This window comes from Accipiter gentilis, chromosome 11 (assembly GCF_929443795.1).
Source record: "Accipiter gentilis chromosome 11, bAccGen1.1, whole genome shotgun sequence".
Lineage (NCBI taxonomy): Eukaryota > Metazoa > Chordata > Aves > Accipitriformes > Accipitridae > Astur > Astur gentilis.
This window is the reverse complement of record NC_064890.1, coordinates 34,259,246-34,403,424: the sequence shown is the minus strand read 5'-3', so window position 1 is coordinate 34,403,424 and position 144,179 is coordinate 34,259,246. Positions and strand designations below refer to the sequence as shown.

General features: G+C 41.9%; 1 protein-coding gene across 1 annotated transcript; it reads right to left on the bottom strand.

The window, feature by feature from the left end:
• Positions 1-53,821: 53,821 nt before the first annotated feature.
• ANO6 (anoctamin 6) lies at positions 53,822-132,837 on the bottom strand. The gene is made up of 20 exons (XM_049813563.1): positions 132,753-132,837; positions 103,832-103,908; positions 93,941-94,069; positions 85,199-85,264; positions 83,299-83,577; positions 82,827-82,940; positions 80,876-80,991; positions 80,314-80,448; positions 78,919-79,024; positions 77,916-77,976; positions 74,458-74,603; positions 72,907-72,984; positions 71,177-71,402; positions 70,117-70,286; positions 69,449-69,546; positions 66,604-66,734; positions 65,588-65,793; positions 59,380-59,582; positions 58,820-58,925; positions 53,822-57,882 (listed from the first exon to the last, which is right to left on the bottom strand). Exons 1-20 carry the CDS (start codon positions 132,835-132,837, stop codon positions 57,676-57,678), a joined length of 2,739 nt encoding a protein of 912 aa, XP_049669520.1. The 3' UTR covers positions 53,822-57,675.
• Positions 132,838-144,179: the final 11,342 nt, after the last annotated feature.

The following is a 144,179-nucleotide window of genomic DNA, read 5'->3' as shown; positions in this document are numbered from 1 at the left end:
AGTATCCTCAGATGTCCCTGTAATGTTATTAGCATCTCAGTCTTAGCGGTGTGGTTCTCATAACTTGCTTCGTCCTTTGTAGAAGCTTACAGGGTCGCTGTGTTTGCTCAGTGGAGAAAGCAAAACGCGCTCTCGTGCCCAGCGCGAGCCCTGCGGCAAGGCAGGCGATGGCTCGGTCCTTTCCCGTCTCCGCTGCGGTGAGGCGAAAAAGAGGAAGAGCAATCCTCCAGTTTTGTTTCTACAAGTGACCTTGGTCTTCATGGCCTTTGACTTCATGGGGTGGTTTTTGGGGCTTGCTCTTCTGCTCAACCTTTCTCCCGCTGCTGTCACACGGCAAACCTGGCTTCCTCCTGCTTTCCTTCCTTCCTTCCTTCCTTCCTTCCTTCCTTCCTTCCCGGGGGGATGTGGCTGGGGTGGGCACTGACCAGCCCCCTGAGTCCCACCACCTCCCCGCTCTGCTCTCTGCGTTGGCCGACCCGATCAATCCTATGGAAAGGGGATGGAAACTCAACATCCACTTCAGTGGCAGGTGATTTGCCCATCCGAGCTGCTTCTTCCTGGATCTTGTGCCATGGTTTTGCCAGGGAAGCTGGATACCTTTGCAGTTTCCTTCAAATTTAAGGTGATGTTATAAATGCCGCTGCGTATTAATAACGTTGAACTGGGAGTTATTTTTCAACTTGGCTTGGCTGCACTTACTTAGCTCTCCCATATTTCAATATAGATCAGACTGGTAGCATGTTCCTGAAAAGAAATGAAAAATTACCAATTGTTGGGAGCAATAACTGACTTTTTAAAAACGGTAACTGTTTGACTCCTGGTTTAACTCGGAGACTCATTTTGGGGAAAGTCATTATGGACAAATTCTAGTTAAGAATTTTTTCCTGAGGTCAGTTTTAAATTTCAATTTCTGGATATATAAAATAATATTCAAAGTCTTTGATTCTCCCAGACAGTCCTACAGTGAAGTAATCAGCATAATTATCTCTATGACTCTCTCTAATAAACAAAAACTACTTCCATGTGCATGTACACTTTCTTTTACAAAGAAGCTGCTTTTTAAAACCATTTCTAAGAGAACAAACTGGGTAAAAGAATAAATTTCCAGTTCCTAACACCTTCTGTTCTTCCTGTTCAGAATAAAAGGCAGATGTTTAATACCTTTTGCTTTTGCTAAAATAATAAAAGCTTGTGGTGTCGAACAAATATTCTTCCTTAATTTAGCGAGGCCTAAACCAAATCAGCGTCGCTCTTTGCAGGATGGCTTGTCCTGGGGTGAATCGCCTCCGTTGAACCAAGTCAGGGCGGTGAGGGTTCTGCTGATGGTGGGGCTGGACTGGTGTGACTGGGAAGGACCTCTGCAGAAGGGACCCTCTGTGGAGGAGCTTCTAGGATCGGGTTGAAAATCATTTGCCTCCGGTGCCTATTGAGTTATAGCTACTGAAACACTTGACAGTGCTTGTCTCAGCAAAAGCACACACCATATGCTTTGGGAACATTCCCAAGCAGAATATTATCCTCCTAGCACCCCGGTGAGCTCATTAATACTCCCGTTATCCCATTCAGTGGGACTAATCCAGCAGCCCCTGAAGTCGGTGAGAAGATGCAAGTTGTCTTTAGCATGCTTTGAATAAAACCTTCGATGAAGTTCGCCTAATTTAAGTCACACCGGTGGAATTATTTTCTAAAGTTATAAATGTTAGCTTACCTGCAGGTTTCTTTATTCCAAGCTACCTGTTTCCCTCCATCTTATGAAGAGCAATGATGTGAAATGGAAAAAGGAATATGTTTTTATAGCAGGATTTGAATTTGTGTACATTACTGTTGTTTTCCTAAGTTTTTCCAGAGAAGGGCTGGAATAAGCTTGCATCAGCATACCATATAATACTAATTCAAATGCAAATTTATATGTTGATCAAATGCAAATTTATATGTTGATCAAATGCAAATTTATATGTTCTCCAAATATGTGATCTGTTCATGGGAAGAACTGTGGAAATTTTACAGTTGATGTGGATAAAGAAAGCACCACTTTAAGCTATTGTAGTTCTCAGTCAATTCCGGTCATTCTTTATTGCTTTCTGGTCACACAACAAATTTAAGAGAAAAATAATCTTTTGCAAAATAACTTATTATATGTAAGAGGAGAAGAATTGGGCTTTGCCAAAAAGAAACCCCCCTCAGATCCCAATATTTTTCCGGACTGTATTTCTTTATATGCTGGAAATTTTTCTTTTCACTCCCATTCATTTTAACAGCAGATTTTAATTTTTCTTTTGGAAAGAAAAAAAGAAAAAGAATAGGATATGTGGGGCGTGAGGAAGAATGAAGCTACAAACTAAACAGACAAAAGATACTATTTCAAATAAGTATATTTATGGTAGTGGGAGGGAAACTTAGATCAAACAAGAAGAAAAGACTGGAGAGGATCTACTCCAGATTCCACTGATGTGGTAACAGCTGTTATTACAGTATCCAGCTTTTTGAATTAAATATTGATAGAAATAAATGAATAAAAGACTGAGTAAACTGAAATGTGTGTTCTGCCTTCCTAAAGCTTTTTTTCAGCATCTGGAGTACAAGAATCAACACCCTTTTATACAGTTAATAGTATTAAATAACGGCATCAGCTGACAGGAAATAAGAAAGTTCCTATGGCAACTAAAAATAAGCACAGGAGGAAAAACGCATCAAATGCTGTCAGCAGACAGCATAAAAGGCGGTTGTATGTAGATAATAGAACAAGAGCATACACAGAAATCCTACTTGTAAACATACGCCTTTCGATAGCTTTTACTCGTAGTATGTTTGTTTTGTTGGGGTTTTTTTCCCCCAAAACGGGAGCGTGATACCTTGGTTACAGCATCTACTTATCGATATCTCAAATTGTTTTGCTGAGATAGGCTCCTGGTTTACGGCCTGCGAAACACCGGGACAGGAGACTTCAGGAGAGCAGATGTATCCCCTCGGATTCGTACGCTGTTTAGAAAGCCTTTGGGTGCTTCAAATCTTGTGCACGTCTGCTGCTTTCTCTCAAGGTTAGTCTTCGGTCCCCGCACACAAAATGTTTGAGAAAAGTTTTCGATAGAAGCACAAGTGCTAAATGCCTGGTAGAAACGCGACTTGTGGAAGAAATGGGGCTGTACGCGTCATGTGGACACTACCTACGCGTGCCGCTCTGTTCGTTTAAAGTTATGCTGAGCTTGAGAAGGTGTAGGTGATAAAAATCGGTGGTGGAGGGAAACCCGAGCGTGCAGCTGCATCGCTGGCTGAGGCTGCAGCTGGGCCACGTGCGAGCTGCTCCTTTCATCTCAGCGGGAGAACTAGTTTTGAAGACACTTTAACTCTTGACATTCCCTGGTTATCTGCTTTTCCTACCTATCTGATCTTCCGTCCTTCGCTTCTCTCATAAAAAGCAAAGCCAACTCCCCCTCCCTCCCTCGCCAGACCCGTGCAGGGCAGAGCGAGCTGCACCCTTTCCCCGTGCTCTCAAGTTGTTGGTGCTCCCGCAGACCCATCAAGGCTCCCCCTTCCGATACGGAGACGTTGCTGGTTTTGTAGTAAAACATCTGCTGAGCAATGCTGCGTCTCCTCCACGCGGGACGCTTTGCCGGCCAGGGCTCGGTGGGGAGACAAACCCGCTGTCAGCGTCTTGGCCAGCTCAGGAAACTTGGTTTCTGAGCGGGAGAACATTCAGCCCTGCAGACAGCAACGGGATTGCGTTTCTGCCTCGCTCATGCTACCCTGTTAAGTGATAAAAATGAGTTTATTAATGTCAGCTCTGACATTACGAGGCCGTGTGGGAGAATGCCAAAGCAGGACCAAAAGCAAGGACTGGGAGAAACGTGGTCGGACTGCCCTGATGCCAGTAGAGGCTTTTATCTTTACTCAGGACTTTTGTAATTTCTGATTATTTTTTTTATGTGCCTGTGCTGAATGCTGACCCCAATTTTGAATTCACCACTCCCATTGTAAAAGGCAACTCCATTGTTCCAAGGAGAAGTGCATTTTCAGTCTTAATATTACACAACCGAGAGGACCTCCCGGGGCAAGAAGCCCACTCCTCAGCTATGGGGGGCAACTATATCACATGGTTGCTTCCATAAAATTAATTTGGATGCATTCCTCTCTCCATATGTGTTTATATATCCTTCCCACTCCTGTTGTGCCATGCTTATATGATAGTGTATCACAGGCATAACCCATCATTATGTGACTCAGGCTGCAAGTCAACACATGTAACCACAGGCATGTGGAGTATGAATAGATATCAGCCACTGATACTATTCTAGCTTACTCTGGAGTTTGGGTACGGACGGACGGACGGACGGGCTGCTGTGAACAATACCCTGCCCCTGTGTGGACTGTACTTGCACTGCCTGCAAGTAACCACATGCACAACTCCAGAGAAATTTAGGAACTGATCATTAGGTAGTCCACAGCAAAACATCAGAAACTAGGTGATAGAGTCACTCAAAAGGAACCACTTTCTCAAACTGGCTGACAAGAACAAGCGTAAACGTGTTGTGTTTTGCTCTGACATAATTAGCACAGCAAAGAAATTAGCTGTCTCCTGGTTGACTAAAGGTGTGTACTACACATCAGCACTCCAGCAAACAAAACGCTTCTGAAATTATCTGAACCAGGATGTCACTGTAAAGGGAAATTGCACATTATATTGTAACAGAAATTCAGGGGATGGCAGCTGAGCGTTGGCAATTACCTCCGGATCCGTAACAAACTCATTCTCATTCGCGTCTCGGCTACCGGAGCAGAGCAGCCTGCGTCCGTGGGAGCTGCGGGTCCTGCATCAGGGAACATTCGGTCTCTGAGCCGCGAGTTCCCGGTCCCGGTGTCGGGCAGGTACGGCCGGAGCAGGAGGCAAAGCGGACGGCACAACTCGTTCCGTCCTCCCCTCCTGTCCGTGAGGACCCCGGGCTCCTCAACAGCTAGAGGAACTTATTGACCACTTCTCCGCTGCTGTTACAGAGCTGGGTCATTACAGTGATTACAAGGATTAGATTACTGTGCAGTTTTTCCTACTCTGCTTGTGAAACACTACGGCTCACCCCACCTTTTATTCGTGGCAGATGGTAGATTTGCAGACTGTATGAATGGGTGCTGCAGGAGTAATCCTGTTTTGTTCCCCCCCCCCCTCCCCCCCCCCAGCTAGGATATATTCTTCACCTTGTGTGAACTAGCAGGGCAGCAAAACAGACAGCACATCTACTTTGTGTGAGTCAGACTTGACATTTAATTTACCCTCTCATATTCAATAACTCCCTGATAATTGAGTTGAAAATTACAACAAGCAAACAGAGCATGAGTGACCTCGTAATTTTCGCTCCTTGGGTGAACAGATATTCTTGATTTGCTGAAGAAACTTAAGACAAGTATTAAGAAAGAAATAGAAGAAACTAAGTACATAATTTGAATGTTTGTACTAAACAAGCTCTAAAGAAGACATTGGGATTAAAAAGTTTCAGTTGGGTTTTGTTTTGTTTTTTTTCAAATACATTTTTAAAAGTAAAAGATGTCAATGTAACTCTTAAAAAAATGAGATTAGTTGTAACACAGAATGAACTAAGGCATTGTACCTGACACCTGTAAGATCTGTATTAAAGCCTGCTTTTGGTGACTCAGAACAAGCCCGCTGAAATGCTGACTGCTCAAAATGCCAAAATTTATGGAGGTTTAGAATTTAAAAATATCTGCAAAGCACAAAAACCAGTTCTCATTTGAAAAATGTGCTTCAAACAATGCAAATGCTCAAAGAATTTCAGAAGTCTTGTCTGTGGAAGGGATGAATGAAAGGTCACTCTTCTCTCCTGTGGCATTTGTCATCTTCTGCTCTAATAAAGTCCAGCTCCACTGAACGTGGTGAACTTTTTGACAAAAGTATTTGGCTCACCTACGCTGATGCAAAAATTTCTCCTCTAGCAACAGCGACAACTTTTTCGGCAAGTGCGACTCACTCAGATTAGTTGATCCAACACTGGCCGCAGGGTAGACCCAGAAGCTGAGAGGGAGCCCGTGTTGGATCATCGCTATTTCAGCAAAGTTAGTTGTTGAAACTGTATGTCTGGTGTAGGATGGAGGAGGCAGAGGCACTCACACAGGGTCTGAAGCTCAGGTAACTCCTGCTGATCAAGTGAGTAAATTAACTCCTACAAGAAAACCACTTTTCAGCTGGAGCGAAGAAGTGAAATTGGGAAAAAAGAAAGAGAAAATGGGAATGCCTCTGCAATATTAATGTGTAGTGTAATGGATTTTTCCTTTATAGAGCGTCTAGTGTTCTACTAGGAACTTTATGCTAACAGATGTCTCATTTAGTGGATCACTTGCAGATTATGGTCGACAATTCTCTTTGCTTTACTGATCAATAGTTCAATGAATGTGTATACAATAAAGTTACATTGGTTGTTTGTGGGTAGTATACTTGGTATAAAACAATTTACAGTCGCTTCATAAGCACTCAGAACAAAAACTTCAGAAATGAAATTTGGCAGTGTACATACGGCACGTCAATCTACCTCTGGGTGGGATATCTCTCAGAAACTGAAGGAAACCCTGAAATCAGTGGGTCAAACGCTCTGTTGGCGTAGCTGTCCTATTCTGTCGGAAAGAACTTTTCTCATTAAAAACAAACGTAAAATCTCACATGAAGCTGTTTCTCAGCTAATTTAGAGCAGGCTCTTTCATGTGCTTATTCTTAAGGGATGCAAAACAGTCTTGGCTACTATTGAAATGAAAGATGAAATTGGTTAGTACCTTGAAGGACTGGGCCACCAGTAATCAAGGCTGATTGCACGTTCTTGGGACCTCAGGCAGTACAGTAATGCCGTCTGCTCAGTAACCTGCTATACCTAATAAATATAGCCGTCTCACTGGAAACTCATTGCATATGTTTAACCTGAAAATGATCAGAAATATTTTATTGTATTAGTAAATTAAAAATTTTAATTCATTGCACCTTTAAAATTGAGAGTACATTCCTTTTCACTTTGAGTGCATCGTTTTTTTCCTTGTTCAGTACTTTTCTGTTTCTTCAGCAAGTGTAATTTGGAAGAGGAAGAGAAATACATGACTGATGCATTGAAATCAATCACGAGAGCAAATTTAATATCCAAAAGTTCTTCAGATATTCTGGAAAAAAATCTAAGTGACGACGAGATGTAGTGCGATGGTTAGTACTCATTTGCTAAGTCGAAGTCAGAAATGTGCTGCAGCTTAATTTTCCTCATGATTATAAATGGCTCTTAACTTTACTGGCAAGTCCAAACTATACCACAGCTTTTGAGATAACCAGGTTATCTTGCACATGCAGCTTAAAACGCACGTGGCAGAAGGGTATGAGACATGCATAAGTCGCTGTCCAGAGCCCAGTGCAGTGCATACATATCATTCGCGTAGCACAGAACATATTTATAATTTTATGCTAATGTATGATAAGGAAATTTTTCAAAAAAGTCTAGCAGGGGTGTTTGAAATCTTATTGTAAGTCACAGGATTAATTTATTAAGCGTGGGCTCCAAATCCCTGTTCCAAGTTCAGGCCCTTCAAGGCTAGGCGCGCAGGGATGCCTAGTGCCCGGGAATCTCCTGATCACAAAGGACAGAGGGGAAGCTGCCAGAAACCTCCTTTTTGCTGAAGGCCGTGGTGGTAAGAAGGATGAAAACCTTCGGGGCTTTTAGCCGTAATCAATTGCTGATGGTTTGAGTTGAGGAACGGTTTGAGTTGAGTTGGCTCCAAGGGTGCCAGCTTGCCCAGTGAGAGGCACGAACTGGAGGATTGGAGCTAGGAAGCCCTTCAGCAGAGCAGTCCAGTCCCTCGGATGGGACGGGACCCTTGGGCTACCAGGGTGGGGTAGCCAGCGGTGGGGATGGTGTTGGGTGGAGGCAGGGCTGGGGGACACTGGGAAAAATGAAATAGCATGGATGATCTCCAGCCTGGTACCTCATGCCTCTTATTTACCAGGCGGGAGACTCTAAACCAAAGTGACTGCCTCAGGTAAAGGTTTAGCCTGACCTTTTGTCAGCCGTGTTCATGGAAAACCTGCTGTTAGAGAGGACTGCTTTGTAAAATTGCGCGAAAGAGGGATTTTTACTGTTTGTCATTGGATTGTATTTCGGTGCTAAATCACGTCAACCCCAGAAAGATGCCAGGAAAAAATAGAAAAATGTTTTTTCTGCTCTCATCCCAAGCTTTTTTTACATTTCTTTACGTTAAAGCTCTGACTTCTGTCGGAGTTTTGAGGTTGATCTTGTTCTTGTCTCTTCTAGGTTTCAAGAATATATTGTTAGGTACTAAATCAGGTCTTGGTGTTGCTTGTATTGTGTTTACATATTGTAAAATCATATGGTCTAAATGATGCTCCTAGGAAGGCGTATCAGCACTTAAAGCCATAAGTTTATAATTTTCAGTTTAGCCATCCTGCATTTCATTATTATTTGCATGTGTTAACATTATGTATTAAAAAAAAATGTTAAAAGGACACAAAGCTTTGAAAACCAAGCAGTAAAACATAATTCTGGGGTTTTTTCTGGCTTTAATCTGTGCAATTTTAACTAGCTTCCTTTGGGTTTGTGCGTTATGATCAGTCTTTAATTAAGAGAACACATAGTACTTTTTTGTCCTTGCTGATGGACCTCTTCTGCTGAAACTCTTTAAAGTCAGACACCTGGCATGGAAACATGCTTCATATAGATGGCCCATTAATGAACCCATTATTTGATTTTATCCTTGTGTTCGTGATCATCCAACGCCTTATTCATTTCACATTGTGCAAACCTGCTGTAACGCAGAATTATTTGTTTCCTTATGACCATTTCTTTCATGTTCATCATTAGTGTACCCAGCTGTTTCACAAGCAGTAATGAACTTACTGCCATACTTTGCCGCAGCAAAGATTATTATTAGTCTCATTTTTCAGATAATAAGCTGAAGTGGAGGAGTATAACTAATAACTTAAACTACAGATTTTGGACATTGAGTAAGAAAACAATAGGCAGCTATTCCTTAGACTTTATTAGGTCACAGTACGGCCTTCCCCGATGTCAGATGTGGGTGTGAGAGCCCAGGACACACGCAGGCTCCCGCTCGAGCCGGGCGTGCAGCTGCGGGGCCGTCCGTGGCTACGGAAGGATGGCTTTGGGGGCGATGCCTTTGCGGGGTTAGCTTGGTAAAAGGGCTTGAAAGGAGACCGATGCCTTTCCCTTCACGACCACAGAGAGCGGTCCCATCGACGGACGCGTCCACCTTGTGTAACCTCCACCTTGGCTGCGCGTCTGGCTCTTGGGCCGGCGCATCGGGGAAGGGCAATTGCAGGGAAAGTCTTGTCTTAGCCTCCTTTATCCCGGGGTCAGAAAGAAAATGGGCTTAGCGTGGACAGAATCCTTGGAAATGCTGTTTATCAACTGCTACTAAGCATATGCAATCAGATACTTTCTCAATTATTTATAACTTGGCTACGTTTGAGCATTATACCGCTCTGCACGCATAGATGCACAACAAAAGGCTTATCCATCACACAAAGACTATTCAATGCCAAATTTCACTTCCTCGCCTCAAGTCATCACACTGCCAGAAATTATTGACAAAACTGTTGTAGTAATCACTGGTAAATAGTATGATTGGCAAATAATATATTTTCTGCTGATTTTATTATTGGAAACAACTGGACAATTTATGCTGACACTCTTTTGGAAAACAGACATGGAAAATTTCAGCCCCAACAGTTAAATTCTGGAAGAGTTTTGAACGACCGAAATGAAGGGTTTCGAATGGGAAGAGTTTGGCAGCATTAACTACAAAGAGCCTTAGCCATTCAGTCTGCAAGTGCTTTTCTCAAATCGTGAGTTGCAAATCACCTCTACTCCTAATTCTCCCCAGAGTCGCAGTCCCTGGTAAGACACACAGGAATTTTTATTTTTTTTTTTATTTGGGACATGGGGGTAGAGGTTGCCTAGCTCTATAATATTTATATGGAGACCACACTGCTAAAAGCATATGTAGAAGAATATGAGGATAAAATAAAAAGTAGAAATGAGTTTTACGTGCAATGTACACAAAACATGTAATGAAATTTTTCAGTTTATTCATCTCTCTGGAATGAGTAGGAATAGTGTTATCTGTTATTTGAATAGCTGATAACTTCCAGGTTTAGAATCAGTGCAAGGTATTTACAGTTTTGTTTTGTTTCATTTTGTTCTATTTTTAGTTATGTGAATTTGATGTGAGAAAGATGCAGACTGTAATATCATATTAACATGAGTCCTGTCCACAAATAAAAAAATCAGTATGTACGTGCTAGGGCAAATACGTTCTACAGAGAGAGTACAGGGGGAGTATTGTATGATTATGGTACAAATGCTGTTTCTTTGACGTTGCTCAAAGAAATCCCAAGTGCAACAATGCCATAACTTATTTTATAAGCTTATAATTCTGGTTGCATGTGCTTAAAAAAAAAAGCCAAAGGGCCTCATCTTTGAAGTGTTTCTTCAGCTTCAGGTGAAGACAATACTTTGTAGGATCTGTGCAGGAACTCTTTTAACAGCATGGAGTTAAAATGTGCTTATTTTTACATCTTTGGGAATTGTCAGTCATTTTGTACCTGTTTATTTCACAGTCAGATTCCAATTACAACCTGCTGCTAGGAAACCTGGCCATAAAAGTTGGAAAATACAGCATGGAAGACATTATTATATACTGAGGTATCATCAGAATAGTTGGTGTGTGTATTTGGGAGGGGGCGAGGGAGTGCAGCAGCAAGGAGGTCTTTTTCATTTCATTTGCTAGGCATGACCCAGTGAACTTCTTATGACTGGGAACATTATGCCAGCACATTGCAGAAAACAGATTTTCACTATAAGCACATTCACTCCCCAACTGCATGTGTCAGGGGGAAATAAAAAAAGCCAGATAGTTACAATTGATGATAAAGAATTGATTGGACATGACAAAACTATAAGAGTTTACCGATGTGGTGGTAAAATTATTAAGATTGAAGATTTGAGAGGTCCAGCTAAGAAGTTTATCCTACCTAAAAGAACAGTCCTTTCGACTAGGAGCTAGCAGTGCGTGTTTGTTCCCCCCTCCCCACCGCCGATGGAAGGCAATACGGGGTGTGCGTCGTCGTACAGGCTCCACCAAGGGCCACCCCCCCGTGTCCTCACCTTCTTCACGGTGTGAGTCCCTCCTAGAGCTGTGGCAGCTAGCAAGATACTGAAGGAGTCCGTCTCCACTGGGGATGGATACCTGGCTTTGTTACTATCAAAATGACTGGTTTTCCTCACCTCTTTCTTTTTTTTTTTTTTTCCTTTTTTTCCTGCGATCACTTGGCAGAGCACGGGGGAGCAGAGAGGGCGATGCTGTCCAAATGTTCTCTCCCTGTGCTCATGCTTAATAAAGCTCCCGTCTGACCTGTCCTAAATTGTACCTGTGTTATTACACACTTGAGTTCCTCAGATCTCCAACACCAACCTGGAACCCCCAAATTAGATGGTAACAAGGTTCTTATGATAGGATAACAAGAAAGTCACTTGCATATTAAAAGAAAAATCTCTTCTTTTTTTCCCCTCCCCTTTTTCTCTTCAGTTTTAAGCCTTTTAGAGGTCTTTGCACTGTATTCCAGTCATCTTTAGCTTCAAGAATTCAAGCAGCTTTTTTAGCCCAAAGGAACAACTTTTTAAGATACCTATTTTTCTTAGCAAGACCACATTCACTCCAAACAGAAACATATTACTTGAAATTTATAATGTAATATTGTGTCTCTGAGTCATCATAATGAATCCACATTAGTTTATTATCACTTACGTTCAGCCCCAACACATTATCTAAATGACGATGGGTAGTTTGTATGTCTGAACACCGGAGTCTTACAAATGGTAGCTGCTACTCTGATTTAGAACTTGGATGGGCAAAATGGTCTTTATAATGAGTATTTGTTTATTAAAAGTGATAAAATCTTAGGCAAGGCATTAAAGCAAGATTGGGACAATAGAAACACACGCTGAAAGATTGTGGGAAACAAATATATTTCGCTTGCTGTTGGAGCACCCACGACCGTACTGAACGACATCTGCCTGGATGCGAGCTTCCTTGCTAACACCACGTCCACGCCGGCAGACGGAGACCAAAGGTCCGGGAGATCTGCCCCAGCTTTTGGAGGGCCATGGAGCGTCCACCCGTTCTGCTCATCCCGCTGACTTCCCAAAACCCGAGGGCCTGGAGGAGGCCCAGGTCCACCATCTGCGGCTTCTACAGGAGACGCGCGGTCCCTCAGAATGAGGGGTTGTCTTCTTTCTACAGTGGTCTACCCCACGGCTTCTGTCGTCATGTCCTACATTACTTAAGGTAATAATTGCTGCTGCTGCTGCTGGACTAGTGCTGTTGTGACTGTACGTGTACCTGTAACTACGTAACGTCATCTACTTCAGATTTATAGATATTACCACATACGATTAAAAGATTTTTAATCTCAAGGTACAACCCATAAACATCGGAGTTTATTTTCATGCTTACCGACGTAAAAAAGCCATCCTTTTTTCTTTAAATTGGAAGTCTCAATTTAAAATGAAGACGCTTGTCTTTCTTTAAAAATAGTATTTACATTCATGGCAATGACAGCCTGTTCTAAGGCTTAAATTTACCCTGATTAGTCTCAGATGTTCATGAGTTCAAAAGGGCTTTGTTCCAATGGGAAAAATACCTTCTGTATCACTATGGCCAACCTGAGTTAAATAATTTTGTCCAATATTATGTATCACGTTGTATAAATCTCCACAATGGATCAAGAGGGGTTTTACATTTTTATTTATTTTTAAATTTATTTTGGAGCTTTTTCAGTTTCTGTGGTATGGAAGAAGTTTTTCTGAATTACTTCCAGTGGAATTTTTATTTGTGAGATGCAAACATAATTATTGTCCTTGTTTGTGTTACTTCATCTAAAGCTGAGAGACTGAGTTAAAAAAGCAGAAAAAAGTTTCTGTCTTGCAGTTTACAAACAAAACCCCAAATGGACAACAAAAACATCAGCTGAGTCTGAAAATTAAAGAATATCTGGACATATTTACAAAGATATTCTTGCATGTATGGCTGCTTTCCAGAAGTGCCTCGGCATCTTACTGGCGCCGATTTCGACAGAGACGAAGCAGCTGGCCTCCTGCAGTATTTCTGAAATCCCAGAAGGTAATGATCTGCTTTATTAGGCACCAAATACCTTTGGAAATCAGGCCCACGATGACCAGAAGCAATCTGTCAGTTCGCTAACTACAATTAATATTTCTTTTGTATAATAAACCAGTTTTAAATACAAAGCATAGTTTAAAAACTTATTTTTTTTTCCCCCCTGTGTAAACAGCAGATAAAAGGTCATTTATTTTACCTGCAGAAACAATTTTAACCAGCTGGTTTTGTGCATTCTTAAAATTTTAGTTCTCACTTTCATCTGAATACCGCTCATAAAAAATTCAAGACAAAAATTGGCACCAGAAAATGCACCCATCACTATGATCTGACGTAAATATGTATGTATAACTAATCATCTCAATAAAGGTATGTGGGACAGATGAAAAAAACATGAACAGATATTGTAAAAATGCCACGTTTAGCATAACTATAGCAGAAGTTGCCAGTCAATGAAAATTAAACCTTACTCAGGGAATAACCAAGAGGTCTACTGTGATGGTGCCCGTAGGTAGAGCCGGCGGGATGAAGTCCTGCTGGTTGTTTGCAGCGATGCTGGGTGTTTCTTGGACCTGCAAACAGGGTGAAAGACGGTCCCCTCGCCTACAGAGGGGTGACATCTCTTCAGGGAACGGCGCTGGGGCAGCCCGGGGTGTCATCTTCGGGGAGGGAGCGATGCCGACAGCGGCAGTGTTGGAAAAGCCTCGTCAGGATGAAGGTGGGACCCGAGAGGGATGATTTCACGGCCCGGGTCACGTATCACTGTTGCAGGGAAAGCTTCCTCCAAGAGAAAAAGAAGAGACGTGCGAACGCTCACCGGGATGGAAAGCAGCACAAACCTGCTGGTGGTTAACGCAGGGCGGTCGCCCACCAAATCTCTGTCTCTTGTCACCTCCTCCCTCCTGCCAGCATCCCGGTGCTGCTCCCAGTGCCATCCCAGTACCTCCTCCCAGTCCTCGCCCGAGGCTTGCTGAAACCACTGGAAATATTCCTACCGACTTCAAGAGCCTTTTCCTTCCCCACGTACGTATCCAAGGGCTGTAGCCTCTGAATCTGTAATTTCATCCATTATCCTGCATCTTTTTTTTAAAGGGATGGGGTGGAAGAGACCCCATATCCTGCAGGAAAGCCCAAAGGGCTGTAAAGAATTATTCTCTTCGCCAGATCATGCCCTGATTTCACTCAGCCTTAAAATCGGCCTTTCTCACACTTCTCTCGCAGCTTCGCTACATTCTGGAAAAAAAAGATGACATAGCGGAGGCTGTTTATCCCAAAAATGTTTTACAGAAAATGTTTCCATTCATGTAACACAATTTGTACACACAGAGGCTGTAGTATACACAGGCGTGTTGAATATCGGGCCAATTTTCAAGTTTTAGCTTCAAAAGGGACTTTCTTGCCAGTAAATCACGTGGGATTTTTTTCAATACTTTATTCTTAGTGACATCTTTTGGTGGGGCACGGAAAGGTAAAAAGTCAAGAAATATTTACTGTTTATACAAATACTCCATGCTTATTGCTCATAAGGAGCGATTTAAAATGACAAATCACTATTCTATAAATCAGATATAGACAGACAACTTACTGGACTCCTTCCAAGATACACTGAGACATGCACCAAAATATCAGAGTGTAATTACTTTCATTATGCATTCCAATTAATCTGAAAACAACTGAGACTGTAAAGTTCGCATCCTGCTAATTTTTACTGACATAAACCCCCAAATTATTTATAGAATTGGTTGTCCTCTGTTTACTTGATTAAAATATGGACTAATCAGGCATTGCTTTTCTAGAAATAGTTTTTCAGTATGGTAATTTGCCATCTGAAATTTTCTTTATTTAGCCAAAACACAAGTGCATATTTTAATTCATGGCAATACTTTAAACTTACGTCTGTTTTAGAACCAATGACTTAACTAAAAAATTTCCTAAACTGAAAGACCATTTTTTTTAACGTGTATCTGAAAAGTAGAGTCTCTTGTGTGAACCCATGTTCTACTTCTGCTATTCCTGAGGCGTTTTGTTGTTTGACCACAGCCCTTTTCCAATAAGCATAAGCAATTATTTTAAGTTGAAAATTATTTTGATAATGAACTCACCTTCACCTTTGACATGATTGCTTCAGTAGGGGAAAGGATATACGGCAGTTGTGGGCATATAACCATTTCTGACTCTGTACTGTCAATAATTTAGATGTTCTTCTTTGTCTTTTGAAAGCAATGGTTTATCTGTATTATTTGTTTCAAAAAGTGCTTCCTTCTTGCTTTAAAATGGAGATTCATTTTTGCATATCTGGAGTTCTCCATAAAGGGAAAAGAAATGGAATGAATCTTAAAATGTTGTAAGACATTAAAAACATTAGCTAATTGAATACTACTGTGTAGCAGATTTTAATAAAAAAACCTTTAGCTCTCATAAAGGATTGGGAAGTTAAAGGAAAAAGCTAATATTCACAGCAGAGGCAGCAAGTTAAAGAATGGGGCGTTCCTGCCCTGACGGCTGCCGGGGATGGACGTGATGCCGCCGTTCAGATCAGACCAAGAACTCCTCTCCACCCTTGGGGCAGTTTGGTGGGTGCGGACTTGCATGGAGGTTGAAAACGGTGACGTGACGGCCCTGCTTTGGTCGGTTGGGTCTTCTTGGACAAGCACTACCTGCCCCGAGAAGACCGCTGAAGACAAGGACGTCCTGCGCAGCAGGGCCCAGAGCTCTTCTATGGAGGGAGGAAGGGTATCGCTTTTGCCTACTCCTAATCCCACAGCTTCCCAAACACTGAATTAATTATGTTTGTAATCCTCTCTTCCTCTATCAGTCTAAGTCTTCTCTTCTGACCTCGTTCCTCCCTCTTGGCCCCTTCTTCATTGGCACCATGCTCCGTTCAGGGCTTAATTACTCTACCGCACTTTGTGTACCCTGGTTTGAAGCCACTGCTCTTTGTTTTGTCATTTTCTGGTAATGCGAATAATCCCCTTCCTTTGAAGGTATTTATATTCTGTGATCTTGTCTCCCCTGAGCTTTCTCTTTGGCAGACTGTAGGAACTGAGTTTCTTCTGTCTAACCTAACTCACTAGATACCTTTTAATGTTATTTTCTCTGTGTGTTTCTTCTGTAGTTTCACGGCACTTCCAAGCTGTGGGGAGCAGAGTGGACCCAAAACGAGGTCCCAGCATGCTTACCTATATAAAGCGCTCTGTAACCCGTATTACCTTTACAAAATGACAGTGTACAATCACTCATCCCTCCTGAACTTTTCCTCCAACTCTAAACGTGAAGGAAAGTATCAAGGAAAAGGGATATCCATTAACCTATCAACAGTTTGTCAGTCTGAAATCTGTGCCCAGCCTAAAACCCATAAGGCTATGATTCACCATGCAAAGCAGTACTGAAACTGGATTACAGCTGAGAGTCCTTTTGGCGGAGCCTTATCTAAACTGCACTGGCTGAATACATTGATTCTAATGAAGTTATTCATGGCTTGCATTGACTGACATAAAGCCTTTGTCTTTCATACGTAACTTTATTCTTCCAGACGTCAGGTAGATGGAAAGTCTTGTGATTAGCTGCGCTGAGGATACATTAGAGAAGATAACAACCAGAAGTGCCCTGGCTCCCTCATGTCCTGGATCCTTCTCAGCAAGGGACTGTGTTATAATTTACAGAATGACTTAATTGAAGAAGATATGGAAGTACAGTGATCAGAAAAATTTACGGTGGTTTGTGATGTACAAAGGTACTGTGAGCAAGCACTAATGCCTCAGCTGTTTTTTCCTCCATCATCTTGTCCATGCTATTTATTTTTAGACCCTGATGGTTTAATCAGTGCCATGCGGGCTGAAGGCTCCGGGCACTTGGAGCTCATGAAGGGCTACAGCTGCAGGTTGCAAGAACCTCATGGCAGCGATTGCCTTTCAGCCCTGTGCAGTCCGGTTTTATTGGAAGTTATTCATTAAAGGCAGATAAACCATCCAACATTTGAAATCCCTGTTGGTCTGAGACATCTTGCATCCGCTAGTCATGCCTCCAAAATAAAAGAATGAAACTCGTGCAGAAAACATACTTCACGTTGTTTAATGTGATTAAAAGTAAATTTAAAACAATGCTTTTTCTAGAATCCTTGTTTATCTCAGGGTGTTTTCAGTACAACACCTCCTCTTTTTGCTTTAATATAGTAAGTGATAATTGCACCCCTTGGGTACATCTTGGCTGATGCCTAAAACACATCTAGAACTCTTTTCATATTACTATGAAAAACTGTTTGAAATGAGAGGCTACAAGTGCTTTAATAACAGGACTGCAAAATGAGCCATCAGTAAACCTCCTCTATCATTTAAAAAAGCTAAGCAATGCTGAGATTTATTAAACACCAAATATAATTTCATTGGCGCACAAAATACGATAGCCCCATTCTGTTGCGTTAAAAACAAAGGAGAAAATACAAAAATAATGAGCTTTATGCATTCAGAAATCTCACAGATCCCAGATAATAACTCTGGTCTTGACTTGGCAGTACACAAAAGATCTACCCTGCGCCACAGAATTTCCCCAAAACTCGCTCGTACTAATAAAGCTTAATGACTTCAGTGGGACTAGAATTTCTCCCTAAGAAAGTTACTTTCTCCTGCTGTTATGGCAAAGGAAGTCCAAACCAAATAAATAACATAATTAAACTTACGTTGTGCTTTCTAGCACAAATGATGCTATATTTTGTAGGCTTCTCCATACGAGGTAAGCAGCGTGGATCTTGCCTAGGACTCGCAGGAGTGACCACCTGGGAATCCCACAAGGTGCGGTAGGCATAGTACGAGAAGTCACGGCTAACCGTCCGACACGCAGGAGGCCACAGCAGACAAATAAACTGGAAAACACCGTTTGGCTGTAACACAGGACCTCAGGGGGCAGTTAGGGAGAAGATGAAGGGAGCGCAGCAGGTAAATTCATGTTTGCAAAACGATCTTCTTCCAAGCCTGGATCTCATGTGGTAAAGCGGTTCAGGCTGTCCACAAGTGCCCCACAGGTTTGGTGCAGGTTTCTGCACAGGGATGTGTTCAGTGTGAAGGTGGAACTCTCAAATATGGATACCAATAAGCATTCTCTTTTAAAATTATAGACATTTCTAACTGAGCGGAGTTGAAATATTCTTTACATGCTAGTCTAAATAGATTCAGATTTACTATGGAAAAATATACAGTAGCTTTTCCTTATGTACAAGGCCCCCATGGATTCCAAGACAATGGGATCAAATTCCACAGCAGTGATCTTTTAATTTCAAGACAACATTAATTTATTAGCACATCTTGCAATAATATTCCTTCCCATCCTCCTCCTGGCCCAAGAAGAATCCCATACAACCAAAGTTTGCAGTTAAATGTATTTGTTGACATGACATTTGTTAAGGATTTTTCTGCCATCCTTCACTTTGAAGCTATCTTTTTCTTAAGATTTCTGCACTGCCTGGCTTCAATTCCTAATCCTGCACAACGGACGCACTGCACAAATGCAGGTATTTCTGTCAAACACTACCTGGCATGGTGGAGAAGGGCAGAACAGTGAGGTTGTACGTCTGTGATGGAGAGGAACACAGGGCTGCAGCTCTACAGACCACGTCTCCAAGATGTCCCAAGTCAAAAATGCACGTTTGTGCTGTGCATGGAAGAGTGGGACAGGGATCCTTGAGCTTTCGCCTTGCCAAGACAAGAGGTCCATGCAGCAGGTAGCTGGGCAGAGTTACTACTGGGGATCTGGAAGCTGTAGCTGCATTTTCCTGTAGCATTGAGCCTGGGGCTTGCACGCTGCCAGGCAGCTGGGCACTGCGTGGCACCACCAGGTCCCAGCTCGGCGTGTCCACAGGGAGAAAACATCTCAGCTTTTTACAGCTAGTTTGTGCTTCTGAGGTTTTCTCTTTTGCTAGGAGGTCCCAAGTCATTATATTAAAAAAAAAAAAAAAAAAAAAAAATCCTAAAACACAATACAATTAAGATTTTATACATCATTTCACAGCAAACATTAGGTTTTGGTATGCTGAAGTACCAGGAAATTTGTGGATTCTTGCAACTCATTTCTTATGCAAGAAGATGGAAACTTGCATATATCTCATGTCAGCCTTTAACCGGTTACTTGGTGCACCAGGAAAACATCATTGAAAGTGTCCCTAGTCACAGATCTCAAGGATGCAAAGAACAATGCCAACACCCTGCCCGCTATCTGCTTGCTAAATAATTATATGTTTTAGAAACTAATCCCATGCATACAGCTCTAAGAGTATGAAAGGAAAGAAGCGGCAGGTACGGTATGAAATGTGTGCTGTGCAGCCTTCTGAGAAGTGGAGAAAATGCAAAGAGAAAATACAATTTTGTATTCTGTGAATTCCAGTTCTTAAAAGCTGTCTGAGCAAAATCTCTACTGTTAGCTGCCCTGTGAAGAAGAATGGGCAGCTGAAATATACGAAGGGAACAATAGTCTAAAAGCTAATTGCTCTTATTTCCATATAATTCAAAAAGATAAAATTGCCTCAGCAATGTGACAGAAGTAATTTACTCCCAGCCTGTGAATAACCTAAGGCTTACATATTTCCCTATTTGAGAAAAACTTGTGGAGGGAAGTTGAAACAGTCAGCTCGTGGTATGCATTTCTTTCCAGGGTGAGGTTTGCCATTTCAAGACGGTATGTAGCTCTCGAGCCTGAGCAGGGACAGGTCTCATCCAAAGAAGCACCCCAACCACAGCTTAAAAGTCAGCACACACGTCCTTTTCGTACTAGCAAGAGCTCCCGCCGTCCCCAAAAGCCTCCTGGAGAGGGTTTTTGTGGTTCCCAGCGCCTGACTACAGATTGTAACTGTCTCCCCACAGGAGCTGCACTCAGCGTTGGTCCATCAGCCTGAATTGCTGGATCTCTGCCTCGTCTTACAAAAGCGGAGGACGGCATCTCCTGCCTTAGCAGTAGACTCCAGTAACAGGGGACGCTGCTGTCACTGGAAGTAGCAGTTAAACTCAATACTGGCAGTGCTGCATAGCAGGACTTCAAGTTTAAGAGCTCAAAAGTTAGGACAGTAAAAGTAATCATCATTCACACAAAAGCACACATCAAAATGCATTTCTCTGAAAAACTAAAAGCAATTAATCTAAAATCACCAGGACAGAAAAAATAATTAAGTCTATAGCACTGAGTGAAAGGAATTATTGTCACTACTATCGTAGGCTCACAGGATAATTCAGGCTGAGAAGAACCTCAGGAGGTCTCTAGTTCGAGCTCCTGCTCAAAGCAGGGTCAACCTCTCAGCCCAGACCAGGTTGCTCAGGGCTTTATCCAGTTGGGTCCTGAAAAACTCCAGGGATGGAGACTGCACAGCCTCTTCCACTGCCTGATGGGGAAAAAGTATTTCCTTTCAGCCAATCTGAATGTCTCTCATTTCAATTTAGGCCTGTTGTCTCTTGTTCTCCTGCCATGCACCACTGTGAAGAGCCCAGCTCCATCTCCTTGCTAACCTCCCCGCAGGTACTGGGGGGCTGCTGTTGGGTTCTTCAAAGCTTCCTCTCTTCCAGGCTGACCAAGTCGGTTCCTTCAGCCTCTCCAACCAGCCTGGGGGCCTCTGCTGAACTCACTCCAGTTTGTCCACGTTGTTCTTGGCTCAGGATCTAGATGTGGTCTAACAAGTGCCGAGAAATGGGGGATAATCCCTTCCCTCAATCTGCCGGCTAATGCAGCCCAGAAATGTTCCCAGTCACGTTCTTCTCCTTCACGTGCCCAGATGGGTACTCCAAGAGGAGTCACTGAATGATTTTCTGAGGGAACAAAGTGAGGCTGACCAGCCTGCTGTTCCCTGGGTTGGCCTTTGTACCTTTTTGAAGACGGATGAAACGCTTGCCTTTTTTCTCCAGTTGTTGGAGACCCCACAATGATCTCCACGACCTTCCAAAGATGATAGAGAGCAGCCTGGCAAGGGCACATCAGCCTGTTCTCCCAGCAACCTTGGATGTAGCCCATCTAGTCCCATAGACTTGTATGGGTGAAGTTCTCACAAGTAATCCCTGAGCTGACTCTCATCCACTGAGATGGATGAGTTCTTCCCTTTGAACCCTGGGAGACCTTGTAACCGAAGACTACAGCAAAGAAGACACTGAGCACCTCACCCTTGTCTGTGTCTGCTGTCACAATTCACTCACCCAGGCAGCAATGGGCCCTCGTTCTTCTTCTTCAGCCTTCTATCGTTAATGTAGTGCCCTTCTTGTTGCCCTTGACATCCCTTGCAAGTCTCAATTCCAGCTGAGCGTTGCGTTTCCCGATATCATTGCCTGGGCAATATTTCTAAACTTCTCCTTTGTAGCCTGTCCTTCTTCCACCTCCTGTATGCTGCTGTTCTGCATTGGAGCTCTGCCACGAGCCAAGCCAGCTCCTCTTACACCCACCCGTCTTCCAGAATATCAAGGTGGGCCTTGCCTGTCCTCGGAGGATGCCGTCCTTAAAAGCTTGCCAGCTCTTCTGAGCATCTTTCAGAGCTGCCCCATGGCATCCCACCTACCAATTCCCCAAACAAGCAGCAGGCTCCCCGCCTGGAGTCCCAGGTCTGTGCTGCAGTCCTTTCTCACTCCTTACGGGGTCTTGGACCCCACTATTGAACGGTCGCTACAACCATGGATACCACCGACTGCCCTGTCCCCAGCCAGCTCTTCCTTGTCAGTGAATAGCGGGTGCTGGGGAGCATCACCCTGCTTGGTCCACCCAATACCTCTATCAAGACGTTCTCCCTTGTTCCAAAGTGTAACATTAAAAATAAGGATTGAAATGATAAAAATATGAGCAAGGTTTACAAGTTAGCATTCAGTAAACCATCCTCTGTATTTCAAGCCATCTCTGAGTTTGATCACATGCCTATTTTACGTATTAGTGGAAGAAAGAAAAAAGAAAACTTTTATTTTATATCGAAGGAACAGAGCGGAAGGAACGGAGTAGAAGAACGGACCATTTTAAACTCTGGCTTACTGCATGAGATTTTCAGCTATTGAAAGGTCAGAAAGAACCCTGAAAGATTCATGGATTGTCTTCTGGAATGTGAGAACAGCCAATTAGGTCAAATTAAGTCTCTGTCACATATAATGCTGAATCTAATACTGATCATTATAGGATGCCTAGGGTTTGAATATTAGAAAGAATACAAATGAAGGATGCTCTTGTGTGGAACACCATCTGGTACCCCAGGACACACACGTCTCGTCTTCAGCCGTCATCGGGTTTGGACTGTTGGGGCTGCAGACTGCACCTAAACCAGTCCTGGTAATCCCACCCTTTACAAACTCATCTAATTGCCTTTAGAGCTCATTTATAACTTTGGTAACAATAAATTACACTCTTAAATTTTGTGTTGTGTTGGAAAAATGCTTCCTTTTTTTTTTTTTTTGCCTTAAACACACAGCCGAGGCTGTGCCTAGCTCCTGTGTAACAGGAAACAATGGGAAACGATGAGCAGCAATTCCCTGTTCACCTTCTCTCCACTGTACACACAGATCCCCATCAAATCAGCTCTCGAGCATTTTCTTTACTGATGAACTTCCCTTGGGATACATTTCATATGTCCATCTGTCTCTTATCCCCTTCCCATGTGTCTCTCCCACAAACACCAGTTTGAGAACTGTTTACAAAACAGTCCGCAGATCTCCTGGCAGGCTCTTAAGCAAAACACAGTCTCTAGCCAAAGTCTGTGTTTTGGAAACTGTATTTCTTTAGTAAGTATAGTTTCATTTTTATTTGATTACCTCCATTTGCTAAATGTGGTTAGCTAGCATTTTACAACAACTATATTTCATCAGCTGGAAAGACGGGAGGGACTCTGGTGCTGCATTTGGAAATGGGAGTGGGAGAAAGATGTCAGGAATGGCCTTCACCAAAGTCTTTTAAGTTTTATGTATGCAGAGGGCTCCCCGCATCCTGTGTCAAGGCGACTGCCCCGCGGAGGTCATCCCTGCCGCTCAGGAATTCAGGTGGGAGGCTTTGGAGGAGGAATTGGAGATTGTCCAGGAGAGGCAGGACAGGGATGCTGGGGTGCTCAACCCCAGCGCGCAACGTGTGCTGGCGTTTGCCCCCCCCACCCCCCCAGGGCTGCTGCATCCTGCTAAAGCCAGTGGGATTTGGGGCATTTTTGCTTTGGCTTTAGTGCCCTTAGGAGCAATAGTCCTATAAATCGGTGCTAGAAAACTCTTTCTTGCCGTGAAGGTAGAGTTTCAGCACACAGCAGATGACGGGGTGACGAAGCAGCACGTCACGGACCAGCTCCCCCCGCAACTCCCTGCACTGATGTATATGATTCAATATGTAGCAGAGCACCGCCTTGCCTTTTTTTTTTTTCCTTTTGGAGCTGGTCAAGGTGCATTTTACCCTTTTATTCGCAAGCTAGCTCCACTAGAAATTTTAATTTGCAGGGGAGGACTTACTTTGGGTGTAACTCTTCTGGTCATTCAGTTCAGAAATGCATGTGTTGTCCTTACAGACCAAACTCCTTCCCCTGCCTCTCATCCTCTCTCCCGTGAACACAAAACCCAGCAACCAAAGACATTATTCTACATATAGCTGGGAAAGGACAAGGTTTTTTCTTTTCCTTATGGTGGCCATTAATGCTGATCGAGATTAAAAGAGGAAAGAAAGACAAGGCAAGGCTATTGATTCTTTCCTTGGTGACGTTTGGTTTTAGTCTCGGCTTTGGAAGACCTAGAGAAGTTTCCTCAAGTCTATCGTATTTTATGTCTGTCTGACTTACGTGTCACTTTTGAGTTTGAGCAGAAATCTTGGCTGTCAGACGCATGTTTGTAGGTTGTGGATGGAGAGAACCAGTGGGGAACTTCCTCAGATGTAGCCTCTGAACTTTCATTTTAAAGAGTCACACACTGTTTAACCTTTTTTCTAAGTAGTGTAGTAAAGTATATCAAGACACATGTTTTCTCTTCCACAAATAAAGCCTTTTGTTTTCTAGCAGCTCCGTTGCTGTAGCACACCAGCAGATGGATAGTTCTTTTTCTAGCTGTTTTCTCGTCACAATAAAAGGAGTAACTTGAAGGTACTTAACAAAGTCGATGGGCATTTCTTTTGGCAGTAGTGTCAATATTTTTAAGACTTTTCACTTCCTTTTGGTTTAACCATTTAGCACATTGTTTTAGTTTTCTTTAGTGCCATAATGTGCTAGACCTATTCCTCTTATCTATCCAGACTTCTCTGCTAATGGCTGCAAGCCTTAATTGTGTAAAGTTAAAAAGAGAAAAATCATAAAGCATTCGTTTTGCCAGTGCAGATAACATACGGGAGATAACAACATTTACCTATGACTTTCTCCAGCATAATCTCTTACAGAGTATACTGAAAATATGCAGACATGCAATCTGTGTAAGGTTTCTGGGAGTGCTCTGGACAATATTTCTGATTAGATCCTCAGCTGATTTAAGTTGGCATTAGTGTGTAGACTACACTTTTAAATGATTTCAGTTATGTGCAGTGAACCCGTGTTTATCTCAAATTTAAACATAGTTTAAAGACGGCTGAAGATCACAAGCTCTTCTAACCAGGAGCCCATTTATTCCTACTTGAAGGATAGAAATTTTAAAGCTGGTTAAAACTGCTGTGCAGCCAGATGCTGTTCACCGGGCAAACTGAAAATCCTGGTTCAGAAAGGCTTCCAGCACATATTCAGTCTGTTTGTAGAAAGGATTGATATGGTGCAGAAAAGTTCCCGAAGTTTTCAGGAAAAATAAATATTTTTCCCCTGTTTATTCCAGGGAACTCATATGGGGGAAAAAAAAAGTAGAATTAGATTGAAAATAAATTTTCATGTGAACCATTAAATTACAAACCTACCGGTGAAGAAACCGACAAATATTTAAAATGTTCTTTCCATAGGCAGTATTTCAGATGATGATACTTTATTTTGGAATTTATCAGTTTGGAGTTACAATTCCTGTGCATCATCAACAAAATGTACTGTTACTCTTTAATGTGGTTCTATTTTAACTACATTATGATGAATACTAATAGGAATACCATGGGTATTTTGAAAAAATTTCTCTATAGATGTCTGTATTCCATATATGTATTATAACATCAGGTTAAACTCAATTAAATCCTATTTCAGAACTCTACAGATAACTCTTATTTTCATTTACAATTAAAAAATATTGATGGTTTCTGTTTTCAATTTTTTTAAAAAGATAAATCAAATTTATATACCTCAGTTCATAGTACATCTTCATCTCTATAAATCATTAATTAGAAGTAAATAATGTACACATTTTTAATATATTATCTAATTGCACTTTATACTATCGAAATTACACATGCTACTTTTTTTTTTTTTTTTAAGATATACATACCATTTAATTTCCACTTTGCTTAGTTGTAGTTAGCAAGTAACTATTACAGATTTTATTGCTTCAGTCCTCTGTTTTTTGGTGACGGTATGTTCCTCTCAAAACCACACTCATCCATTTTTCCAGGTGTAGCTGTAGACGGACCTCTACCGCCGGAGAAACTGGAAAAGTTGTGGTGTTCTCCTTCATCGGCGATCTTGGTGGGCATACTTTATTTTTATAGGACTTGTAGGAAATGTGGCTATAATTTAATAGGAAACATTCAGTTTAGGATTAAGACTTTCAGTTAGACCTTGAAAAGAGTCTGAGGAAACTACAGCACTTCATCAAAGTGCTTGAGGATCCTATTTCCTAAAGCGTGAGGAAAAAAAAAAAAAATCAATATTTTATTAAATAAGCTGTTAACCACAAAGGTTTAGATCATCCAGCGTGAGTTTTTGACAAGGGAGAGGCCCCCCCCCCCAAAAAAAAAAAAAAAAAGATGCAGAGACTTTGTGCTCTGCATCCCCATGGAGGGGCTGGGTGTATTCCCACCGACGTGCTGAACTTTTCCGTGCCAGCCGTGGCTCAGTGGGGTCTGGGGAAAAGCGGAGCCACCACAGCCCATACTGTCCCACCGCCGCCGCAAAGAAAATTGAGCTGGTGCCTCTTTCCAGCAAGAAGGATTACCTCTGCATTTCTCCAGGCTCTGCAAAGGTTGCGGTTTAATCACTCTGTTTAACCCCAGGTTATTAGTACAGGTCTGTTGACTATTGAGTCGGCTCTTCTATTTTCTTTCAAGCAGGACAGAACATCATCTGATGCATTTCTAAGCAGTTGCAACGGCTGGAAGCACATCTGCTTTCTTTCCTGCATGGAGCTAGTTATATACCCATTGTGAAGGACATGGAAGAAGATTTCTACTACTCTAATTTTTCTGCTGCCATATTTCATAGTCTTATCTGTGTTTGGAAGGTTTCCAACATGGAAACTGCTAATTCACAATTTTTTTGTTGCACATTATTGGACTTGCAGTTTAGGGAGTTCTTAAGAATCGATCTTCGATCAGCAGCTTAGACATTTTCCTTAGACTGTTTAAAATATTATATATTCATATAACGTATGCCGTATATCAAACATAATTCAGTTTTGCAGGTTTTTTTCCGAGGTTGCTTGCTGTGGAAGGACCACAGTACTGATCAATCTGTTAGATCTACAGAAGTTTCAGTATTTCCTACCCTCTGTCACAGTTTTCTGTTTCATTCTGCGTTATTAGGACCCTTTTGAACTTTGTCCTCTAAATGACACCCCAGGCGATTACTCACTGGCCTTGTGCTAAAGGCAGCTCTGGATAATCTACCTACAGCAAGGGAACATGCTTCCCTGGGATTCGCAGCAAGTATGCTGTCTTTCTACTTAGACACTATGCTGTTAGAGGATTAAGAAAGGTTTAAGAAACCACATGTTTATTTGACTTATCTTCCATTACGCACAGGGTTTCTCCAAGCTTTGTGTTTCTCTCAGCTCTCGGAATCCTTCACTCTCGGCAGTCCCCTGCCTCTCCAGTTGCATGGGGTGCGATGACCCTTCTTTTTAGCTTTTTCTTTGTTCTCTCATCTGCCGTTTTCCCTAAAGGTTGCCCTGGAACATCTTCCTTCTGCTGTTCCCACCCACACAGCACTTCCCGGGAGCTGGCGCCAGGACAGTACGGTGGTTCACGGCTTTCACTCCTTCAGGTTCAGACCGATGCTGTTGTCAAAATGCCGGTGGTGACAAGCTAGTTCTGAGACTTACATTTTCTTCCTTCCATTCACGTTGGTAGAATTACAACAAAGAGTGAGTAAGCGAGCATCCTCTCCACACCACTCCTGGTTTTATTGACCTTAAATGTCTCTTTTCCACACAACGAGTCCTGCTGATTTAATTTTTCCCCATTCAGAAGGTTTTCCAACCTGTGGACCGTCCCCCTTGTCTTTCTCCTACACCTGTACCATTTCTACAATGATTTTTTTCAAATAGAACCTGAACTGTCGGCAGCAGGACAGGGTAAATTCACACCATCTACACAATGCCATCATTTCATTTCTGGTTTGGGTTTTGTTTGTTTTTTTTTTTTTCTTTCCTATATGCTGACACAGTCTGTACGCTGGGTCTCTGTGATGACTTGGCAGAGCACAGGGGAGCAGAGAGGGCGATGCTGTCCAAATGTTCTCTCCCTGTGCTCATGCTTAATAAAGCTCCCGTCTGACCTGTTCTAAATTGCACCTGTGTTATTATGCAGCTGGATTCCCCAAATCTCCGACACTTGACAAAAACCCGTGTGTCTTTCCGACCGCTGTTAACAGTGAACTGAGAGCTTCCCACAGACCTACCAGCAGCGACTCCTAGTTCTCTTTTCCGAACGGTAATAGCCAATTTAAAATCCATTAAGTTATATATGTCTAGTTAAGGTTGTTTCCCTCCATATTCATTACCTTACATTTATTGACATTGAATTTTGTCTGTTATCTTACTGCCTGCATACTCGGAGCGTGTTCATCAGACTAAATGTAGATGAACGGCGTCTGGGCCAGTCGCCGTGTGCTCCCGTTACAGGCGGAGGAGAGAAAGAGGCATCTCTAGGGCAGTGATTCCCCCAATTCTAATGTATATATCCCAAACAGACCAGGGGAATCGAGCCTTAAAAGTGCCTGTTTCTCTCCACCGAGTACGAAAGGAGCCGCAGGTGACTCTCGGTTTCTCTAACAGCTATGTTGTAGATGTCCGTGGTTAGGTGAGATGAATCCCACGTGTGTCGTATCGCGAGCTGCCTCTGTCACACCGCAGCCGGCTTTTGTTTATATTGCCCTGAACTATTTTGTGTCATCAACAAACTCCGCCACGCTGCTTTTCACATTTCTCAGGTGATTTATGGGTAAGTGGAGCACACAGCTTCACAGATGCAGTTGGGACTCCTCTGGAAATCTCCCTTTTTTTAAAAAAAAAGACCTTTTGCTCCTACCCTTTCTTTTTTACTACAAGAGCTTTATTTATTTAAAAGCCTTTTGGGAGGGACCTTGTCAAAACCCTTTTGGAAACACAAGTATGCTGCATTGACAGCACCACCGCAGTCTGTGCTTTCACTGACTTTTTCCAAGGAGCTCAGCAGATTTATCAGGTGAGATTTTCCTCCCTACAGAAGTCATAGTATTTTTTTTCCAATTGTATCGTGTTTTCCCAGTGTCTCTTGGTTCTACACTTTATCATAAGTTTCCCAGGCCAGTGGTCCCAAGTCAGAATTACAAGTCTGTAGATCTCTGGACCTTTTCTAAGTTTCTTTTCCAAAACTGGGATCACATCTGCCTTTTTATTCCCTTAGGAGCTTTTAAGCAAGGGGTTGTGCGCTGCAATTAGCAGTTCTTTTACAATCCTGGGGAAATATGATAGGGTCCTGCTGATTCATTACTGCCCATTTTATTGATCCATCCTAAATCTTCCCCTACTAGATTTGAGCTGCTCTTATTTGTTCTCACCAGGAAAGCCCACGCGATGGGAATCTCCCCGAGATCTTTCGTGGTTACCGACTCCACTTAGCTTTTCTCTTTCTGGAAGCCCTGTGGGCCTTATTGATTACCCCACAGACTGCCAGCTCGCAGGTTTGACTACTGCTTTGGATTCCTTTAGCCAGTTGTCTCTCAAAATGTTTTCCTGACCTGCCTCCTTATGATTTTACTTTTTGCTTATCAGAGCATATTCTTTACGACGTCCTAGCGATTTGTCCTGTATGTTGTTTATATCGATCGAATATTTTTTCTGTCTTTTTGTGTTGTAAAAGAACAATATTCTGTTCATAGAGGATTAGATTAAGTGAAGCAATGACCTACATTAGGCACATATTATTTCCTGATTATTACAGCAAAGAGGTAGTTTGCCCATTTCTGCTCGCTATCTATAGTTTTTGGTAAAGAGAAAAAGAATAATTTCCATTAGTCTGAGATGGCCAAATGTAGGCAGCAGAGGTATTTGTGCTCTGGTACCCTTACTTTCCATGCCATTTTTAGAACGCTCTCTGCTCCATTAAGAAAAAGAAAAAACACCCTCCATTTTTAAATTAATTGAGTTAATACTGTTCTCACAAGAGAGGAACTTCCTCAGAGGAAGGGCAATAACATAATTAGCAAAACATAATTAAGAAAGTGGTGCTGAAGAACCAAGTTGCTGGCCAGATGCTTCCCTCAGTACAGCTGGTAGAGCCATGGGGCTGTAGGTATATCCCTGACACCGAAGGCCAAATTCTGCCCTGAGAGAGCACAGCGATGTAAGGTGAGAGGCAGGGTCCGTCCTTTGGCTAGGCGTGTAGAAAAGACAGAATTTGGCAAAAAAAAAGCTCTGAGGGCTGAGTATCTGGTACTTGAAATTCAACACATACTATGATTCGGTTTTATAAGCACTTGGTCTTTCGCAGCTTTGTGTCACAAGTGCGCACCAAAGGTAGCATATATGTTCTTTGCTTCAAAAGGTAGTTTTTCATCACGTATTCATTTGTAATGTTCAATGTTTTCAATTTATGCTTTGATATTTATTTGTGGATATGAGCCTGACTGAAGCCTGAAAGAAATATATAGCCTACTAATGCAGTCCGCACTCTCAAATTTTTGATCTTAATGAACCCTCTAATCTCTGGAAGGTTTTTATAGAGGGAATCACAGCTAGATTGGAATAATAGTCATATTTGAAATTTTGGACCTTTGTCTGTGACAGTTCATAAAGAGAAAAAACAACGGTTTTCCAATAAATTACTGGCAATGAATTGTTGTCCTTGCTCTATTAGTTGTCACAGGAACAGAAGAATTGCCGTGTTTTAACAGACCTCTAGTCTGATGAGTCCATTAACATTTCTTGCGCAGTGGCCAATGTTTCAAAGAAAGGTTCAACAAACCCTATGAAAATATTATGTAGTAAACCACCCACGGGAACAATTTTTAACTTCTGGCAGCTAGTGCCTGATTTATGGCCTCAAGCGTGGCAACAAAAATCCTAAACGGTTTCACATGCCTTTTCCCAAAATGACCCCTTTGAGTACCTGAAAGACTATAGACCAACACCTGGGTTCCGCCTGCACATTGTGGTTTTGGGTTTGTTTTTATATTTAAAGAAAAAATAAAAGTGGCAGGAAAAGGACACTTGTATTTATCCCTGTAGCAGATTCTGGAAAGGCAGTGGAAAAGGGAATTTCCCCACACTGTTCTATGGGGATGATTTAACCACGGCATTAATAGAGGGAATGAAGTCTATCTTACCTCCTTATTTTGGCTTCTCAAACTCCAGCCCTTGTTCCATCAGAGCAGAAGAGGGTTTAATAATACAGCTACCTTCTCACTGCTGGTAACTGGATTAAGACCAACAACTAATTTTACATACAGGAATGTCATTTTCCAATTGCTAAGCACTGTTATCTTTCAGTCACTACTATGCAGAATAATTTTTATTAAAAAGTCAAAATCTCTGGGGATTTTTTATTGCTTGTGACCCTTTTTCCTCCTATGATTCAATTCTCACCTGGGTGTATAATACCAGTGAGACTGTAAACTCTAATAATTTGGTCATGCAGAGTGCATCTTTAGGTGTTTGAATGCTCTAAGTATGGATTTCCTGACGTTCATTGACTAACACGTGGTTCCAGATTTTATTTAGTGGCCTATGATTGTTTCTAAAAATATATATTTGGCCATGGGTTGAATTCATTTGGTAACACTACTTAGGCATGGGTGACTGATGGACCATTGCAAGTCATTAACTGTGGAGAAGGTTAATCAGACAAATCTTCTCATTAACCTGAATCTGATTCTTTTCTTCATTATTGAAAGCCAGATAATTTTCATTTTCACTGTGAAGTTAAACAATGAGTTATCTTATTATAAAATACGTTTATATACAAATTAAGTATGTGTGTAGTTTCTATGAGAGCTTTATAAAATAAGGAATATATTGTGCAAAAGCATTTTGTAGTGCTTTGCAATCAGAAAAAAAACCCAAATGAACAGTACATGTAAATGAAAAGAAGACTATTCTTTTCCAGTGCACAAATGCATGAAAATGCTTTTCAGAGACTTTTGTCAGCTGATTACCTTGATGGCTCTTCTTCTTTTCTACAATTTTTCTCTTTTCTGCGTTCTTGGTTTGGTTTTTTTTATCCTGCCCAATTTTTTTTTCATTGTTTTATGTTGACGTTTCATTTTCATTTCATTTTCCTCGGGCTGCTTCCTTGCTTAAAATGACTTTCCATTCCCTTCAGTGGTTGTCTCCTAGTAGTGTATTTATGTTTTTAAAACAGATCTGCCCATTGTGAGCTTTATTTCTCAGACCACTAGGTAAAACCCTATTTATTTATCTTATTTGGCAAACACTCTGTGCCAGTATTCCATGGTGAGTGGCATGTAGATAGCAGGTCAAGTCATTCCTTGTGTCATTCAAAAATGACATATTTATATAGTTTTGAATTATTAGTGGCAGTGTGTTACAGGTATGCCTCCATCTACATGTGGGAGAGGGAACAAGATGAAATGAGTCCAGGGTGTCGTCTGTTTGCAGTCATTGGACTTCCCTGTAAGATTCATGTTGTAGAGAAAGCTGGAAGCAGTAGTATCTCCAGCACATCCTACATGCGTATGGGGATGTCAAACCATAAATAAATACCTAAAATCTTGTCTGCTGACCCTGGCAGGATCTTAAGTCTCTACACACCTACATTTCTGCCAGTAAAGTCCTTAATTTCTTGAATAATAGGTTGGGAACATGACTAACACCATCTCATTTCTGAGAGTACCTAGGTATTCTCAGATATCCACTAAACATGGTCATTTCTGCTATCAGATCAAGGTTTTGATTTTCTCTCCAATCAATGGTTCATGTCAAATAACCACTCCTACTCCAGGTGACTAGATTAGAGAGTAATTTTCCGGCTTGCTAACCCAAAAGACATGTCATCATCTCATAAAAACTTGAACAATTTACCGGGAGAAACTGGGAGAGCGCCATCCAATTATATGCTGGTGGCCACAACAAGAGCTTGGTTAAAATAGCCTTGGCCAGAGAAGAGTGGCCAAGGGTCTCACAGACCTGAATGGGTGTCCTCGCTGCTCCTAGAAAGCGAGGAAAGCGAGAAGGTCACATCAGCAGGTTCCTGGGGCTGAGGGAGAAGAGGCTTTCACCCCCAGCCCCTTAGTGCCAGCTAGGGGAGAGGGTTCCCCAGTCCTTCTGGTGGCTTTCCTAGATCCCATTTGGAATACGCAGATGTCTCCATGTATTCAACAGGGAGACTAGGGACATAACGCAAGGCTGGTTATTTCTGGGGGAGCCAAGATCTTGGATTCATCCCGTGTAACAGTCAGCCTAAATTATTGCCCGGAGTTCTCCATTGACTTCAGAGGAGCTCAGCAAGATTTTTGTTCCTGGCTAAGGTTCCCAAAGTTAGTGGGACGAAGCCGGCCGAAAGTGCCGAAAGTTCAGAATTGCAACACTTGATATTGCAACATCTAAAGCCTTTTGTGGACTGATCTGCTGGGGAAATTCTGGTTAGGTAAACGCAGTGGTGTTTTACAATTGACTTTAATGGCCCTGGAAGTCATTTAAAGAATTCTGTACAAAAGCTAACGCTGCTACTCTAGAAGAAGGTATTAACTGCCTTTGCTCCGATAATATTGAGGGATCAAAGCCATTCCTCCTAGGTCTTGCTGTAATGAAAGATGGGTTTTAACCGTTCTTTAAAAGCAGTGAATCTTTTCAATTCTTTTTCTCCTAAAAGCTCTTTCTATCAGATGTATTTTGATAGAGTTAGAATCATGTCCCTGTTTTCTTACTAAATGTTCCTATTTATATGTTAAAAAACCTGGCAGGTTTGCAAGTACTGAAAAAAAATCTCAAGGGGACAGCATTTTTTAAATGGAATGGGATTGAAAGTGAGAATTCATGAATATCCCTTTTGGCTGGGTATGACTGCAAATCTTACAGAGATCTGTGACACGCTCTTGTTCAGCAGAGTCCAGCTGGGAACCGGCAGGTTGTGTCTCTGCAGCCCTTTGCTCTCTGCCTTGGTAGAGAAGGAGGTCAGCTCCTGGGGCAGCTCCGTGGTGGGGAAGGATAGGGGTGCTCTGGCGCAGGTCGGAGAAGGGGCCGGTGCTTGGACGGTGGCTGTGGTTACAGCTGGAGAGGAGGCTGACTGCAGGGGTTGACAAAACCTGCATCACTTGCATGAAACTGGGCTACTGGCAGCCTTCTGTTTTGGTTCTTGATGAAGAAATTCAAGATCCTGGATACCTTTCCGAGCTTGGCACTAACACACATATCGCTATACCTCTGTTGGCTTTTGCTGGTTACTTCTCTTTTAATGCCGACTCTGCTGACATCTTCGGAATACAGATCACCATATTGCACCACGCATCCTTAATACGGGAAGCAATTATAGTCGCTGCCAAGTCAAAAACATCTGCCTGGGGGAAGATCTTGCAGGCCCGGGCCGTGAAGGCGTTTTGGTGTGAGATAGCCCAGAGATGGGTTATTCCAGCACTGCCCTCTTATGTGGTTCAGCTCAGTTCACTTCATCTGATCGTGCCTCCATCCTACTTTTTTTTCTACAGTGCCCTTAAACTGATGGATGAAAAGAGCCCCAGGAGTTGAGAAGGGCTGGAAGAGCTACTGTCAACTGCCATGGGATTAGATCAAGCACTGCAAGGGCCATGGGGCGGTAGGAAGGATGGTACCACTCAAGATACTGGTCCAAATTGGTATGCCTGATTGACAGTCATTAAAGCTCAAGAACGTACACAAAGATAACTCATTATTAGACTTAATGGGAGGTTGGTTCTATTGCATCAGGTTTCCTTTACGTTACAGAGTCGTCGGACAAAGCAGAGTCTTGCCACACCAAGAGGCATCAACTAAAAGCCTGGAAATAATTCTGTATAAAGAGAGACGGGGGGACCACAGCTGCTTGATTCAGAAAGCAGATAAAAAAGTAAACGTATGAATAGAGTCAATATGGAGTGGAAGATGCACAAAATAATAATAAATGTTACAGAAAATCAAGGTCTCCTATTTATTCTTGAGCATAAGGCCAAAACAAGGCAATTTTAAATGGGAGTGAAAAGCACCATATCCTGAGTGGCGTATTATTAATTTATGGTATTGATTGATGCATCAAAATGAAGGATTTAGTAAAAATAAAAACAAGGAAACGTCTCTGTATGGAGAATGAGAAGATCTAAACCCTGTTAGACCGCACAGGATGACACAAGCCGTGGGAACAAAAGGCAGGCCCCTAATTAATTGCTAGTGGGTTTCTTGTCCCTTTCTTTTGGCAGTGATCCGAACAGGACTCTGACGTGGCCAGATCATTTCTCTGGGCAGGTGTTGCAATGCTGTACAGACAGGTTCAGGCATGATTTTGCTAAAATGCTCAGGACGGCTTGCGTGTATCCGTATTTCCAGCTAAAATATGTTTGACGTGACTTCAGTTGCATGCACTATGGCGAACCTGTTGTCAGCAAGAGTCTCTTTTCACAGCCTAAGCAATACTAAGGAAAGTGAAGTTGGCAAGAAACTTAACTGAGGAGGAATACACTCATTCCTGACGTAACTCTCCTGACCTCGCTAGAGCTGCTCCTGAGTTCAGTCTAGCCTTGACCTGTTTTTCTGTAGTTCGCACGTCTTGCGGCTGGAGAACTGCTTCTGCTTCTGCTGTTCCATCCATCTTTGTTCAAAGTAATAACAAGAGAATTAAAAAGGGTTCAGGGAAGGGTGACAAACATGACTGGAGCAAAGGAAAACTCTCATATCAAGGGAGATTGATAAGGTTGGAGTTGTTTCCCTTAGAGATGAGACAAATAAAAAGGAGCCATAAAAAAGGAGACGAAATAATAAATAGTCTAGAAGGACTCATCCACACCCCCCTTGTGATCCGCTAAAGGACCTTTAGAGGTCCACGACAATGTAATCAAATTAAGCTGTTGTTACCTGCCTCTCCCTGCCAGTTGGCTGCAGTCAGGCTCTCCGCCCTGTGCCTCTTTTGCTTTTGGGGGTAAAAAGGCTGCAAACCATTAATATAGGGAAGGTAGGGCAGGGGCAGCTGTCGTCCCTGCTTCCCACCCGTGAAAACAGGGATAGTCAGAGAATATTCCAAGCCGGAGGGAAAGGAGATACTTTTCCATATAAGACACAAACATCCCCAGGGCCAGGCAATAAGTAACGTTTGAAGCGATTGTGCTTTGTAACAAGACTTTCCCGGGTTATAAGAGTTGCTGGTAAAGCTGGGTGCAGCTGCGCACGCTGGGGGAGGCTGCACGCTGGTTTCTCCATTCTGTGAGCCATGATGGGTGCACCGGTGGGTGCTGGTCATTAGCGGGCTACTGCCCTCCCAATCTCTTGCTGTAAATCCGCCCCCCGGTTACTAACAGGTATGCTAGCCTGTTTTCAACAGCTTACAGCAATTACCCTGAATCCATAACAATTAATTTCTTCCCCAATAGGGAAATAGCTCCTACTTTGACTCCAAAACCAGCTATGTGTTGTCCAGAAGAGTTTTTGCAAATGATTTTGTTTTAGAGACGGGTCAGTGCTTTTCAAAGGGGTCCTCCTGTGCTGTTTCAAACTCCATCCTTTCTTAGTTACATCTTGTTCCTATGGCAGAGATGACCACCTAGTACCTTTTCGGATCAGTTTGGGACTAAAGTCATCAAAGTTTGAAAGCCATAAATGGAAATAGGCTGAAATTACATGACATATATTGAGCTTTTCTAGCAGCTCATTGCTTTCACTAAATGAAATGGGTGCTCCGCACCCTGCCATTCCCACCTCCACCTCTTGCCTACTGCTGGTGTTTGCCTTGGGCTCTGTTGAGCTGATGTGACTCGCCACGTGGGCAAAAACCTAACACAACAAAACCCAGGAATAGTCATCTGCTGGGACGGTGACCTGAACTGGCTGATTGCAACTGAAGCGAGTGATGACTGGCTACTGCTTTTAGTTGCAAGGCACCCAGCTTAGGGTTTGGGGTTGTTTTGTGGGTTTTTTTTTTTTGTGCTTGAGATAATTTAAAAACTTTCAGATATCAGTCTTCTACAACCACTTTGCTAAGCAAAGGTGATACGGCATTGTGCCATGCAGCTTTCCCAGCCGCAATAAGTCCAGTCCCTCTGTTTAAAATATGCATTAATCCCAAAGGAGCACACACAGCCCAGAGCAGGCTGACTGTACTCACCCGGGCTGGCAGACATCTAGGCTATTGTTTCTGTGTCAGTGTTTCAATATTATACAGTAAGTTGCTTTTATTTGGATGAACAGTTTGATAATTGATGAACTGATTAAGAATCTCTTGCTCTGTTGGCACTGCTTGCTTTCCAAGAACGAAGTTTGGACTCATTCCTGCTATTAGAGTACCCTGTTTCACACTACAGGTTTACAACATGCAGCTGGGAAAGAGGAGACCTGCCCTCCTCTGCTTTCACTGCTGAAGGAAAAGTTAATTTCCCTTAATCGCCTCTCACTTACCTAGAGCCCGCTCCAGCATGTGGGAAGACGCCTGGCTGCTCCTGCGGGATGCGCGGTGCCCTGGATGGATGGATGGGAGAGGGGGTGCGCAAGGACAGGCAGTGAGCGTGGTTCCCAGGGAATCATAGAAACATTTAGGTTTGAAAAGACCTTCAAGATCATCGAGTCCAACCATTAACCGTGCCCGCTAAGGCTGAGGTGTCTGAGGCTTCGGCCACACCGGGGAATTAGCTGCCTGAGTCAAGCCGTTCTCCTGCATCAGCCGGGCTGCGATTGTCGACCTAGCACGGGTACGTTGCCCGTGGTCAGCGCGGAAAGCGGGATCTCACAGAGGGATGGATGAAAGTGGGTCAGAGCGAATGCGGTTTCTCAAGCGTTTGCAGTAGACTGGCAGCAGAAACACGTAATCCGTTACCACGGTTCACTTGGTGTTTGGTAACTCTGGGCACGGTGGTGAGATATCATGAGACCAAGTCCTAAAAACACGCCACCTCGTGCCTCTGTGTTTCGTAGGAAACAACCATTGTAACAATCTCTGAGGACTCACTCAAACGAGTTCCCTAAGTAGTCAATGACAGCGCTGGCCTTTCTCAGTAAATTCAATTTTGTGTCAGTGTACTTCATTCTATGAATTTTTCATTTTTTGCCGCGTGGCTTGAGTAGCAGCAGGGATGGAGAGTACCATGTCCTCGCCGGTTCGCTCACAGCACACCTGGGTTTGTAACCTGGCAAGCCCCAGAAACAGTAAAAAAATGCATCTTTCATGCCTAGGCTGGGTACTCTGGCTGGTCATTTGGGAAACGGGAAGGGCCAAGGCAGGTGCCGGGGCATCGGGATCCGCTCGCAGGGACCCAGCCCTGGGGACGGCAGTGGGTCGCTGCTCCCATCCTTCTGGGAGATCTGAGTCTCTGGGGCTTTTCTTTCTAACTTCTCTTTCCTCCTTAGCGAGTCCTCGAATTCCAGGAGTTTATTCTTGTCTTAATACGAAGGGGTTTACACTGATCGTTTCTTGTTAACAGCTGCTAATGGGAATTTTATTCTTACATCTCCTGTGTTTGGAAGTACCATTTAGTTTTCAAAGCAAACTCAAATTTGGTGAGCATTCATGGGAAGAAAAAAACCTACCAGCCTACCCTCTGCACTGCCTAGCTGATGTTATACAGCCTTCTCTGATTAGGTCTTTAAAATTATTTTTGGCTTAAGTATGTAGCACAGAGCCCTAGACACAGAGCTTTACGATGCTTATCACTTCAAACACGATATCAACAACCTCCGCCCCCAAAAGGAACAGAATGTAGGTGTGTAAGGGACTCCCTCTTTTCCTCCTGGAGAGAATCTTTACTCTTAATATCAAAAGGCTGACTCCAGCGATGGCTGAGGCTGCAGGTGAGCTCCCTGCAAAAACTGGAGCAACCCCCAAGTCCAAAGCTAAGCAGCTGGATGGGATGCGCTCTGCAGACACGTCTCCTTTCATTATTTTTAAAATTCCCTTTACTATATTATTTTGCTATATTTCTGTTCTATTTTTCTTCTTGGTTTTTTTTCTGACCCAATTAATGTCGTTTCACTTGCAGTGGTTTGTACAGTGGTTAGAGGGGATTTGGGGAGAGACAGCAGCTGTGAAGTAGACGCTGGGATGCTTTATCTGATAGCCCTCTGTGACTGCCCCTCTTTGTGCTCTCAGAGGCCTTTGTACACGCTAACCTGACTTAGGTGAGTTTATCTAAGGAATTTAGGCAGTCGTACAGATCTCAGTTTATGGGGGGTTGAGTAGCTTTGGGATGCTCACGTGAAAATGGAGTATATATGTAGACAAAAATAATAGTAGAATAGAAGACTATGTAAAGGAATTGCCTTTCTAACACCCAGACAAAAAAAAAAAAACAGGTTTGTGTCCCCTAAAACACATAGGATGAGCATTCTGATGACTGAGTGTAGGAATGCTTCTTTAGGCCCCAGACTTCAGGTTGCTAGGGGTTTTTTTTAATTTGTTTTTATTTTAATGTATGTGAAGAAGTGAAAGATCATTTGCAGAGTCAAGTGTAAAAGTAATACTGCCACACAACAATTGCAATATTTTTTCAGGTGAACTCCTGAAATTTAGTGTTTGTGTATATATATATATATTTTTTAAAAGCAATAATTAAGAATATATAAGCTTTTCCATCCTAACCACATCTGCTGAGCTGGTGTCTTACATATTTGTTCTTTTCTAGAATAAAAGTTACTTGCTTTTAGACTGAGCAAAATTATCTCAAGTGGTCTTCAGCAGGAAAATGATACAAAACATAGCAACATCATCGTTGCATCTTGTGAGATTTTCCCAACTTGGAAGATTCCTAAGCCACTCTTCAGAATATGAATGCAAAAGTTAATTTATAAAGATATCTGGCAAATTATTTTTATAATGGCATTAGAAAACTGCCCTGCATTGCTGCAAGTGAGGAGGGGCGGCTATTTACCACTCCTGCCATACCAGCCAATCTCTAGAAATGTGTCTGGCCAAAACAAAAAGAAGGCAGGCAAGTGTAACAATCTGTATTTGTATTTTATTAACATTCAAAGTAGGTTGCCTTTTCACGTTAATAGGCTTTTAATGATTTTGCATGGGAGAATGTCCTGTTTAAAGAAAGAAGGACCAGCTGATAAGTTCAAATATAGGAAAAATAATTTAACGTAACTTGTGTAGCATGGCAGCATATTGAAATTTATAATGTAACTCGTGCTGCCTCAGTTGTGAAATGCCCTCATCTTTATTCCACTCCATACAGTTTAGTAGTCAGCTGAAAGACTGTTGCTAATAACTGTTTATCTTTAATACCTTCACTAACAGCATTATTTTGCAGCCTATTTTCAACACACGCTGCATTTTAGAAATAGACCCTGTATTAGATCACATCATAACGGCCTCTCTCCCAGAGGGCAGAAACAAGCTGCTTAAATAACTTCATTATTGCCTTTGCGAATGCTTTTATGGGCAACTCCGAGACTTGTAGCTTGTTGGACGATGGGGCTGGATTGCTGAAGTGTGTCTGCTCACTATTAATAGCAGTAGTGGGGTGTCCGGTGCTGGGGGTGGGGGTGGGGGGGGTCTTGGCTTTCCTCACGTACCCCTGGGGACCGGCCGTCAGCAGGACCTGCCCCACCGTCATTAACGCTGCGTCATTTAGGAACGCGTTGATGGTCGGCGAGAGGTTTGCCTCTACCTATAGTATAGGCAATTCTGAATTTTATTAAAGCTGCCTTTCACTTCAGCTAAAGGGAGGAAGGATCGAGAGCTGAGGGGGGGCTGAATTCACTAAAAAGGAAGCAACGTAAAATCAGAAGCACGGTAGATAAATGAGTACAGAAGAAATAATTCAGTTGCTGCCCTGCTCCTGTTCACCCTGTCTTTTGAAAGCGCAGTGAAACTCCATACTGCACCTTTAGCTGAAGAGCAGAGTGGTATGTGAGTTACGGGCTTTACCTTACGCGAGGAGGAATCGCTCTCCTAATCCATCAGACAGGTAAATTGCATTGCATTTAGTCAGTAAAAGGTGGATATTGGAGGAAACAGCCCATTAAGTTACCATTTACTAGTCCTAGAGAGATGTTTCTGAAGAAATAGATCACAAAGGTGTGAAAGAGCAACCACGTCTCTCATCAGCTCCTGGGTTTGAGTTTGGAAAAAAGACGGCAGCGCTCGGCTCCGCGTGAGTCACATAGCTTAGAGTAAGTCCCTTTAAAATCTTCTTACTCGTTACCGCGCAGACAAGAGACACGTGTGCTACACGTGTCCCGCGTTACGTGCAAGTGGTACCTTGGATGCTGTAGGGGACTTTTCCACAACCGACACCCCCCCCCCCCCCACCCCAAAACGCCTCTGGTGAGCTGGGTCAGACCCAAGGGCTCGCAGCCACCCCCGGCAATCAAGTGGGGTTATCCACTCTTTACTCCTGGTTTTTTTGGTTTTGCCGTTTGTTTCGAATCCTAGCAGAGGCTGGGTGAGGTGGTGGGGCCATTGCACGGCTCGGCGAAGGCATCGGAGATGAGGGGGTTGCGTGCGGGGCCGGGGCTGTCTGTCTCTCGGGACTTCAGCAGAAATCCCACCTTCTCAAGAGAAAAAAAGTTGGGGTTTGGGTTTTTTTTTTCTTTTTCCAGTCTGTTCCCACTGCCAGATTTCTCCTTGAGGTTTCCCTTTTGACGAACTGGTATTTTTTCCTGAAGAAAAATAGGTGGTGTTGAAAAATTCCCAGTCGGCTGTATCCCGGACGGTTGAAAACCTTCCCAGAGAGCCGGTCCTGTTAGCAGCACAGCCTGTTGTTAGAAAACCAGCTTGCGACCATGACCCTCGGGACTGGACCGAGACTTTGGAAACAGCTCAGGGGTGTTGCAGGTACGTGGGAGCAGGGAAGAGCAGTGACCAAAGGGTGACTTCCAGCGCTGGGACTTCTTGTGGCTCTGGTCCTGCATATGAACCCATGCTGGCCATAAGCTGGTGATGATAATTTTGAAGGATGGGGTCTTAAGTTTGTTAAAAAAAAACCCCAAAAAACCCCCAAAAAACCCAACCAAAAAACAAAAGGAAGAAATTGAAAGCTTGACTTCTGGTGTCTGTATCTCCTGGAAAGAAAATCCGGATGCTGGAGCACTCCTCCCCTTCTGCTTTTCATCATTTAAAAATGCAAGCTGAAGCGCTGATCCCGAAGCCCCTCCGCAGTGTGCCTTCGGGAGGAGTGGGAGCTGGCACCCATACTGCTCGTCCCCATGGCAGGACTACGCTTTGCCCTGAGGCTTCCCAAAGCGGTGGGAATGCTTGTGCTAGTATTAGTGAAACGACTCTGGTGTTAAGGTGAAGAAAATGGGTTTTAAAATAAATCCAGTCTTTAAAAAGCAATGCAAATCAGTACTTCATTTCATGCAGTACCATGCATCTCGTTTTATTTCTAAGCTAAAACACCAGCAACAAATGTAAACTATATATCAGAAAATATTGCATACCTTTGTAACTGATGTGAATATCCAAGTGTTTTTTCTTTTAATTGCAAGATTCTTTCTGTATTGTGCTCTTTCCTAATTTACAACCCTGAAAATTTGCTCAGTCGCATTTGGTACATACCTAAGATCCAGATCCAAAAGCGCTCACATGTCTTAACTAAAAATTCTTCTAACACCCAAGTTTACAAATGTGAATCTTAAAACCCACCTAGCATCTATGTAGCTTTTTTACTGATTGATACAAAAGCGACGGAACTTTTCCCACCCTTCTACAAGTTAAAATAAACATATAAAGCACCGATCAGGTTTTCATCAAATCTCCCAACAAGTATAAAAAACAAACACACTTCTTGACAGATGCACAGCAGTGAAAATCAGCCTAAAAGCGAAACAAAAACAATCTTAAAATCAACTCTGTTTGACAACTAAAATTTTCAGTCCTAGCTGGTATCAGCCTTTGGACTATAAATGGCCTCAAAGCGTATATTAATGTCACTCATGGGAAAGGGTCACATAAAATCTGGATTTTTTTTATTTCGGTCAAATCGCATGACAAAGCTAGGAAAAGTTAGGCCTCTGGCGTTACCTACTCTATGTTATGGACTTGGATGTATTTTAGCAGCAGTACTTCGGTCTTACGGCTTTGTAGAATTACGTTAATTTTCACACTATGAGAACTATAGATCAATATGAACATATATATGTATTTTTGCTCATTCACACACTTTCTGTGGAGTAAAGATCTTTCACTCTTTTTTTTGTCATGGCTAAGCTGATTAATATAAATCGAATCTGTTAATGCAAAATATAGTTGTTTTTTGTATTAACACACACAAATCCTTGCAGAAATGTTCTTGGCTAAAGTACGGTGTTTCTGGTCCAAGCCGGGAGGAAAGAGGAGGAGGAGAAGGAAGGAAAAGAGGAGCAGGGAGGAACATTTCTCCTCTTCCTCCCACCACGGGTGAGTATCTGGGGCCCATCCTGGGATGCTGAAGGCTTTGACTCAAATCAGACTTCCCTGGCTTCAAATTTGGCAGGAGCGCACCCAAATACTGCAGGGTAGCTGGGATAAGGGTCAGCTGGGATAAGAGATAGCTGGGAAGCACTGTCTGAGTTTCTTCTACTGAAATCATTTTATACTATAATTTTAGATAATTAGGCATTGGCACAGGGACCTCAGTCTGCATTCCCCAAATCCCAGGTGAAAATGCTTTACTCCAGCCTTTTCTGGGCTTTTAAAGATGTTTGTGGAAAAATTCCCAAGGTCTTGGGTTTGCCTTGGGTTGTGGAATATAAAACAGTTTGGACTCTTAGAAACTCCTCGGGGAGGGAAAATATTTCCCGTTCAGTTCTAGTGAAAAAAAAAAAAAAAAGGTTTTTTATTTCATTTTAAAGGTAGCTAAGAGATAGATAGTTCATTCCTTAAAGTTGCCTTTTCATGGAGCAATTGATGTACAAATGTTAGCAGATAAACAAGCTCGTCTTGCTGTATTGGAAAGCGCTGCAGACAGCAAGCCTGTAGATAGATTGAAAAGAAAAAAATGCCGGGAAATGCTTGCCATGAAATTAATTAGGTGTTTAAATAGGAGGAGCTGATTTCTGTAAAACCAAGAGTGCTTTTTAATTTTCCAGAGTGGTTCAGAGATTCAGTCCTCAAGTGGAAGAAGTCCTGGAGGGCAGCTCTAATGTGTTGGTAAGCAAAGGACACGGACCAGTGACTAAGAAGGCAATATTATAAATACATAGAGACAGCTTCATCTCTGTAATGTGTTCATCATCAAGCAGTAAAAGCACTCTGGCCCCACGTCTTGAGGAACATTCAAGTTTTACTGTTATTGCAGCGCGTTGCATGTCCCGCTTGGTGTTACTGCACACTCAGTATAGCTTTGGGGCTTGTAATTGGGGTGTGTCGGGGGGTATTTCATCATACTTAAATAAGCACGGGCCAGATTTTCAAGGAGTGTCAACATGGCTGGCTGCACTGGGGTCAGCGGGACCAAACTCCTTTACAGCAGCTAAGGATCTGGTCCTGTGTGCTTAAAAATAGCCTAGCGAGGGAAGGACCCATCTACCTACTGAGAGGTTTCGTGACCTACTTCTGCAGCCCTCCTCCTCGTTCGGGAAGAAGGCTCCGCCGGGCTCCTGCTTCTTCACCTCCTTGGTCTCCCCCAGAGCGCTCGCAAAAGCAAATTCCACCAGAGAGAGAGAGACAGCTGCTTCTGCATATATTAATAATACACAGCTCTATAAATGATTAATAAAAGATACCACTGACTTTGAGTTATGGTGTAGTAATTCACACTTGGCTGTTTAGATGGCTCTCAGCCTTCATCCCGGCATTGCAAGAGGCACCCGGGATGAATGATTACCCTGTCACGCAGACTGTTGTTTCTAGTTGCTTAAATTGAGCATGGCACAAATCGGACGGGATCAGGCAGCTGATTAGGGCACGCCAGAGAGACCTTGACCACCACGTGGATGGTCAAACTCAAAATGATCCATTTTTCAAATTGTTTAATGACGCATCTGTGGGAACGCTGTTAGCTGTAGACTGCAAGGGCTCCGTCCTTTGGTGTGCTGGGAACCTAGAGCTGGTCCAAAGAGCTGTTTAAACTTGTGATCATAATTAATCACATGTGCAGACATTTTGGTGGATCCTAGGAAGTGCCTAGTGCAGAGCGAGGTCCTGCTGCTCCTCCGGTGATGGATGTGGTCCCGTTGTCTTTTTCCAGCTGTTCCCTCCATGGGAAATCACTGCACTTTCTGCTGTGCCACTCCGTGTTCTCCGTAATGTTTGTGTGTGTGTGTGTGAGATCTATCCCTAAAAAGGGAACACTCCATTTTTAAAAAAGCTTTGCAAAGAGGAGATTGTGTTTAAAAACAAAAAAGAAAAAAAAAAAAAAAAAGAAAACTGAGAACCTGGGGGCTTAGTAAATTGAATTGTCCATGTGTGATGGTGAACAGAAGCAGAAATACAACCTTGCCTGATCACCTGCAGACAACTGAGCCAGTTCCCATTTACCTCCAGGTGATTCACCACATCCCAGTGCCAATCGAAGGGATCAGAAGGTTCATACCTGAGAAGTGCCAGTTTTTCTCTGTTAATTACAAAGGGATCCTAGGCTGGCTTGCTCAGATACAGATGTCGATGCTCCGGAGCCCTAAAACTTGGGGAGGTGAGGCTTAGCCTTTAAATCCCTGTTCCCCCCATCCTCGATCACATTCCGTTGGGGTGACAGTACCCAGGAGATGTTTCGTGTGCCGTCTCCTTAGCACAGGCGAGTGGAAGGCCACAGTCATCACTAACATCCTATTCATCAAAAAATATTCAGTGTTCAAATGCTGTAGTTAAAAAAGTGACTGTTGATGTGGAGCTTGTGGGTGGTGGTGGGGGAAAATCCGCACAGAAACTTTCTCCCTGATGATGGTCTGCACATGGGAGGTGAAAAATCTGGTTGGGTTGTCCCAGGTGGAAGGATAAACTCCAAAGCGTTTAGATCTGCAGTTGAAGCCTCAGCTCCTCTTTGGAGGAGAAAACGGGGCCTCAGGAAAGAGTTTGGTGCCTTTGTGCTGGTTTCTGAGTGAAACAAACCTTTTTTTCAGGGGGAACAATGCTAATAGAGTCATCGCTTTGGCACATGAGCCCTGCTGGAAAGAAAGTCTGTTAATCCCCTCTATAGTCTCTCTCTTTATACCCTTAGGCTGCAAATAAACTGGCCAAGTCCAAGAACAAAAGCTGACTAGAAATATCTCCTGTGACTGTTGTTCTCACCAGCTATTATCCCCTTTATTAAGGATCAGGCGAAGAACAACCCCTGTTAAGGACAATGTTCTGCGAAGAAATGCGATTATCATGCTGATTTAGGTGAAACTTGGCCCTGTGGCTTGCCTCTCCCTCTGCCCTCAGTGCCCATTTTTCTTATTGTGCTTTTAAGTGGTGGTGCCATCAGCCAGGCTGGAGGAATGTCCCCAGCCCAGCTGTGTCCCTTGCTGGGGGAGCGAGCCCCGGGGGCGGCTGGGCTTGCACATGCACCGAGATCAGTATCAGCCTAGAAGTACAGTTTGTCTCCTCAGCCAGTTACTTTGAGATATATCATTTTTACAATGAAAAGGAAAAAAAAAAAAAAAAAAAAAAGTTTTGGGTATGTCTTTTTGTGCCACCTTAGAGATGGGTTCTTCTAGAGAAGGGCAAGGCGTGGGGCTCTTCAGCACGTCACTGGTGTCCTTTCTTGTGTTTCTTTACAGACAACCACTTCAGAAATTAATTAATGTATTTGGTATTTGATTTGTTTCTTTAAGATATCTGAAGATCCTTAATAATTGTCATTATCTTCTCTGCAGTTTTTATTTCCTGAAAATAAAAATCCACACCAAAGTCCTGTTTCACCGTGACTGAACGCGGAGGTTACCTTCTCGACCTGGTAGGCAGTACAGCCCAGGTTCTGTGTCAGTCAAATCCAAAGAGGAAAAACAGACCAAAGATGGCTTTTCTGATCTTTCTGCAAAGTGCATTTCCAGAGGCTTTTGCAGAACTTTGTTCTTCGTGGAAATGCACCATCGACTGAGAAGATGCTTTGCAAGTGTGGAGTGCAAACAGCTCCAGTGGTTTTGTCAGAGAAATTGGAGGGTGGGTGGGTGGGGGTGGGATTCATCATATTTGGCTGTACTGAACATGAAGTTTCCTCTTTGGAAAGCTGTTTGTCTTCATCAAGAAGAGCTGTGATGTACCTTATGTTCCTGCAGTTAAAATTGTTGAAAACAGCTGATTAGACTTAACTGTAACAGTTTTACAAACTGTGACCAAATGTAATGTTTCCATTCACATACTAGAAGTGTGACTGAGGATAAATCATTAGATAATGTGGACTTAAGGAGTCTATGAACTGAATGATGGAGATTCTTGAAGTAAAGTAGTAAATTACTTTTTCAGACTATGTGGTTGCAATTTTCTAACCCTTCCAGTATTGGACAATCAAAAATTTTATCTGCAGGGTACCCTGACCTTTCAAGACGTAATCCTATTTAAGGCCAGACAACAGGAATAAATGAAATCAATGCAAAGAGCAACACATTAATTTGTGGGATTTTTTTTTTTTTTTTTTTCTACTTCTTGAGCTATGATACTCATCTGTGAAATGAAAGTAAGCTACTCTAGTAACGGCTTAATTATAGATAGACCAGATGAGGCTGTTGGTATTTAAAGATGAGGATGTTTATATTTAAAGAGATGAAACTGCTGTCACACTGGAAAGATAAAACAAAAAAAAGATAACGAGATAAAGAGTGGTAGGTGTCTAGGCTTATGTCTGAGGCTGACCGGGGCCGAGTGTTGGACTTAGATGTGGTGGTGCTGGATTCTTATGGGCGTGCTGCTGCTGAGAGAGCCCACCAGTGCGGGGCAAAGAAGAACTGCCTCGATGCCATTTTGGCCATAAGCAAGTACAGTCAGTCCTCTTTCTTTGCAACACCAACTGAAAACCAGAAGCAACGGGAGAAAGCAAAGATTTGGGAATTTTTGCACAAATGTGACTCATTCTGGGATTTCAAAGTGGGTCAGTTGGGTATTTCTAATTTTTGTGAAAGCAAGACAAATCAGAGTATGTTTATTAGGTCATGTGCACAAATGAGGCAATCCTGAATCTGGAGGAGGGAAAAGCATCCACCTCAGAGTTAAGGTTGAGGCATGCTATTATTCCTGGGTGAAGAAGAGGGAAGTTGGAGAACCTGCCTTCCACCATGCTGAAAATTGTCTCTTTGGGGCTTGACTGTCTGAATCCACAGCTCATCTCTTGCCCGTGAAATCAAGAATGAGCTCACCTCCTACCTAGGGTGACGCACAGACCTGCTAACACCCATGTAGGAGCTACGGCAGCAAATATGGGAGGACAACCACTGGGAATGTCCTGACTGGTTATTGTAAGAATTTCTCTATTAAAAGATGTCTGTTTAAATATTTGATAAGTTTTTCTCTTTCTGAGAATTCAGCTTTAATTGAAGAGGGGTATGTGGAAAATGGAAGTGGTCTTCCTGAGCCAGTTTTTGCCGGCTTTGCTAACGTCTCTTTGAGAAGCCACTTCTGAGATCAAGTCTCGCTCCTTTCCAGGTTCTCCAGCCGCCTCCTGGCCAAGCCTTGGTGGATGCTCAACTTCCTCAGGGGATTTGAATTCGGCCCCCTTTCCCTTTCCTTCTGGCCTCGACTCTGCATTTTGAAGATGCATACTCGCAAGTTAAGACATTACATATTGCTCACTCCTGCTCTAGCACAGACAGGATTTGATATTAATCTTTGTTTACTCAACAGCAAAAGTTGTATTTAATCTAAGATCTGTTAAATTTAATACTGATAAATCGAGCACTTGCTTAATGTATGTTCACATTCTGTCTTAGTCTATTATATATGTGCTGTACAAACGTGATGCATTGGCTTTGTAAACACACAAATAAAGACAAGGAGAAAAAAGCATTTGCAGACCAAGTTACTTCTCTGCGAAGTAATGGAGCTGTGAGAGCTGCAGTTCATCCCCTGCAAGGCTGAGGATGGCTCAGCTGATCGAATACCTATCATTACCCCTGAAAGGGCAGGTCCGACCCCCCAGCTTCTGGCTGTGCGCTCCCTCACCCCTTGCACTGGTTCTGGTGCTGGCTGGATCCGTAATGAGCTGGTTGGACTCGCTGATCCAGACTAAAACTGAACAGGTAAAAATGGAGGTAGTTTTCTGCTGGGTCGGTGAGTTGCATCGTCTTCACGAAGGGCCTGAGGAATGCTGTGATCTGTCAGACCCGCTCAGCTGCCTCTTCCACCTCCCCATCCAGGACACGGGTCCCTGAGGGTTTAAAGCAATCCAAGCGGGTGCTGCTGTCCTACCTTGCTGTGCCCTGCCGCGGTGCCCTGCTCTTTCCGTGCACCAGCAATTGTGTCCATCTGGCCCCGTGATGAGTTGGCTCAATGCGCTAGACTGGCAGAAGAATATTCGGTGTTTGTACTGGTTTAGTTTGGTCTCTCCCAGTTCCGCGTCCTGGGCTAGTTCTCCACGCTGTCAAATGAACACAAGCGATGGTGGAGAAATGTGCAGGCAAGCTTGCTTGGGAACACAGGGGGTGGCTGAACTATGACAGAGGTGGCTTAGATTAATTGAAACTGTGGGCTGCAGTTCTACAACGTATCTGTTTTCTGCATTTCTGTTTCCCCTTTGCTTGGATGAATTTGGGAGGCACAGTTACATTTTACATCTGACCGATTTTTCAGCTTTACAAAGCCATATGTACACAATGGACCTAACCCTGATTCCTGGTTTGCAAAAATCTCTTCTTACCCACAGGATGCTGAGAGGAGCCTACAAAAAGGAGAATCTAGCTAAAGAACAAAGGCACATTAATAATTTTAATAAGATCGTACACAGACATGAAAAACAAAACCCAAATCACCAACTCGTGTTCAGTCACCAAAAATGTCCTCAGCTGGTCCAATTAATTTGACGAGGTACAAAAATTAGCAAATAACTTTGCTTAGGCTCTGGTAAGGCTAAACCGGGCTGCAAGAAATGGATGGACCCGTATTGCCAGGCCCGTCCATACATCAAGTACAGCAGTGAGAAAAAGTTCCAGCATCGTTCCCATACGTGCCGTAGATCATACTTTAACTGCTTGCTACTTTGGGCATCCTTCTCGTAGTGAGGTCCCCATACTTGATTGAGTTTGCAGTGCGGGCGATACCTCGGTGAGCTATGCACACCTTCTCTGTGCCTGGGACTGCGAAAGGCCATTGGAGAACTAGAGCAGTCATTGTCTTTGATTTAGTAGCAAAACCTGTTTTCATTACTTGGTCTCAAGTCCGGAGGACAGCCCAAATCCTCCAGCGCTGGAGCTTTCAATAAGACATTGTTTGTTCTGCTGCGCTGTCAATAAGATGTCATTACTTTAGCTGTGAGATAAGAAAGGATTTGTTAATGGCTGCTCTTGGGGGATGGTGACATTTTTTTCCCCTTATAGATCACTGGGGGAAAAAATATGGGAGCGGGCTGACAAGGAAAGAAAATCAGTTCGGCTTATTTTTTGTATTTATGCCTCCCAGTTAAAGCTTTAAGTTATGAAGAGCACAAATGCAGCCCTCTTCTTTTATTTGTAGTCCTGCCTGAAAACAGTGATATAATATGTAATGTGCATATCGTATATACCTTTTTAAGAGAAGAAAAAAGATACTTTAGCATCTCTTTAAAAAGAAAACCGCTGTGAGCTGTAACAGGTCTATAACCTACCGTTAATCTTGACATACGGTGCTCCAGGAGAGGCAGATCAGTTTTTGCCTTCCCCAGATCTAACTAAAAGTAGTTACTAATTAACAGCAGATATGGCAAGAATTTGTCAGCTCTTGCTTTAGCATAGCTGTCAGTGCTGTAACCCGGGGAGGGGGGGGTTGCTGCTGTTGCCCCTCGCCCCCGTGACCTCTGCCTCTGGCCAAAATCTCCTGCAGATACCCCTGTCTGGTGCCACCTCCGTCCCCAGCTGCACCGCAGGCTTCTGCCACAAAACTCCCTGGTCACCCCAGGGGTTTTCAGAGACCGGGTGACACTTTGGCGATCTATCTCAGAAATAACAGCGCGGTATTCTTTGCAAAACCGCACGTAAGATCAACGGCGAAGGGCCCGATTCTGCCAATTTTTAGCCGTCTGCACGATCTTCTACGTAGTTGAAGTTACGAGCGCGCAGAGGGCACGTCGGAACTTGAAAAATTCACTTGGCTCCAGGTGAGGCGTGAGCTCAAGGCACAACAGCTGCCCCTGAATAGAGATATTCAGAAGACCCAGACCAGGTGCCAAGACCAGCCCTGCCCGTTTGGGTGCAGGGGACCCTTAAAGGCACAGCCCTGCCCGTTCAGCTGGATAACCAGCTCAGGCAGGCAGGCAAGTCCCTTTTTCTCCACTCATTAAAACAATCGTGGGATGAGGAGCACATTCGGTTGCATTTTGATAGATTTCTTGGCTGGCCTGCCTCTCCCACTGCCCCGTCCCATGCTTCCCACCCGGCATGACCTTCTGCCAGGCTGCCCGTGCCAGCACGGCCACCCGTGTGGCCACAGCCACCCATGGGGCAACCAATAGCCACCTGTGGCCGGCACAGCCACCCACGCCGCCCTGAGGTGGCTGGGAGGAGGCAGAGCCCCTGCCTGCTTATGCTGGCACGGCCATCAAAATATTTTCACGGGACGAGTAAGCTTATCCCCGGCTCACCTCTCGGTAGCCAGGCTGCTCTCAGCTCCGTAAAACCCAAGAATGTGACAAAACCCCAAGAGCCACCGACCCTCGGTGGAGCCGATGGATGTTCAGGGCTGAATGCTGGCCTGGGGGTATCGGTCACTATTTTCACCGGCTTGCCAGGCTCCGGCAAGCAAAGGTCCTGCGGTGGCCTTGCTACAGGGGCTTACGTGTAACTGCTCACTCTGAGCAGCCAGACCGGTTTAGAAAATGACTGCATGAATGAGCACAATACGGCTGTAAGAGGAGACCGAGTGGGAGCCCAGAGAACGGGGACGTAAGGCGATAGCCGCAGGTGGCTGTGGCTGCCAGCACAGCTTATTTAGCCACTTGTTGTGTGACATCCACCCAGAAGCTGAGAAAGCCATGAGAGGCTTACAAGGGTACTACATGAATAGCACAAAAAAAAAAAAAAAAAAAAAAAAAAAAATCCCTGATACTGCATTAATGCTATCAGAGTTGGCTGTAATTTCCCTCGTGTTGCACAGTTTAAGAATTTTTCTCCCCCCCTCCCCCCCCTAAAGTCTCTTTTTTCATATGCTAGAGATTGCTTTTTGGTGTCTTGGTCTGTGCTCGCTGCACCATGGCACACAGGAGGATTTTCTCCATGGTCTATGTTGCGTGCTTTTTCTTCTTTTTTCTTTCTCGTCAGCATTTAGGAGATTACATTAGCCTGGAGATTTATAGAGAATAATATATCTTGATACAATTGGATGGAAGCCTTTTTTTCTTTACTGGAAAAGAGCATCTTGCAGCGTGAGGCAGGCCGTGAGTTACGTTCTTTATAGTTGGCAGAACACCCGTCAGTGTGTGCATGTATGTGTGTGCTTGAAAGAGGACAGAGGATACGTATTCACACGTGCGCTCCCACACCCTGTGCTAGGACTGCCTGGAATAACCGGAGAATTGATGTAATCCATTCTAAAAGGAAGAGAAATTATTTAATTTCTTTGCATCATTGCTGACTGATAAACCGTAACTTTGATCCCAGTGATTAGCATTGCTTTTACAGGCTAGGTGTATCACAGAATGCAATAAAAATTGTAGAAAGCAACTTTAAAAGGCTCTCGTTTTGATGCACTTCCAGCATGTAAATAAAAGACACTTTCTTCAATGTTCCTGGAAAGAATTTGTTACTATATTTTCTTACGAGGCAAGTATTGCCCCAAGCCATGTGGAGGTTATTTATGACTAACTACAACCATATCTTTTCAGTGTTTTGTGTACCTGTAACTGATCCACAGTTGAGGTCCATATAAATGCAAATAAAAATAGCACTTGCAGCCACCAGCGCTGCTCCCCTGTATAGGAAATGCAGCCTTATTTAGTAGACTGGAAATGACAGGTGGGCATACCAGAGCAAAATCTAGACTTGGTGTGAATTGCTGATACCTTTGCTGACATCTCTGGCGATGTGCAGGTGGGGTGCAGTGACGAGGTGGGGTGTACCAGGTGAGGCAGAGCACAGTTTGCTTTCATCTGGCACGTACTGGCTAGCCAAAATAAGCTCAACTCACCCACGCTGTGACAGAAAGAATTAAAACTAAGCAGGCACCACCAGAAGTAAGATGTTACTTTGGCTATTTGTGTCCTAAGTAGAAAAATACTAAAGCTTGTTCTCTGAAGGGTTTAAATGTATCAGACGATTTAAAAACCCCCCATCCTCATATAGATTTGGCCTATGATGAGACTATACCCTTCTGCTTGTAGGACAATAACCCTTATTATTCCTCATCACGAAGTTTCTTTTGTTCTCGCTCCGATAAAGCCGAATCGATGCAAGAGTGGCAGAAGGAGCTTGGGTACTGGCATCTGTATGACACGTAGCCGAAAACAAGTTGGGAGTGGTAGTACCTCTGCTTCCACAACTATCCTAACGCTACTGAAAGCAGATCTTGGGAACCCCAAAGGGAACCAAACAACACACCTCAGTGCAAAGAAGGTCTCTGTTTAAAAGTACTCTCTAACCTTCCTGTTCTCTTAAGTCTGAGAAAAGGTTTTCCTCGAAGCAGAGCGGAAGAGTCGGAGCAGAAGCAGAAGAGAACTGATGGCTGGCTGGCAGGGAGAGACAGAGCGGGTGGACTGCCTGGAGGTGGGAGCATCACAGGCTCGATCCAGATGAAGAAATAAATGATGACTCTGAAACATAACACAGGGTTTATCATGACAGGAGTGAAAGGGTATAAAGACCTAAACTGTTTATTTGTATGAGAACATAATGGTCCTTGTCATCGACTTGGTGTTGAAAGGAATGACTTCCATCTAGAGGATGCAGAAAAAACAGGAGATAAATTTCAGTACTAGTAACAGTTTAATGGAAAAAGATTGAAAAAGAGGAGCGATATGGAAATTAGACAGGGATGACACCGTAAGAATTTAAATGGGGCATTTGGCAGCAGCAGTGTCGTTCGTGGAAAAACAAACAATGCCAATCAACATCAGATTCACTGTTATTTTAAAATAGACTTTATTTAATGACAATAAATATAAAGACATCTTAATATTCGGAAACTAATAGCAAACATTCTTAGAAAAAATACAAAAAACACATTCTTAGCATTCTGAATTTTATCAACATACACAGAGTCTAAAACAGTGGCAACGCTCTGCAATTTATGGTGCTTGTTAAGGCAATGAAATGGTCACTGGTCCAAATTTTACCCTGACTTCAACAGATCTGTACAAAGTAAGAGTCTGGCCTACATACCAAGTGTAAAAAAAAAAAAAAAAGTAGAATTGATTCATAGTTTAAAACAAATGTTAATTTTCCCTTCAAGCAAATCCTTAAATATTATTAAAGTGACCAAGCCTAAAAAAAAACCAAAAAAAGAAGTTACAAATACTCATATGTTGGCAACTGCCACCCCCCCAATTTTGTTCTGATGCCTCCGCAGAGCTCCCTGTCTACAAGCAGAGCACATTTCAGCAGTTGGAGGTAGAGGCTACAGAAATTGCACAGCTTAAATCAAACTATTAAAATGCAATTATTAGGCACTCTGTTGGTTTTCCTCTTCTTTCTCTCTCATTCAGAACTGTGCTGTGAATGACACTGTGCATACGGCAAACTGAACTGAATTCCTGATATAGTGTCTTCTGAAATGAAATGTTACAGCTACATCAGCAAGGAGTGTGGCACTTTAGAAGCAAATCACGAGAGCAAAAAGTTGATGTTGACTAGGTGATGCCCACACAGTACTCACTGCTCACTTCAGCCCAGCTGTGGTTTTAGCTCTCCGGACTTAGTGCATATCTAAAACGTGCCTTCTGGTTCAGTTTAAACCAAGAGTCCTTGTGCCCCGAGACCAGTCTGTGATGGGAAGCACTGCCCAGAAAGTGGGCACAAGTGGAAGACAAGTTTCAAAAGCACATTCCTGATCTGAACAAAAATGGTAATGTAGAAACACACTCGAAGCTGGTTAGGATTTTATTACAGGAGGAGCCCAAGTCATAGGTGTACACGCTTTGCTGATGTAGAATTTTTTCAAAATCATTATTTTAAAGGCAGGAATATAAACTACAAAATATAAATGCTGCCAGCTGATGTAAAAAAGGGCAACTGAGAGAGGCCACAGGAACCAAACAAGGAGCAGAAGACCAGGCACTCCTGAAAGATCAGCCTTAAGCTCTGCCACTGCTCGCCGCCTGACCCCGGGCAAGGCACTCAACTCCTTTGTTCCCTAGTCTCTTTACCTCTCAAAGAGGGCAATAAATGCTTCCTTAAGACCAAATAATGACCTGAAATGGTCATTTCCTTTATCACATTTTTTTCCTTTATCACAGGATGCCTCCTAGCCTTCCCCAGCCCTCCAACAGCCCACCTGAAAGGTATTTAAGGCACCCACTGGTGCTGTGATCCCTGATAGGGGTATGAAAATGGCATCTCTAGGCCGAACAGAACTGCAGATGGGGAAGGGGCAGCTCAGAGCTAAAGTAAAAAGCTCCAAGTCTGAAAGGAGCTAACTGGCCTTTCTAACCAAACTCATGTTGCACAGGGAAGTCCTGAGTACTTCACTAAAATTGTTCCATGAAGCAGCTTTTTGGACAAAAAATTTGTTTTAAAGAGAAGTTTGGTATACTACGCAGTGACAGAATAAGAGGCAGTGGGCACAAACTGAAACACAGGTTTCCTCTGAACGTCAGGAAACACTTTTTCACGGTGAGGGGGACCGAGCACCGGCCCAGGTTGCCCAGGGAGGCTGTGGAGTCTCCATCCTTGGAGACGGACCTGGGCAACCAGCCCAGGGTGGTCCTGCTTGAGCAGGGGGCTTGGGCCAGGGGACCTCCAGAGGTGTCTTCCAACCTCAACTGCTCTGTGATCTGGGAAAAAGGTCAAACCAGTATTGAGGGGATATATTTTGATAAGAAATTCTGCCCTGTTTAGACACTTCTGAGTGTTTGTCCATCTGCTCAATTTATATTTGCTTCCTGGTACGTTAAAGACTTGTCATGATTCTGATGAAACCAAAACAAATGGCAAAGGGTAGAATTCCCTGTGCAAAGAAGCACTGGTTCTATCTCTGCTCTGGTTGACTGTCATTTATTGTTACGGTCTATCTTATTTTTCTGTCCTGCATCTGGTTTTTTGTCTTCAGGTGGTGTCTACACAAAGTTTTCTGAGCATTATAACAAGTTATAATTTCAGTGTCAGAAATGCAAGTGGTTCTGTGGAACCTGTGAGTTTCTCTTTTTCATCTTTCCTTGATTTTTGAACCAAGCTTTCCTCGCACGTTCTTCCATGCAATCATGCAAAGTCTTGCTGAGTGAAAGCTTGTGTATCATGACTGCTGCAAGGACTCCCCTCATGTGCTACCTATCCTGGTTTAAACGTTGCAGTTTCAAAGAAAAGGCCTGAGGTGCACAGCAGTCAGTATTTGGAAGTTTTGCTACAAAACTCAGACGTTTGATTCCTTCTGGTTATTAATGGGATAAAATACATCTTATAAATGCTACATAGTTTCTGCAAATGAACTTCTTAATATGTAAAAAGCTATATGAATAATCTGCCTAAAAATTCTGCATATCTATTAGATTTAAGAAGAGTACAAAATTACAAACACAACAGTAATCTCCTGGTTTACAGAGTACAGGCATACTTTTGATTTTTTTAACAGGTTTTTGATTTTCAGAATTTGTAGAAATTGGTCCACTAAAACTGTTGAAAGACAAAGCAAATTAATGATCTGGAATATCACTGCTGCAGACACGAAGCGGAGCTCTACATACAAGCTTAATCTGTAATTCCCTAACTCCCAGTTTGCAACTGGAGCCAAAATAGCCAAGCAGCTCTGCAGCCTAATTTGAAGATGACTGATGGCTCTAGCACATATATCCACACCTCTAACATCCTTCCTAGTTATTTAAAGCTTCATAACATGGTTAAGGCATATTAAATGGTTTACTGCAATCTCCAGTTTCAATAGATTCATGGTCTTGTCAGAATTCACTTTATCACGCGATCTTGTATCACAACAGGTCCAGCTGCACATTCTTCCTATGTGGAAATCTCAGGGAAGAGCATGGTGCCTCTGGGATGGGAGAAATGCAAAAGACAGCCCTCCACAAATACTGATTTAGTACACGAGAAGACTTCTAACACTCATTACCGTTAGAGGTAGGAGACCTTCAAGGCTCTGGTCATTCAGAGCAGGATGGGCAAGTGAACTAATGAAAGTACATTGACTGGGGAAAGATAAAATGCCTGAGGTTTCTACTCACTTGGAGTGCTGTAAAGTCAGTTTTTATGCATTGATTTCAAAGGCAATTCTCCTGTTTACACAGAGATTGATGAACAGGATGGGCTTACAGTCCTGCTGCTTCTTGTGATCCAAGTCGATGATTAATTGAAATATCTTGTTATCCATTTAAGTCTCAGTATGCATAGCTAATTCAGTGTAGCACACAACAGCGCTTAGTATGTCAATTCCAATGGCTTAACAACATGACTTTGAGTTGCATTTTCCTTCTCTTTCCTTCATGTTTTGGCTTTTCCTCTTCATTTTATAGTTGGGGTTTGCATTAGCAAGTAATCAAAACTCCTTCAGAAAATGTGATGGTATTCTAACAACAAATCATTCTTGTTCTTAAGGTTTTATTCAAGTCAAACAAGAGATCTAATAGGTGATGCCTAAATAAGGCACTCTATGTGTTTGAGAATTAATCTGCATTTTCTTAAGATGATAAATAATTTTTATCTTCGCATGTTAACAAAATACGTCCTGCTAAAGTGTTTTAAAAAAACCCTCTTATCTGAGTTGCAGTGGTTGCATATGTCCAAGGGAAACAGGTAAATGAGCAGGTAACAGTTGCAAGAAACAATGTTTAGTAAAAGGAATTAATCCAAAGTGTTTGATTAGCTATTGGTAATATCTGGACAAGTATTAGTTGTCTAAATACTGTTATTCCATATAAAAAAGTACTTATTCAGCTTTCGGTCGGAAAGCGCTATCTACTCCTTTGAAAATTTTGTCGGCTATTTTCCCCATGGTTTTTTTCACAACTTTGAGATCGTTCTCATGCAAGAGTTTCTGTGTTACGTACTTCTCTCGTTTGACCTTGCTCTTGGTCTTTTGTGATACATCCGGAATTGCATATGAAATAATAAACTTCACAAAGTATATGACATGCTGGGGAAGGTGAAAATGAAAAAATGTCAGTCAGGCTGAACAGGACATTATTATTATTATAAATGAAATGTCACATTACCTCTTAAGACTCTGAGCGGGTTCTGTACCAGTATCTATCACAGTGGAACAGTATTTTAGAAAGCAGACATGACTAATGAATAGAATAATTGTCTGATAAACAAGAATTTCTGATTTTCTAATTCTGATTTTAACAAGGACTTCTCTGCCTGCTGGGGGGGAACCCTGGGACCCAGTGCTTCCCCCCCTGCATGGAAATAGTGGTTACAGTTTCTTTAAAAATTGTTTTAGGTTTGTTCAAATGACTCTGGGGCAACAGAGTTTTCTCTTCTATGGGAACTCTGATCTAACCAGTTGCATGTTTCTGATGACTTCAGTAGTCCCTGGATCCAGACCCAAGTAGATTTTATAAAGAAATAATACCCAATATTCCTCTCCCTTCATGTTGGACTGACTCCCATCTTTCATAAGCCCAGATTGTAGCTGCAGAGGAAAGAGCAATTGCTTTTTGATGCTCATCTAGAGACTCACCTCTTGCAGCGACCGTCTTTATAGACTTCACTCTGCTAGTGCACATGTATTATGTATATATATTCATGAGACTGTGTGGAAACTTCCTCTAAGTATATGTAAAAATATTTTTAGTGTAAATGTCCCTTCTCTTTCTGATACTAAAAATAATTTTACAGTTCTTAAGAAAAGAAACTGCAAACGGGGGCCATCCTCAGCTGATGTCATGACTTCAGAGACTTCTTTTTTGAATGGTGCTACACTTAATTTACATCTCCCAAGCTCTTGCCCATGCTAGCACACCTCACCAGCTCTGATAGCCATGCCTGGACAGAATGTCTTTGAAGGATTTTCTGCATGGAGGGAAGAGAAGTTTAAATAAGTAACGCTCAAAACTCCGTACACTTACCTCCATGACAATGATGAAAGCCAGCTTGGCTGCAATGACATGCCAGTAGTATATGTTATGCTCATATTGGTGCTGATGGCCAGGAGGGTAGCGGAAATCCCGGTATCTAAAGCAAGGTAGGAAAGTCAGGAACTAGTCTCAGGCATCTCTGCAGTACGGCACTGTGGCCAGAGGATGGAGCAAGACATGTCCCTGCTTAACGCATCCAGGAACAGTTAGCTGCACATAAGTAATGGGTAAAATCATATCTGCAGAATAAGCTATATTTGGCTGAAATGTCCTTTTTTTCCCCCACTGTACTAAGAATTACTTATAAAACTTTAAAAGTGTTTTTTTTTTAAGACTATCAATCATGAGAAAACCGAAATAAAGTAAGAATTTTCTGAGTAGCACAAACTTATGGGTGAATACTTCCACTCAGTTCTGCCATTCAAAATATGCTGGCTTTTACTGTGTTTTAACATTTCTTACTGGATACTGTTAACTGAATTAGATGATTTAGATATTAAAAAAATGAATTTATTTTTGTCATTGGAAAAGAATGGTTATTTGACACTTGCCTGCATGTCGTTTGGTTCCCAAACCAAGAAGGGGAAAATGGCTTGCTTGCATTCTTGAAGTCTGATATATTGAAGACAGAAAGTGTACTGTTTATATACCCTTTCATAGTGTGACCGCTGTGACTCCCATAAGGAGGGACCGAAAAGGACCAGTAATAAACCAGACGAGGAATCATGTCAGATGTAAAAGCAATGATCATAGCCTGCATTTCAGAAAAAGAAGACAAAAAACCAAAGCAGCGTTTAAGAAATAAGCCTTAATATGCATGGCTTTGCCATATACGTAGTACCTCAAAAGTTACAGTATGAGCTAAAAATAGAAAATATGTGCTTTTCCAGTCAGTGGTTCCCTCTGTAAATGAGCACGTAGTCACTCATGGACATAAAACAATCTCTTTCTGGAATGTGCACTCTGTACGGTTTTTAAATTACGCTAGCTCTGCTGGATGCCTTAAAAAAGTTATACTATAATATACATTCTCCCTCAGGAGCATGCAGTGGAGGTCAGCAGCCAAACTCACCTTAAACTACTCTAAGGTAACCTTCAGCAAATGTATTTGCTATCAGATGTACTTACGAGATGCTTAAAGAAACCCTGCTTGATGAAACTTGTGGAAACAACAGAAGAGTCGTTCAGTAATAGAAAATTAAATATCACCAGGAACCCTGAGGTTTGAGTAAAGGAATTAAATAAATTATATATATAGCTGATCCACCTCTGACCCTAGAAACGTCCCACTTTTTCTGAGGTGCTAGCCAGCCCAAATTCATTTGGCAGTTGTTGCCTCATAAGTTTCAATGTCAGTACATGTGGAAACTGCTCCTGATGCCAAGATAATTTTTGTAGTAGCAGCTGCGTAGTGCTGTTTTACATATGACGTGACCATTTGTTTTTATCTTGCTCCCAAGAGAGTCCCTGTCCTACTCAGTCTGCTAGTCCCAAACTGGGTAGGAAATTGGATCTGTGGGTTTGTTGTGGGAAGTCTTTTCTAAACTCATGAGCTTCCCAAAACATCCTATTCTGGAGGACAGGTTGACTATGTTTAATCCAATCTCCTCCTCTGGTATTGCAAATTCAAAAGCTTTCCCTCTGAGGAAGACTTTCCACTGGCAAGATCTGCAGCTGAGTGCCTAGCACCTAGGAAGGAGCGATGAGCTGCACTCTGGCTGAAAAAGAAGTCTTTTGTCCCACGGCAGGGATAAAAAACCAGTTGACAACATGGATGGAAAGAACCAGGGCAGAGACGTGGAGGAGAGAGTTGTGAAGCAGGGTTCTAATGGGATCGGGGGAGGGAGGCTTAGGCAGAGATGCATAAAAAGGGCAGGAAAAAACCATAGGAAAGGCATGGGACAGAGCAAGGGGCAAAGTTAAGCAGTAATGGGTAACAGAGGAGCAGAAGAGCTGCTTAACATCTGTATTTTATTCCCCTTCATGCCAGTCTGCGATTCATGCAGTCTGTATTTCTTTATTTTCATGAGATGGGGTGAAAGCTGTCCACCTTCGTGCAGCAATCCCAGCAAGACAGCCCCGACCTGAGGAGGTATTTGTGACACTTGTAGAAAAAAGGAAGGGGAAAGAGGAGAAAGGATGAAAAAAAAACACGGACACCTCTTCTACAGTTCCTCAGACAACGCTTTGGCGGCAGTTCTAGGTAAAACAACCTGCCTCTGCCCTAGCAGTTCACTCATGCCCTGTGCTGATCACTCATGCCAGATATATCGTGGTGCTGATCTGGCTGGGAATCCGTTCCCTGGTCTGGTTCATCGTACATTTGTCAAAGTGCTGGTGCCAGCACAACACAAGAGACAGCAGCAAGGGGAAAAGACAGGGGAGGGGGAGGGCAGTGAGTTGAAAAGGGTGCAAGACCCCCCACCTCAAGTAGCACCACTGCCAAAGGATGAACACTATCCCAGTGGCTTACCTTTCGAGCTGGCTTACTTTGAAGCACCTGAGAAGCTAAACTCTGGTTTGCAGAAACAATACTTTTGAGACCGTGGTCCAAGATCTATATTTGGTTCTCCAGGATATTGTTACAATTGAGTTCAGCTGAGAGAAAGTTAATTTGGCTGATAAGAAAGAAAAGGGAGGCGTCCTAAGACTAAAATAAACTCGTTTAAAATTTTCAAGGATAAGATTTTTTTTTTTTTTTTTGTACTGTACTCTGGCTTAAATCAAATTTAGTTGGCATGCAGCTTTAAAAACTGTTTTTAAGCATTACATGCCAGTGTGAAATGAAGTGAAAATTATGTGTTGTTTATATTTACATGCAGAGTAGGTGTTTTTGGCTGACAAGAAATATATATTACGGTGTCTTGCAGTTGCAGGGAGACGACCTCACACCTAAATTACTCTGTTTTTAGCTGAAGTGCAAGCATAGAAAGTTTTAGTTAAATATAATTTCTTTCTGTTCATTAGCTCATCCAGTCAGACCATAGATGAACTAATAGCAACTGAACAGTAAGGCAAAAACATCCCTTCTCCCTTTGGACCAAATGAGTTTATTGCTGCTTCTTTGTATCATTTAGAAAGATGCTGGAATATGGTATTTACACAACTTAATATTTGCTCTTACTGAATTTTTTTGCAAGGCCCCAGGTCTCTCATCATCCTAAATCTGAACCCTGCCTCACTCTCCTCCTTCTCTTGGAATGATCTCCAGATGTGCTCCAGAGAGCTGCGAGGACAGAAATACGAAAGCTAATCCTATGGTGTCCTCTCAAAGGAAAAATTTTCTTTCCTCCTGAATTATGGGCTGCATTTCAGAGTATTGCACTGGAGAACTACAAACAAATAGCACATTCTTTACTTCCCAAGCTTTACTGCACACAGCTTTCCATTTATACCGTAACTAATTAAAATCAGTCTTCAAATCAACAACAGATGCTTTGGTATCATGCAATAACTTGTCCAGCGCCTGAGCGGCAAGTCTCAAAACTGATAGTTTTGTGCAAAAGTTGCTTCCACTTTACTAGCAGGTATTACAAAGGTAATGCATGAAGGAGAAGACGGTATAATACCCAAGTCTAATCAGCTGTAACAAGTCACATAGAAGAGAAGAAGCAGTTTCTGTGTACTAAGGAAAAATCAAGGCAGGGATGGTAAAGGAAAGACTGATGACCTGTCTTAGATTCTGCATGTCAAACAAGAAAAAAACCTACTTAAAGGAAGAAAACTGCTTCTAGCATTTGCTCTAGTACATGGCTTTATATTCCACACTTCATTAGCAAGAAATACCGATCTCTTCGAGGTCCTTACAACACTTGCAGCAGGGCCTTTCGAATGTGACAGTCTCTGGCGCTGTGCCCCTTGCATGCTAATAGCCCCACCGATGGCAGCGGCAAATGCACTGCATTCACACTGGCATTAACTATCTAATCGAAGACGCGAGACCTCCGAAAAGGGTGACTCTAAAAGAAACATGCCTGCAGTTAACAGCCACGTGAACATTGGGATTGAGTGCCTGTCAAGGAGAAGAGAGAGTAAAACCAAGTTGTAAATACACGTTTGCACATCGAGGACTCCATGTTTTCAGCGATGCCTCGAGGGGTGTAGCATGTCAAGAGGAATTTGGAATGAAAAAAGTTGCAAAGGTCAGATTAGCCTCTGGTGGGTTGTGACTGGGTAGTGACAGACACCTATTGCTGGGTCATTTTTCTGCAGAAAGCAGGGCACAAATACATTCCTAACGGAAGCCTACACATGTCTGAGTCACCCTGAGGTCACCAAGGGCACTTTAACTCTGCCCTGAATATCATAAGGACTATGACTAAGGTACTTGTAAGAATATTTTAAAGTAATCTTAAGAAGTATATACAACTTTTAATTTCATAGTGGTATTACAAGATCCAGCTGGATTGACTGGGAAAGACAGTTAGCTTATCCAATAGCATAACATATTTGTTTTTCTTCCAGGGCACCAGAAACTTTTTTGCCTTTTATTTTATAAGTTTTCTAGCAGCATAGTTCGAAAGAGGATATTGGTGCACCAATAGTGTTGCCTCTACTTCTAGCTATGCTAGATGAAACTATGCTTCATCTGTGAATTTGCATTATCTGTTGGGATTTGCATCACTTGCTAGGAGAGTTATCATTAACAATCTTCTGCACAAGCACTAAACCAAAAGAGCCCCAAAGTATCTCTGGCGTCACCTGACATTTCTAACAATCTGAACATGTGTTACCAAAGTTGCATCAGTTTTTTTGTTTGTTTTTTTTATTTTTTTTTATTTTTAACACCACATTTACTAGTAGGCTTTGGATGTTCACATGCCTATAGAACAGCTGGATTTATGTTTGGCTTGCCTTAGCATAGCAGTGCGAAACAGATGGAGCATATGCTCGAGCTTGTTGTCTGTCTCCCAGATTCTCTTGTAAATTTTCCATCCTCAAGCTCCCTTTTTTCTTCTGACATTTCTCTGTGCTTAATTCTCTGCCTTTATGTCCTCCCGAGTCTCCTCTCTACATCCTAGCTATGTTCACCGTACCTGTTGAATTGCTATAGTGCAAAATAAAGTTCTGAACAAGAATAATGGCTGTTTTGGGAGACCTTCCAATACCTGAAAATACATCTGGTAGCTAAGGCTGACATTTAAAATTTTCCTAATCACTGAAATTCACCCTGGACTCCTATTTCTATATGGTACCACCTCCAGCCCCCAAAATAACGAAAACAAGCTACTGAGAAGATAATAACCCAATAGGCAGTCAGGTCATGGAAGCTCATCTATCCATTCTTCAAAAATAACCTCATCTTTCCAGGGGCAAAACAAAGACTTCTTAAAGTGGGGGGGCGGGAAGAGAGAGGAATATGCAGGGACACTCATCTGGGTGTGGGAAAAGAAGGTGCACATACCTACCCCTATATTATTTCTGTAAAGCAGAACTCCTGGGGCTGAGACCCCAGACCCCTAATGACTATAGAAGGTGCCTGAGATACAGGGCTGTAAGTTCATGTCCTTATTTAAGTTTGAATTATTCTTTTACTTGCAATAAGTCCCCAAACTATTGAGTTAGTAACTATAGTAGAGTGCTCAGCTCCATCTCCCTCCTCTTACCCAAAGACCACCATTCTCCAAAAAGGCAGAGCCTCCTATGAAAGCTTGGGCTAAGATAAACTCTTGTCTTTAGACTCAACTGCTTTCGCCAGAAACTCCTATTGAGTGAAAATAAAGTACTGTTGCTGCGAGGGCAAGGTCCTGGAGGAAACGACTACCTTTAAATGTGTCAGAAGGAATCCCTGATCTCACCGATAACAGCAGAAAATGGTGACCCTGTTGAAAAAGGCTATTAACCATGGAGAGTCTGTGGTGTTACTGTCCCTGCAAAGGAAACCAGTGGTCACTGCTCTTTTAAGAAAGGCCAGCAGTGAGAGTTTTTTGAAAGATAATAGATGTTAGCTACTGTTTAAGAATAAGCAATCAAATAATTCACAGTGGTAAAGTCCAATGGATTATTTTTCTCCCCACAATGCAGCCTATGTATGAGATCTTGGTAAATCAATGATATCGGAAATTTGAAAGGTCTGAACTTCACTGTTAGGAGTATATTCATCAGAAAAAAATTTCTAAATATTTTAAAGAACTTCTTTTAAAATTAATTTTAAATCCAACTGAAAAACAGATTAATTTGCAAATTCTCAGAAAATTCATTCTGACCTCAAAAGGTAAGTGCTGCAATTCTGAGCACACATTGTATTTTTAAGTACACAAGAAAGAAGCTGAATTTCTGTTTTAAGTGCAAAATTGCTTAAAGCCAAATTCAAATATGAAGGCATTGACCATAAGAATTGTAACAATTAGAAACCACAATCGATTATAACTTAGCCCAACTGCAACCTATTTTTTTTCAAAAATCATGCATTTAGCTGTAGGCTGTCTACAGCTAAGACAAGGTCTCTGTACTCTGTGCTATAATTTTAGGAAAGATGGCCTATAGTCTTCATATGTAACAGATTTTTCTGAAGGCTAGCAACTCTAAATAAAAATTCTTTTCTTTAGATCTAATATTTTAGACCATATTCTGTTTCCAAAACATCTGGAAAGTAACTGAGAGCCTATTTCCCAGGGGCTGAAGTCTTAAGGGACTGATGCTCGTAATTAATTTAGGATCATTTAAGTGCTACATTGCCACACGTGGCATTCCCACATTTGGATGTAACACCTGCAGCGCAGGCATTTTGTCTTTTGCAATTGTTGGCACCGTACTTACATTGGTGACCACCGCCAGAATGGCTATGCCTTGCATGATGGGCTGCCAGGCACCGATGTCTTGTGCCTTCTGTGTAACCATGCGCCTGAACTGGGTCGTCAGCTTCCACGCATCCAGCCGGATTTCCAACATGTTGTTAATAAGAGCCAGAAGAGGAGCCAGGGGGAACGATGCCACAAACAGAGTGACAAAGCCAAACTGTATAACTGTCAAAGGGAGAGGTTACATACATCGATGAGGCTTTCACTTACTGGAGATAAGCATGGATGAGCATGTATACTTTATATACTTCAGCTGTGGGAGAGAGAGACAAGAAAGAGTAGCCGAGTTCCTAGCAAATCTTTTGTATCAGAAGATAGGAGCACAACAGTACTGAAAAAACCTGCTAGGTGAAGGGGACAGGAAAATGTTACAAGTCACAACACACCAAGAGGAACTATTCTGGGTATTTAAACATCCGTTTCTTTCTTATGTCTTCACCACGAAGACCCGGAAATCAAAATTACTATCATCTGTCTCAGTGCTGTGCTGCAAAGCCTGGACTAACGATCATCTTATGGGTGTTCGAGTGCTGCGACAAGTGCGCTGGCCATGCTGTGACAGAGCGGATTGTAGCAACAAACCGGAGACGTGCCAGCTCCCAGGAGGCCAGCGGCAAGTCCTGGTGACTTGCAGAGCCCCTGCAGAGCAGTCTGATGCAGGGCTCTGCTGTACAACACCAGAACATGGCAGCGGTCTGCCTTCTGGGTGCATTTCTTGGAGGATGGGGCAAAGAAGCAGCAATACTCCTCCTTGTACAGTCAGTCACATGCTGCTTCCTACTTATAAATTGGATTGAGGCTTAGCTGCTTAATAAAAGCTTGCGAAACTACCTGTAATGGCTTATCAAAACTTGTCTTGGAAAACATTCACGTCTCCTCTGTATACACTTATTAAGCATTGCTTGTATGAAAATTTTCTTTAGAGCATGTTTGTACCCAGCAGTGGTAGGGAATCCAAACTAAACTGCTACTTACCCATTTCCAGATACTCATAGAACAGTCCAAGTTTTCCAATGGGCTGCAGGTGGTAGTCCTGTTCCCAGCGTGGAACAACTTTTTCTGATCTAGTAGCTGCACAGTATCTTCCGATTAGATTCTTAACCCAACTATCAGCCAGGGAGAAAAAGACCACTAACATTGGTAAAATAAGCTAAAAAGTTCAGTAAATGGAAAAAATTGACATTTGTGCTGCTATAGCTTTGAACAGTGGATTTAGTTGTTCTTGAATTACTGAAAATTTCCTTCAAACATGAGCATAATCTTCTGTTGCCTTATCCTGAAAGTGGTTATTTACAACCATAAAAAGAGTGTGAAGGGGCAATATATCAGAATCATACTGATTTACACTTATGCTGTACAGCTGAATGACATGTAAAATTGAAGGTAACAAAAAATCAAGTTAAATGTAAGCCTGTGGTTAGACAGATGAATTCCTTCTGATCACAAAATTCACAGAATCATAGAATGGTTGAGGTTGGGAGGCATCTCTGGAGGTCATCTGCTCCAACCCCAACTGCTCAGGCAGGGCCACCTAGAGCTGGTTGCCCAGGACCATGTCCAAACGGCTCTTGGGTATCTCCAAGGATGGAGACTCCACAACCTCCCTGGGCAACCTGTGCTAGTGCTTGGTCATCCTCACAGCGAAAAAGTGTTTTCTTATGTTCAGAGGGAACCTCTGTGTTTCAGTTTGTGCCCATTGCCATTGCCTCTGGTCCTGTCACTGGGCACGTCTGAGATTAGCCTGTCTCCCTCTTCTTTACTCCCACCCTTCAGGTATTTGTACACACTGATGAGAACCCCCTGAGCTTTCTCTTCTCCAGGCTGACCAGTGCCAGCTCTCTCAGTCTCTCCTCATATGTGAGGTACTCCAGTCCCTACAACATCCTTCTGGCCCTTTGCTGGACCTTTTGTCAGTAGGTCCACGTCTCTCTTGTACTGGGGTGGCCCAGAACTGGACACAGTACTCTAGGTGTGGCCTCCCCAGTGCTGAGTAGTGGGGAAGGATCACCTCCCTTGACCTGCTGGCATCAGTCCTTCTAATGCAGCCGAGGATACCATTAGCATTCCTTGCAATGAGGGCATTTTGCTGGCTCATGTTCAACTTGGTGTCCACCAGGACCCCCAGTCCCTTTTCTGTCAAGCTGCTTTCCAGCTGGGTGGCCCCCAGGTGCAGGACTTTGCAATTCCTCTTGTTGAATTCCATGAGGTTCTTGCCAATCCATTTCTCCAGCCTGTCAAAGTCCCTCTGGGTGGTAGCACAACCCTCTGACTTATCAGTTTGGTGTCATCAACAACCTTGCCGAGGGAGCACTCAGTCCCCTCATCCAGATCATTAATGAAGATGTTAAACAGGACAAGACCCAGTAGTGATCCCTGAGGAACACCACTTGTCACTGGTCTCCACTTGGACATAGAGCTGTTGACCACAACTCTTTGAGTGTGACCAAGTCAACCATAACTTCCCCATGGTGAATCCATTCTGACTACTTCTGATGACTTTCTTGTCCTCCGTGTGCCTGGAAACGGTTTCCAGGATTAGCTGTGCCTTCCCCTTCACAAGGGTTGAGGTGAGGCTGATCTCATCTGAAAGGCTTGCAGGAGAATTTAAGAAAACTGATGAATTGGCAGTAGCCATTTTCAGCAGTCAAAGAACCATATTCAAAAAGAAGGAAGGTGGGGGCAAATGTCTATCAACAGAGAAAAAACCAAAATGATTCTTTTTATACTGGCAGAGATGCAGAATGAGGGAGCAGTTAAGAACCAGATCCAGAAGTGATACTCAGCATTTCAACACCTAAATGTTACTTGTCACCCTGGGAAGTGAATTCAAAATTCTGGTCAGATGAATGTAGTTCCTGTACACAGAAGGAGGAGTCAGTCGTTTATGGCTGGAGCTGACATCTGCAGGCATGCTCAGTCTAGGGACCCTTCCTCAGCTAAAAGACGATGTTGAGGAGAAGGATGGGTGTACAGGTCCATCCTGCAACCAGCAGCATGTACAGAGCATTGGGGAGGCACCGTATCTCAGCAGAGCACCCTAGCCTCAACCCTACACAGTATTTATGACATGCTTTGAAGTGAGTGCAGCAAAGGAGCACAATTCGTGGGCTTGGAAGAACCGCAGCCAGAGGGAATACAATACAATGCCATGGGCTGGTGATTATGGCATTCAGGAGGGCATGAGTAAACTGGGAGTTCCCTACGCCAAGCAACACAACAGCCACTGATCAGCATAAAATAAAGAACAAGTTCTGGGAGAAGGAACAGAGTCCTGGATAGTATCTTAACCTAAATTAAACGGAGGGCATTCGTGATTAGCACTTTGCTTATTGTTTACATTAAAACATGACCTTCCAGAGATCTGCCCCACTGAAAGAGAACCTATAGGCACTATGAATGTCAAATATGACTGTAAAACTAAATGAGTTAAATTAGTAACCTATGCATGACTTAAAAAAGCCCAATGTATAACAACAAATCAATCCCCTCAATATTAAGCAACTGTTTTTAGTTTAATAGTTTCAGAGTTTCTATAACCTCAGTTTTAAGTATCCAACCTTTAACACATTGAGTCTGATTTGCAGAGGAAGGAAGCATTTCTGATTACAACTAAAATCAAACAGAACGACAGAGACAGGAGCTCAGAGCTACCAGACCGAAAATATCCAAACTGTCTAAAAAGGCCCCAAAAAACTAGTCTGATGCTTTTTAGAATACAATACGCACCTATCAAATTTAGTGACCAAATGCATGAACACATCAAGCAAAAGCATTATCTTTCAAATATGAAAAAGCAGATCACTTAATAGCTTCAACTTACGGAAGAAGCACTTCTTGAATGTTGTTCCAGATCGCTTTACCTCCTACTATGATGGCAAGCTGAGTTGTGAGTTCGAGGAGACATCCACCTGGATCACACTGAAGGTTAGGAGAGACAGGAAAAATTTTTGAAGTTGGGTAACTTTTCAGGCACGGATGAAGCATTTAAAATAATGCATTCCTGGTTTATTATGAGAACATTTCTTAAAGCAATACAAGAAGACTATTTAGGCAAACCTTTCCAGTAAGGTATGCAAAAGCCAATTCCAGGCCATGTATGGTCACATATGATAGGTTGACAGGACACTAGTGAAAGAGTGAAATACCAGGTGAAGTCATGCAGGTCTGTACTGTGCTGTCACCAGGTGAGGTGAGAATAGGAATGCTTCTGCTGATGTTCTCCCCTTCCCATGTGCCAATTCACAGATTGCTGGACCATGGGAAAATAAGCTTGTCTGGGTACACATAATACATTTCTAAGCGCAACTGGTCTTGTGGCATATTCTTTTATGCTAGGGGTTACTAAGGAGGCAATTGGCTTGGCAGGCAGTCACTTTTTGAACCCTCGTGTTAAATATGTACAACTATGTTATACACTCCTAACTGTAGCAGAATACCTGGACTAATGGCTCCTGCTGTTTAAAAACAAACATTATCATACATTCTTACCTCTTCATTGCGATACTTTCCTAGCCAATAAACTGGATTTCCAGGGTGACCTACAAATCTACCCTTAAAGAAGGCTATGTAGAAGCATGAAGAATAGTAGTTGACAAACTGGAACAAGAACATCTTCGTGGTCAGACTGTTTTCATAATCAGTCTGTGTCCTTGGAAGCTCTGCAATTGAAAAAAAAAAAATTAATTAAAAAAGAAAAGCCAACCTACAAGTAACATACAAGCTGCTTTAGAGCCTAAGCTGGAAAAGTATGTGTATGCCTTGTACTCCTTAATATGACTGAGCATTATAAATTAGATTGTATATAATTCCCATGTATACTGTAACCATTATGCTAATTCTAAAACTATATGGGTTGTAAAAAGGAAAGAACTTGTTCCCTGACAATAAAGAGAAAGAACAAGCAAAAATTCTGATAACTCAGGGAAAAAAAAAAGCACCCAAATCCAGCACACTCAGGAAAGATGCAAATGCAACACTTTGAACTGAGGAAACAGTATTAAGTGAAACTATATTAAAACACCGCACTACTTCACACATCTAAAGTAAAATAGCTACTTTAATGTTGATGGCCTGGATATAAAGAATAATAATATTTGTGACTGTTTATCTATTTAATAACATGGGAATGGTATCTAGCTTTGGAACAGTGACCTTATTTCATTTATTTACAAGAAAATAGCTATTTTCCCCATAAACAAAAGCTAATGTAATTGAATGCATTATGCGTTACAGATCTGTTTTCATAAAGCTTGGTTATTATAGTAATTTTCTTTGCTTTGTCTGTTTCACAAGCACAAAACTGTAAACAATTGATCTTTCATGCTGTCTATACAAGGAGTTTTCAGGCAAAGAGCTGAATATCATATTCCTTTGATATTGAGAAAATCCGTATTTGAAAATTTCTAGATGGTATTGTAGGACTTGGTGGGAAAATTCCGAAATATGTGGTACAGGTGTTCATTTATTGGAGTTCTTATTATACATGTACATGGTATTTTTCCTTCCTATTTTACCCCAAGTTTCTATCTGAGGTACAGCAGTGGCATACCGAAGTCAGTAATCAGGATTGCCATTTTTTCATAGACGACGTTGAGAACCATAATGACTATAAAGCTGATGAGTGAAGCAGTTACTGAAGTGGCTGTCTGCGGAGTCAGGTACTTGAGGATCGTCTCCGTTCCACTAATGTGCTGTGACAACATTGCAGAAAACACCAGGAAAACCGAGAGCCTGTAGACAATGATTCCAATAACTGAAGCAATAATCAAAAGAATCTGCCAAGGAAGCACAAGAAAGATGTTAATGTTGAACCATTTGCTTCAGGAAGAAGTGAGTTCGAAACACTTTTTACAATAGGCAAAAGGAAACCAATCGTGTGCCTGTCATTCCATCGCAAGAGGATGATCAAATAAGATAGAAGGCAATAAATACAGAATCCATAAAAGAAGCCTTTTTTTTCATGCAGCATAGTCAATCTGCAGGAAAGAAAAGAGATGGTCTGTTTTATGACTAATAACAAGTTTTGTACCGATGCGAGCAAAGATAATGAGATGCGTAATCAAATCTTACGCCTTGAGGCATGTGATAGAAGATATCTCCCTCTTTTGACATTGGGCAATTGGTAGGATGGCAAATGTACTAGCAAGTCTACATTGATTATGGAAGGGGTTCTACCTTCTCTTTTGCGTGATAATATTACAAACTACAGACCCCTGAAAGGAACAGACAAATTTTAAGCCAAGTCATGTAATCTGCAGGAGTCATAATAATGATCCATGCGCCCCATCTTGCTTGCCACCTTCCCTCTTTCTGCTTCTCCTCCCGCTTTTATTTCTTGCTAGTTCTCTAGCTATTACTCACATTGAGGTTCATAGAGCTGCGAATCTTTTTTCCACTATCTCTGCAAACTGCCGTGAATCCACCTACCTCCCCCTACCCTGTGCATAAGAAGAGTGCAGGAACGCAAATGACAAACCCAGACCAAATCTCTTCCCTTCAACCTGAAGTCCTGCCTATTTAAATCCAACAGCAAGCCAGTATTCTTTCCTTGTGTTTCAGAAGTGTTAACGCTGAGGGTCTCCTGGGCTGCCAGCCACCACTCGTATCCATCTCCGATCCCTCTCCTATCTCCTAGGATGAGGTCTCTTCCAGCTGCTGTTTGTGCTACAGGCAAGGAGGACACACAGCATGCTAAACCACCGAGCTTTTCAAGCTGACCTCTCAGGGCATGCTCACCATGTTAGATATTGTTTCATGGGTGACTGGACCGCTTTCAAGTTTTAGTTGTAATTAAAGCAGCAGCTCTGGAAGATTAGAGAACACCCAGCTTTGCTCTGTTACATGAAATGAAAAACCTGCAAGAGGTCCAGGACTGTGAGATACAATATTGAAGCAAATGGCTGGAACAGGTAGGATAGAAACTGGCAGGGAGGAGAGCATATAAACCAAAGTCTTTCCCCTACTCCCCCCCCAAAGCAAAGCAAGACATTTATCTTAAAATAATGAGGGAAATGGACCGCATTCACAGGCATAACTCACAAGCTACAACTGCAGAATATTATGACGTATTTTCTGTTGACTGTAAGCTAACGAGTATTCGGTGACTACAGCTACCTTCTCCATGTGGGTCCATACCTTACGGGCTTGGATTATGCATCAGATGGAAATCCAGCTGAACCTGTTCCTTTGTTACCTTTTGTTCAGTTCAGGAGGATCTTTTTTTAGACACTTAATAGAGAATTGAATTCATGAGGTAAAAGAACAAGAGGAGAACTTTACCCAGAAGAAGACTGCACTTGTACAGAAAGTCATCCTTATGCACTTCCCACAGGCAGTGTATGGTACATGTTCTTCTTGCTGTAAAAGATTTAGAAGCAGATCAAGGATGCACCCAAGCTTTTCTTCATGATTTTTGGGTGCTGCAATTAAACCCTTTATGATATTGAGGGCAGAAAAAAGGAAAGAATTCTCTGATTTTGTTTCCTTTTCTGCTTTGTTGTCCTGGAAACTCACATTTATTCATGATTTCAAAAGCCTTGCCTTAACATGTGTCTTTTTTTGCTGCCCATTCTAAGATAAAAATGACTTCCATAGACGCCGAGTGTCCTCAGCTCTCACTGACTTCAGCTATGACGTGGTGCATAGTCCTCTTTAATGGACGCATCCTTCTCTGCTGACCATGGCATCCAAGGTCACTATCTTTCAAACCTCCTTGGCTAAAATTAGCAGGCACTAAGATTTTGGTCCCTGATCTCTGTATTTCCCAATTTACCCCATGGGAACAATGGGATGGCTTTCCCAAGGAAAATGCGTACCTCAGTATGGTGGTGTGAAAATTCACTGAGTCTTTATAGGATCTCTTGAGGATCAAGATCATTATGTTTTAGCATATTCTTCACTCTTTGAACTGTCTGAAAAGAACTTTCTAGCTATGCCTTTATACATTAAAGGAGGCATAGGTTTATAAGCTTTTAAACAGAACCAGTTTTTTTGTAGTACAAGATATAAAAAGAAGATCTATATAGGATAGTTTCAACCATGGCAGTTAATTTTGAAACTTTACAAGTGCCCTCTAATAAACATTAGTATAATGTGGATGGAATGTGAAAGCAATGCAAATGATCAGATAAACGCCAGAGTAATATATTGACAGAGAATAATAAAAAGTGAAGCTGAACTGGAGTGAGCTACTGAAGCTAAAGCTACTCAAAATGTATAATAAATAGAGATCTAAACTAAGATCCTCATAAACATGAATCCTATTTCATTGAAATGAGGATTATCCTTGTCCCTGTGAGTTTGCTGTTATTAATCGTAATTGCATCCGCATGGACTTAGCAACAATACCTATTTATACATGTTTCAAACAGAAACATCTTTGGTTAAAAAACCAGTCTTGGCATGATGCATAATGTAACGACTTTCCCTCTATTTCACCCTGTTTTCGTGGTGCATTCTTAGGCAAAGATAGCAAATGCTCTGTGATCTTGGCCTCTGGCAGCAACACTGAATCATTTCTTGGGGGATTTAATAAAGTAGACTTAGTCTCCTAAGCTGGGGATGATGCCTACTTCTGTTTATTTATGACACAGGAACCTCAGCAGTGCAACCTCCTCGAACAGGCAACTACTTTAAGGTGCCTACAGTTAGGTATAAATTCCCTGCCATGCATCTGTACTTTATAAGTTCACTATTTCCAGGCCAGCTTATCAACTCTCCTTGAAGCACTGCTGATTTATCCAGCTCTAGTCCAGCTTCACCACATTCATAGTGTCCTCTCACAACATGTCTATTGCAGTAGCCATCACCAGTTATCAAAATATTCCTTACCTGTGTGATTTCATTCATTACTACATGAGTGCATCGAGCTTCGTATTCTGGGCGAACTTGCTCTTCTTGCTCCAAGTACTCAACTGTGTCCCATTCATACTCTAGTTCAGCCTGCCGCCGCTTCCAAAACTCCAAAAACAAAGTAACTATCCAGAAGATAAAGAGAGTGAGCAATACCACGTGAGCATTGGACACTGCTTGACCCCCGGGCTATAACATGAGGCTCAGTTTTCCATACAGCTTTCCACAGACGTGGAACAAAACCCTTATTGGCTAATGCAGTAGTGAAAATAACTGGATCTACTCCTTTATGCAATTACTGCTTTGGATATATAGGTACTTAATAAGAGAAACATGAGGTAAACGGTGTTGTAAGCATATGCTGAAGAATGCATATACATTTATTTGCTTTCTGCCACTTTGGATTTCATATTATAGACTGCTTTTGAGAAAGTTTATCATGGGTTGCATAAGAAATCAAGTTGGTTGGATAGGTGAACACAAAATGCTGGACTCCTAGAAAAGAAAAACTCAGCATGCCAAAAATTGCCACAGGGAAAAGCTCACGTTCATTCGGTCTGCAATTTTTGCATGGACAAATTATCAGTTTGCAGACTACAAGAACCAATGATGATTCAGGTAAAGCTGCTTAAATGCAGCTGCCTTTCCTCCTCACTAGCAGGAATCTGAAGGGGCTGGCTGCAGCTCTTTTTGCACAGCATGGAGCTTAGAAACTCTCTGGGCTGGGCCAGCCGTTTCCCTGGACCGTGTGTGCTCCTACAACTGGGAGCACTGGGGCACCAAGTACACAGATGCCTCCGTGGTACTGGCTGGACATGAACCCAGCCAAACTCATTACCTTGTCCCGAGACATGAAGCAGGCAGATCTGGCAGCAGAGGCAATGACAGACCCAGCTGAGAAGGCTCAGACAACGGGTGTCAGTGCCACGCTCCCCGGTCCACCCGGATACCTTTTTACTGGAGACAGTGCATCCCCAGACTGAGTGGTGTGGATCTGCAGCACTGCCTCCAGGAGGAGTTAGTATCCCATCCCGGCACTCCTCATTACTCCCATTGTCTGGGAGTAATTAACCCTAAAAGTGGTTTGGTTTTTTTTTTTATTAGTTTGGCCCCTCATGCTGAATGATGAAACATCAATGGCATGTGGTTACAAGTCCAAACATTAAAGTTTATTTCCAAAATCAGGTGTGGTCAATAAACCCCAAACTGAAGCATATAAAAATGAGAAAATTCCACGGGCTGGGCTGTGAGACGTCCTTGGCATCCGCACACAGGCAGAACCCTAGGAAACCCTCCTCCCCTGATTATTCAGGGGCCTCTTTCACCAGGACTTCTCTGCTACTTCATGCTCAGAAGCACAAAGGCCATTCCAAGCAGTGGGCTAGAGGATCGCATCTGCCTTCTGCAGAGCAAGATTAGTCGTCCATAAAGCTGAAACAGCTGCCCAGCCCAAATCACAGGAAGCTATAGGCTGTACTGATTTACTCCAGCTGCAAATCCAGAAGTGCAGGACTTCCCTCTGTGATAGCCTCCGTGCTAACAGGGAAAGAAGGGCACCTAACATGGGGACAGCTCTCTCGGCCCCGATGCAAAGAAAACTTCTGCTAGCTAAAATAAGCCAGCAGCCAAGTTGTGTCTTTCAGAGCAGGGAAGGAGCGGCTACCGGATTTGACATTTGCCTTTTGTTTTGAACCAGCATTTTTTTTAACAGTGGAAACAAGTGACGTTTCAGCATCAGGAGACCCGAGTGCTAATTACCCCTCACACTGGTAATTTGTGGTGTCCCCTTTCGCGTGTCCCTCAACGCCGCCATTCGGTATGGCTTGGGTATTCTGCCTCTGATGCTGTGTCACCAAGGGCTGAGAAGTTGGAGAACGTTTGTTTGTTTAAGTGATCTTGTTCAGGGAGGGGATCCAGTGATGGCAGCAAGTGAAGTGGAAGCTGCCTCTTGTTCATGACCTTTGCCAATCTAATCATACCATCATGGGAGAAGTGGCAGAAGTGTTGGTCCAGAGCATTAATGTATAGAGGACTAATTCCTGAGGCCAAATTCCCTGGTGTTTTATAGTCCTTTAAGATCTTTGAAGGGAATAGACTAATAAAAGCAATTATTAAAAGTGTATTGATGATAATGATGCAATAATATATCTAAAAATCTGATATTATTTTAATTGTTTTGGACCAGGAGATCTAAAAAAGTATTAGAGCAAGATGAAAATTACAGCTGGAATTGCACCAGGACCATGGGTCATTTGGATTCAGTACAATTTTGACTGAATTTCTGTAATACAATTCACCTCTTTATATAGTGGACTTATGACAAGAATACTAATAGACCTTGCAGCCATCACTATAACCATGCAGCTTAACTTTGTAATTATTACTCTTGGAACCATTCTTCAAAACAGGAAACACAATTTTAATTAAAAAGCAAATTGCAAATAAATTAACTATTCAGATGACAGGAGAAGATTACATTAGTATCAAACTTCTAATTTTCTTTTATTTAGAGAATATCCTACTGGTATTTTGATTTTAGCATATATTTTGAAAGAAATCTTCTTTTTGAAATGATATGTTTCATCTTATATTTCTTTAAAGCAGTAGCTATTTTGAAGCACTTTAGGTCATCATTGGAAAATAAAAATACAATGTGTTTTACAAAGAAAGCAAATTATGTATTCTTGTCAGCCTACATATGAATTCAAAACGTTACATGAGTTATTTTCTCTATAGCGTCCTGTATACAGAACTAATGTTGAGCTTATTTTGGTAATTTCTGGATAAGAGTGCAATAAAAGCCAGTTAACAAAGTTCATAATATGAACAAATGAAACCATTTCTGGGAAAATAGACCTTGCCTAATGCCTTGAATGCAGCACCAAGTGGTTTCACCCATGGGAAACATCCTGGTTTCAGATACATTTTCTCTGCTAAAAGATAAATCTAGCGCTTGTAACTACTACACTTTTTACAATCAGTTTCTTAAATAAAGACAGGAGGAAAAAATTCCTGGGAAACATGATAAATGACTATTTTTCAATTGCCTTGCACAGTCACACAGCTGTTAATAGGCACAGGCAGCTCCAAAACACTTTGGAAAAAAAACATCTCCTCTGCCAGATATACTTAAGCATGTGGCTGGCTCCTGCTGGATGAACATGAGGCAGCTCTAATCACTTCTCTCGGACTTTTCTCCAAATCAAATGAAACAAAACAGACACTGAAAAACAACTTTAAGTTCTACAATTTTCTGTTTTCTTACGATGCTAAAAAAGAGTTCCTGTGAATGTACGTATCTTCTACAGAACTACCTACTAGTGAATTCCTGAGTGCTAGAAAATGAAGTTGTTGCAAATTTATCCATGTTTTCTTGGCTGATGCTGGAGGCTTGGCCAAAATTAGATGACAAACCACAGTTGTTGAAATTGACTTACCCCATATGCCCATAAATACTGCAAACACCAGTGTTCCAAAGCTATCAAATATACAGAGTTTCTGGAAAAATGGAAAAGAAAAAAAGGCTTAAAATATAATCGACACATTTTTTTTCTTCTACACTGACCCAGAACAGAAGCTGCTTACTGAACATGTTGATTTGTAGCTTTTATGTAGTTTAATAAACAATCTTTATTGATAGGGTTTCCTCAATTTCCGTCAATGTACATCATCCTCCAGTAAGTTAAGGAAATTAAACGCAAAGCCCAGAATTAAAAATATAAGCAACATGAATTATTTTTTTAAATTTTTAATAAAAAATAAATAACACCACAAATTATCAATGTGAGGGAGAATTAGCACTCGGTTCTCCTGATTTCGAAACATCATTTGTATAATTAAATATTTTTCAATTAAAATAAAATAAAACTAGATCAGTCTGGCTGTGTCACATCTAACAGGACATGGCTGTGTCACAGCTTCTGTCATGGCCCACATCAGCCTCTCCATGTACCCGTCTCTTGCTTGACAACACGGGTTAAATTCAAGGCATGGATCCAGATAACTTCTTTGGGGAGGGATGGGGCAGAATTTAGAAATGTCAAAACATGCTTTAAACGTTTCCTTAGCAAAATTGATTCAGAGCTACTGATTTAAGAATTGAATGTGGGTTTTCTTTCCCCTGCCCCCAAAGGAAAAAGTACCCTCAAATGAAACCAAAGTGTTTAATTTTTGATTAGAAACCCCCTTTAGTCCCATATCAAATATTTGGGGATTATGTGAAATAAAAAAAAAACACATTTTTTTCATCTTAGATCAAAGTGGAGTGATTATTGTTTTTACTTTCCAAATTTCAGTCACTGGATCAAAAGACACAACTGTTTGCACAGTTCTAGCAATTCTGCAGGACATTAGTGGAGGAACAACATTGCTTTATATGCAGTACTAGTGAAACTGCAACTAAAGTTCAATAGCATGTCTATAAGCTGTCAAAGTAGTTACCTTGGATGATTCACAGGTGATGGTGAGGTTCCAGTAGGTACACGCTTTATCACACTGAGGGCACATTATGATATTACCTCCTATGTTGGGATCACATACTTCTTGGCTAAAACCAAAACTAGTCAGTCACTCACCAACACTAAATTCTTTAGTCCTTTTTCGCACATAATCTCAGGGAATTGAGAAATAATTTACCAGTGATCTGCTCTCAAGAATCCCCCCTCCCCACCCCAGCAACACATCCCCATTTCCATTCTTAGTCCTCATCTCAAAAATGGTTGACATGGGAGGAGAATAATTTCCATCCATTGTACGCGGTGGCAACTCTCAGAACCGCTCACATTAAAAATTAAACAACTCTTCAAAGATCTCACATTATTCAATAGGAAACCCACACTTCCATGCTCACAGGTGCTATCATAGCAAGCCTGAGGGCAGAAGGAAGAGCTTACAGAGCAAGAGAGAGCTGCAGAACTGAAACGGCTACCTAGTCCCTGTGGTCTTCTAAAGAGGATCAGATTGGAAAACACGCAGAGTTGGGCTGCTTGGGTAATTCAAGGGACGGCAGGTCTGCCTCCTATGAGATGGCAAAAAAGTTGCCATCTAACTAGTACGCACCGACCTAGTGTGGTGGAGGCTGAAACGTGATGTAATTGCTTTTTACAAATACATCAGCAGGGTAAACACCAAGGAGGGAGATGAACTATTTAACTAAGTGATAATACTGGCATAAGGCTAATGGGTATAAATTGCCACAGGAGCAGAGCTCCGGAACAGCCCTTCAGCACGTTTTATAAAGATGAACACCCTGCCTGACGGGGGTACTCAGTGTGATGGCCTGTAGACGATTTGGCACAGTGGCCCGGGTGGTTTTCCCTGGGTCGTTGTGCCATGGTTGAATTTTGGCATGATCTGGTGAGGGAATCTGTGTCACGGCTGTGCCTCTCCTCCCAGTGTATCCTGGGCAGCTGAAGCCCTCTGTGCTGTTGTTCTTTCTTTTTTCTTCTCTCAAAAGAGAGGGAAGACATTTTGGGGGTTTTATTGAGGTCTTTGGGTATCTCCTTTAAGGATTACCCCAGTGAAAAAGATGTGTTATGGCAATTTGTTTTGACTTCCGACTGTCACTCTTTTCTTCGTGTTTCTGCCCTAGGTGTGGTGAACCTAGTGCAAAATATAAAGAAAATGCTGAAATAACAAACTCTCAGATGTCTCCCACTGTAATGGTCCATGGACATCCATTACTCCTCTAGCTCACATTTTATGTTGTTTACCTTCAAATCCGTAACTGTTGTTCTCCAGCTCTTTCATTTTGCCTCTTTTATTATGCAGTGCCTTGCAAACCCCGTACAGATCCCCAAAATTGCACGTGATATTAAAATAGGCCTGATCAGGTACCTCCATGTGCAGTTGTCCTTTGTCAGGCATCCATACAGAAAACAGCCAACTCCCACAACTGCAGCCACGATCAGCATATTAGTGTAAAAGCCCAGCCAAGCAAAGTAGATTCCAATTTTTTCTCCATAGTATTTCCTGTGGAGGTAGAGGGGTTTTTTATGAAATGCTAGTAAATTCACATTTCTGTTTCAAATGGCTCTTCATTTCAGACATTTTGTGCCAATTCATATGGTCATATTCCTCCGGTTTGAACTTTGTGATTGCAGAAGTATTACAGCTGGGTATTTCTATCACCACTTTTATGCTTTTATAAGAGGATAGGAAGGGGGAAAAAAAAAAAAAAGGAAAAAGAGAGAAAGATCATACCTTTCAAAGAAAAAATTTAAGTGATTGCCTTTTCATGAATTGGTTTATCGTGAAACCGTGTTCAAAGTATGCTCACATGCGTGAGGTGGTGCGGGTGTACGTACCTGCCCTCAGTACTGAGCTGTCCCGCTCTGATGTCCCCAAAACCAGACCTGCTATGTAAATTCCTAGTTCCCTCTGCCTCGGTCACACCAACCTGATGAAATCCAGGGGTTGCAGTTTGAAAATGTTTTTAGGATGAGCCCATTCTCTGTAGAGAAGATATCGTTCACTTGGGCAGTCAGGATCGGTTGACGGGTGCCTAAAACTAGACTGCAAAACAGAAAGAGCGTGGGAAGAAGACACCGTTAATCTAAGCAGCACGGATCTCATCTCTGCAGACCCTGTGCCATGAACCCAGAGTCTGGAATAGCCGTTTTGCCCAGTCTCACGGCAAGCCAGAAAAGGAGCGGGAAGGCAGCTCTGGGAGTGCACCAGGATTCAGGATAAAGGTTGTCAGAAAGGCACCTAATGCTAAAGCAAACGCTTTACATATGTGAGCTGAAAATAACAGAGACTCATAATGAACTTAAATCTAAGCACATGTCAGCGTCTTGGCACTTATGCATAGAAAATAGGAAAGGATCCATTCTAATTAGAGCACAGGACTGAATTAAAATTGATTTTAAGTAGCTCTAACATGCTAACATGCTTTGCTTCAAAATAATATTGTACTAGAATGAAGGCTGGAAAGTCTGAGGCATAAATCCAGGGCTTCTAGTCTCTGTTTTAAATTTAAAAGAGAGTTCACATGGAGATAATCCTTGTATTTTTTTTACTGGGTTATTTGAAAACCTATTTCAATAAAGCCTATTTTATTTGAGGGAATTTTCCATTCTATATCTGTGATACAAGAAGACAAGTGACATTTATAGAAATCTATAGGCTACTTTTGATTTTCACAGTAGCTGTGATGTATAATTTTAATTGTGTAAAAAGACAGTCATTAATTACCAGGCATACTGAGTCCAAATTCCCCACGCCATGATAGAAATAGCCTGCAAGGCAGGTTTTAAATCTTTAAAAGGAAACCTTAAAAATGGATAGTCACAATGTTATTAATTCTACCCTGTAAAGCTTTGGGTCACTTACAAAAAACATGATTTGTCTTGATTCTGCCTTAAAGATTTCCTTGAAATCCTTGGAAGCCTCCTGAATACGTTAAGCAGAGTCCAAACAGCTGAAGCAGTTACCATTCCTGACCTCCCATGTTCTCAGTATCTCCTCAACAGAACACACCTCGGACACAGAACGGTGGCTCTGATGGGGAGGAGGTGGGGGGGGGGGGGTATATAATAGATATAATGCAGTCTTTGCTTCCTCTATCCCATTTGCAGCCGCACATGGAGTTTTTTCCTTAGTCAAATACTCTGAAATCTGATTTTTTCTTCTCCTTCATTTTCTTTTTCTGTGCTATTGCTAGCCTTTGTACACAAAAGAGTTTTCAGATAACTTGCTTTTTTAAATGATCTACTTTAAAAAGCTTCAGAAGTGTAGCTACAAAAGCTTGCATCTTATTGCAAGATGAAATTCAACCTAGTCAAAACTTTTCTTCAGATGATTCTGACACCACCTCTGAGGTGTTGGACTGGCCAGACAGAGCCTTCCTGCAGAAACGTGAGTGTCCCTGCACATATGTCGCCATGTTTGGGAACTGTGGGAATGTTTCCCACTGTGTGAGACATTCACGCAGCCTAAGATGAGATTTGTATTCTACATCTTTATTAACAATGTTGATATTTTATAGGAATTTTAATAATGAAAAAAGAGACAATGTTAAAAAATTGATTTAGAACTGATGATACAGTGCATCATGGGAACGATCACTCAGGCCAGGCACTTTACTGAACTACATCTCCCAGAGAATATAAGGTTAACACCTCCTAAATGAAATATATTGTTTTTCAGTTATGGAGCTACATTTTTAACCAATAGTGCTTTGGAAGAAAACCTGTTTAGCCAAACTGTGTCCTATTCTAATATGTGGATATAACAACCAGTCAAGGAGTGAGGCAATCAATAGTGCTTGTATCTTTTGATATAAACCCCATAGAAACAGTTCAGACCTCTGTTTCAAAAAACATTTTAGTTACAAGCATTGGACTTACATCATGAAGGGGAAATGCCGCTTTGTAGATTCCTGTGTCCAGTAATTTGTTAATGCCAAACTTTTTCACGTTGTTTTTAGTTGCATATTCCACACGGGACAGGATAAAATGAACCTGAAATTTAGAAAATATTTTTTGTGTCTCTTGCAACCTGAAAGTAACCTTACACGGCTATACCTGTTTCAGCATCTACTTGAGTCAGGAAAGGGTAGGCGGTGCAGACAAAATTAATTGCACTGGGTATATGAACCATTCAAATCCCTCCTTTCAATTAAGGTGGAACATAAATGGGACAAATGTAAGGTATGTTTTCCTTCTGGATTGCCCAGACTGCTTCATAAATGACGCAGGACTATTGCATCCCAAATATTTCTAATTTTTCAGGATGCTTTCTTGAAGGTAATTGCACTGATATGATTACAGGAATCTTTTCTTTTTAAGAGTAAATGCTAGAAATACTCCACAGACTTACAATTCGGCTTCTAGTTGCAGGATTGAAAAATGTGTCTTTGTCTTGAATATAGAAGTTGGACAAATGTTCCTTTTGAAAAGGGGCAGTGAAAAACTCTTGCTCGGGTTTGATGATATTTTCATCCACTCTGAAGAGTCTACTAAACCAGTTGAAAGCCGAGTCTCGCGTTTTCAGGTCATTGGGTTGCAGAGGCAATTTGATGTGCATAACCTCAGCGTACATGCACAGCACTTCCCAAGGTGCATGCACTTTCACAAAAATAAGTTTTTCATCCAAAACCTAAAGTGAAAGAATATTGAAAATATGTGTGTAAGGAAATGAAAGCAAAGATTTTTCATAACCGTTCTTAAATTATCCAGAATTTTCTTTTTTTTTTTTTTTTTACATCTCATAGGTGATCTATTCAAAGATGCATTCATTGTCCACCTTAGCAAATAAATCATTAGCTTCTGTAAAAGCACTGACGTGAGGTGGACGCACTCAAGCATATAAAGGCATATAAAAGTATATTAAAAAAGACAGCTAAATGTTCCCTTAATGCTTAATGTTTACAACTCTGCAAAGTATTTTACAAAGCAATTTAAGTTTAACAACACTTCTCCCACACGGGTTAATTAGGAGTGTTTGTACGTGTAGCCTGGCAGGGCAGCTGTGGTTTTGGAGCTGCCAATAACTCCCCAGCAGCTCAAGTTCAACCCCAGGGTGACGTGACTTGATGAAAGCAGGCTAGGCACCCACGGGTGCTCCTGGGCAACGTGAATTCCCAGCTTCACAGGGAGAACGGGGAGAGGGAAATCAGCCAAGACTGCGGAGAAAGACAGCTCGGGGCACATTTGCTCCCAGTTGCACGCCAAAACCAGCACCAGTAGGCAGCGGGAACCCTGACAGCTACTCTGGTCTCCGGTCTACACCTGGCCTGGAGACCTTCAATTGACGCCCTGCGTTAGCAAGCCGCAGCCTCGTGAAATTACACGATGAAGCTCGTTGGCTCAGGAACATCGGTCAGGTATCTCATCTAGCCTGGGGAAACTTCCAGTTTCGAAATTTTTTTCAGTCCTGATCGTGGCAGAACTATTGAAAAGTGCAAGAGGGCCACGTCAGACTTCCAGCAAGCGGTTTACTTTCTCGTGAATTTGAAGAGCCAGACCGCATCCTCGGATGTGCAGCAGGAGCCCTCGCTGCAGGAATCAAATAAATACCCTGATGCCATGGATTCCGAGTCCGATTTGGGAGGAAGAGGCAAAGCGACCTTTTCTGGAGTTCACTAAAGACTACCAAACGACAACCAATTTAGACTGGAGGTGACTGTCCCAGAGGGGAGGACCCGGACGGAGCGCTGCAGCCCTGCAGGGCAGGAAGGGAAGGGGGCTCTGAGGAACCTCAACCCTCCCTGCAAGAGGCAGCGGCTCCGGCAGCTGGTGTGCATTATCAGAGCGCTCTTGAACTGCCTGCAGGCAACATCACAGCCCAAAATACACAAAGCATGAGAGTTATAAGCGCTTGCACGGTGCCAGGCCTGCGGGGAGCAGAGTCACTGCTCTTCTGGCAGGGGTGTTCCACCCCAGACACCCACTGGCTTCCCACATGTCCTACAGAGTCAAAGTGGGGACAGAACCTCTCCTCCGAGTATAGTCAGTCATTTTTATCTTCCAAGCGCCGAGCAAACGCAACCTGTGTAATCTCCCAGATTCCCAACTTTTATTTTGCAGAGGAAGGAACGGACACAAAGTTTAAAAGATTTCGCATCAGATCACAGAGACACTGCTGACAGGAAAATGGTGGGCCTTTTTCTCCTGAGAGGAAAGAAATGTTACAGTAAATTCATATACCCAGTTTCCTTATTCCCATAGGGGCAGCTTTGCTCTCAGACACAGCCGTTCACACAGAGAAGAGCACTCACCGATCTCGTTGCTTCAAGTTGCAAGCCGTTGTTTATCAGGTTTGATTCATACACTTGTCTCTTCCTCTGTTAAAAGGTATTGAACACTGTAAAATATCTGTTCCAAATTTCCCGAATACGTATGCATAGAAGAATGGAATTGCTTCCCAAAGCAAAGAATCATTGGGTTGTTATCTCTAGACCCTACTTGACAGCTACTGTGGTCATAGGTACAGCCTTATCTACTAATGCCGATCAGTTTTTTTTGTCTGATATGCAATATTGCGCTCAAATGCAATTGTGGAGAATTCACCCTTTCAGTTTCTGGTACATTACAGAGGTAAAAATGTGCCCCAAATTTTGAATTTGAAGAGCAGCTACCCCTGAAACTTGTCATCTTCACCTTTAGTCATTAATTGGACTACTGACTGCAGCCTCCCTCCCCCCATTGATCTGCCCTTTAGAAAGTCTTCATCTCCAGGGCTTTCCATCACACTTTCCTTCCAGCAACCCATAACTTTATTCTTCTTTCCCAGTAATTGTATGAGTTCACGCAGTGGTTCAAACTGTAGTAGCCCTCTACGTTTTAGTCCACAGATAAGCATCCCCAAAGGAAGAAGCCGAGAGCTGCAGCACTTGTAGAGTCAGTGGTGCTGTTCCAGGAACATTCAGCATCCCCAGAAGGACAGGACAAGTTTTCCTCAGTAAAGATGAAATTCACGGATCATTTTAATTTCACTTCACAGTTACGAGCACTTGGCAGGTAGTAAGTTACAAAAAATCTGAAATGTCTTTGCAATCTTAAATTTGCTTCTCTAGCCCCTCTCCCCTCCAAATACAAAATACATCTCTATAAGGGATTTATAGAAATTTTGAAACTTCATGTGAAGTAATCCAATTTAAAAGCTATGTGCATCAACCGGATAGTTCCCAATGAGCTAGTTCTTTATGTAAAAGTGAAGGGTAGCCAGCTTTCCCTGGCCTACAGGCTGCATGTCAGAATATCAGCATGGGTACAGGTGAGGGCTTCTGTGAGCAGTTTGCCAGAAGGAGGTGACATTAACGCACTGGGGACTGATGGCTTTATTCCTGAACCAGGCTAGGCTAGGCATGCAGCGAGGTTCTGAGTCACTTCGTGATATTGCTTTCTTACTCCCTGATTGCTTTCAAGCCTGTTGCTAGTGTGAAGGACCAGAGTCAATGAACGACCCTTTAGATAAAGTCTTAGGAACTTTGATCGGTACATGGAAACCGGTCTTCAGGACTAGACCCAAGACCCACTCACTCCAGGGGGCAAAACCCAGATGCTTCAGCAAAAAGGGCAAAAATCTTCAGGAGTTCCACAGAACAGGCCAGTTGTATGTCCACGTAAGTTTCATCCAGTTCTTTAATGTTTAAAGACTGTTGTAAGTCCCCAAAGCAGAAAAAGCTATTTTTCCAAAACTCTAGCAAGTCTTGCAATTAATAATTATAAAAGTGAGTAATAATATAAACAGCCTACCCCATTTATACTTCATTAGTTCTGAGCTGCAGCACCTGCATGTAGCAATGGCCACCATGGACTAATTTCATATTGTGTTAGAAGGTATTTCTTTGATCTGTTTTGGATCTTCTGCCTTTTTATTCCAGTGAATATCACCTTCTTCTCAGGTTAGGGACAGGAAGAGCCAAATTTTTCAAAGAATTTTCTTCTTTCATCACTACTTACCACATTTCTCCTTATTCTTCTCTTTTCTCAAGATAAAACCACGGTCCCAAACTTTGATAACACTCGTCATAGAGGTATCTCTCCATGTCCCATTAATCCACTTGTTTATTGGTGACAGTATAATGCTCTTTCTATTTTTTCATTGTTTATATAACATTGTGTGTATATATATATATATGTAGTATGCATATTTATAACATATTGTATATATGTAATCCTTTCTATTATCTAGAATTTTGATGGTAGCTGAACCTTGAAGAAGGCACTTAATATAGCTGTTTCCTGTGACATTTAAGTCTCTTCCTTGTACTAACAGTGCTAACTTAGAATCCCAAATCTGAATGAGTTTTTTCCTTGCAGGAACATACTTCCTCGCATTTTTCAACATTTCATAGGTAATAGTGCTCTCCATTCTCCTCCAAAGCTAAAGGTTCACAGTCATCTTGGCTTCTGAGTAAACTACATAATGATTTCCTCTACAATTTGTGTTATATCATAACTCAACCCCCTTACCAGATCATTAATATATGTAGTACACAACACAGGAGTTGTTTGTTACTCCACTGTTAACTCTTTTGCCACTTCATCCTACCTCTTTGCTTCTTCCATATTCACATGGTTCTTTGTAAAGTGAATAATACTGAGTCATGAAAATATTTCAACCTGAGTTTTACTTTGTTTCAGCAAATAAAATGGCAGAGGGCTAAATACCTGTTTCATTTCTTCATAAATAACACAAAGATGGATGCAGGGCAATTCTCATTTGTAGAAGTCTAATTTTTTTTTTTTTTTTTTTTAAATTCTTACCATTCACATTGCTTTAATAATTTATTATGGCAAGGAGTTCCCCAAATTAATTTTGCCCTCAAAATCTTAGAGGAATGTTGACAATATTAAGGTTTCTAATAATGCATTAATGCAAGTAGTGAGAAAGGAAGCCCCTGGGAGGCTTTGCTAATTAGGGTCTTTGCTATTTTATATAAATGATTGAATTATGCGCATGATGATCTATGGAGGAGCTAGACTTTTACCCAGAGGAGTCTATAGTGGTTTTGCCTTGGCTGGGAAATACAGCATAAAGATATGATAGCTTATTAGGCTGGAAGGTGGAGACTGTCCGAAGTTTATTTTAGTATCCGGCATTTTGTTCAGCTACCTGCAAGGCTAAGTTGTAATAATAATGTAATCATGGCAATGCTGCTGATCTAAACCTGACATAGATTTTGATGACTGAATGGCTAGCCAAGAGACTAAGACACTACGGAATGCATAATCATATACAATCTTAAGAAAGTGAAAGCATAGTGTAAGTAAATGCCAAGTATTACAGGCATGTAGAGGGTTAGGTCTTGGGAGCTACTTTTTCACCATAATCCTTTCAATGTCTGGTGACTGTCTTGCCAAGCTGAGGAGACTAACAAGATTGTGGGTCTGGAAATTGGTAGCAGACCACTAGCAGCTTTTTTTCTCTGTGTTTCGTAAATGCTAGGGAGCACTTGCTTTGATGACAGTGATCGAAGGACGCCAATTCCTATCTTTGTTTAGTTTCTTTTGTACAAAGAAAAAAGTTCTCCACAACTATATCTGTGTGGCTTCAGGGGAAAAGTCCTAACAAGGAAGGAGTGCTTGAATAGCCACCTCTGCCTTACCTGACAGGCAACAGATAAATCACAGCCAGTAAGAGAAAGAGCACGGGGCCCAAAGCCTCCCCCATGGCAATCAGCTAAAGGGGGTAAAGAGGAGAGGATCACTGTATCAATATTAGCTGCCAACTCTCACAGTTTCTTTGATGGTGTTTGGAAGCTTTCCTGAAAGTCCCAGCTGTCAGCATCAGGAAATTAATTGATTGAGAAGCTCTGCTTCTGTAAGCTTCTTTCCCTTATGTTTGAAGATAATCACAAAAACGTGAAGCAGAATATGCTATAAAGGCTGACACAAAAAAAGTAAACCCAAAGAACTCCAAATACATATTTTCTGAGATACCCTCTGATTTTAAGGCAGACTCGTGATTTTCTGAAACCTGATTCATGACCACACAGAACTGGCAATACTGCAGTCTAGCCCTGCTCTCAACGGTGGCTTCTAGTCACCCTGTTTGGAAAGACCCATTTCTGGTCCTATGAAAGTATGCAGTAACTTCAGAGCAACTCCCTCCTTCCATTTGTTTTCCCATCCTTCTGGCATCCTTCCTTCCACCCATTAAGCAGAGAAGTAAAGATTTGGGGTGGGGTTGCCTCAGGAACAGAGGTTTTATTTCAGCGAGTTCCTGCTTCAAAACCAATCCATCCAGCAGAGACCAGGGCCGGTGTGGTTGCCCTCCTCCCAGCGTCAAAGGTCCCTTTTGTCCTCGTTATCAGACTTACTGGGTAGGTCGGCTGAGCATACCACCGGCATGTAGAGCCTGCCGTCCTCTACTGCCTCAAATCACTGCAGAAAATGGCACCCACGTTCCCTTCTTTCTGTAAACCCAAGTATTGTTCTCTCACCGTAGGTATGACACATGCTAAACAGTGGGAGAAGTACAATTAAGTTTTTGAAAGGTTATCCAAGCTTTTTTTGGTGTTGGTTATCTAAACTAAGTAAGTCTAGAGGCAGGAACTGTTCATTGTTTGCTTATGAAGACAAACTTCTCTAGCCCTGCTGGAGTTCTCCGTCAGGCCATACTTAAAAAAAAAAAAAAGATGCTTGACATGCATGTAATATTCTCTGTGAATTATAGTTTTCATTTAATTTGGAAAAAAAAATCTATTTCTGTAAAGCACAGATTACTTCATGGCTGGAGATGAAGGTTTTGCCCACATTCCTACTTAAATTACTGACAGTTTTTCTGTTTATTTCTGTTGGAGGGAAGCAGATGGACTAGAATGACATTCTGCATCGATTTATTTTGAATTCACCTTTCTGGTGCTAACCCTTTAACATTCAACAGTGAGCTCCTTGAGGACCTCAATGGATAAAACTGGCATTTTGGAGCATTCCTGGAAAGACTGGTGATACTTAATTTCTATTCTGATGGTAACCTATCCTGACAAATAAGGTACATAAATTGTAGGTTTAAAAAACATGCTTTGGGCAGGAATTTCAATTGCTTGCAAGGTACAGCTTCTGGAATCTGCTCCCGAGTTTGATTTTTTGCTAGTGCTTGCAAAATTAATTGTATACCAACTTAAAAATATTTTAGAGTTTGAATTGAGTTGCATATATGAATCTTATCTGCTGACTTTTGGATCTGTAAATTATGTTAGAAACTTCCATGAGGATGTCATTTCATTAGTTTGACTTTGCCTCCTTTAAACCAGATTTCAGAAAGACATGAAAATGTGGGAAGCACAGCACCACTGCACATCTCCAAGAGCTTCAGAATCCCGTATTTTTGTTCCTTCTACCCAAATCACCCCCATGCTTTTGTGGTTAATTTATTTCCTTCTGTCCTCTGAGATGTTTTCCCAAGAATACTGCTAATGAATATGAATTTAATGCTGGGCCATTTTCTCAGTTACTCATGTAATTCTTTTGAAAAAGGACAGAAAGCCATTCAAATCAAATATAATGATAGTGCCAGGACCCGATTCTTCTCTTGTTGCAGAATAATAGGTAGATCTGTGCCCTGTTTCTCTGAATCCAGTAAATTGGATACCTAGGTCTGATTTTCAAATCCTTCTGACAAAATTCAGTAAGTGTTTGGGGACTCTTCCACTCTCATTATCATACAAAGCCACTCAGTGCAGCACCCAAAACTTTTCACTTCGGATATGTAGACCTATAGATGTCCACTGACAATTTAAATTCTGCCCCAACTTCCACGTCATGCAATCAGATGGGGTGCAGTGTGCATCAGACAGAATTTGTCTCCTGGTCCCTACAATTCACAGACCTGTAATGTTGCACATGGCCAGTGGAGACCTTGCTGCTGACCTCAGTGAGGTGAGGAGAGAACAGACTTCACTGGATCTGCTATCCTTTAATAAGCTGGAGTTTCCAAATTCTGTGAACAATAAAGGTCTGGATAATAGCTCTATAAAACTGTCAGGGGAGTCAAAGAAAGAATAGCAGGAGAAAGGAACCTATTCAGGCTTAAAGCACCTTGAATTACACAAGATACTGCTTATAAAATTTGGCATTTTCAGTTCATCATTGATCAGAGACAGACAGTGATGTTTGCAGTATTTAAAGCTGATAGTAAATGGCAATAGTCCTCATTTTGGTTGTATTTCATCACAAGGGTAGAAGTCATTTGCCCCAGAAAAAAATACAACCAAATAAACATGAGTGTCAGTAGGACAAGTTATCAAGTAGGTTTTATGCCAACACTAATAAGACTTGTATGCATCTTGGGCAACATCATCCCCACACCATTCTGGGAACTGAGGTAGGCCAAAATGTTAATTCTCTCCCTGGAATTCCAAGGATGCAAAACTGTACCATAAATGTCACCTTCCTTCCCATGTCAGACATAAGGTATATGTGTTTTGTTTCTTAGTTTCAAATATTCTATTGACATTTTTTTCTCTATTACTTCTCAGTTTCTCTCCTTTCACTCCTAGTATGAGTGTAAGGTAGGTCCCAAGACAGCGTCCTGCATCCTGCTTGGGAGGAGGTACAGAAAGAAAAAATATTATCAGTGCTGCCAATGTCTGTGGAGCCTTTGCTTAGGGAATGAAGATTTGCAGCACATACAGCTTCTTCCACTTGCATGGCAAGTGATCTCCAGTGAGACAAAAGACCTCTCTGTCTTTGAGATGTCTAACGTGTTTGTGTGCTTGGAGCTGACCTGCACCCATCCCATCCTAAAAAGTTAGAAAGCTTACATCTATTCACATTTTAAAAGACTGTTCCTCCAACAATACATTTAGAAATGCATTTCTAAACTGCCGACACCTCTCTGTGAGGCTTTAGAGAGAGGGAGCCAGTACTTCTGAGTTGTATCACAGGAGTTTGGTTATGACCAGGTGACTCATTTCAGCTCAGACTCATTGGAAAAAAACCCTCTCCTCGCTCCCTCTTCTCTTTCCTCCACTTTTCAGTGCCCTCTGGTACTTTACCCTATGTGTAGTGTTTTGTCTGTTTCGTGGCCAACTTTGGATTTTTCAGTTATCATTAGCTCTCCAGCTCTGTGTCATCACATTGTATCCTTTGTTCTTGTCCTTGGAAGTCCTCTGTAACTGCCACTTCTTCATCCTTGTCTCCTTCTACGCTTTCTACTGCCCCTTCAGCACCATATGCATTCCCAGTATCAAAATTCTCACCTACGCCTTCCAAAGTACCCCTACGGCTTCAGATTCTCCCTGTCCATGGAAATCCTGGCTCTGAAAACTGCTATCACCGCTGTTTTCAGCTTCCTTCCGACATATCCATGTCACCCCAATCAAGCGTCTCAATCTCCTGGCTGTACTTCTGTCCATACAGACTTTGTCGGCCACTTTCCGAGCTGGCTCTTGTTCAGCTTGCTGTCCACCACGACCATGAGGGCCTCTTCCACAGAGCTGCTCTCCAGCCACTCAGTCTTCACCTTGTCTGACCACTAGTCTCATGTACTCTCGTTCTCACCTTTGTTGCGTGTAGGTAGACCGCTTCTTCCTCAGCACACCACAGATTCAGTGTGGCTGCAGATCTTTGTAGGACTGAGACCTTTGAAAGTAAACTTTTTTTGCAAGCACCTAGCGCATTACCCACAATCTCCTGGTCTAATTATTCATGGTTTCATTATCCTAACATTAATGCTGTGTTAAAAATACTACTCCATTGCTCACATTTAATTTCCATCACTGTTTGGAAAAGACACTCATTATATTTTTAAGTATATTTGGGCAATGGCCAAATATTAAAAACATAAATGTAAAATGCTAATTGATAAAAACAATTGTTTCCAAAGGGGCAGCTTTTTCTTTCTAATTACCTCTTTCAATTAATTTTTATTGCTGATCCTGTGATCACGTGTAATGCAACATCCACCCACTGCAGGACTCCCTCAAAACCTACTAACGACATTCCTTATGGCTGCCCCATTAATGCCAATGACAACACTGTGTAATGAAAATCAACCAGCTTAGTACAGGCCTTTTTACTCCTACTCTTCTCTTTCCTAACGGCAAATCATTATTTGTATATGAGGTCCTTTCAGTGTTATCTTTGTCCTTGCCTGTCTCTACCAGAGGCTGCTGCTGGAACATGGAGAGTTGCTAAATCAGAGAAGGAAGCGGGTGGGTGGGAAAGCGCAGATGCCAAGGGGACTACAATCCCGTGGATGGATATTTCTCAGGTAGTTCACAATTACAATAGCTCAGTGGCATGGCTGAACTTGTTTTTGTGGCCCTGGGTACCATAATGAATGTAGTCCACTGATAGAACTACTAAAATAATTAAAAAATAATAGGTAAAAATAATCTATGATTGTCGTTCATAGTTGCTAAGGGGCATCACGCAGTCACTGGCTTGAGTCAGAGATTTTTTGCAAGGTCCCTAGCAGGGCCAAGCTGTTGAAGTGTCAAGGGAGGGAGTGTTACAGGCAGAAATTCTGATGGTAAAGTGACATACAGTTATTTCCCATAAATGACTTGGGTGCTTTATTGGGTAGAATGTCGACAGCTATGTTTATAACTGTGATCTGGAGCACCTGGTCAGCTGCCTCCTTCTATGGGTTCCTCCGAATACCCTGATTTTAATACCAAGTCCATTAGGAACCTAATTCAATCACTGTAGGTACAGAATATTGCCCTAGTCTGAAGATCGGGGTGTCTCATTCTAACTGGGAACCTGACACCAGCATTTTTCTGCTCACATCTCCTGAAGGATTCCCTCCCAGGAGGATGCTCTGAGGTCACCTAGCACACACCGACAGACACGATGCGCAGTGCTCTGCCCATTTACACAGCAGTCTGCTGGCTTAAGCTCACCCCTGCTCCCTGCTCAGTTTGATGGGCTTCAGTCTCCCAGCTCCCAAGAGTACTCCTAGGACAGGGCAATGCAATTGCCATTCTGGGTGAGGGCACTGTCCTTTCTGCCTACTGCTCTGAACACCCAACAAATGATTCAGATTTATCCTGAAAGTAACTTACCTTTTGCTTTTTACGATCACCCCTCTTATGAGTCATTTTTTTGCTTTCATCTTCATACACTAAAACAAAGTCAATTCTTCGCTGCCCGTCGTTGAAGAACAAGGAGTCAGGCTTATCATCGAAATCAGCCTGGAAGGTAGGTAGGATAGGTTAATATGAAGAACTTTACTTGTGGGTACCTTACTTGCCTCTTGTTACACAGTATTTCAGGGAACAGAGAAACTCAACGCATCAGACTCATATAAAACGAAGACCACCAAAGTGACAACAAAAATAGCATGGAGTAGAATGGACAAAAAAAAAAAGTTGGGAGGTCTCTGCATGACATAAGAACAGCAGAACTTTGACCTAATTTTGTTCTTTAAAAATAGCATATCAGCTTTTGGCAATGGGAGGAGCATTGGGATGCAGCACCATTCCTGAACAATGCATCTGTCAAGAAATTTGCATGTCATCATGGATACAATGTTAGATAGTCTATCTACAAGATACGTTGTTGCCTAATGGGAGTCTCAGAATTAGTGCATTCCCATCTGTCCCCTTACCCGCCAGAAGTTTAAGCATCACTGCAATTAAAAAAAAACCAAAACCCAAAAAGCTCAGTAATTTCATGGACCCTAATACCCAAACCCATCATTGCCCAGAGAACGAAGAACATGACCAGGCTGCAGATGAACTCTCAAAATGGACACATCCTATGTGGATTTATTTCCCTTTTCATTTGCAACATCTCAACAACCAAAAAACATTGTTGTATGCCACACATCCATCATGTTATAATATATGCCAAAATCAAAAGGATTAATATATCCATAAGCCATTATCTAGTCCCCGGAGGAAAGTAGGATAGATTGTCATATCCACTGATAACATCTTAATGTGTTATTTCATGTGTGAAATGATACAGACACTGATGACAGGGGAACCTGAATCCTCGAGTAATGATTTTGTAGTTTCTTAGACTACTCTGAGGGCACCGTCACATGTAACAAACCCCTTCTTTCAGGTAATATATAGCTGTAACGTTATCAGAATCGTCATGTAATGAGCACCAAACTCTCAGGTACTTGGCCAAATCCCTCCGTGGTGTTAATGAGGGCAGTGCAACGGAAGTTGATAGATACCAAATGTCTGAAAATGGGACTCAGCGTTGCATTAGAGATGGTAAGATCTCCAAAGGTGGCAAGAATCCCATAGAGAACCGCAGGGGAGCCTTGGCTTCCAGATAGCTGGGCATGCAGGGTGGCCCAGGGCAGGATCAGGCTGGGTAAAATGACCCAGAATAATCTCTTGAACATGCTGTGCCTTTGGGGACATGGAATAGATTCCCAGATGTCCTATCCCTGAAATTTCCCTGTCAGTGCAGACCAAATTTCATGAGGGTTGCCAGGTCCAGTTTGGGGAGCTTTGGGATGTCCGGTCCACAGAAAAGCACATGGAAATGTGGTTATGGTGTCAGAGACCCCTTAAGTGTGGACTGAAATGGTTGTTCTTCAACTGTGATAAAACTGAGAAGAATGCCAGTCTTCAGTCAGGAGCACCCCAGTTCCAGGGAGCATACAATGTTTTAGGAACCACATGTGTCAGTGTTTCCAAAACAAAATTTCCCAGGAGTTTTATTCTAAACCTCTCCCTGTGGACTATTTTGTTACTGTTTATTGGCTGAGCCAAAACAGTCAACCAAGATGTGTCTCCCCGTAATTATGACAAAATTTCCATAGTTTAAATAAACTCAGGGGAGTTTAACCTCACTATTTTTTTATGTTGTATGTGCAAAGGCTAGGATCTGCTGCAAAGAGGTCCTGTTAACTTAGTTGCTTCAAACAGTCTGAGCAGATTCTTGGTTAGAACAGTTATCTCTGAATCCCACCTGTGCCTAGAGATTTGTGACAAACCTGACAGCAAGCAGCTACTGACATACATACATGCATATATATATATATATATATATATTTATATACACACACACGCACGTTGACATAAGGCCAATCTACACGTATATTCTATGTTGGTTTCACAATCTGGCCTAGCTTTCAGAAACTACCTAGGCAGTCACCAAATCAACATACAACTGCACACTGTGAAGAAAGTTTTAGGAAAAAAATTGCTTTAAACTTTCCAATGGCATCACCAGACCACAATGACACCGAGTACCACCCAAAGCAAGTCACAGATGGGCTTGCACAGAAATTCTTCTAAATTCTTGAGCGCTAGCGTTGGCATAGTCCCATCAAGCAATCAGACTTGACCCTGACAAGTTTTCCTCCCGCTGAGGACTAGCCATGGGGGTAAAATGCAGCCCTGCTGCGACCATTTCCAGTCTCATTTAAAATATAATCACGACGATTTCACGTTGACTAGATTCCCATCGGGAGGAAAGCATCGACAACAGCCAATGGTCCCTGTTGGGAGACAGCTTGGGAGGTTCTGGGGCAGCAGCAGCAGCAGCAGCGAGGGTGGGGGGAACCAAGCCCACCAGGCACCGAAGCCCAGCACCGCCACCGCTGCCCTCCCTCGGGACCCCAGCACGCTCCGGCCAGGGCTAAAATTGCTCTGTGTTGCAATGCTGGAAACACAGAGCCCAAACCTTGTGATAATGAATAAGGAGGGGAAGTGTTGCCGCTGCATAAGCCAGAAGTTTTTTTAATTGGGCTTCTTCGCCTTTTGGATCTTAGAAACAGCATTTATAATAACTTCTGTTTAAAGAGATAGAGTTTAGTTGTGAAATTCAAGCACTTGAAAATGTAAAAGCAGTAATAGCTTTGAGGTTTTTTCACTCCAGCTTTTAGCTCTTTTTCCTATATGACCTATCCACAGGATAGAAAAGAAAGAAATGGCAGACAGCAAACATCAGATCAAGTTTTGATCTAACAAGTTTTGATCATAATTTGTGATTGGATAACTTCACCGTTTAAGTACCTTTCCTTTCAACGTAGTCTCCTTTAAGCTTATAAAACTAGTATGTAACGTAGTGATAACTGGCTTAACAGCATTGTCAATAACCAGATGAAAGACTGCCTGTTAATCACTATTCTGACTCGCATTTACTTACATATGTGGTTTCATCCACATGAGTATATACATGTTACCATATACCTACATCTTTCTTTCTTTCTTACTTTCTTTCTGTCTGTCTGTCTATCTCAAACTATGCATATATATATAATGGAATACAGCTGAAAGATTAATCGATATTGGACTGCATGAATCCAGAGAGACAGAAGTTCACACTTATGAAACTAACTTCTTAAATGTAATCTCTATTGCTTTTAATCATGAGGGCATTGTCCAATTGACCTATCCATGGACACTTTATATATCAATAAAATAATAAAGAATTGATTCATTAAGCTGGAATACTTAAGAGATCGAGATTAAGACCCACACAAATAAATTGTAGTGAAACATAAAATGTAGCTCAATTAAAAGTAAGAAGTAAAATGCAAATGGGAATGTAATAGTTAAGGTTCCGACAGTCACATTAACTGAGATGTGTGGTGTATCTTGTAATCCCTACTGGATAGTTTGTAATGAAAAATCATATATTATTCAATATAATTACCAGGGGAAAAACAAGACTGGAAACCAAAAAGATGTGCTGTACTCTATAGTTAATAATTCCTTTGAGACAATGTTTGTTTTTTAAAAAATATGTAAAATTATTTGACAGCATTACAAATGTTATTATCATACAAATGCACACAAGCTTGTGTGCATAGACACATAAGTTAATGAGGCTGAAATTCCAATACATAATTTTTCTTAAGTATCAGTAGCAAATTATAACCCAAAATAATGAACAGGCCCATTGATACCTCTTTGTTTTAGAAGAAACAAATGCCGGGTCTATTTACTGCACTTTCTAATTTTCTTAGCCTCAGCATAATCACATTTTAAGTACTGACGGAGGCAATCGGTTGTGCACTCTAATGTTATAATAATACCCTAGTGGACAGCAGGTTAATATTGATTAACATCATTAATAAATAAAAAAATATAATACATTTAGCTGTAAAACACTAATTATATTTAGTACATACTCCGCGGCGCTTCTGAACTCTCCAGGTGCTGTACAATCAACCGCTTGCCTACCACTGAGAGTCGGGGAACTATTAGCTGCTTTATTAACAGAAGGAATCCGAAGGAGAGGAGGACCTGGCCGTGGATAAAGCTTTTTGGAACACTTGGGTTACACCTACGTGGGCTAGCCTAGAGGCAGGACGGCCACGTTCACGTGGGTGTACCTCTGCGTTTCAGTTCAGAGCAGGTGAGCATCAGTGGCTCTTCGCTCCAAGGAATGAGACTGGAGGTAGCCAAAAAAAAAGCCCAGACACCACCTCCTCAGCACCAAATGCCTCGTTCTACAGACCCACCGCTTGGGTCCTCGCTTCCAGAGGACGCACACGCAGCTGGAGCTGGGAAGCGCTGCCCTGATGCCATCAATCGTGCCCGCCAGCCCTCTGCCCCGCGCACCCCTTCATTTACACACCTCCCTTCCGTCCTCCCCGACTCCAGCCCCCCGCGGCCACGGAACAAGGAGCTTCCCATGCTCTTTGCTAATCCAGCACGAGCAGTCGTCGGTAAACAGCATCTGCTCTCCCAGCCCCTGGCACAGACTCGCGCTTGGAGGAGGGACAAGCTGGCCGTGAGGACAAGCTTGCCCCTCCACGCAGGCTGAGGTAACCGGTGTGACTTCAAGTGACAACATCACGGCCCCGACCCTCAGCCCCTTGACTCGGAGCTCCTCGGGAGGGAGACTACCGCGTGCTCCTCTGCACGGATAACCGGGATCGCTTGCCGGGATCTGAGGGGAGTTGTCGTGTCTTACTCTTGAGAGCGCTCCTGTAGCCATGGCTACACGCGATGCCTGCGTCAGGAGACGAAAGGAGACCACGCCAGTGGAAAGCTCCCTTCGGCAGCAGCGATGCTCCACGCCAGGGGAGGAAAAATGGTGGCATTATGAAGAAACCTGTCTTTGCTTTTCCGGGCTTCTCTGGGCATTATATTGTTAAACATTCAGTGGGGGTAGTGGTGGGAAGGGCGGCACGGAGGCAAGCGTGAAGAAAAATATCTGCTCAGGAATTGCAGTTATTTATTCTTTACTACACTCTGAACAAGCACAGTATTGTAAGCTGATTTTTTTTTAAAGAACAAGAAATTCTGCAGGAATGACTTATCTAACTGGAAGGTTAAAAGTGCTTTATTTTGTCCCCATGAGCCTTTGGTGTGACTGTCAATAGCACCAAATGTAATCATTACTGGAGGGATAAACTACTTGTCTGCGACCTCACATAATTTTCAGATATGCTTCAAAACAGCTTCCTGCAGCATGCCAGGGAATAAATCAGTTCTGGGAAACAAGGGAGCAGAGCAGAGCCTGTGTAACATCGCCTCTGCTGACAGGTACCTGCAAAAAATCCTCCCGCCGGAGCATGGCAACAGTCTTGCAGGGGACCCGCAGGTTACACTTCAGTTGTGGGTTTTACGTAGGTGAAAATTTCAGACTGCCTGTTTAGGAGCACAGTTATTTCTCTCGACAGGCCTCAGGAAACTTCAAATCAAGTAAATAAAAAGGAAACAAATTATATTACCAGGATATCACGAAACATAATTATCTGTAAAGTGCTTTGAGATCATCTGAAGAAAATATTGCAGAAATATAAAGGTCTTCTTACTGTCACAGCTATATAACAAGATCTTTTATTACTTTATGTTCTGAGTGACCAATAGAGACAACTCTCTGACATTAAGACCAACACAAGCATTTACTTCTGGAAGATATAAGATACATATATACAATATATAAGATACTTCTGGAAGATATAAGTTTATTTGCATATCACATACTAATGTGGGTCTGCCTCCATAGGGCCATAAAACTGTTATGTCTTTAACGTTTTTCCTCGTGACTCATATTTGCTAATAACAACAGAGGACTGTTTTAGTTCTGTTTTTAGCAACAATGAGATTATTAGCAAGCACTTAATCAGAAGAAGGTGGGGTGGTTTTTTTTCACTTCCTCAACAAGCAAAGAAATTTTTGCTGTGTAACAAACTGAAATAAACTGAGGCTAAAGACAAAGTAGAAAAATATGGGGCGTCGTTACAGTCACACATTTCTGTCAGCAGAAAGTGGTTGGTAACCGGCCAGGCATCGGGATGCCTTGTCCCCTGAGCTAAGTTTGGACCAGACACCCACTTGACTTCCTGTCTGAGCGTCAGGTCGCTGCTGGCTGCAGAAGGAATTCCAGTCACTCCTGATTAGAGAGAGACCAAACGGACTTACTTTTAAAGAAAGGCGAAGACAGTAAGCTGCTGAAAACCTGCTTTTCAGCACCTCCCATCTCTTCCTGGGATGCAGGAGCTGGGAAATTCACTCTTTCAGACTTCCCTGAAGCCTTTTTGCTGCAGAAATTGTATTTGAGGGGCAGCAGTAACAGACAGTTTGAAGAAGTTATCCTCCCCTCTGCAGATGTTGACTCTCAAGAAAAAAATCTTACTGTTACATCCAAATTCAAACTATCTACCTATAAAGCAGATCAGACTGCAAAATGAAACGTCTGAGAGCTGGAAAAGCTTGAATGAATGCTGTCTATGCAGTTTTGTCTTCCTTGTACATACTGTTTATGATACATGACTTAACTGTACAACCACATGCCATACTTCTACCCTCCTTGTAGTAGTTACAGAATACTCCTTATTATCTTCTTATTCAATGTCTTTTCTTGTTACACCTCATCTAAATAGTCCGAATGCTTAAAATAGGGATTACCTTCTGACTATGCCTGTGGTACTCTCCTCATAGAATCTCAGTGTTGTACAAATGTTGAGAAGTTTAATTTTACAAGATCCCCCAGGAGAGAAAGTAACAGTATAACCCTCATTTTAATGGTGATCACATAAGGTATCTAGACATCAATGCTAAAACCTGTTGACTGTCTTCTAAATTTGGGGTTCCAGCTTGAGACACCAGGACAGTGACATCTTTCCAGAGAGCTCAGCAATTCTCTCTTTTCAAAGAGCAATGCACTCACTTTCAGGTCCGTATGTGACTATTTTGAACTAATGCAAACAGGGCCACAGATGTTCCCCTTTGACACTCAGGAAATAAACAAAAGCTGGATGTGACTTTGCAAGTCTTGCACAGAAACCCTGTAGCAGGAGCAGGGATAAAATCCAATTATCTAGGACCGGACTGAGTTTCTCTAGTTGTAAGAGCCTTTCATTCCTTCCCTGCACATTCCTTCCTGCCACATTTACACCATGCTGAAGTACTACAAACAACATTCTCGCAGAATTTGGGCTTTTTGGAGATTAATGTCCTACTTGTGCCAGATGAGGCAGGGATCTTGTGGCAAACTTAGCATGTGATCCTCTAATTGGAGACGGCACAATGAGAAGAACAGGACCATTTTTATTAACCAGTAACTTAGTCCTGGCTACTCCAGGACAACTTGCAAAATCAAATCCAGTTTCCAGAATACTTCCAGCTGCAAAGCATGATCTAAGTTTAGACAACAGGTGCAGTACTTTCCCTCTATTCAATCGTTTAAGGTTAGGCTTCCTATTTAATTTCCATTTCTAGCTACAGTTAGCACTCATCCATTTCACAGACAGGCTCAGTAGATCTCAATTTTATCTTTCTGGCCCCTCCACCCCACTGAAACGGCCCAGTGGCCGACAAGGAAGACCTGACTCGGAAGGAGCAGTGCAGAAAAGATGCTTCTAAAACTGAGCAGAAATTACAACTGCTGGTAAACATGAGTAACCAAAAATAAAAATTGATTTTGACAGTCGATTTTCAGTAGAAATAAAAATAAATTCTACCAAGACTGCTCGGAGGAGACTGTTCTAACCACAAGGTATATGACATTCTAGCTGTTTTGATGCTATTTCACATCATATAAATACAGAAAAAAAATTTTCATTGAACCACAGAGGGGCTAAGAAGGATTTTTATAACATCCTGGTCAGGCGACTCAGTTGGGAAATGGAAGCTCTTGGTTACACCTCATGCTCCAAAAAATGTTTAAATATTTTTCCAGAGACCAAAGCAGCTTCAAACAAAGAAGACCCTGCTGCAAAACACTGGGACAGGGGCAGGGGAGGTGAGGGTATCCAGATCCCAGAAGGAAAGTAATTTCCTGGTGCTTTGGATATTTGTTTCCTACAGCAGAGGCAAGAACAAACCCTCCTGACCCATAACTATGGCAAGCACTTTGCCAGCTAAGCTGCTACAGCAGCTTCCCAAGGCTCTGGTGCATCTTGGTGCAATGAAGAGTGAATCTATCCCTTCATTTACACTGCTTTTGAAATGCACTATCACCACAGAAATCCTTTGCCTCTTTCTTTTATGATTATTTCCCATTTCAGTTTGATATGAATCAAAATAGCTTTCAGTCTGGTGGCCAGGCTGAAAAATAAATTATCTAAACATCTCCAGTCATAATACCTATATATAAGACAGGGCAGGCTTAATTCAGTCCCCTGAATCTGAATGCTTGATTTGCATCTTTTAACTTTTTTAGCTCACTCTTCATTGTATTGTATGTTCTCCTAGTCATATAATGAAAACAACATATTTCCTTATAGGCAGAGAAGTCAGCAGGACCTGGACCTCCACAGTCATAACAGACCTCCTCTGTGCAGATAAAGCGATAACTGGTAGCAGCAGTAGCAGGCTGTCATTCCTGGAGCAGGATCTAGTAGGCAGTAGTAAAGAAACACACAGGCAGGTTCAATTATTAAATGTCAATGCCTTGGACAGGGCTGACTGGGAACCAGCTCCAGCTCCCATAACTTCGTGACACCATTACAGTACTTTCTTGAATGATTTTTTTATGTGAAAACTGTCATGAAGCTCTTAGGTGCTCAAAATTAATAGGTTCAATGAGCAATTCTTGAGACTGTTGGTCCTGTTTCTTTATGCCTTGTTCTCCTGTAACACTGATCCACTTGTACAGGTAGCTTGAATAGAAAAGACAACCTATACACACTCAAAGCCAGTGACACTAACCTCTGTCATTAGAGTGACGAAACACAGAACAGGCTTTTTTCGATTTATATGGAGTTGCTGTGTTAGATTTAGGATAAGTATATGATTTTACATCTTTTTTAATCTAGGCTTATAGCTATCTCCTTGTGCAACTGCAGACCACACTTGTACCATTCTAGGGGAAAAAAGAAAATTGGACGTATCAGCATGCCAGTTGGGCATAAGGTTGACAAAGCACGTGCCATTGCAGGGCGTTTTTGGGGTCAACTGGCCAGCCCTTAATGATAAATGAGATCTGAGGAGATCCTGAGTTAGAGCCAGAAGCCTGTTAGCTGCAGAAAACATTAGGCGAGCTGGGGAACCTGATAAAAGGAATGGACACCTCCAGGTCTTTTTTCTTCTTGCCACTTCAATCTCTGATTGGAGTAAGGAATTTCTTGGTGTCTCCAGGCTTTCTGTAAAAATGAGTCCTGAACTCACATGTCAGCCAACTAATACCTGGCTGTGTATGGACTCTATAGTGTATGTGTGCTTATATGTAGAGTGTGTTCATAACTATTTATCCTTGCATACACACACAGAAATCCTACACATGCATGTACAAAATTAGGTATAGACAGGAGGTGTATGTGTGTTTATCAGTTTATAGTGAATATATATTGGTCATTTTTAATTGAGTCCAGAGCCTGTGTCAACCTGCACTTTCACATCTGAGTCAATGACTTCAGGTACCTTTTAGGGAAACAGAGATAGAGCAACTCAGATTCAGTCACGCTGACGAACTGCATGTGCTGCAAAGGCAAAGGAATGCTAGTCTTCCGGAACAGCTACTGACTGTTGCATATCTATATGAGAAAAAATTACAGGTAGTCATAGTTAAAGTAAAGAAGTACCCACCCATTCAGGAGTATGAAGGTTTTGCTGATCCGGCACAGTTCCGTAAGTGGGAATAATCACTTGGTTCAGTTCCAAGACTAAAAATAGACATAAAAAATTAAAACATTTCAGCATTTTGTGTGGTAGGTCTTGGGATTTTTTAGAATTTTGCTAATGATTTGTGGAGAAGCCATTTTATTGCATTTATTTAGTATTTCGGAAACAGAATGTTTGTATCTCACGCTTCAGTTATAATCAGCAGGTGGCAAGAGAGCAAAACATAAATTTCACCAGGATGACAAGCTAATGCTAGGAGAGCCCTGACCAAGCTACAGGGATGCAAAGCATCCCTTTGCTAGTATGTGTTATTTAATGTTTCAAAACTCTATCCATACTCTAGGAGTAGTTATGTTAATCTTTCAATGAATAAGGGTACCAGAACTGGCTCCACCTGCACAAATAACCCTACCCCATGCTGACCATACTTGTCAGGCAATAACAAATAACAGTACCAGGGAATTCTTCAAAAATCCCAGAATGGATGTGATAAGCAGTGATGCTGTAATGTTCACTCTATAACAGGAATGATTTTCACATCATCTAATAACACACCTACAATTCAATGTGTATTGATGCCCCAGTTACTCCTCACCCATTTCCTCAATACCCGTTAAAAACCAACAACCTGCAAACTGAATTGGTTTCCTGAAAATCCAGCATAAAATTAAAATGATCTTATGAAGTATGCCACTCCATAATACTTGCCACCAGATCAAGCACTGGATAACACACAAATTCATCCTAATAAAGCTGCTGGAAATAAGTTACAAAAGCTCTACAATTGCTGCAAGGTATTGGTTTTAGTTTCTTAAGAAATATTTTTGGATCTTAAGAGGAAGCCAGATAACAACCTGATGCTGAAGATAACATCAAGTAGCTGAAGGGAGAAGGCTGCTTTCTGCCTGTGCATGCCAGGCAGATGGACCCCATGTGTTATTTTTAGATCCTTAAAATAGAGAGGTGTCTTAGCTAAGTCTGTCCTGCACTGAGGAAAGGGTCATGGATATCAGTGGTACCTAAATGCCGGTGTTCTTGGGAAAGGATAGCCTCAACTTCTCAAAAAATACTATAATACTAAAAGAAAGCCCCCAAACTCTAAAATAATCTATAGTACTGTTAGGATAGCTAAACACCTATTAGATACTATGCCAGGACAAACATAATTGATATGCCTGCCTTTTTTTTTTTTTTTTTGGCTTAAAAACTTCATTGATATGTGGCCAAATTCTCAAGAATTTTTAAGAAGCTTTTTTTCACAAACAATGCTCGTTTAAACCAGCTGAAGATATGTCAAAACACTTAGAAACAGAGCACAAGAAGACCGCTCTTTACAAATCAACAGAATTCTCTCATGGCCTCTAAGCATCTGAATTCTCTGGTTTAAATACTGTTTCAGAGAGTTTGGTAGGGACATCGTTCCAGATGTTGAGCTGTCAGTCTCCAGATCTCTACTGTGGTGATAGTGTGTACTCTAGGGAGGAGACAAAAGCAGCTCCATGAATTTTTCCATCAACACTGCTTCAGAAACATTTGAGTCATAACCCAAAGGTTGGCCAGTTGAATAATCAAAGTCCATGAGCTCTCAAAAACATTAACATCTTTAGAAACATTTCCCAGCATTTAAAAACAGAGCAGGAAAATGTGGACTAGTGCAGCACACAAACTTTACATGGTGAGACAATAATATGAGGACTCGGAAAAAATGAGCATCTCAGCAGCTACTGCAAGATTGCTGTATATGCGCATCATTATGTTTTAATAGGTTCAGCTCAGACTAGTGTGAGAAGGGCAAAGACATATTCTTGATGTCAGTGTAACAGGCATCACCCTACATTCCTTAGGGCATTCTTTATTCTCTATCTGGACACAAAGATACCCAGAGACAAAGTGCTTCTGCAAACCCACAGGAGAGGGAATGTTTCTGCCCACATATAATGGGCAGAGTAAAGGAGAAATATAAGCATCTTGCTTGCTTGGAAATATAAACATCTGCTCTGAACCTCTGTGTGTCATTACACAAAACAAGCAGATGTGGATATAGACACGAAGACTTCTGCCAGCCACTGAACTGCAGTAACGAGAATCATGAGTTAAAATGGCCTTTTTGCTTAGGCCTCACGATGTGTAACTACACACCTCTCATCAGTGCTGTCTAGAAATCCCTTCAGCCAGAACTGAAGGGGGAAACGTGGCATTCACAGCAGGAAGGATAACTCCAGTTCTCCCAAATCCTGATGGATCTAAGGCTGCTCAGGAATATCCTCCAGGGAAATTTATACATGAGTACAGTTTGATTCTGCCTCAGTGTCTCTGGCCAGCACATCTTCCCCATGATATGGTGAGTGTCATGCACACGTTATCATTTTATCAATATTTAGCATCTTAACACATTTCTACTTGAAATACCACTCAGTACAGCCTCCAGGCCAATGAAAGGACTTAGGCAAAAGGGACCTGCCACTCTCACTTCTTATGGGACATTAGCCCAGAACTTCTTTCAAATTAAATACAGATTAATGCTTGTGTGAAGCCAAAAATACAAAGCCTTGACACTGCCTGAATGTGTACTTCGATAAGATTTGTTCTGGCAGTGATATGCAAGGACAGTTGTGCCTATTTGTGCAGATTTCAGCTGGAAGAGACGGTTCTAGCATCTCAGAAGTACAAAAACGGTACCTGCAAAAACTCAGCTTTGCCAGAAAAACCTGCACCCACACTAAGTGCTTTTCCCTACCCCCAAAATCACTTAATTCATTTCTCCCACCTCCCCTCCAGCATTATGGTAAGGTCAGTTTAAAGTATGGAGGACAAGAAAGAAAATTGCAGCACAAAAGTTTGGGTCTGGACATTAAGGAAAACATTCTAAGAGAGCAGTAGCAGAGACTGCCTGGGAAGACAGATGAGGTCATGTGAGGTCTTCAACATCAGAGATTCTTCAGTACAGATTAATTAAATATCCTGGAACAGGCTAGGCCAAGATGAATCTGGCATGAACCTTAGGAGGATGACCCAGATGAGTTTTTGAGGTCCTTTCTAGACCCAGTTTCCTCTGAGTGTAAGGCTGGTCATTGTGTTCTCACAGTTATGTCCAAAAAAGACCAGTGTGTTGAGATTTTATATTAAAATAATAGTTCTGCTTACCTATTTCTACTTCAGAAGCATTATCACTCCTGTTAATGTTTGGGTCAGAGCACATCAAGTGTAGATGCTTATCTTCTACCACCCAGCCAAGTAAAGCAAAGAAGGTATAAGGGAACAAAGAAATCTACTGGATTTGTGCTGGCATACTCTGATTTTAATTGACCAATACATCAATTTCTATCTTCAAGTAATCCTGGCAACATATGCTTTTGTCAGAACATTTTGTCTAATTTCTTTGAATTGTACTAATAGATTTTGAGTTCCTGCTCAGTGATACCAGTTGGTCTTTGATCTAGTTCTTACAAAATATGCTGTTGTAAAAATTTTAAGTACTGAATCTGTGCATGCTAATTTACAAGAACATCTCAGTGGTATCTGAGCTGCCAATGTATCAGTGGTATTTCCAGCTGTCTGGAGATGGTTCTGCAATCCAGGACACTGAATTGCGCTGTCAGCATTTCACACCTTACCTCAAATATGCCTATAAACAAGTACTTTGCTTCTTTATAACCTGTGTACATCCCACACTTTGGGCCAGGCCCTGGGAGATGAATCCTACTGTTGATTCTACCTGTGATTTGTTTTACGAGTTTTCTCTATGGCTTTGCTTTCTCAAAGCTCAGCCAGCATTTCTGACTGGATTGAATAAAGATCCTAAAATTCCTTGAGAGCCAACATAAGATGTCCAGTCTTTTCATTAGTTAATTGATATTGACAGTGAATGGGTTTGTAAGTTCAGTGATCTTCCCATTGAATAATTCAATTTTAAAGGCTTTCATGAACATTACTACTAGCAATCTCCACCTATTGCTATGGCAGAGGTGAGAGGCTATGGCATGCTGATAGGCATGGAAGCAGCTCTCCCTTTGGGATAAATATAAAGAAGAATTAAACCTTTCATTGGAATCCAAATAGTGAAATAAGAGAAGCTGCCTAAACCACAGGCAGTAGGGATGAAACAGCTTTTCTGAGACTGTAAATTAAGAGGCCTGAGAATGGAAAAAAAGCAGTATCCAGAAGTGAAAAGAAAGATGCTGCCCAGAAAAACATTAATGACAAGAAACCCACAAAGATATTGGATAAGCTGATGTTTGAAAAGACCACTGAGCTTGGCTCTATAAGCACAGACATTGCAAACATGCCTGAAGTTGCCAGACGTTTTGTGCCAAAGAAGTTCTTGGCTATGATCAATTTCCTCTCTAATGGAAATAATCAAATGTGAAAAAGGGCAGCAGCACTCTAAGCTTGTAAATCACCTACATAAGCCAAATTAATAGGCACAGAATTATTCTGAGAAATCTGAAAGGTTTTATAACACCAAACTCATAGCACCTAGTAGTTCACTTCCCTCAACAAACCTGTGAGACATTGCAAAGGACAAGATCTCAGCCCTGGCACTGAACATGGTACCTCATGAGCAATCACGAATGTAAAGCCAGGAAGCGATGTCTGGAATCCCCAGGCATTGCTGCTTTGCTATAGATATTATATCACCTCTCACTTCCCTCAGAGTATTTTGTAATTCTGTCTGTCACAGAAATTTTAAAAAGTCTAAGTCCCAAATCCTGTTCTTACAGGGGGAAAAATAAATTAATAGAATACCGTGCTCTCCTAAGTACAAAACTGATGTGCTCAAGAATATCCACTCAGCTCCTCGGTGGGATCTGCCTGCTGCATAGAGTGCCTCCTCCATAAGCAGGGAAGTTTACAGCTGATTACAGAAAACGAGTTGTTGCAAAGCTGGACCGCAGTGCTGGGGCGCATCAACTTCTCTGCATTGCCTGGCTGCACACACAATGCTGTTGCATGGCAAATGCAGGTGGAAGGCATGGGAGGAAAGGGTAGCAGGCATTTACCAAAGGAGAACACTGAATAGATGGTGTGCTTCGAACCCACGCTCTAGCTTAGCTCAGAGCACTGCCCTCGTGTAGCCGTGCCTTAGACAACAACAGTCACGACATACAGAAAAGTAAAAACGTAAATACACAACTAGACACGCTTAAGCCTTTTAGACCTCAGATTGTGAAGAAAATTAATAACAAAACACTTCACTGGCTGGAAAATATCAGGAAATGTTTACATGCAAGTTTTATCTGAATCGACACATTCCCTGAAATCTTTGTTTGACAGCCCTGCTGCCACATTAGAACAGAAAAAATAGTCATTAGCAAAGTCTATCTGTTCTACTGAAGACCAAATGAAAAGATCACATCACGTTTGCCACCATGAGGCTCAGAGAACTGGATGGAGTCAGATTGTTCCCATCTGCTGGGATAGACGAGAAGATCCAAAGACGGTGGGCTTTGCACGGATGATACTGCTTTTTCTAAGTAGAGCAGATCCTGCATCACACACCTCCTCAGAAACCAGACCAACATCGTGGCAGTACCTCCCCACCTCGGCAGGCTGCAGTCCTGCTAGCAGAAGATCAGTTTCGTCATACCATCGCGCACGGTACCCAAGAGGCAATGAAGCAAAAAGCCTCACCTCGCAGGTACTGTCTCAAAAGCCAGGAGAAGGCATGAGGTAAAATACTGGATATGAACCGAGTCCTGGAATGAATGAATGAAAACTACTCTGAAGCCCATCATCTAATCAAGTCAAATTACTTTCACCTTATTGCATAAAAAAGAACAAACTACTGCTGTCTGGAATAAAACTCCTGTTTCGGAGAGACTAATTTTCTCAGAAAGGATGAGTATTGACATATCCAAGCCAGGGCACCCTGTGAAGAAATGGCAATCACTGTATCAAAGCCGTGGAAGTAATAATGAAGGGAGAGCATCATTAGCAGGTGAATCGGTCTAAAGATCCAGAGTCATCCCTGAATACCAGCTGGGGACTGCAGTAAAGCCACTGTCCTGGAAGGGACTTTATGTAGACGGCAGCTTCCTTAAGAATGTCCAGCCCTCTGCCTCTTGGTCCAAAAATAATAAAATTATGGTACTGAAGTATATGATTCTGTCCTGGCTTTTGGGGAGAGAAGAGGGGGAAGAAGGGGACAAATTTATGCCATGTTGTTTTAAATGCTCCAGAAGATCAGAAAGGCAGAGAACTGACAATACAAAGGAGTTTCCCTACTGAGCGAAGATTGCGCTTTTCCAAATCTTAACACTTACCCAGGAAGTGAAGATATCGTTATAAAAATGACTACAAGCTGGGGCTATGAACAAAGAAAACTTTGAACACATGCTATTTAGACTAGGCAAAACAATTGCTTTCCTTCCTGTTAATTTATATCAGATTTTATATATTAATATATAACTACATATAATTAATATATTAACACATATAAAATTAATATAGTAATATATTAATTTATGCATTAATTACACATGTCTGTATAAAAATTTAAAATTAATCTAATAGTTATTACTAAAAAAAGCCCATCAGAACAGATCACAACCTGTTTTAAGGAGTGATCATAGAACAAATACTTTTTTCAGTTAAATGTCAGCTATTCAAGCCATATGTAATACTTGCTGAAATATGAAGTGAAGTAAAACCATTGCACAAGTCGAATTTTTCTGGAAGCAGAAACTGTTGGACCAATATACTGGTTTTTGACAGCCACAATCTCTTTTGCTGGTGCAGAATATTTCTTTATTGTAGTTTATTTCATATGTTCAGTCCATTGTATAGGAGTACTCTCAGAGCCAAGAAAATATTTAGCAGCTGAAAAACCAAGAATATGTATTTTCCTTTTTAAATATATGAATCAAAGAAAGAGGCAATCAGATCTGTAGCTCCAAAACAAAATTAATCAAGGCCATGAAGTTCCTTGAGCTACTTCCTTTGTTAAAAAAATCAGTTTTAAATGTAAAATATTCTTGATGGTCTTGATCCTTATATATCAAACCATATATAAAATAGTTTTGTTTAATCACCTAAACAATTTTAATCAAAAAACCCACACCAAATCCTCCTTAGCTAGGATGATATGTTGGCCTAATTACTTTCACTTCACAGAGTAAATGAATAAACGCAAAGACTTAAGAAAAGAATGTCTTAGGTTATTCTGCCAAAATGTAGGTCTGATGTTTTTACCTTGCTCCTTGCTAGGTGAAGACATTATTATTGGGATCTTTTTGATGATTAAAGGTCTGTCTGGGTTGAAGTGACTTTCCCAGATTAGCTCTTCTCTAGCATACAGTCTTTTCTCCACTCACATATGAGGGTTGCCATTATGATCACAAATTATCAATGGTTTCACCTCATTCCACCAGAATACTACTGGCTTGCATTTAGTAGCATTCATTCTTTTAAGTTCAGTTATTTGATTGGAATGTATTTAAATTAGTTTTGTTTCATACCTGTAGACCTTATTTGAAGAATACATGCTACTAAACCCCATATTCTTCACTTTCGGAAAAGCTAGGTATTAGAAGTGAAATTGAATTATTTTTATAACAAACTATACTTTATAACCTATTATTTATAGTTAATAAGGGATCTATACAGCCGCCTTCCGTGTGAAAGTCTTGTTCTCTTCTTATGGTCGCCTGCAGTCTTACAGCACGTGAGAAAACCAATGACAATTAGTAATGCCTAAGTGGCTTTTCAAGCTGTCAATAAATTACGTTCTTCGTGCACTCACACAGAGCAGATCTGCAGGTATCATCAACTCAAAAGCTAATCTATGCCACAGAAAAAAGAAAAATGTTCATTTTCATTTCAGACACCCAAGCATACCCAATATTAAGCTATAGATGCTGCTGGATCACAAAGGAAGTGAAATGGCTGTCTTGGAAGATGATTCTTTCCTGTTTGAAAGAATATTCTGTCCATTAAGTTATCTTCTCTTACAGCTGTGCAAACAAAGGATTGGGAACATGTGGTGTGACTTTCAAAAATAAATACTCTTTCATGACTAACCCTAAACAGGAAAATATTCAGTTGGAAATAGAATACAGAGTATTGCTAGTTTAATACCCCGTGTCCTGAAACAGCCAGCTCAGAGTCGGGGTAGCTCAATGTCCTAGTTTTGGCTGGGCTTGAGTTAATTTTCTTTCTAGTAGCTGGTACAGTGCTATGTTTTGGTGTGAGAATAACATTGATAACACACTGATGTTTTCAGCTGCTACTGAGCAGTGTTTATACCAAGTCAAGGATTTTTCAGCTCCTCTTGCCCAGCCAGCAAGAAGGCTGGAGGGGCACAAGAAGTTGGGAGGGGACATAGCCAGGGCAGCTGACCCAAACTGGCCAAAGGGGTATTCCATACCATGTGATGTCATGCCCAGTATAAAAACTGGGGGGAGTTGGGCCAGGAGGGGATCGCTGCTCGGGAACTGACTGGGCATCAGTTGGCAAGCGGTGAGCATGTTGCATCACTTGTTTTGTACGTTACAATCCTTTTATTATTATTATTGTGATTTTATTATTGTTATTATTATAATTATTATTTTCTTCCTTTCTGTCCTATTAAACTGTCTTTATCTCAACCCACGAGCTTTACTTTTTTTTTCTCCCCAATTCTCTCCCCCATCCCACTGGGTGGGGGGAAGTGAGCGAGGGGCTGCGTGGTGCTTAGTTGCTGGCTGAGGTTAAACCATGGTACTCACCAAAAATAATAAAGTAATTAGCAGGCAGTTATAGAACAAGAAATTAGACTTTGTGGAAATGATTCTGCTGATAGCAGTGCCTAAATATTTAAGAGGCACTGGGTTGGAAGATTTAAGGGGCTCAGTAACCAAATTATCAAACAGTTCTTATGTGTTCAGAGCTCAAAGTGGGACACTTGCCCAAAACCTGTGGCAAAAATCCTAAATCATTTCAATGAGCCCTGGACTAGCCCCAACTTCAGTTTCGAAAACAAACACTGGGCTAATGACTTTTTAGTTACAATTCTGTGAAACTAGAGTAATCCGCTGAAATGCAAATGCTGGCTCCCGGTTTTCACTGTTGCAATTGCATGCCAGAACCAACCTGTCTGCATCCAGTCTGCGCATCAGACACCAGTTGACTGTAAATCACTGCAGAAACTCAGTTGCTAATTAGACTATTCCAAATGCTTTTTCTGAAGCTAAACAATTTACCCACCTTCAGCTGAAATGGCTGTCAGGAAGAATTATTTTGGGTCTCATCTGTCAATAAGCAGTATATAGATACAGAAACAATTTTTGGTTTTAGAATGTATTAACACGCCTACCTGCTATAATTTTAAACAACATTTGGTATGCTTTTTGGTTGTACACTGAATGCATACATGTCAAACAGCTAGCTAGCTTTGTCAGAGTGTAAAATAATGGGCTAAACTGATTAAGTCAGAAGGCTTTAGGCTGATAATCTTTTCAAGCATTAATCTCAGGTTGGAATGTGGGCTTGAATCATTCTCTCTTCTCCACATACACCTTCTTATAATCTATTAAGTAATTTAAATATATTAAAATGATGCAACAAATGAGCCTTCTTAAATTTTTCAATTAAGGGCTGTTTTATTTTAAATATGTATGGAATCAGGTAGAAAACTGCTGTAATGTTGACTGCCAAATGACCCTGTTTCATGATTGATTCAACCTATATCACATTGTTACAAACTAAGGCACACATACATATATACTTAATTTATTTCATTTTTAACAATAGTGCAAACATTGTCATTCCTGCTGTCAAAAATGCAAGTTCTTAATTTCTAGGGTTAAGGAAAATAACCCTAGAAATAACCCTCAGTCACATTAAGAACATAAGACATACAGGGATCAGCTGGGTCACTGAATCCAGCACCAGCTTACAGACAACTTTTATTTTTAGTTTTGTTAGTATGTTCTGAGAGAAAATTTTCTTTACTTGGAATAATCTGTTTAAATCTGAAAAAAGGATCAAAAAGAACAGGCTGCTGTTTTTTTCTTGCAATAAATAAAATCCAGGTGGCAGAGAATGAGATCCACTAATTCTAAAAACCCAAAGGGCATTAGGACAGATTTGCGGAAGGTGTTAGGCATATGAAGTTACAGATAAATTCCTGCTGGGGTACTCAAAAGTGTCCAAGCAGATTGACAGTTTTTATGCCAAATTACATCAAACACAGCGTATGGCCCTTAGTGACCAGAACGAATCCATCAATTTCATTAATCAATCCATTAATTTCATTAACTACAGTTAATGCTTCCCTTGCTTAATAAATTATTTTAAATGCAAAATGTTTTATAAATGCACATTCTTCTTAAGTATTCAGCATCTTTAAGATAACTAATAAACATGTTTGCATGTTGTTTTTCTCTATGGTAATTAACTCTACTTACTAACAAGATGCACCTAAATACAAGTTCAGAGTAAACAGTTATTATCTAGTAGCTAAGAAGGAAGTCATTCAACAAGAAATTAAAAATCAGAGTAAGTGTGCATTGAGCTATATACTTGCTGAAATGAATGTGTGTCTATGGAATTAAAGAAGGGATGTAGGTACCTAAAACAGGATTTGGGAGTAACCAAAACATTTGGGTCCAGAAATACAAACCAAAAAAGCAGTCATGTAACCGCTGCCTGATGGGAGCCTCCTGCCTCACTGTCACCCACCGTGGGCATCTCCCCTGGGGGGCATCAGGGACCAGGCTGGGTGCAGCCCCTGTGGTACCCTCAGCAATGTCATTATCCAGCAGAACACAAGGGTTTTACTGTCTTAGCTGCTCTACCAATCAACAAGAAAAACCTCTTTCTCTTAGAAAGCCTTTAAAATAAAAATTCAAAACATAATTAAGAACTCTGTATGGGTTACTACTTATTACGAGCTGTAAATTAAATCACTAACTTCAATCATTCCACTTTAGTTAATACTGCTCTACATGGTAGAATCTGATTTTCAGGGCTTGTAAAAAAAATAGAAATTTGTAGCCAAATATGGCAATTGAGTAGATCAATAGGACTCCAAACTCAAACTCACAAACACTGAAATAGTGCTGGTTCAGGACTGTCTGTCATCACTGATGCTTATTTTAAGGAAGACAAAGGAAGAGATTGAATCCTGCTCATCCCATTTCAGAAGTGGTTCTTACTCCATAAAAGGTAAAAGGTACACAGCAGTACCACTTGATCTAGCGCAGGAGATGCTGGTAGATTTTAAAGCAAAGTAAGTAATTTTTCATTAGAACCCCCAAACTGCTATTCTTTTTTCTTCAGGACCCTACCTCCTTTTGTATACCGCAATGAGGATGACTCCAGGTTTGGCCAAGGAAGAGAACTTGTCTGTCTAGACCTTTAACTTGATTTTGCAAAAGATGGATAGGATATAGAGACTGTAGGAAAACTGAAAGGAAGAAAGATTTCTGATTGTCAAAGAATTTGCATGCGGCCTTGGCGAAATGCTCTATGTATGCGCCAGCTTCGGGATCTAATACACGTGATGCTGAGCAAGCTCCTTGAACAAAGTTTTGCCAAACTTTGCACAGCAGAGTTTTCAAGCTAACTGCCCAGGGTGTTACAGCCGGGAAACTCAGCACTTTTACAGCCGAGCTGGGCATTTGTCACTAAGTTAGCTGGAGAAGTACAGTATGGTACTTGGAATAGCAAGATTGGAAAATGCTCTTATTTCTGAAAAATCAGTCCCAAAGCTTTTGTGATTGGTGAGCATTTTTTGGACAACTTTGTGTGAAATGCAGAGAGTTTATCAACCATAAACCCAGAACAGTGTTAAGACCCAATTGTACAAAAGTGGTTGAAAATGAATTATTTTCTCACGGTCCTCCAATAGACGTGTTCTAGGGACGCCTGCCGGTGGATGTGGGTCTCTCTGTTCAGCATCTTGCCTCTGCACAACCCATTCAAAAGTGTTTTACAGTGCCCACATCTTATCACCTCAGCAGCCTGCATTCCTATCACGGGGGTCTGGATTCCTGAGACTCCCATCCCTGTTGGATATAGTGCTCAGATGTGGTAAAAGCACCATAGAAACACAGAGGAGGAAAGGAATGAAAATGTATGCTGTACAAGGCTTGGATAATTTGAGTTAAACAAGGCTTGGAGCCATGCTCGTAATGAGGAAGATAAAAAGAAATCTGCAATTACTACCAGTTAACTGAATGAAGCAGTGGACTTAAGAGGGGAAAAAAGAACAGTGATTGTGTAATTAAAAACTGTAACATGCATGCAAACAAATGGCAGGAAAATTGAAGTTGCCAGGGTAACGTTAATGCTGACATTGCCCAACTTCTAAGTGCTTGACTTCATAACCTTAATGTTAACATTTTTTAGACATAATATATAATTAGCCGCAGCCAATTAGGAATGCTATGGCTCCTGTTGGCAACCGGTAATATTTACATTTAAATATAGAGAAATATTACTGCTGGCTATACTGTATTATTTAATTATACAGTCAGTTTAGAAATGAAATTATATCTGAAGCATTTGAGTGATTCCCTTGAGCAGAAGTGATGGAACAATTATTACTGCAATTTGGCATGAGGAAACTGCTGAAAGTCTAGGATTTCACCTAATCAGACAATTTGATTAGTGGTCCATGTGTAGAAGCACTCTGTGCTGCTGATGAGTAATTTCAAAATGCACTGTAAGAAAAGTAATCATCATAACTATGGACACTTTTCCTTAGCAACTCACGTATCAAATTTTTAAGTTTTAAAAGGCAGTTCAGAGTAATGTAATTAGCGTAAATTCAGTACCATGATGGAAAAAAAAAACCCAGTGTCTTTTAGCTTATTACAATCACTCTGCATAAAAAGTTCTGTTTTCTGCTGACAATTCAATTCATGATGCCCAGCAACTACAGCTGGGCAAGGTCTGGTAGCTTCACGCCAAGCAGCTGTGGCTTTGAAGACACAGGTTTCTAAATTACTTTCTGGGAAAAGAGGCATTAACAAGAAGGATGCATGTGTGCACGCAGCTTTCTAGTAACAGTAATGTGGTCAGACTGATGGAAAATAAGAATATGCTCTCTCTGCCTGGCACTGAAAAGTCCACTATACAACTAAAGAAAAATACATGCATGTGAAAATACCAACTCAAGAAACTTATACACAAACACATTTGGAAAATATGAAGGCAATAAAAACAAACCCCAGAGTGACTACTAACATTTCATCCTGGACTTTGAGAACCTGGAAGTAGAAGGAGGTAAGATCTCAACAGTCATTACAGTCTTCTTACAAGACAAGGATGGAAAAATGCAGTGCATTCATTTGGAGAAAGAATACCATGCTGAAAGTCCCGATCGTTTCAGTCACTGCTAAAGAGCCCCCAGCTTTAGGCGACGTGAATGCACAGATCAGGCATTGCACATTTACCAGATCAAGCCTTAAGCTTACGCAGGGTTGGTAATGCTACTGGCTTTCTAAGGTAATGCCACCATCAGACCGCACCTTTGGCTGCAGTCAGCCTCTTGTTGGGATGGGCAACCTGTGATATGGCTTGTGAGCCTCATCGGTGGCTTGTCCTTTCTATCAGATGTAAGAAGGAAACTTGGCATTTGCCCCTGGTCATTCAGCTGCAGGCCTTAGCGCCAGCACCTGGCTGCTGTCCTTGGACAGACTGCCTGCTCCCAGTCCTCAACTTTATGTTATAATGGAGTCTCTGGCCTATAGCCTGCCTTCTGTCCGTGTTCTTGCCTTGCCTTTTGACTGTAAGGCTTTGACTCCCTTCACCGGTTTTGCACAAGGTCAGTGATTTTTAAGAAACAGAGTGCCTGTGCAGCCACAGAAGAACAAGCACAAGAATGTGCTTATGGATCATCCCAGTGGTCCACCTAGCGCAGCCTCCTGTCCCCAAGAGTGAGCAATGGTGCTCAGGGCCAAAACCACCACTCAATGTTCTGAAGTGTGAGATGAAGGCACAGAGGCAGTGAAGCTCCCATGGAATGCAATCAGACAGAAGCAGTATCTTTTTGGGTTTAGATCACCTCATGGCTTTTTAATTCATTAATTTCTCTCTACACCTTTTGAACCTGCAACTGCTGCTTACACTTCTTGACCCTGGGAAGACTGAAGACCGGTAAGTCTTGATTCCCCTCCACTCCATGAGGTGGCACAGTAGAAATCTTATCAGATACATTATGTATTACTCCACACCTTGAGGCAGATGCCATAGATACCTGAGGAAAAGCATCAACAGTGCTGTCCAGGGGATAGCGAGAGCTTTTGAGTGCTTGATGTGCAACAATGTTAATAATGCATTGGCTATCTAGAGATATTTGTGCTTATTAGCAACCCAATTAGAGGGATCATTCCCTGGGTCATGTCACACTTCAGATTTCAGCATTGACCACCGTTGTCAAGAGGTCTTTCAGAGTGGGAATAGTGGAGGCAGCTATAGACCCACCAAAGTAAGCACATGATAGTTCAGCATAAAGCGTCATTTCTAGAATTCTCTATCAATTGTTGCACCTTCCTAGAAAATTAGGATCCCAGAGTGAGTAAATTCAGTCTAAGGACTCATCAGGAAAGAATGCAGGTGAAATTTAAAGTACAAGTCTCCTTTTGATTGGCAGGTAGCCTAAAAATGTAGAGAATAGGTATTTTGATAGCTTATCTCAGGAGAAAGCAAAAAGAAGTCAGGACTATACACTAATGACGCTGATGAAAAATGACTGGCTTTGAATCTTAGATACCATTCAGCTATAACAAAACCAAGCAGCAAGAATAATAAGGAGTAAAAAGCCAAACAGAAATTCTTTTGTTTTCCTCCTGTGTCACCTATACCGCAGTGTAATTCCATGAAATCTTTAAAAAAAGCCCACAAAAGAGGAGATGCAAGCTTTGCTTTGGAAAACATAGAAAGAGATTTTACTTTGGTGTCTACAGAGTCCTCCTAAACTGTTTTATGATATTATGAACGTATCCGACAGCAGTAACACAGGAACAACCATGGGGCTTGCTCGTTTCATACAGCATTGCAGATCTTCATGAAACCACAAACAGTGCTGAGGGACCCAGCCATACCCATCTTCACAAACTCATTTCCACTGAGATTCTAACCCATTTCTTCAAAACTGTGGAAGTGAGAGGATATAAAAAAACAGTTTTCAGATAAAAAACCCAAGCAGCCTCTACAGATGTGTTTTTCATTTAAGCTTAGGTAAGATTGCTTACACATCTCATTACAACAGTAGGGAAAAAGCAAGTGTGACAGGCTGTTAGGAGGCTAGTCATAACCCCTTGACACTGGTTACGCTGAGTTTTGTTTTATTTTTAAGAGGAGACCAGGGTGGCTTCACTGCAGAATCATTTTTTTGTGTGGAGAGGAAGAAAAATGACCTTTCGAAATGTGTGAATCCAGTTCACAGATTGTAAGGCAGGAAGGTGTACCAACGAGGTCATCCAGTTTGATCCCTGTAACACAAGACAGAGGATTTCATCTCCTACTTCTTCTGTCAACTCCAACTTCTGGCTGAAGGCAAATAAACTTCTCAGCTCCGAAGATACTACTGAATTGCAGACTGATAGCATGAAATCAGTGAGATCTCTTGAAAAAGACAACAAAGTAGGATCCAGTAAATCCATCAAGAAAATAATCTGTTTACACTTTATCCTAAGTACGGACTTCACAAATCAATAACTTGACATTTGGCCATACTCATTTATAATGTGGTGAAAAAACCACACAAGCTATGAAACAAATGCTGTAAGCAAACATACAGAAACAGACAAATCCAAAGACAAACCACTATCCACTTTCTCTATACTGTTTTCTTAGGCCTGCCTGTATTTATAAACCAAAACTCACAGTGCCATTATATTTTGAGCTCTAAGTTTAAACACAAACTTCATTTTGGAGGGATATAGCACTCAGCCCTTCTAACTGATTATTAGTTTTCTTGAAAGTCCTTAGAGTGACAGGTTGATGGAGATGCTGCAGCACATGAATCAATCTCGGTATCTTCTGCTAGCACAGTGAAAACACTACATTATGCTCTCCCTTCACATGATGGAGGCGGGACAGAGAAGGAGGAGGAGAAGAGGTCTTCAGGAGTAGCAAACACCAAAAAGAGACAGCAAATAGGTGACAGCATTAGTTATGCCAGCCACTCTTTAATGTAGTCACACACTGAGGGGACTGCAAGGCGTCTCTCCCAGGCACAGAGGGTCTCCGGTGGCCTCCCCTTTGAGCTCTCTGCAAGGGGCATGCCTTAGCTTTTAACAAAAAAACAAAAATATCACATACTTCAGGAATATTTAAGGTGGGACAGATAAATTCCAAGCCATATTTTTGTTACTGAAAAACTACTGTTTATGCCTAGAATGAATGATGCAAAACATCTCCACTGATTTCAATAGCAATGTACATTCCAAAAAGCAGGGATATACATTTGAGACCAAAACCTTTAGCTGAGATTTGGCTTGCCTGACTTCTTACTGTCCCATATCAAGGGGACATGTTAGACAAGGGTCCACAGATGTGGAAAACCCCACATTTAGAAAAGTGCTGGCACTTCCATTTCCCTTGTACTATGAAATGGAGCAATCATGTTCAGTTAAAAAATAGCAGAAAATTCTGCTCATAGACTTTCAGAGACAAAAAGAGCAGTGCTGATCCCCAGAAACACACATAATTCCACATTTCAACCTCCCTGAAAGTAAATGTTGCTCACTAGACTGCAAGGAATTTTTAAAATATCAAATACACATTTTCTCACTTCTGTAGACTTCAGTTCCCTACGTTAGCACAGTTCAAAAGCTGCCTGACCATGTAAAAGAAAAGCTTTTTAATCTTACTTATTGTCATATTTTTGACCTGCATTATACACAGACAAAACCTTCAAGGTTGTAAGTACTCGCTGTATCAGTCCCCTGCTGCACACAGCCCTGATGGGCTATGTTCATGCTGAACTCATGGGATTTCAATGGTCACTCTCCCTGTCACCACAGACTTTGGTTTAGTATCTGCAAAGTGGAGCAATGCCGAAACATGAAATGGCCACGTAACTCCTCTCTGTTTGCTGCAGGTTGGCACTTCGACTGTGCAGTCTGGAGCCTGAGAGCACCTTATGTCACTTCTGAGTGACATTTCTCTTCTGCAAGCACCAGATCTGCTCACATGGAGTCAAATTCGGCACTCCAAAGGCCAAGAGAATCACTGACCCTAAAGGTGACACAATAAAACCAGGAATAATAGTGAAGGGGATGAAAAAGAACTGAAAGACGTTTTCTGAAGCCAAACAGGATTTCTCTGGAGCTTATTTTTGTACACAAGGTGTTCCTATGGAACCTTCTGTTGAGGAGAACGGTCAGTGGGTTTGTTCAGTGAACTGTATGCAGTGAGAGACGCAGAAACTCCTCTGACAGACACATTTGGTCTCATCTTAGAGTGCAGGATAAACATCTATCCCCAAAACATTTAATTAAACTCAAAGGAAACAAACAAAAAAAGAAAGATGATAAATGGAGTACCATTGTTTAGACAGATATTTATCTTTCCATCATGAATAGCTTTGGAAGATAAACCACTGGAAAAAACCTCTAACACTGAAAAACCCCCACTCTGAACAGCAATATACAGTCTCTGGGGGGTGCGACTGCAACATTTACATACTTAAATAACTTTATGGATGCTGACGGTTCCACTTAACTCAAAAGGATTGTTCTCATGTTTGTGTCATGTATGGCTTGTAATACATCCCTATGCGGACTGGTGCGCAGAGGTGAGCAGCAGCCTGCTACCTCAGAGGTTTATGCTGTTGTGTAAGGACTGTACAAGCAAGCTGCAGGTAATCCTCTAAAAAACAGGATTCCTACCACGGGCTTAGAGGAGTACATGAAATTGTGGCAATGTAACAGCTATCAGAAGCACTACGCTACTTGGGTCCAAACATCATAAAATGTCATTGGGTTTATGTGTTTTCTTTCCCTGAGAAATTTCAGAGGAGCTGTTAGTGAGATCTGACTTAAATCAGCTCTGTTAAACCACAACATTGCTGATATTTTAAGAGGTACAAAGGATAAAATCAAGAAACAGCATAAGCTGTTTATCATTTTTGTGTCTAGATCACATGCATGCCCAGAACCTGGCCTAATAAACATGCGTATCTCTGAAGGCTGATTTGTTGAAGGACTGTGACCTAATGCTTCGGCAGGGACTGTAGTCAAGAGTGTGTTAAGTTGTTTTTTCACCCGCTCCAGCGCTGAAGCCCATCATTGAACAAATGCACCTGGACTTCTGCCAGTCCCCAAGTGCCTTCTCGAACCTGAAGGGGTTTTTCTTCATGGCTTAAAATAATGTGAGGCTGTTTTTTTTTTTTCTTATCCCAGAGCAACTAACCCAAATCAGCTGTCCTTAGGCTGGAAATATAAAGAAGACAAGCTGCTTTTGCCATGAGATAGACTTGCCAAGATCAACCCCAAGCACACTGTCAAAATTACTGCCCAATTACATGGGAAACAGTGTGTTTTACGGATCCTCCCATACGAAGCAGTTGCCCCAAGGTACAAACACAGCTTTTTTAGCAGCCAAGCTGATCCCAGGGTGTTCCTCACCAATGCCAAGCCTCCAGGCAGCTGTGGAGCCTTTTCATTGGGAACTGAAATGATTAACCAAATTGTAATTGCAAATCGCTGTTTGGTTAGACTTCAATGCCTATGGATCAATGAGTTATCTAATTAGGAATCTTAAGTTTGAAATCTGTTTATAAAATTATACCCATTGCTCTTAAATTTACATGTCTCCAAGGAGATATATTTGAATTTCTGTAATGAGTTTCTCAGAATGTTTGCTTTAAAATATTTCCTACACTTAGCTGTTATACAGTATGTTTACAGGAGACTCCCAGAAAGATACTTTTAATTACTCTGACTATGAAAATATTAAGTTTAAAGTCAAAACCTACAGGCATTTTTGAGCTACTTTGTGTGTGTAGGTGCAAAGGCTCATGCCTGCAAGCATTCCCAGTGTTGGACCCAGGATTTAGAAATAAACTGTATTCTTTTGTTTCCTAATCAGGAAATACTTTGTAGTTTTAGCAATTGAAGGACTCTTCAGGTTTCTCTTCTAACAAGTGCAGCTTAATAACAAACTTCTACCTAAACCCACCCTCTTTTGTGTGTAAGAGGTCTAAAAGAGACCTTTGCTCTTGCAAACACCAATAAACTTAGAAAAACATCTGGAGCTCTATTTGGCTGGACTGCATTGCCCCTGAAGCTTTTTCTCTCCTCACTTTATTATCAGCAAGGAACAAGTTAAAAGAAATAAAAATCCAGCATTGACTCATTTATTCTTCAGGTCATATTGATTTGGGTTTTTTGTTTTGTTTTGTTTTTTTAAAATAATACATTACATATTTAAGTCTTACCAAATATTGTAGGAGTTTTTGCTGCGCTGTTTGTCTTAAGCACAGCCATCAGTTTATAGATTAAACTGTCCTTTTGTGCAAATCCCTTCTTGTCTTTTATAGACAGCAGAATAATTAAATGAATTTAATTATTTTTCCTAGAATAAATCAGTATATATGAAGATGATGAAAGATTTAATAAAGATATTTCCTCCATTAGGGACTAGTTCTGCATTCTCTACTATGAATAGCATTTACAAAAATAATGCTATTCCCACTGTAGTCAATGGGACTACTCACAAGGGTAAGGTGTGCATTGTTTGACCTCATCCTTATTCGTTAACATCTATAAAAACTCCATTAGACTACTTAAGGAAAAAACACATAGAAAGAGAACGCTAATAATTTTACTAATATTGCACAAAAAATAATAAAACTCTCTGGCAATGGTAGAGCCCTCCATCTTGTTTTGTTAAATGTTATTATCTCTAAGTGCAGTGCCAAACCTAGAACACTGGAAATTTTTTGCAAATAATTAATGGTATAAAGACTGTCTTTTTTTCCTTCTGGATAAATTACCTATGAACACATTGTGATTTTTACTATATATTAAAAATATGCATGAAAACACCACAGATGAATTGTTTCAATTCACTGCACCCACAGTTATATTACCTTAGTCCCTTGCTGTAGCTTATCTTCCTAATGAACTGACTTGGAAGAACCTTTATGCTTATGAGTTCCTGACCAGATAAATAGGTGAAGAGCTGCACTGGTCGGCTTTACCCTTATGAATACTGTCAAGAGTTCTTCCTCTTTCCCTTTTACTTACTTTCTTTCTTAGTCTGTACCCAGGGCTCAGCACATGTTTTGCCTTTACTTCCATCTCCTAGCTCTTTTCATCTCTTTAACACTTCTTATTCTACCAGACCCTTCAGCCAAGACCCCAGTGTGTGTGACAGGAGTCTCTCCACTGACCTAAGTTCTAGTTTTCGGTGCTCATCTCAGGTTCCCTCCACTGACAGCCACAGACCCCAGCTTCTCCACAGGCAGTACGTGGGTGGCTCTTCTTCAACTCCTGCGCTGTGTCAGATCACAGCAGGTTGGATTAGCCTTGGATTACACAGTCCTTAGATTACTCATATCAGTCCCCAGCATCTTCAGCAGGGTTGCTACACGGACAACATTTTATTATCGGGTCTCATACTTTCTACCCTGATCTGCAATCCAGATGACATTTTCTAGTTAAATGTTCCTCCCACAAAGGAAGGGAAGATCTCACAATCTTTCACCCACTGAAAAGTCACTAATCTCAACCTCTTCTCCCGACCAAACCCCATCAGCACCACCACAGCATTGGAGACTCAATGCATCTCAACACAAGTGCTTCTTGCTCCCACTCTTCGTTCCAAATTCTCTTCTCTACCCAGTGAAGATTCCTCATCTGACTGTAATTTCCCAAAGTAGTTAATGGTTGAGGGACAGGTCACGGGTCTTGCTGCAGCAGTGGAGCAGGAACAAAGATCTTCCTGTAGACACTGTGACAGCCTTAGCAAAAGATCCACCCCAGCTAGAAGCCCACGGGACAGAAACACACCATGGACACTCAAGTTATCAGACATTCTGCTGGAGCAACTGCTCTCAAACAGCGCTTTAACAGAACAGAGGTGGTGGCTGCTTCCTACAGAAGAACACTGGCGCAGCAGCTCATTCTCATGACTGTACCGTAAGCAGTCTCCTATGCAAATATTTAACATCTCATGCTAAATCACATCTAAAAAATGCTGGAGAACCTGACTAACCAGATTAATGGGGTCAGGGGAAACCCATCAACATAAAAATGAAGGGAAGGGAAACTATACAAGCAAAGCAAAATCTGCTATTGGTGGCAGTTCCTACAAAACTTTGATGTTCAGTTATGTCTAAAGAATATTGATGATTAGTGGTTTAGTTGGAAATTACTTAATGTAAACACTAAATTGAAGGGTTCAATCTTATTCAGTCTTTATACAATATTTTGAAACATAAGCTGCAATTTCTACCACATGAGGCATAAAATCAATTAAAGAATGTTAATGCTCCAGCAGACTTGTAACTACACTGCTTAAAGTTCAGTCAGTTTGTGTTTTAATAAATTTTTGTTAATTTTCCAATTTGAATCTGGTGTTCATTAAAGATGTTTAAATGTGGTCTCTTTCCAAAGCCATTTGGTCTTCCTGGTTCTTCCTGCTAACGAGGTCTATGCTGGTCTGAATCTTGCCCTTTTACAAACATAACACACACATTTTATTAATATGGCTATTGCCATTAGCAAAAATATCTAGGCTCTGCCTATTTTGCATTCAGTAATATTGTGCCCTTCAACAGGTCAATTGCTGCGTAGGAAACGGACCATCTATATTGATAAGGTTTGGAACTGAAAGGCTTGTGAAGAGGAAATGGCTCTGACATGCAGGACAGGAATGGGAAAAAGGGATTATACTCCCATTTGATAGTTTCATGCAATGGAAGAATATATGCCAGGCTGCCTGGTGCTAATGCGAGTGTAAGTCTTCTCCGTTCTCTACCCTTTGCCACTCAGCAGCCCATCGCTGCCAAACCAACAACTGCTTTAGGTGAATTATCTTCTCCTAGGCAGGGTACTAAACCATGTATATACAAACATGGGGCCTGGGCACACGTCTTGATGGAAGGTATCCCATGTGTACATAAGGAGGTTGGTGAGTGATTCTGAATCCTGCAGAGGAGTGGAGACTGCTCAGAGATTAAATCAAGCCAACTTGAGGTTAAGGACTTTTTTTTCATTGGCTCTAGTGATGCTTCAGGATGTCACTTCGGAAGTCCATGCAGGGGATTGTGCCTACATGTGTCCTGTTGTTATCACATGCTGAGTTTGGGACAGCTCAGAACAAGGGGTAGAAACAATGCCATTGAACCAAGCAAAAAATATATTTCAGATGCCTGTATAATTCCTCAGGAAGCAATCAAGACACTCACCCTGTCACGAAGCCCTCAGATAGATGTGGTATGCCTGAGGAAAGTGTGAAGGGTGGAGAGGACAAAGGGTTCTGTGCTCAGATGTTTGCTTTCTTAGACTGATTGTCTAACAAAATCCATTGTTTGACGGAAATTCGCATGACTGCCAGTTTTCGTTTCCCACAGAAGACACTGGAAATAAGAAAATAAAGGGTACAGTGTCCTTCTTTATAGCTTTGCATTCCTACCACACTGCCACTGATACACCCCAATGAAAAATAAGGCCAAAATGCCACGAAGTCTTAAGCTGCTGCTGTAAGGTGGTTGTGGGGGGAATACTTCTTTTGGTAGCCAAGCCAATTGATGCTGGCTTGACGTGTTTGTGATATTACGGCCTATGGCTTTCATTTCAGCTTCCACATTCATCAGACCTGAACCCGAACACAAAATGTTAACAAGGTCCCAGCAGGCTCTCGTCGCGGCCAGTGCAGTGAGTGAACACGTGTTCTTCAGTGGGAAAACTGTTCCACCTACATTCACTGTGAGTGTGGATTTGAATCAAATACCCCTAAAAACTTACAAGTGATACTAGGCCCATGCCTTGGTGAAATGCTTTTTAAATTTTATATTAAAAACATCAATCAAGTATCAGTTTAATAACGTATATATTCTACAGAGCAATACTTAAGACTGTTAGAAAGGACTATGCCAGACATGCACTTAAGCAATAGTGACAATCCAGTAAAAGCAAGCTTATTTTTTCTATTCATTAGGATACAGAGATTAGCACTTGCATAATAGTTCCGTCCCCACCTTTGTTTTCTGAATGTACCAACAATACACAATCCAACCCATGTCACCATTCTTCAGTGCCCTCCTCTGTGACATTCACACCCTGTTAATGCATTATCTTGTTAAACACCTGCAGTGACTCCAAATGCTTAAAGCCTGCAGCACCTTTTTTCAAAGATCTTGTCATGTCAAGCACAGGACATTTAGTTTCATTATTTGTGCATTATTTATAATTCACAAAAATGAGCAACTCTTTTTCCTGGCCTGCCCCAGTTAATCCCAAACTTAGGCTAATGCTTTTTTATTTCACTTTTTTTAGGGGAGGGTACAAGAAAGTATTATCTCAAAATAAAAATAAACAATAGAAGAAAAAAATCCATCGTTCCTTCTAAGGGCTAAGCTGGAAGGCATTACAAAGAGTATTTAACTTATGACAGTCAATTGCACCCGTACAAATCATTCCTGTGTTTTGTATTTTTTTTTACCACAGCAGAAAACATCAGTTTTAGTATCAGTTCCCCCTTGGAGTTTGCCACATGCCTGGTGGCAAACTAGGCCTTAATTCCACAGCATGCAACCCATCATTTCCTAGGAAATGGCAGGTACCAAGAAATACTAGGATGAGGTGATTTAAATGATAACAACTTTATTGAACTTTCCATGTGTATCGTAACAGATCTTATTCATAATCCTTCTCTAATTACTTTTGAAAGGCCCATTTGTGTGACACCTGTTATGGCATGCACAGATCACCCCTTCCATGTCTCTGGTCTCCTGAAATTCAAGCTCTCTACCTGCAGTTTGATATACTGTATAAATTCCAAATCAGCCTATACTAGGACATTTTTTGCGAGTTTTTGATTGCATTACTTTCAATAACTGCAAAAACTATGGAACTGCTGGAGTTCTGTACCATGTAACACATGCCTGGCTGTTTCCTACACATCAATTGTAATAAGTTTTCTTTTTTACAAATGATAACGCTTGAAAAGTAATTTAAAAAAATCTAGGATGTCGAGCATAAAGGTGTATAGGGTGTTTTTCCTTTTAAAAGAACTTGTGAGCTGTGTAAATAGAGGAAAAACTTTAAGGAATCCCCTGTGATAAATATCTGACATAAAATTAATGACTTAATAACCAGGAAAAAACCCAAAACTATTACTATTAACCTTGTGCAAAAGGCCCAAGTTGATACAATGGCAGATAACAAGTCTGACCTACAGATTGCAGACTTATCTGTAAACCACCCTCATCTGTTCAGTACAACTAAGTCTAAAACACAGGCACAAAGAATACTTTCAAAGTACAGGAAGTTTCTAATGGACAACTGGGAATTCTGTTATAGTAGAAAAACTTTAAAAAGAGAAAGATCTGGTAAATTTGTGAAGTTTATCAGTTTCCTAATTTCTGATTCTTGAAATACTCTGATCACCTCCAGAGTTTATGAATTATAAATAGCTGCAAAACAGTAATTATATTGTAGTTAAATATTTATACTCTCACTATGTGTTTTTTGGTAGTTTTGTAAAAAATCATTGAATCAGATTTAAAAAGTGAGCGGTACTAGCAGGATAGCATTCAAATACAGCCATACTCGGTGACAAGGCTGTTACCCCTGGGTGGTTTGGAGTCAGTGAAAGTGAAGTGGGTAGAAAGTCAAAAAAATACAGTTACTGAAGTATGAAGAGGTAAAGAAACACAGGTAAACCATCACGGTAACAGATATAAGAGGAACGACTTGAAGGCATGAAAGGTAGTTTAAATTTTGACCAGTATCGCAGGCCAGCGTTTCCTGGACTTTTACAACTCCCAGCTCACCGTGAAGAGTCTTTCACTGCCCCAGCAGCAAACCAGAATAAATGAGACCATGTATCTACATTCCTGCTTGCTCCTGTTCCTCGTCCCGTGCGAGAACAGCGTTGCAAACAGAGCACAGAAATGGGGAGCAGAAATTCTTGATTCTCAGCTCATCAGACATCCCCATCCTACAGTCTTCTTCAGGGGACTGGGTGACTGAAATGTGCCCCAATAATTTTTAGGTTGATTACAAGACAGAGAAGAAAAAGAGAAGAAAACCAGGTGTGGTAAGAGTGGGCTGGAGCAGTCTTACTCATTGCGGTAGATAGACTGAAAAGCAAGATATTGTCCTTCCAGAAACAGATTATTTTTTTTTAAAAGAATCTGCTTATAAAGCCTTGCATGTTACGAAATTCTCAGATCTGATCCCTGCACCTACTGCCGAGTAGACCACTTTTAAATTTCCCACAGTGTGGGGATTACAGTTAATAAATGGCAGGACAAAGCCACATTTGTCAAACAAGTAATCTAACTGTTCAGGCTTTCCAGTGCCTTCAGAAGACTTCTGTAGAGAATTGACCACTTCACAGTTATCATGAAGGCAAACACTGGAGTAATTTGAACACTGTTGGTATCCTGTATATTCATACTGGAGTACAGTATATGATATCAATAATGTTTGTAGGGTCATGTGAGAAGCAGGTCAAGCTAATGAAGGTATTGAATAGGAAAAAATAGAAGCTCTAGGCAATACGATAAAATACAGTGTAGGCCATGAGGAAACAAGCAGAGAACAGAAGAGTGAGAAAAAGTAATGAGGTGAAGAATAGCTATGCCTGCTCTTCACCATCTGGACTACAATATCACCCCTTAGGACAGGGTTCCAGCAGTACAGTGGGCTGCACACACCTGCTTATTTTAGGCTGCAACTCCACAAATAATGTTGCTTGAATAAGCCAGCGCCGCTGTACATTTTTATTGTAGCTGGTAAAAACGTCTGCTGAAGAACAACATGAAATCCCTTTCAGAAAGAAGAGCTGGAATCCTCATCAGCACAGTATCTACACTGTGTGACAAGAAAAAGGTTAACATGTGAACATCCATTTCTTGGTCATCTATAAAGCATGGCCTGATGATTACTGCAGCGGTGTCAAAAGATGGGAAGATGTTGTACACTCAAGGCTCAAGGAACAACTAGGAATGTATTTGAGCAAAACCAAGACAACAAAGAGTGAGCAAGATGCTGACATATGCCAATGAAAAGTATTTCATGTGGAATGGTTAGTCAGAGTGGATGCCTCTGGATATTGTCTGCAGAAGTTAATTTTTCCGGAAAACACACTCAGATATTCTGTAAATCCCAAAACACAAACAAGCAAACTAATTTAGATATGGTATGAGGTTTGGCACCAGGGAAAGAAAAACTTTACAGTTTCTAGGCAGGAAATAATGGGTTTAGAGAATTTTAAATGCTGTGGCAACCACAGGTCAATGTCCTTCCCATCATTTCTGCCTGGTAATAAGGTATCTCAAAAAAAAATAATTGATGCCACTAATGTAACAATCCTCTTAAACAGTCTGAGGCCAAAAGAAAAAGTTGCCCATCTTGTTTAATAACTAGAAAAAAAAGGTTTTCAACTTGTCAAAAAAGCCTAACCTTAGGACAAGACTTTCTTCCTTAAGCACAAGTCTGACCAAAACAATCCATTTCAAAGCTATGTACAGCCGGCAGCGCGGTTGTGGTACCTTCCTGTGGGTTGGGGCTCATGAGTCCGGCTCTTTTGCTGGAATGCTGCCGAAGTCTGCTTCTGACGTGAGTGATTTGCTAGTCATTAGCACGGATAACCAAAACCAACTGTGTGCCAATATGAGCCAGAGCTCTCCCTTTATGTGCCTTGACTACAAGCTTTGCTATGCCATAATAGTGCTTTTCCTGATGAGCTATAAACACTTGGGATTGATATTGAATAGGACTGGAAAGAGTTCAGAAGTCCTGCTTCCTTGTTAAAGCAGGGGTGGCTTTCTTGGGAAAAATGCACATGCAAGTGGTACAATAAAACTGGAGGTAAATGGAAGATTTACAAGTTTGTCAGACCAATCAAATAGATCTCCTCTAATTATACCTAATGTCAAATCCTCGAGACTGTTATCCATGCATTTTGCAAGGCAGAACAGCAAATGTGACAGAGCCGGGCACTGCGTAACAGGCTTTGCGAAACAACTCGTGAAACCATCGCTGCTCAATTTTTAGTCGATTTTGCCACATAGCATGTGTTTTTCCAAACTGCTGTATCCTCCAAGCAGAACATGCAGCTCATGATTTTCTGGCTCTGGGAGCTGAACTAACCCCAAATTTGATAGAGTCACGAGTAGGAAACAATTTCATTGTTCTCTGGGGTGAAGAATGGAAAGAAAAAGGCATGTGTTGATTACTACATTGCAGTGCTGATCCACCCTTTGATTCAGGGAGTGGAGTCAAACAATCCCTCCACCTCACTTCATATGGAAAACTGAATTTGTCTTTGGACTATTGCTGTAAAGCAAAGGATACTCCCACAGCATCTGAAACAAAGGCTAGTCATGTTGGAGGAAAGACTTTCCCTGATTGCCACAGACGTTGGGTGAGGCTCAAACTTTATACACTTTTGGAGTGAGCTAACTGAATAAATGAGGCAAACTGTACTGGCCATTAATAAGGATTAGTATTTGGAGGCAACATAAGTGTCAGAGGGAGTTAATGCCACTAGAAATTTTGACTAATGCAGAAATTCAGTCCCAACATTAAAAAAAATAAAAATATCAAAGTTCAGTACTTGTTAGTAACAATATCCACAGCCTTTTGAACACAAATGAGCAGGAACCTTTTTTATTTGATAAAATGTATATATACAGCTCTATCTTCTACTTGTTTGCCTAATTGACCTTTGCCTGCATTCCTCGTTTGTCAGATTCATTTTAACAAATTAAGTAGAAATAAAAGGCTTCAGAATATCTTGGGTACTGCAGCTGAAAACAGCTTCTGAACTGAAGTAAATCTGTGAAATGAATAGACCCCTTCTGCCCGAACCAGCTGGGAACCAACCCCTTTCGGGCTGTTTTCTGGAAATACTTAATAGAATTCACTCCCACAGTACATACAAATGTCATTGTCCTGGGCTGCTGCTCTTGGGACGGGACTAAGATACACCGCCTTTGAATTTAAAACTCTCCGGTCATTTTGCTGTCTGCATTTCTGGCGGACACAAAAATGCATTGTTTCCCAGCAAAAATACTATCTTTCTATGCTTTGCCAATTTTCTCCCCCCCTTATTTCTTTTTTTTTTTTTTTTTGGGGGGGGGGGGGATAATTTCCCCCCTCCTTTCCTTGGCTGTCAAACGAAGACAGGCAAGCCTGGCAGGAGCGGGGCTAGCTGCTGCCCCTTGAAGCTGCTGCCAGACCCAGGGATCAGCCCCGGGGGCTGCTGCGAGCCCGTGGGTGTCCGTGGGCGATGGCATGCTTCGCATTTTCCACGGGAGACAACCCCCCCCCCCCCGCCCCTCCCCGGCCCCGGCTGTGCCTGCGGGCTGGGAGATCGCTGCCCAACACCGCCAGGTCTCCGGCATCGCGCTTCATCCCAAGTGCTGCTCCCCTGCCGCCTCACGCTTTTCTTTCCCTCCCTCCTCGGGAGAGGGAAGGGAACAGGTCAAGTTTTTCGGTGTTTCTCTGAAAACTCGCCCGGGATGACGCGGTGAAAGCGGGAAGGCGGCAACGCCGCTCCCTGAGGAAGACCCCCCCCCCCTCAACCCCCCCCGGCCACCCCCTTCCCCGGGCAGCACGGACAGAGCCGGCACGTATTTTCCAGAGAAAAACCATCAGAAGTTGTAGCCGAAGGAGGTGAGCTGAGGGGCGAGCACCCTGCGTGCCAGCCCGGCGCCAGCCTCAACTTCCCCGGGGGACGACGACCCTCCCCGCTCCAGCCCCCTACTCACCGATCTCCCCATCATCATCTTCCTCCTCCTCCTCCTCCTCCTCCTCCTCCAGATCCAGCAGCACATCTTGGTTCTCTGCATTCATCTTCCCGAAGTTGCGGTGTGTCGTTGCCCCCCCCCCCCCCCCTCCTCCTCGCTCCCCCCACCCCTCTCCCCTCACCCCGTTCCCGCCGCCGGGGAGGCGAGCCCGCCCCGAGGCCCGGCCTGCCCCGGAGGCGGAGCGGCGGGGAAGCGCTGAGGGGAGATCCCGCCCTTGGCCCTGGGCAAGAGAGAGGGAGAGCGAGCCTGTGGCAGCTCCCGCCCGAAACCGCTGGATTTGGGGAAAGGTGAGCCTCAGGCGGGACGCGGGACCGGCGCCATGTCCTCACGTCGTTGTCGGGGGATGGCGGGACGGGGCGAAGGCACTCGGTCCTTGGGTTGAGGGAGGCAGGGAGGGTGGTCACAGCCCGCGCTCTGGAAGCGAGGGCGCTTATTTACTTCACGAATAGCATCCCGAAGGACCGAAAGGGGGGACGTGGAATAAAACGTGTGTTCATTGTGCGTTTTGTTCTGGTTTTTGCAGTTGGCCCCGTCGTCAAACGTGTATACGTGATGCTATCATAAGCTGAGCAAACGCCGTCTTAAAACTGTTTAGGGAACAGGTTTTCTTGACGGGATCCAGGGTGAAGATTTTACGACGATTCCTCTGGTTTCGCCCAAATCTTTACCTTTTGAAAACTGGCTCAGGAGTGAAACCCCCGAGTCTTCCTAAAGTGGGCCAAATTATGCACCCAAGCATTGAAGAACTCACCATTGCCAAATACTTATGAAAATGGGAAGCCTGCACACGTAAAAAGCCCCAAACTGATAAGTACCGGCAGAGTTATTTGGAGAAGGTAGCAGAAGTTGGAGGGGGAATGCTCAGGGACTGAATAAAAAGCCCATCTCTAGAGCTCTACTGATGTATTCAACTCAGTTGACTGTTTCACAAGAGCTTGTCCTCAGCCCCATCTTTGTCTCCAGATACAAACTAGGAGAATTTTGCAACACAGGGAATGCAAAATGGTCACTCTGCAGAAATGCGGTGGGGGCAGAAGTACTCACAAACGGAGCACTTGAGTCCTCAGCAATACACCAATCTACCTACATGTGTTAGTTCCAGGGGGGAAGTGGAGGGTTCCTAAAACTGAAAGACATCTGGAGGGGTGCCCAGAGAGGAACTGGACCGAGCTTGAATAGTGGGGAGAAATTGAAACAATACTGGAAAAATGGATTGAAGAAATGGGGGAGTCGTGTTCAAGGAAAGGAGAAGATAAGAGAAGAACAAGATAACCTTTCTTTTTTTTTCTGCATAAAGCAATAAATGCCCTATAAGCAATCTATTTTCAATCTCTAGTCTATTGCTGATACCCAAATGGCCCACAGGAGCCAGGATGTCTAAAGCGTACAAACCAAGAATCTGGACCAAAATCCATTTGTCAGATAAGCTTATCGCTTGCTAATATGGTTATCTGTTGTCAAGCAGCTGTGCGTTAGGGTCACAGCAGGGCCTGGCAGTACAGCGAGTCTAAGTGCAAGTGCTTTCTGACAAAAATGAGTTGAGAAATTTAATTGGAAAGATTTGGAGCAACTCTGCTTAGCAAAGACCCCCCTCACACTCATCGCTCAAAAAGAGAAATGGTCTGTAAAGACATAAGTGAATCAATCAGAACAGAAACTACCCCTCTTGACCTTATTGATGCCAGCACCCCTGTTAGCAAAAGAGTGTTATCGGCACCATCTGACACCGAGCATTTTTCTCACTCTGTTAGATAAAGAAAGCCTCACAGAGCTGAACCAGAGACGGAGGGCAATACGGTGGGGTGATACCCAGTAGAGGGTAATGATGCATAGTAAGACGTGGGTTTTTGTGTCCCAAGTTAGAAATCTGGTGTGCTGCCCTGTGACACAGCAAGTCTGCCTCTGACCATCCCGGCATGTGCCTTACTCACTGTTAGGATGACTTGTCAGGTTTTGTACTTAGTGAGGTTACAAGGAGAGTGTGAATTATGCAGCTCCAAGGAACGCTTACTCCAGGCTGGCTCAGCCACAGACACCACATGGTTTCAGTGCGTCCTGCAAACAGTTGCAGCCACATTGTTATATACCTGTATTCTGGTAATAGTCAGCTGCCCTCCTTTCTTGTGGGTCCTCCCCAAACTGTGGTCCCACCGGTGAGACCTTATTTCCTAAATGGTGGGAGTAGGGCAGGGATTGTTACAGACAAGGTCCAATTTAGGACTCTGACATGAGATTTGTGCACTCTCGCATACACAACAGGGGCATCATTGTTACCTTAGTTACACACTTCCTATTTTCACATTCCATGAATGAAAATGTAATTAAAAACCTGCAAAGTGGGGTGGGGGTGGGGGAAGTGTAGAAAAGAGGAGCATTTCAAAACCAGGAGGCTATACACAAAATGTGGGGTTTTTCAACTTGATCCTACTAAAAATACAGGTGGAGGATCTACCTCTTCAGTCCACTGTAAGATTTCTCCCAACAGTTACAGAACATGACTATTTTGTAGGCTTCATTCAGCCCTCAATACCTGAACATTCAATTTCATAGATTACTATAGAGCTGAGTCGTTCAATTTCATAGATTACTACCGAGCTGAGTTTTGCAGTTATCTGAAAAGGCAATGAGAGTACTGTGTCTAAAATTCCCATAAAACTTTTTGAAAATGTATAGCTATTTGTTTTTTAACTTTATGCCTGAAGCAAATATTTCCATGTGTACTTCTCGTAAAGCACCAAAGCTTCAGAAGCTGGGTTTTGTTACTCCTGAAAAACAGAGATTAAAAAAAAAATAGCAAAGGAAGAGAAAATGCAACAGCACCACCCTGCTGCCATCTCTTTGTCAGACCGATAATAACAACAGATCCACTCAAAGAGCTGTGGTTGTGTAACCTCTAGCCAACAAACAGACTTTTTCAAAAGTCAGCTGAAGTGAAGAAGTTAGGTTAAACCAAATTCTTTTCTCGCCCCCCCGCTCAAGCCTGGCTGTTTTCAATTTTATTGAAGAAGAAATAAAAATGTTTTAACATTCCTGGTAGTGAGAAACAGAGCAGAAGACCATGGAGCCAGTGGAAAAATTGCTTCCATGAGTAAGGGTTTCATAGCAACCATAACAACATAGGTCAGGAAGAGACGAAAAGAGATTGTTTAGTCCAGCGGTAACAAAACTTTGGCGCAGGCACCAAGTCTCTAACTGACATGGATCTGGGCTGGCACCAGGGTCTCTGAGTCACAGGGCCTTCAACAATGAATCTGGCACTGAGCATCAGAAATACGCTGTCGAACGCTGGTCTGGTCCAGCACCCCCGCAGTAAGACAGGTTTGAACGTATCCGGGCCTTGGCGACAAATATTTGCCGGTCATGTCCTTCACAGTCTCCGGTGAGGAGTCCATTGTGGTCCCCAGGTAAGCTCTTGCCAGAGTTTCGCTCCTGTCGCTACACAGCCAAAATAATTTTGCAGCAATTGAAGCTGTTTTCTTCTTGTCCTTCTCCCAGCGTCCATGAGAACGGCTGGTTGTGGTCCTCTTAATAATAACATATTACATGTGGAAAACTATTGCCTTAATGCCTCTGAAGCTTTTCTCATCCCGACTACACAAACTCAGGTCTTTCAGCCTTCCAGTGTGTATCAATGTCTGTGCTTTCCTCTCTGATAAGAAGCTAGTGTAAAAAGCTCAGCGTGAGACTCTATGGAAGGAGAAGGTGATGTTATTTTACAAAATCTCTTAAGTACATTAGCTTTACCCACTCACAGTCATTTTCTCAATGATTTAATTCACTTACACTCCCACACTCACTCACCTAGAAGAACCAAGATGTAAGTGTTCAGGTGGTCTGGCCAGGGTTACTTGTGTCCAGTACAGAGGACAAGGGGAACATGGAGTCTCTGTCCTTGGAGATACTCAAAAGCCATCTAGACATGGTCCTGGGCAAATGGCTTTAAGTGGCCCTGCCTGAGCAGGGGGGCTGGACCAGATGACCTTCAGAGGTCCCTTCCAACCTGTGAATCTGCGAAGGGACACAAGGTATCAGGGCCTCATCACATCTGTTAAGCAATGAGAAACTAATTTTTGGACAGGTCTTTTATACTCGAGAGCCCAAAATCACTGTGGCATGATTCTTCTGTGTCAGAATTTGCTCACTTCCACCTCCATAAATTTTAGGCAAGTCTGCTCCAAGTTCCTTAAGGCCATAGTCTGTATCCTAGCTGGGCTGAAAGGAAAAGGAATGGCATATATGATGTGCTGTTACCTTCTTCCCATCTTCCTCTTGTTAGAGGGTAGGGTCTTCTGCTGACAGGCAATCCGTTCTCTGGTTTTACTGGAGTGTAGGCCTCCTGGGCTTAACACAGGCAACAGTCCTCGATCTTACTGTTGTGGACTGTGTCCTTGTTTACAAATATAGTCCATTTTTTACATTGTTCTCATGCTCATGCAACTATATCTACTCATACTTAATTTCTGACATCTTAATATTTTCATTACGAGTCAGTACCTCTGTACACCTTCTTTCATTGCCTAACCCTTTATTTTAAGGTACAGCGCCCAACAACAAATACTGTATTCCAGGTAACAACTCACCCGCAGTGAATACAATTGGTGTACCAGTCTGAATGTGATGCTCCTTCTAACGTATCCCAGAGCGACAATTACTTTTTTTGCAGCAGTATCACATCATCTGCTCATATTTCTATTGCACTCTGCAATAAGTCTTAGATTAATTTCTGCAGTTGAGTTCTTTGTCACGCTATTTACCCTTTTGTATTTCTGTAGTTGATTTTCTGCTTCTAAGTGGACATTTTTCCCCCCTTGCTTTTATTATCTTTCCTCATTTGATCAACTCTTTCTCATTCATCAAGATAACTTTGGATTCAAATGTCTTCTTTCACAGTGCTTGCGAACTGCTGGGGGACAAAATCCATACTGCTTAAACCAGTCATAGCAGAATAAAGACCATGAGCATCAAAGGAAGCAGACAGTCACCAAATGTGGAAGACTGGTAGGTCAAGTGTACTTAAAAAAACTTGGAGGGAAAGAGTTTTGTGGGAAAGCTATCAGTTATTGAAAGAAACTGTATTAAGGCTGCTACAGAAAATTATATCAGTGAAGACAAAATTTGTGAAGAATAGCAGGAGACAAGTATCACTGTGTGAGGAATTCTTTAAAGATACGAAGGTTGAAGTGGTCCATCACAGTGGGATTCACTCCAGAGCAGAGAACACAGCTGTCTTTCTGTTCTGCATTCTTAGGTGGAATGAAAGGAGTAATTATCCTGGAGACCAAAACAAAGTCTATTATTTCACATTTCATAAAACATTAGACTTTTTAATAACTGCTGGGATGTTGTACCTTTGTGTCTGAAAGCAGATGAAATTGAAAGCATTACTGAAACTGTTTGAACCTCAGTTAGCAGAAAAGAGACTATTTGAAATGCTGTATTAGATAGCCTGCAAAGCCCTTGTTCTAATCGAGAAATAAAATCAGAGAGAAAATAAAAACAAATAAAATCGTCATTCATTCCCCACAAGAAATTCCCTTAAGTGCACTGAATTATTCAGAAATTTGCTGCATTAACAGTCAGCAAAAGAAGATGTAGGAGAATGTACTTCCAGTTCACCAAACCATGTATTCCCTGGTACTGTTAAATTAGTGCTTATTATCTGTTCAAGATTAGAGAAGACTGACTGTGAAGAGTTTGGAGTTCATTTTGTTTCACCAAGGTCTGGTGTTTATTTCAGTATGATTCACAGATAGGGAGAGCAGTGAAGCATTAAGGGAAATTAAAATTACTGAAACCCTGTACAGCTCTAGTATTTTTCTTTTACTTTGGTCATGTTTCCAATTGTTTGTAATCCTCCCAGATTTCTCAATTCTCATTCTTGCAATGCAACTTTGAGTCTGAAATGACAACTTCAGTCTCTTTTGCCCTCTATTGAAGTGAATTGGTAATAACAATTGCCAATAAAATGTGAACTACAATATATAAAAGGGGATATAAATACCTGATCTCAGACCAGTGGCGTGTGTAATTACTTTATGTAGAAGTCTCACAAGTGCTGCCAAGTCTTCTGCTGGCTCCTACCTATGTGTTCATTTTACCTTCTTTCACTAGCTGTCCTTAGTATGGGATGTAGACATGGTAATTTTACAGCAAACTTTTTGTCTGATGTTTCTGACCTGTTTAATACAATGCTTTTAATTCTTAGGAAAGGTCTATATATGGCCAATGGGTATCTTAGAATAATAGAGTTCAATTAGTGTTATTTTTCTAACACAAATGTTTGAACTCAAATAGCTCAGCATATTTAAATTTCAGGGGGTTAATGGGGTTATTTCGCCAGGTGAATTACAAACGATGGCATACAATCATTTAATTTGCAGCGTGCTATAGTAGTTTTACGATATTTTAATTGTACTTACAAAAAACCAATTTAGTCCCATATCTGTCTGGATATCCCTAAGTCACAGGAAACGACTGTAGCAGATCTTACTCATTCTTCAAGAGCGAGCACGTTCCCCAGTTATCCCGACTTACCCTGCAAGTGCTCAGTAGACTGCAAACATTACTATAGGTAGGTGGTATGGAAGGCAAAGTCACCCACATGGGTTAGTTAGTTCAGGTATGGTACATTACTAACATGACTAGTCCTTTCAAAGCCTGTGCTAGTACCTCTGCATGTTGCTGCCCTTTACATGGGGATATACCAAGCTGCTCTGAATTAGCGACAGTTTCTGGGCATCACATTCACCTGATGGACAAGGTATGTCCCACACTTGCGAGACTGCAAACAGATTTTGTCTTAGCGCTCTGAGAAGATATAGCTGAGTGTCCAGCCTACACTGAGCAGTGCTATCAGTGGGACATACAGTCTCGGAGGACAAACCTAAACTTACCTTGTGACAAATATGCAAACGGGAGTTTATCGATGATAAGGTTGGAAAGGGTTGTCTTGGCACAGTCAGACTAACTCATGCAGGTTACATCCCCTCCCCTCATCGTCACCACCTCCCCTTACTGGCGTGGCCAATGCATCCCACACTGCAGCCAGTGTTCGTTTCTGCTATACTTCCAGTGGCATAAGCAAGTGCTCCCTCCACGTGCTTTTGGAAAGGCTCTGTGTTTGTGGTAAGCAAAGTGCTTTCAGTGACTGCTGTTGTACATCCCCACCACCACTTGCAAGCACAGATTTTCCATTAGAAGTTGAAGGGAGAGGAAGAAAGAGGAATTCTGAAATCAGCCCCACAATTAGATAAGTGAAGATTTAATGACAAAATACTTCACAGCACTTTTAAGGACAATTTGGTTCTATCCTGTGGCCATGAAACAATCTTAAAATAACTTGTCAATAACTGTATCCTGCAGGGAGAGAATAGGACCTTCTGGCTTTAATGAAAAACCTGGCAATCAAGTTTCATAAGGCTTTACTTATAGCTGAAAGCATGAATATAAAAGCACAAGGAAACACTTAGCAACAGTTTGATTCATGTCTGAGGTTTTGATACTCAGCAATTCCTCCTGACAGGTAGAGGGAAGCTTCAAAATCCCTTGGCTCCTTCTCTTCCAGCAGAAAGGAAACAGCTTTCTGCTATTTCCGGATCAGACTTTTTATATCAGGATGGGTAGCTTTCCTGCTGGGGCTGGTCTTAATTTGCAACAGTCCCTCATCCTGTCTTCAGTAACATCCCTGTTGCTGGGTTGTTCCGCCATTAGATTAGCTATGTCTGTACTTGCTTGTGGTCATGTAACTGGTGTACATCAGTAGATTCCACAATTCACGATGTGAGAGTGTGACAGGCTCTGATGCTTGCGCGGGAGCGAGAGGAGAACAGATTTCTACATGTGTGTCTCAACTCCCCTTCCTCTCTGCTGCAAAAGGGAATGGTCTTGTCACCAGTCCTTCCTCCTTCGCCACTCCGTTGTGCCATGTTGCACCTCACTGTATTGCACCTGTACTCCGGGAAGGAATTACGCTGATAGGCAGATAAGGAGAGTCCTGGTCCTCCTGGAAGATGTGGAAGGAGGGGTTCTGCTATATGCTGGTTTGGAGCCTCAGGAGGAATACCAGTGTGCTCTGCAAAGTCTCTTTATTGCACTTGAAAGAGAAATTGATCCTTTTTCACATATCTTCCATGTCTAGCAAAATGCAAGATAGAAAAACACTCTTATTTACTACTATGAAACATTAAAAAAATAGATATATCTACAGAGTGTGAGAATTTCCTAACCTCAAGGTATGAGTTGGCTTTAAGCAGCTTCTTTTTTCTTTTCCCGTGTCATTTTTCTCTTTTATCTTCTATCGAAAGTAAGCTTATATGCGCCTTAAGCTGCTAGTTGGATAAGACCGATATCCTTCACCAGACAGAAGCAGGAAAGGAAGCAGATAGATGTGTGAGGCAGCTGGGACCGCAGACTGAGTTACCCATCCTTTGCCGTGTGTTTGACACCTGCGGTGATTTTAAAGCGAGGAGTTTTCTCTGTTTGTCTCTGTGGCTTCGGCCACCTCAGCACAGGCTGCTGCATCGCCAGGAATGTGGATGCTTTCTGCTGCACGGGATCTTGTTTTGTTACCGCTTCCTCCTTCGGCTGCTTGCCAGAAAATCACCTTGGAAACCCAGGCACCAGTTTCCATGGTCACTTGGAGGAACATATGTTTCCTCCCATTGCATTGGGTATTAGGAGGAGGAAACCCACAAGCTTTTTTTTGCCAGAGTAAATTCGGTGGCATTGGACTCAAAGAGTTGCATCCTGACTTTATTTCCTTCATCAAATCCCCAGCGAAACCACTGGAGCTGCAGAGCGTAAACAAGGGCAGAATGCGGCTTTATGTAAACGTGCTCACATCAGAGCTGTGAGATGACGTCTTGCAAACAACTTGCCTCTGACATATTACCAACCAAGAGAAACTCGAGAGTGAGATAAACAGGAATTAAAAGGGACCTTGTTCTCCCCCAACTGCAGGCACATAAAATTCCACGACCAAGAAATAAAAGCCTTTGAAAGCACTCACCTGATGGTTGAGGTGAAAACCAGCAGTAGCTGCTCAAACTAAAGGTATGACTGTGCCAGTATCCTGTACTCAGAAATGGCCTGGGGCTGGTTGTAGAAAAAAGTGCAAGAAATAGCACAAGCATTTTTCCTGACTCCCAGGTTCCTGAAATCAGCTAGTTGGGTTCAAGCACTGTAGGATCAAAGGCTAACCATGCAGATGAGGAACTCGTTGACTTCCTCTATGGAGAAACAAATATTTCTCAGGCTGGTGTGTGAAGACCTGAAGCTCCTTGCTATTGTGACCACAAAGGCTGCAGCAGAAACATCCTCACATCAGGTATTGTAATCAGACCAGGGGAAATACAGCAAATACATAATGCTCATCTGTGGCTTGAACTTTTCCAGGTAAAGGTTGTCACTGTTCCCCTTCCATCTCAAAGCGAGTTTTTTTCTGAAGGGTGCTATACCCATCTCGTTCCTTACAGAAACGAGGTGCCTAACCACAGGGTCCGGGATGCCGATGAACTGGTAGATCCCAAAGTGGTCAAGGCCGTACTGTGATCCTGCAGAATACCAGAAGATCTGTTTAACACTTTGCAGCAGTTTTCCCGATTTGCAATTTGAAGCCATGGTGATTGCTTTGTGAACAGTAACTCTGCTTGTTGCAATTGGAAATTAATGTTTCAAAGCAAGAAATCCTCCCCATTTACAGATGTGACTGTTCTCAAACGTGGGTCTGAGACACCAAATCACTACAGCTCCTGCTTCTTCATTCTTACTCTTCCTAACCTTCCATTCTGAAGGAAAACTATTAGGGAAACAGTAAATCCAAGTCAAATACCACGAGAATATTTTCTGTTAAATTCGATGTTTCAGTATGGGGATGTGAGCGGAGACACATCCTTGCCAATGCACAGAAGGGCGTGAACAGATTTGGAGCTTATTTTGCCCAAGCTATGAGCTGACTAGCTGCCAGTCAGCCAGTCCAGAAGCTACATAAACATGGTAGCATGCCTGATGTGTTGCACTCTCTCTCTAAGCCAATATGCCCTTGCAACCCAAAATAGCCCTGCATATTATTTTCCACATTATACTAAGTATGCAGAAACTAAATTACACAGTTGCTGTGGCCCTTTCAAGGCAAGTTGAAAGAGAATCAGTTCAGTAAATTCAGGGTTGTTTGCGGCACGCTTCATCCACACTGGATAGCCCATTAAATCGCGCTAACTCTCACAGCAACACATTCGTGGAAGGTACTGTTGAACGATCGGTCGGTTCCCCGTTATGTGATATCCCCTCAGGACACCCGGGATGCTTTTACTGTATTTGTGTTGGCATCAGCAACTCTGATTCCCCTGAAAGCAGCCGATGGTTTTCAGTAACCACAGCTCAAGTGAAGAGTTCACCTCTGCGTTGATCAATTTTGTGCGTACCCTGCAGAGGCACGGATAGAGTTACAGCCTTTTACTGCTAACAAGCGAGAAGAAAATCAACTCTGCTTATATTAACTTGCAAGTTCACTTCAGAAACACTACCTGCTACCTTCGCTACCTACTTATTTGCAATTGCACCACCATATTTTTGTATTGCATCAATTATGAAGTTCAGTTTCTAAACAGATACAGTAAATTCTGTGGAAATACTGCAGTACAGCCTTCATCTTACCATGGGTAGGGTGCAATGAGAATTGGACACTTCCCTCCACCTCAAGACCCCCCCCCAAGAGGTTGTGTTCACTTTTAGTGATTTTTTGTTGGCCATATACTCCAATTGCCCTGTACATGAACTGTTCCAGCAAAATCTAATATTGGGCCTGGCTCACTAACCTTTATTTACTTCTTTGCTAGGAGATTACCCTCTTTCTAAATATCCATCCCTAAACTGCAAATGTCACCCTTAACTGGACAAGACTAATATTAATTCTGTTAATTTCTGCTAAAATTGTTTTCAATAATCCATTGTTTTCTGGTGCACTTATTTAAGCAGGAGCCACTTGGCTTGGCTGTAGGAATGTGGCATGTCAAACTACTGTGTTATTTGTCACTCTTTCTAAAATGACATTACAAATAATTAAACAACATGAAATGGCTGCGATATTAATTGAGAAGAATTTAGGAAATGCCAAAATGCTGTCTGTCTGCACATCCTTAGGGGGTTTGCCCAGTGTATGTACTTTAGTTTACACTCCATAAAACAGCATCATGTTACTTTTTTCCCGTAAGTCTTACGGGAGAAACAACAACAACAACCACAACAACATAATTACACATAATTATTATGTGGACAAAAAGGTCCACATAATAAGTAGTGCTTTCAGGAATGGAGCCTTAGATAGCTAAAATAAGATAATATTAAAGCCCTGCTGTGGGAAGCCTTATGAATATGTGCTTGTGACAGAGT

Coding starts and splice junctions, on each gene's coding strand:
- ANO6 (XM_049813563.1), bottom strand. CDS start 132,837: ATGAATGCAGAGAACCAAGATGTGCTGCTGGATCTGGAGGAGGAGGAG. Junction 77,977..78,918: donor TCACCTGTGAATCATCCAAG/GTAACTACTTTG, acceptor CCATTTTTCCAG/AAACTCTGTATATTTGATAG. Junction 59,583..65,587: donor TTCTGGCGGTGGTCACCAAT/GTAAGTACGGTG, acceptor TCTGAAATGCAG/GCTATGATCATTGCTTTTAC.